The 144179-nt window shown below is 42.4% G+C and overlaps 1 protein-coding gene and 1 pseudogene across 1 annotated transcript; one reads left to right on the forward strand and one right to left on the reverse strand.

The window, feature by feature from the left end:
* Positions 1-20207: 20207 nt before the first annotated feature.
* On the reverse strand, positions 20208-73855 carry LOC126457408 (uncharacterized). The gene is made up of 3 exons (XM_050093677.1): positions 73766-73855; positions 63494-64361; positions 20208-21927 (listed from the first exon to the last, which is right to left on the reverse strand). The coding sequence occupies exons 2-3, from the start codon at positions 64340-64342 to the stop codon at positions 21532-21534; spliced, it is 1245 nt and encodes a 414-aa protein (XP_049949634.1). The 5' UTR covers positions 64343-64361; positions 73766-73855; the 3' UTR covers positions 20208-21531.
* LOC126458735 (5S ribosomal RNA) lies at positions 22860-22977 on the forward strand (annotated as a pseudogene).
* Positions 73856-144179: the final 70324 nt, after the last annotated feature.

Below are 144179 nucleotides of genomic sequence, written 5' to 3' on the forward strand. Positions count from 1 at the left end.
TGGACGATAAATAGTTTAGACAAGAAGAGAATAGAAGCTTTCGAAATCTGGTGCTACAGAAGAATGCTGAAGATTAGATGGGTAGATCACATAACTAATGAGGAGGTATTGAATAGGATTGGGGAGAAGAGGAGTTTGTGGCACAATTGACTAGAAGAAGGGATCGGTTGACAGGACATGTTCTTGACAGGACATGTTCTGATGCATCAATTTAGTATTGGAGGGCAGCGTGGAGGGTAAAAATCGTAGAGGGAGACCAAGAGATGAATACACTAAGCAGATTCAGAAGGATGTAGGCTGCAATAGGTACTGGGAGATGAAGAAGCTTGCACAAGATAGAGTAGCATGGAGAGCTGCATCAAACCAGTCTCTGGACTGAAGACCAGAACGACAACAACATCTCATCAGGATAGACCAAAGACAGCATTTGTCATTTGTGGGCTATATAAGTTTCTAAGACAGCCTTTTAGTTTAAGAAATGCACCTGCTATTTTTCAAATGTTTACAGATTTACTATTGCATCGATTGAAAGCCACTATATGCTTAAAAATGGCTCTGAGCACTATGGGACTTAACATCTGAGGTCATCAGTCCCCTAGAATTTAGAACTACTTAAACCTAACTAACCTAAATTCATCACACACATCCATGCTTGAGGCAGGATTCGAACCTGCGACCACAGCGGTCGCGTGGCTCCCGACTGTAGCGCCTAGAACCGTTCGGCCACACCGGCCGGCACTATATGCTTATTATATCTTCAAGATATCATTGTCTTTTCAAGCATAATCAAGGAGCATGCAGAAGTTAAGGACTGTTAGATCTACACGGTGATAACTTATGTTTAAAACTGGAGAAACAATCTTTTGTGAGGTCTCAGGTTACAGTACCTCAGATATATTAGAAGGGCTGAGGATGTTAATCTGGGTCCAGCTCCCACTGAGGCAGATGGTAATTTTCCTATACGAAAGATGCAAGAGAACTACAGTCATAACTGAGTGTTCATAATTATTACTGCATATTCATGCGAGGTAATTCCCCTATCACAAAACATTGACTACTGTTCAATAGGATCACTGAATGTGACGTGACGATGAAACAATTTAGACTTTGAACAAAATCTCTCATACACATTTATATCGACTTTGAAAAGCAATTCAGTATGTCATGGCATGCTAGAGATTGTGCCATAGGCCGTGTTTTAAGTCTGGAGCGAGATGTTATTGAGTAACCACTTCGTCACGCATCCTGTCTGCTTAACAAAGAAGAAACTAATTACAGTGTAACTAAAAAAAATTGTTGGCTGTGGCATTCAGTGACTTTAACTACTACCTTTATGGTAGATGTTTCGCAGTAGTCACAGATCATGCCGCTTTATTGTGGCTTTTAAATTTAAAATACTCGACTCGCTGACTGATACAAAGCGCCTTAAAGCTTAATGAGTATGGTTATGAGGTCCATTACAAATCTGACAAGTCACACCGAGATGGTGAAATACGGGAACAAGATGAAGACCGTCAACAGCTCGCTTCACTACGGAAATTGGTGTCTGAAGAGGTGTTTTGTATCACGAAACTGCCTGAGCAAATCGATTAGTAATGTTAAAGGCAATTCAGCACCATATTATGACACAATGTCACAAAAGCATTCTAGCTTGTCCTAATGGGCAGCAGGCAACCAATACTCCAGTAATAATGAGACAGTGGTGTAGGGATCGACAACATGACATTGAAGATTACGTTTGTGGTTATATTTCTCGTGTATAACGAGCAAAACAGACTAAGTCCTGAAGTCCACAGCAAACATTATGTCTCTCAGATCCTTTGAAATAATTGTTGGGCATCACACGATCGTTTGTGTTAATGCAGCTGCATTACAAATGTCTTCAGTAGTTTTAAACGTTTTTTAACTGCTGCACTTAAAAATGGACGACAACAACTTTCCATTCCAAGGCGAATGTAAAAGTTGAGTGCGTGCATAAAACCATAACTAAGATGCCTCTATGTTATTTCAATAAAACTCACTACGACTGGGTTCAGAACTTGTTGCATCAGCCTATGGTAGCAGAACTAATGATCCGACTATGCAGTCACTATATGAGGTCTTGTGCGGATAAACTGTGGTAGATAAGGCGACTGGAGACCGCATATAGAACGGGGGGGGGGGGGGGGGGATGCGACCAGTTCTTGAGTACCGATCGAGTGTTTCGGATCCGTACCAGGTCGGATTGAAGGAAGATATCGAAGCAATTGAGAGGTGAGCTGCTACATTTGTTACCGGTAGGTTCGAATAACACGTAAGTGTTGTGGAGATGCCTTGGGAACTCAAATGCGAATCCCTGGAGGGAAGGCGACGTTCTTTTCGAGAAACAATACTGAGAAAATTTAGAGAACCGGCACTTGAAATTGAGTGACAAACGATTCTACTGCTGCCAACATACATTGCGCGTAAGGTCCACGAAGGTAAGATACGAGAATTTAGGGCTCATACTGAGGCATACAGACAGTCTTTAATTTTTTTTAAATGAACGCACCACCATTTGACTCAATCACTTGAAAATGGCATAAAAGGCCGAAACCTGGGTCGTAATTAAATAAACAACAATACGGACAAATGGCGGTGTGATATATAAAAGCCAGCCGTTGTGGCCGAGCAGTTCTAGGCGCTTTAGTCTGGAACCGCGCGACAGCTACGGTCGCAGGTTCGAATCCTGACTCGGGCATGGATGGGTGTGATGTCCTTAGGTTAGTTAGGTTTTAGTAGTTCTAAGTTCTAGGGGCCTGATGATCTCAGATGTTAAGCCCCATAGTGGTCAGAGCCATTTGAACGATTCGATATATAAAAAAAATTATTGTATTACTGTTGCTCAACAACATCAAAAACTATAGACAGTCGTTTTTCCCTCGCTTTATTTACAAGTGCAACAGGAAATGAAGTGACTAGTAGTGGTACAAAATCAAATGTGTGAGAAATCTTATGGGACTTAACAGCTAAGGTCATCAGTCCCTAAGCTTGCACACTACTTAACCTAAATTATCCTAAGGACAAACACACACACACCCGTGCTCGAGGGAGGACTCGAATCTTCGCCGGGATCAGCCGCACAGTCCATGACTGCAGCGTCTTAGACCGCTCGGCGTAGTGGTTCAGGGTAGGCGTCGCTGCACACCGTACGGTGGCTTGCGGAGTATCTATATAGCTGTAGGTGTAGAAAAGATGAGCTCCAATGTCGAAATTGAAGAGTTTTCAGCGGTTACTGATTCAAGCGATGTTTTGAAAAGAGTGGAGTAGACTAATTCTAGGCCAACTGCCAGGTGGATAAATAGGGGTAATAAAGTTGCAGTCTTGCCACCCTATCGACATCGGGTCTGAGTCTTATTGAGAAATCAGTCAATCAGAGATGGATAAACTGTGATATTCCCCAATCCTGTGAGGACCCACGCCATATTTTATAGTTTAGATTACATATGGAAGCTAAATTTCAATTAGCAGACAGCGTAGTGTCATACAACTCGATAGGCTAACGCCATATTGCAGTCATTTGACACTGTCACCAGTTGTAATTTCTATTGATTTTCCATGAGCCAGTCTAGTACCTCAAAGGGAATTAAAGGGAGTAAAAAGCTTACACTCCCAGCGTCCCATTGATAATCGTTGCGTTCTAAACCCGTGTTTGAATTACGATCAGGAGATTGAGTCCCGTTCCTTACAAAGGGCGTTTTGCTGACTTAAGATGTTTTAAATCGCAGATACACTGCTTTCTTTATACCTGCCTTGAATGCATGCAGTTTTATTGTGCTCACTGAGCAGCCTGTCATACATCAAAAAGTTTCTTGCAGTCACTAACCACCCTGGTAGTAGAACACTAATAATACATGACGCTGCACACGGGTCATAACATACGTTATGCAAGGCCACACAAATACGGCCATCGGCAGCTACCACATGTTGGAATTCAATAACGATAAAAACCGCACTGCGGTTTGTCTGCGACTCCACAGAGCTGCACGGATAAAAATTAAAAGTACTTTCCAACATTCATGAGTTCAGCTGCTGTCATTTGCTGTCATGCTCTTTTATCGGTGCATCTGACGACTTCCTACGACACATCATAATCTATAAGTTGTGGAGCAGCAACCACAGAAAGTTCAAGCAGATATAGCATTCCTTCAGTTTCTTTTTCGTGGCATGGTCAACCCTATCTACCGCCATCTTTCTTATCTTCTCATGACCACTACAATTTGATAGACTACGAGTCTTTTCATCCCTGCAGCAAGTCCGTAACTGCTGAAGAGCAGTATATTCAGTGCGTTTGGTTCCCACTGTTACTAAGATGGAGAGATACACCACTGTTCATTCCAACGATCTTGAGTTTTTTGCAGTTAGCAGTTAGCAGTTAGCAGTTACCCTAATCTTACACCACTGATACAGTCCTAGTCCTGTCTTCTTCTGCCTCAAGACTGGATCTACACTACTGGCCATTAAAATTGCTACACCAGGAAGATGACGTGCCACAGACGCGAAATTTAACCGACAGGAATAAGATGCTGTGATATGCAAATGATTAGCTTTTCAGAGCATTCACACAAGGTTGGCGCCGGTGGCGACACCTTCAACGTGCTGACATGAGAAAAGTTTCCAACCGACTTCTCAAACACGAACAGGAGTTCACAGGCGTTGCCTAGTGAAACATTGTTGTGATGCCTCCTGTAAGGAGGGGAAATTCGTACCATTATGTTTCCGACTTTGATAAAGGTCGGATTGTAGCCTATCGCGACTGCGGTTTATCGTATCGCTACATTGCTGCTCCCGTTGGTCGAGATCCAATGACTGTTAGCAGAATATGGACTCGGTGGGTTCAGGAGGGTAATACGGAACGCCGTGTTGGATCCCAACGGCCTCGTATCACTAGCAGTCGAAATGACAGGCATCTTATCCGCATGGCTGTAACAGATCGTGCAGCCACGTCTCGATCCCTGAGTCAACAGATGGGGACGTTTGCAAGACAACAACCATCTCCACGAACAGTTCGACGACGTTTGCAGCAGCATGGACTATCAGCTCGGAGACCATGGCTGCGGTTACCCTTGATGCTGCATCACAGACAGGAGTGCCTGCGATGGTGTACTCAAGGACGAACCTGGGTGCACGAATGACAAAACGTCATTTTTTCGGATGAATCCAGGTTCTGTTTAAAGCATCATGATGGTCGCATCCGTGTTTGGCGACATCGCGGTGAACGCACACTGGAAGCGTGTATTCGTCATCGCCATACTGGCGTATCACCCGGCGTGATGGTATGGGGTGCCATTGGTTACTCGTCCCGGTCACCTCTCGTTCGCATTGACGGCACTTTGAACAGTGGACGTTACATTTCAGATGTGTTACGACCCGTGGCTGTACCCTTCATTCGATCCCTGCGAAACCGTACATTTCAGCAAGATAACGCACGACCGCATGTTACAGGTCCTGTATAGGCCTTTCTGGATACAGAAAATGTTCGACTGCTGCCCTGGTCAGCACATTCTCCAGATCTCTCACCAATTGAAAATGTCTGGTCAATGGTGGCCGAGCAACCTGCTCGTCACAATACGCCAGTCACTACTCTTGATGAACTGTGGTATCGTGTTGAAGCTACATGGGCAGCTGTACCTGTACACGCCATCCAAGCTCTGTTTGACTCAATGCCAGAGGTGGATGTTCTGGGTATTGATTTCTCAGGATCTATGCACCCAAACTGCGTGAAAATGTAATCACATGTCAGTTCTAGAATAATATATTTGTCCAATGAATACCCGTTTATCATCTGCAATTTTAGTGGCCAGTGGTGCATAACCTTAGCCATCATTCCATATTGCAGTATTATGGCTCCCTTCATTCTGATATCACACAGTTTTAGTTTCAGCAGCTTTGTTGCCAGTAGAGGCCTCCTCGTTCTCATCCAACACATGACTGTGGAGGTCAGTACACAAATCATTCTACTGCAACTTTGCGCAACCACGTCCCCTGTAAAAAATATCTGTTCTCTGTAGATTCCTCACTTGTGTCCTAAGTGGAGCATGGGATCGAAAAACAAAAATGCAACGTTTTTGCTTTCAGAAAAACTGCTGCAAGATGAACACGTAGTCACACCCTGTTAAAACCTTGCTTAAAACAGCACTATCGCCAGTGTACCCTTTTAATCCTATATTATAAAACTCTACTTAGTCACACCACTAGTTCTGTTCCTCTTAGAGCGGTACTCATCAAACATTCTTGGTCATGGGCCAATATTGTCTTCGTGTGGTGGCACTTCGGGCCGCATATGTACCGATCTTATCGTTAAAACCTAAATAAATTGGAACGTTACCAGCGGCCGAAGACTTCTGGCATAAGAATTCACCCTCATTCTGCCAACGATCTTGTCAAAGAGGGTAGAGGAGCAGACAGAGGTTGAGGGCATTCTCTTGTCCTTCGAGGGCGGAACTGCCACTAAAGGCGGAAGAATCAGCATGATGATGCAGAAGGCAATGGAAACCACTACATTAAAGACATATAGCGTGTATTCACAAGATACATCGCCTGTAACTGAAAAAGTGTCATGAAGTGTTCATTCGCAAGAGATTCCGTAGTAGTTCCCCATTCGGATCTACAGGAGGGTGGAGGTGATCACGAGAAATAGATTGATTAACTGACGAAAAAATAGCATTCTACGAGTCGGGGCGTGGAATTTCAGAAGTTTGAAAGTGGTAGGAAAGCTAGAAAATCTGAAAAGGGAAATGCAATGTCTCAATCTAGTTATAATGGGAGTCAGTGAAGTGATACGGAAAGAAGACGAGCATTTCTGGCCATCACCGGAAAACGGTATTATGGAAGTAGGATTCGTTATGAATAGGAAGGTAGGACAGAAAGTGAGTTAATGTGAACAGTTCAGTGATAGGGTGGTTCTCATCAGAATCCACAGCAAACCATATCGACAACAATAGTTCAAGTATACATTTGGACGTCGCAAACTCAAAATGGAGAGATAGAGGAAGTATATGGGTACTGAATGCGTAAAGGAATATGAAAATCTAATAGTCATGGAGGAATGGAATGTAGTTGTAGGGGAAGGAGTACCAGAAAGGGTTACAGGTTGGTGTTAGACATGACATGGAGGAAAGACTAAGTGAGTTCTGCAATAAATATTCGTTAGTGATAGCTAATACTCTGTTCAAGAAACACAAGAGGAGGGGATATACTTGGTAAAGGCTGGGAGTCAGGGGAAGACTTCAGGTAGATTACATCGTGGCCAGGCAGGGATCTCGAAATTAGATGCTGGACTGTAATGCATACCAGGATGCAGATAAATACTCAGGTCACAATTTAGTAATTATGAAGAGTAAGCTGAAGTTTAAGAGACTAGTCAGGAAGAATCAATAGGCAAAGAAGTGGGATACGGCAGTACTAAGGAATGGAGAGATACGTTTGAAGTTCTCTAACGCTATTGATACGGCGATAAGGAATAGCTCAGTAGCCATTCCAGTTGAAGAGGAATGGACATCTCTAAAAAGGGCAAGCACGGAAGTTGGAAAGAAAAACCTAGGCACAAAGAAATTAACTGCAAAGAAACCATTGGAACAGAAGAAATATTTCAGGTAATCGATGAAAGAAGGAAGTACAAAGGATTTCAGGAACACAGAAACACAAGTCACTTAGGAATGAAATAAATAGGAAGCACAGGGAAGCTAAGGTGAAATGGCTGCATGAAAAATGTGAAGGAATAGAAGAACTTACTCAGCATGTATAAAAGTTACTACAACATTCGGTGACATTAAAAGCAAGAGTGGAAACATTGAGAGTGTAATGAGTATTCCACTGTTAAACGCAGAGGATAGAGCGCATAGTTGGAAAGAGTACACCGAAGGCCTCTACGAGGGGGTAAACATATCTGTTGTGACTGAAGAAGAAACATTATTCGATAGGGATGAGATAGGGAATCCGATAATAGAAACAGAATTTAAAAGAGCATTGGAAGACTAAAATTCTAAAGTCATTGGGAGAAATGGCAACAAAACGACTATTCATGTTGGTGTAGAAACTGTGAGTCTGGCGATATACTAGTCGAATTTCGGTAAAACATCATCCACACAATTCCGACGACTGTAAGAGCCGACAAGTGGGAGCATTATCGCATCTTAACAGCTCATGCATCCAAGCTGCTGACAGGAATAATATACAGAAAAATAGAAAACAAAATTGAGGATAAATTAGATGGCGATCAGTTTGGCTTTAGGAAAGGCAAATGTATCAGAGAGGCAGTTCTGAGGTTGCGATTGATAATGAAAGCAAGCCTGAAGAAAAAATAAGACACATTCACAGGATTTGTCGACCTGGAAAAAGCGTTCGACAATGTAAAATGGTGTAGAATGTTCGAAATTCTGAGAAAAATAGGGGTAAGCTGTAGGGAGAGACGGGTAATATACAATATGTACAACAGCCAAGAGGGAATAATAAGAGTGGACGACCAAGAACAAAGTGCTCGGATTAAAAAGGATGTAACACAGGGGTGTAGTCTTTCACTCCTATTGTTCAGTATGTACATAGAAGAAGCAATTATTGAAATAAAAAAAGGTTCAGGAGCGGAATTAAAATTCAAGGTAAAAGGATGTCAGTGATACGATTTGCTGATGACATTACTTTCCTGAGAGAAAGTAAAAAAGTATTACATGATTAAGTGAAGAAGAATTACATGATCTGCTGAATGGAATAACAATCTAATGAGTACAGAATACGGACTGAGAGTAAATCGAAGAAAGGGGAAAGAAATGAGAAGTAGCAGAATTGAGGACAGCGAGAAACTTAACATCAGGATTGATGGTCGCGAATTAGGCGAAGTTAAGTAATGCTGCTACCTAGGCAGCACAATAACTAATAACGGACGGAGAAAGGAGACTAGCACTGGTAAATAGGGCATTCCTGGCCAACAGAAGTCTATCAGTATCGAACATAGACCTCAATTTGAGGAAGAAGTTTCTAAGAATGTACGTTTGGAACACAGCATTCTAAGGTAGTGAAACATGAGCAGCGAGAAAACCGAACAAGAAGAGGATCGAAGCAATTGAGATGGTGCTACCGATGAATGTTGAAAACTACGTGGACTGATAAGGTAAGGAATGAGGAGGTTCCGTGCAGAATCGGAGAGAAAAAGACGGTGTGGCAAACTCTGTGGAGAAGAAGAGACAGAATGGTAGGACATCTGTTAAGACACCAAGTAATAACTTCTATAGTACAAGAGGATTTTGTAGAGGGTAAAAACCGTAGAGGAAAGCAGAGATTGTAATACATCCAGCAAATAATTGAGAACGTAGATGGCAAGTGACACAGCGAGTTGAAGAGCTTGATACAGGAGAGAAATTGGTGGTGGTGGCGGGGGCGGGGGGGGGGGGGGGGGGAGTGCACACCAAATCAGTCAGATAAGTAATGAGACGGAAAAAAGAAAAGAAAGGAAAAAAGCCTCCAGTAGACTTGCTATAGTAACGATTGGCCGCCGGCCCCCATGTACACATAATCAAAAGTCGGTAAGATGTGGAACATTTCGTGTAGACTCTCCTGTGTTTCAGGTTGCTACCAGCCTCAGCGGCCCCAAAGTTGTATCACTGTTACATCGACCTGAAAGTTAATGCACTGTAACTGCCGGACGAAGTGTTGTTGTGTGGCTGGTCTGAGCGGACGATTAATTTTACTTACATTTATTATGTGATATGAGAGACGATCACAAATGATTACTAAATGTTTCGAAAGTCATTTCTCCTCTACACACTGTGTCGTGTAACAACATCCTTAATTTGATTTCACATTGCTTACTACATATACTTACAGCATTTGAAGATGATCTTCCTTGTAATGTGCATTCATTAATACGTCGAAATTGCTGGTAAACTTCTGCGTTATTTGATACTGAAACAGCTGAGAAAAACTGAACGTATTCAGTTTTCTCTTTACTTATTCTGGTCATTTCTAAACTGACACACAATATTTTAGCGCAACGCAATATGACTTTTAATAATCCCCACAAAAGAATAGCCCTGACTGACAATAACCTACCCTCCATGAATCACTTACCTCACCAAAATCTTCTTTACTCGAACTACTGGAATACAGCGAGTGCCAATACTGCCAGCTAAATAAAAGATTCTAACTACTGAAGGCACTAACTACTGATAGGCGTATAGTCAGCAAATGAAAGATTTTGATAGAGAACAAACGATGTATTTACCTTTTTCTGACGGACACACGTCCAGATCGTCCGCTCATATTAACATCTCAAAACTCTAGCATCTCTCTCCCCATATCTACCAGTGCTGGCGGCTCACCTCCAATTGCCCAACGCTACGCGCTGTTCAAGTCAACTGCCCAACAGTACACTAACGAATAATCCAACAAAGAGTCCAACCACAGCAATTTTAATACAGAGCGTAGCGTGGCGTCACCAACATAAGAACCTAAAGAGCCTACTTACAACGTGCTACTACCGTGTCAAAATTTACGCTTAGCAGCTCATCGGTACGAGTACCATTCACCCATCAGTTGTCAGTACTGGAAGACAATCAATGAACCACTCTTCCTCTTACATTCTCTTATAACCTCCTCCTTCCTAATCGGCCTACTGGATTGCGATATAGCTGACTATGATCGCATATACCTAAATGAAACTTCGGAGTGAGTAAGGCTATCGTTACCGAAGGAAAATAACACCGGTTAGTCGGAGGAAAGTGTACAACACACCCTTCTTAAGGAAGAATCTATTCTAAACTTAAGCTAAATACTGATGGTAATTTTGAAGTGGGTGGAATATAGCGCAATCGCTCACGAACCACATGGGGAGGAATAGGGTATCACGTAATATTTAATACAAAAAATACTGGTAATACAAAGAAAATACTGATTAGCTAAAAAATGGGGTAATTAAACGGTCGCTAGCCCACTAGGGCAATGAATCTCCAGAACCTTAAGAAAGCTAATGGCAAAGAAATTTAAGCAAATAATCACTGGTGTGGCAAGAGAAGGTTGTCACGCTTTTCCACAACACAAGACTTCACGAGAAAATAAATGAATCAGAAATCATTGGATTTGCAGTTACTTACTCTGAAATACTAAATTTTGAAAGTAAAATTAAATGGAGTTACTGGTTAAATAAATGTAACCAAAGGTTTGTTATGTAAAAAAATTACTTCCAGTAATCTAAGTGTAACGTAATCAAAAATTTAGAAAAAAGCAAGCAGTTTACTTTTGATTATTGAAAGAATGAATTAAAGATACTTTAAGCTAATGAGCAACTGATTTTACTTTTAATATAACAACAATGAGATACATACCAAGCCAGCAGAAGTCACTCGCTAATTAAATATAGAATAAATGAAATGTGCAAATGGTTCAAATGGCTCTGAGCACTATGGGACTTAACATCTGAGGTCATCAGTCCCCTAGACGTAGATCTACTTAAACCTAACTAACCTAAGGACATCACACACATCCATGCCCTGTGCAGGATTCGAACCTGCGACCGTAGCAGCAGCGCGGTCCCGGACTGAAGCGCCTAGAACCGCTCGGTTACAATGACGACTCAGGTGCCTTACTAGTTTTAACTATTGCAGGTTATTACTCAAGTCAGTCGTACTTTGTGAAAGAAATATCTCTGGGTAATGCCTATGTAAGTTAATAGTTTTTCACTTAACAGCGTTACGATGTTTTAGCTGTGCGGCCCCAGTCGTCTCCAGAGCCAGGGATAATTACGGGACAGGCAATAGTTAGAACTGCAGCTTCCTCCGCCTGTCCACTCCTTCCGTGTTCTCAATACACGCGGGTTGACGAATTAGGTACTCCTACACTGGTGCGTTCATAGCTGCTCACCGCGTCTTCATGAGCGTCCAACAAACACTTCCGCACTCTTTCATGACTCAAGCTACTCTGCCTCCTCTCTGCTCGCATCGCGACAGAGACTCTCCATACGCCAAGATAAACAACGGCACAGCTACTGATATTTCTTTGTTGCTATCGATACATTTAAATAAAGTTCTCTTGGCTATTACCCAGCAATTTACAATATTTTCATTATTTTTTCAATCATTCATACACAGTCAGAAATAAATACACTATTACATTCATTACATACTAAATATAGTTTCTGTAATAAAGCTTACAGATTCAGAATCAGAAGTACAGAACAAGTTATCAACAGATATTAAACGGCGAAAAATTTTGAATGGTTCAGTAGGTATTTTTATCTGCATTTTCGGTATTCCGCTCTTCCCAGCAGTGGCCACACGACTTATCCCGCTGCCCCTCACTAAGTGGCCAAATTTACTTCGCTCACGGCCGAATTCAAAAAATGGTTCAAATGGCTCTGAGCACTATGGGACTCAACTGCTGAGGTCATTAGTCCCCTAGAACTTAGAACTAGTTAAACCTAACTAACCTAAGGACATCACAAACATCCATGCCCGAGGCAGGATTCGAACCTGCGACCGTAGCGGTCTTGCGGTTCCAGACTGCAGCGCCTTTAACCGCACCACCAACGTCAACTGAACTGAAACACCTCCTAAAACATTTCTGTCTCTGTAAGTATTTTGTGTGTAATTACAGTTCTTATAAAGCTATTATCGTTAGCTGACTTTTTTGACTTGGTTGTTAGTTGCAAGATACATATTATTATAAAATACGGCTCGTAAGGGAAACTCTCCAACGCATTCCCCTGAGATTTTGTGGTAAGATGGCCCAGTGGATAGCGTATCAAAAACTGAATACAGATCAAGTATGAAAACAAGAAGAAGGTGTAATGAACTGTGAAAAAAGAAGCAAAACATAAACAGTGAAATGTCCAGGCTCTAGATGTGCAAGATCGAGCAAATTGCAAGAGCTACTGCGCCGTGGTTGTGTGGTCACGGTGTTGGACTTCAAAGCGAGAGGTGCCTATTTAAACCACCCTCTTTTTTCACAAAATTATAGACTGTCCGTCCGGTGATTGACGTGTCTGTTCAATGTATTCGAACTGGTGTCAGTATCGTGGTGTAACGTCCATTTGCAACAGTGAGGTGTAAGGAAGGGACCTACAGACGTTCGTATCTCCTATTTGTACTATACAAGTACTACATGTTATGACTCTCGCGTCCCGTTTTGGAAGTTTTGTCTGTTGCATTCCTTTGTTGCGACATAGTTCACACCCGTTTACTTGTTATTTTCATTTCTGTGAGACATCTACGCAGCATCTCACCTGCTCTCACTATTTATGAAGTTCACTTGTGACAGTAATATATTCTTACTACATGACCATATTCTATAACCAGTGTACAGTATGAAAACTGCCGAGGCTACAGAAGAAGAACAAACAGGTCAAATGACTGGACGGAAAATTCATAATTTTGTGAAAAAGAAATGTGGCACAAGGGAGTTTCTGAACACGGATCTTCCGCTTTGCCGTCCAACACCGCGACCACACAGCCACTACACAATTCGCTCGATGTTGCACATCTTGAACTTGGACGATCCACCGTTTCTGTTTTGCTACTTTCTCCACAGTTCAGTACACCTTCTTCCTGTTTTCATTCTTGACCGGCGTCCAGCTTTTGCCCGGCTATCCACTGGGCCATCTTATCACAAAAATTGAGGTGGGTGCAATGGGGAATTTCCCTTGTCAGATTTGCTGGCCAAATGAATACATGAGGTAGGCTGTATGCGGCCCGCGGGCTGCAGTTGACGATCGCTGCCTCTAAATCTTTTAACATTCCTGTCTCACCTGTCCAGCTTCAACGCCCACTGACGTCATGACCCGAGAGATGACCGTTACGTTATTTTCAGATTGTGTTATGGTAAGAAATTTCGTGCCATACGTGTACTGTTCGTCTTTGGTATTACGTTTTCCCCGTTGATGATACATTCTTCAGAGAAAGTGACAGTCTTCTTGGATATAGACCAGTTCTTTGTGGAATACGCTTATTGATTACTGTGTTGCCCAGGTGCAGAGTTTGTCAAATGCACTAAAGAGCCAAGTAAACTGGTACACCTGCCAAATATCGTGTAGGGCAACTGGGAGCATGCAGAAGTGCCGCAGCACTATGTGGAATGGACTCCACTAATGTCTGAAGTAATGCTGAAGGGAACTGACACCACGAATCCTGCAGGTCTGTCCATAAATCCGTAAGAGTACGAGGCGGTGGAGATCTCTTCACAACATCACGTTGCAAGGCATCCCAGATATGCTCGGTAATGTTCATGTCTGGGGAGTTTGGTGACCAGCAAAAGTGTTTAAACTCAGAAGATTATTCCCGAAGCCACTCTGCAGCAGTATGGGGTGTCGCATTGCCCTGCTGGAATTTCCCTAGTCCTTCGGAAAGCACAGTGGACATGAATCGATGCAGGTGACCAGACAGGATGCTTACTTGCCTGTCATCTGTCAGAGTCGTATCTAGACGTACTAGGAGACCCATATCACTCCAACTGCACACGCCCCACACCATAGCAGAACCTCCACCAAATTGAACTGTCCCCTGCTGACATACAGGGTCCATGGATTCATGAGGTTGACTCCGAAAGCCTATATCGACGATGAGTCGTTGACTGGTTCGCACGCTAACACTTGTTGATGGCCCAGCATTAAAATCTGCAGCAATTTGCGGAAGAGTTCAACTTCTGTCACGTTGAACGATTCTCTTATTCGTCGTTGGTCCCGTTCTTTAAGGATCTTTTTCCTGCCTCAGCGATGCCGGAGATTTGATGTTTTACCGGATTCATAATATTCAAGGTACACTCGTGAACTAGTCGTACGGGAAAATCCCCACTTCATCGCTACTTCTGAAATGCTGTGTCCCATCGCTCGTGCGCCGACTATAACACCACGTTTAAACTCACTTAAATCTCGAAAACTTGCCATTGTAGCAGCAGTAACTGATCTAACAACTGTGCCAGTCACTTGTTGTCTTATATAGGACTTGTCGACCGCAGCGACGTATTCTGCCTGTTTAGATATCTCTGTTTTTGAATATGCATGCCTATACCAGTTTCTTTGGCACTTCTGTGTATTATGTGGTGTACGTTAGTGACTTACCATGAATAGAGTTTGCCTGAATCTTGAGCCTGCAACCTTAAACTTTGTCCTTAGCCTGTAGGACAATATCAGGTACCCCAAATACGTATCTAATTTTATATTTCCCAATGTTTATGTTTCATATTGTGTTTACCACTTACTGAATTGTAAGAGGAGCGTCCCTCTCTACGGATTGAAGAATGTATGTTGCCAGTATATCATAGCAAGAACATAATTGCATGGCTGTTAATGATCAAATTTTAATCTGCATGTAAATCGTAACTGCTCTCACAATTATAACGCATGAGCAATGTATTTATTACAAATGAAAATTCATGCCAGATGATGTGATATTTTCATGGAATGATTTCTTTCTAGCTTGATGGTTCCTATTACACAGATAAGCCAAAAAAATATGACCACCGTCCAACCGTTCACCGGAAGTTGGATGCCGCCTGATGGCATTTCGGCAAGTGACGCAGTAACGAAAGTATGTAAGCGGTTCATACACGGCAAGCGAAGATTTGGGCTGCAAATTGGGAAATCCATTGAGATAAGCGACTTCGACAAAGGGCAGATCATTGTTACGCACAACCTGTGAACGGGTATCTCGAAAACGGTGAAGCTGGTCGAATGTTCACGAGCTGTCTGGTGACTGCTGGTGCCACGCTCTGAATCACATAGGTGCACCATGACCTCACTCAAACTGATAGTTCTTATCTCTAAACTGTCCCTTGTCCAGTATTTGCAAGACTGCAGGACTCAGTTCCCCACAGTTCTGCACGTCCTGCTGCTGTCAGCTTGAGGGAAAAGTCGCGAATCTGGGACAGGATGGCAGGGCATCTGTGAAGACATCAGGGAAGCGTCCTGGGACCTCTGCTGTTCCTGATCTATATAAATGACCTGGGTGACAATCTGAGCAGTTCTCTTAGGTTGTTCGCAGATGATGCTGTAATTTACCGTCTAGTAAGGTCATCCGAAGACCAGTATCAGTTGCAAAGCGATTTAGAAAAGATTGCTGTATGGTGTGCCAGGTGGCAGTTGACGCTAAATAACGAAAAGTGTGATGTGATCCACATGAGTTTCAAAAGAAATCCGTTGGAATTCGATTACTCCATAAATAGTATAATTCTCAAGGCTCTTAATTCAACTAAGTACCTGGTTGTAAAAATTACGAACAATTTCTGTTGGAAAGACCACATAGATAATATTGTGGGGAAGGCGAGCCAAAGGTTGCGTTTCATTGGCAGGACACTTAGAAGATGCAACAAGTCCACTAAAGAGACAGCTTACACTACACTCGTTCGTCTGTTAGAATATTGCTGCGCGCTGTGGGATCCTTACCAGGTGGGATTGACGGAGGACATCGAAAGGGTGCAAAACAGGGCAGCTCGTTTTGTATTATCACGTAATAGGGAGAGAGTGTGGCAGATATGATACGCGAGTTGGGATGGAAGTCATTAAAGCAAAGACGTTTTTCGTCGCGGCGAGATCTTTTTACGAAATTTCAGTCACCAACTTTCTCTTCCGAATGCGAAAATATTTTGTTGAGCCCAACCTACATAGGTAGGAATGATCATCAAAATAAAATAAGAGAAACCAGAGCTCGAACAGAAAGGTTTAGGTGTTCGCTTTTCCCGTGCGCTGTTCGGGATTGGAATGGTAGAGAGATAGTATGATTGTGGTTCGATTAACCCTCTGCCAAGCACTTAAATGTGAATTGCAGAGTAATCATGTAGAATAGCTTGCATGGTACTAGAGAGAACTATAGAAGGTAAAAACTGTACAGGAAGGTAGTGATTGGGATACATCCAGCAAATAATTGAGGACGCAGGTCGCAAGTGCTTCTCTGAGCTGAAAAGATGGACACGTGGCGGGCAGCATCAAACCAGTCAGAACACCGACAACTCAAAAAGAAAAGAGAAATAATTCAACAGCCTCTCTTTACAGCATCCATGTTCCATGTAAGTTAGAGACACTCCTATTTAATTAACTGAATTCACTGAGCTATCCATTGTGCGACACCTATAGTTAAATCCATGTGATACTATGAGGAGCGATCTATTTATCGGTAACATCACTCGATACAGATTACTCTGACACCCGCAGGCGTATGTCGATCGCTCAACCGTGACATCACACAGTAGATTACCTCATTGCTGTAGTTACAGACATCGCCAAAAGGGAATGGAACAAGGTCTGGGGTACTGAACGTCTGCACAACAGCATCCGGTACCAAAAAATCCATCCGCATTTGCCGAAGGCCCAAAGTTAGTGAAAAATTAGCTCTGAAATGCACCTCAGCTGGCACAGAAAACGAGAGAAGCTCTATAGACTCCGCCTTGTAGCGTCGGGCAGTGGGCCAGATACCTGAAAACATGGCCAAAATTTCAAAATCTGCTCAAATATGACCCAAATGGATATAATGGTGTTTCTCAATTGAAAAAACCCATATGGTGGATCCAATATGACGAAAAAACTCTAGAAAAATGAATGAAGTAGACAAAAAGTGTTTTTGGCCGTGATTTATAATATTGATTGTAAACTTTATTATAAAAATGCCTCTATTACTACCTTTATTATTAAAAATATAAACAAACATTGAAAGTTTTCGGTTTTCGACAGAGCTTCGCAGTCATCATGGCATCTTACGCTTTAAAATTTTTAAAATATTGGCCATCAGTGTTTGTAAGTCGCTTCACACTCCATATGCACTTTTCGTTACATTCCTACTGCTACCGCTATTATTACCAAGCCGATGTGTAGTGATCTTCATGGCAATGGGAAGTACATAAGCAATGTGAAGCGACTTGCAACACTGTTGGACAATACGATTAAAAGCTTTAAAGCATAAGATCCGATTATGGTTGTCGAAACCTGCCATCCATTAAGATGATTTTTTTAGTGAACTTGGCTTATGAAGGTTTCTTCTGTTATAATACACTGCATATCGCCCTCAGACTGACAACGTCACGAATATTTAAAATTTTATAAATCTTCTTAATCTTCTGCGTCTTGTTCCTTTCTGTTCTTCATTTTCATTTTCTTCTTCATCTTCTTCCTTACTGACTCTCGTAATCCTCTGTAGCAGGTACCGAGGGGGCAACAGCTTGCGACAGGACTTCCGAGAAAATCTTAGGCAATATTGTTTTTTAATTTGTTTGTTGATTCCTGTGCATATTCCGACAGCTGACCAAATGACAAAATTGGAGTAAATGTATTTTTTATTTTATAATAGCTTATTAACAGTGTTATAGGCATAACAATTGTATGAATATGTGTACATAAGTTTTTAATTCGCATTTTTGTAGAATTTTTAATTTTTATTTTCTAAGTGTAAAGAATGATATTTTGTAACTGTGGCATAAGAAACGGCACAAAGTCAGAGTTGCGGTTATCAGCTGAATTTTAAGGCTGTTTCGTGAACATACTAGAGCGTATATAAGGATGAAATGAAATAGAAAACGGAATGTCGCGGAATCTAAAACGCATCTCTTTCTTTTTGCTTGCGTTTCACAATTTCTTTGCTTGCATTCCGGTAAGAAGTTAATTAACAAAATAAATTTTTAATTAACAGTTAAATAATAAATTCTCGAATAGTCTGAATTCAAAAAAATACAGTCTGATTTTTCTGAGTAAAAAAATTTCATCCGAACGGCGCAGTTCTTTTCCAGTAAGGCCAGTTCGGCGCGTGACTCTAGCCAACGTATTAAAGGGAGATTCTTAACTCCAAACTCGTTTTTTTTCGATTTCTGGCTACGTTTCCAGGGTTCTGACCCACTGTGCAACACCATATTGCAAATGGAGAGTGATCCAAGATATCGTTCACATCTGTTTTGACTGCCCTCAATATAGAAGAGATCAGACTGACAGATTGTGGAGCTGGGCCGCTAAAATGAAGCACTTCCTTCTTATGTGTTACTCCTCTTGCTTACAAAGAATATATATACAGAATGTATTATAATTAATGGCGTAAACGCATACAGATGAAAGTACACGATACTAGAAGCAAAAAGTCTCAGTAAACGTAGGGTCGAAAATGCATACCTTAAGAGCTACGAGCAATTTTTCATCTTCGATACTGTGAAGAAAATCTCTTCTACTGCAAGCACTTTGCTTTCCACAGTTTGGGAAGTAGAAGTATGGACCAAAACAAGAAAAAAATATCCAGTAAACATTTGCTCTAAAATGCATACCTTAAAAGTTATGAGCAGTTGTTCATTAGAAGAGTTGTGTTTCCAAGTAGCTCTTAGATCTTAAGGTATGCATTTTAGAGCACATGTTTACTGAAAAATTTTTTTCTTGTTTTGGTCCATATTACCATTTTCCAAAATATGGAAAGCAAAGAGTTTTCAGTAGAAGAGATTTGCTTCATAGTATCGGTGGTCAGAAAATATGTGAAATGCTTGTAGGGATGTTACAGGGCAGGTTGTGCTGAGACATAAATGTTAAGAAAGAAATTCGATACGTTGCGCCGTTTCCGAGTTATTTAGCATTGAAGTTAGCCAATCAGATCGTCGCGCGCGTAAATTCAAGTTCCAGCTAACGAGACAAAGCACTCGTTGGGCAACACCGCCCCTGGCAGGCCGCTTGAATGTGAGAGCGCGACGCCCCGATTGGCTAACTTCAATGCTAAATCACTCGGAAACGGAGCAACGTATCGAATCTCTTTCTTAACATTTATGTCTCAGTATAATCTGCCCTGTAAGACCCCTACAAGCATTTCACACATTTTCTGACCACCCCCTATATATATATATATATATATATATATATATATATATATATATATATATATATATATATATGTGTGTGTGTGTGTGTGTGGTGTGTGTGTGTGTGTGTGTGTGTGTGTACTCGTGAGAGAGAGCCTGTGTACAGAGGTGTTTATTTCGATCTGACTGTTAACCTAAGAGAGCCCTGTCCAACGGACAGCCTGGCTGTCAGATTAAATGCTGAAGGACTTCTTCACTTTCTGGCACTTTCAATGCCGCTTTAAGCAACGCTTGTATCTGAAACAGATGCTGTTCTTCTGTAAGTAATTCCAATATGATGTGCAGTGGATGGGAAAAAGTCACAAGTTGTGATAAAATAAAAAGGGGATAGAATCCAATGCTATTGCTTGTCTCAGGTTCATTTTATTCAATAAAATTTCTCACTGGAGCAATAATATAGTGAAATCGAAGACTTTATTTATCAGTATTTTCTCCGTAATTTTCACAACATCCAAAGCGTGACAGTAACACGTCACAGAACACTATGTAACGTACATCTGTACCGTCGACACCATTTATCATTCTAGCCCATTGGTTTCAAGCCTGGGAGTAATTACCCCTTGAGGGATAAACTGAAATTTTCTGAGGGGTAAAAACTAAACAATTCGATTCTGTTTCAGGCACGAAACTAAATAATTTTCCAAATATCATTACCATTAATCACACTTTTGTAAGACTCTAATGTTCATTACGTAAGTTATAAATAACTAGTAACATTAATGCGGTGTATGTTACAGGTTCCTCACATAGTCGACCCACTATTGACATATGTTGTGCTTTGATCCGTACATCGTTGATGATAAAATTGAGACATATACTTAACAAATGCTAAATATCTCAAGAAAATGTCTTTTTCAAGTTGTAGATTAAATATCCAAAAAAAATGTATTTTCCAAGTTGTAGATAATAACTGCAGTAGTACAGAAATTGCTCCCTTAATCGCTTCGTGACAGATAAATTAATTAATTGACAGCACGACACAGCAGTGACTACATAATCGCTACTATAGTGCTGTACACGGTGGTATTATTATTAAACTGGTCAGACACAAAGCATTAACAGTCTGAAGTCGTCCGATTTCCGCCATTTCAAAAGTAAGAAATGCAGCAGTAAGGTGATCTACAAACAGTAAGTATAGTGCACTCGCCTGAACCTGTTTGATTTTAAATGAGACTGCAGTGTGTAGGCCAAGCAAGTGCCACAAAGGAAAGGGGTAACGCAGAGGAAGTACGTTTTGTAATAAGTGTCCACCACTGTGGATAGTTAGCTTTCCTATCTGAGAAGGAATTATTCGTAGTACTTGCGATGCACCACGAATTCCTTCGTGACTCCTTCTAATGCACACACACACACTCCCCCCTCTCCCCCCCTCTCTCCCTCTCTCTCTCTCTCTCTCTCTCTCTCTCTCTCTCTCTCTCTCACACACACACACACACACACACACACACACACAGAGTAAATATCATTCACCTTTCATCATTTTAAAAATAAGTGTTCCAAGAAAAGTCTTTCATTCCACAGTTTAGTTAGGTGCTAAAGTTGGTGATAATGTGGGGGAGTGGGGTGCAACAGAGAGCAGGGACGGGAGGGGGGGGGTGCAGGGGGGGTTCCACATAACGTCTGATTGCACTCAGGTGTAATAGTCTAAGAAAGGTTGGAACCACTTTTCTAGTCAATATAGGATCTTTCATCACCAGACCACTCTGCTATCACCTTAACTCATAGAAGACCCTTTCTGTCAAATACTGGTGCAAGGTATTTCAAACACGAAACATAGTGGGGATTTCTGAAAACATCTTCCATGAGAGACGCCGAACCGTCGGCGATTTGGAAAAACTTCCCCCACTCGGAAGTGTGGCTGTGCGAGGTAAGCGACATGAGGCTCAGTGCGCTGTAGTAGACGCCACAGGCGCCGCCCGCCTGCACGTCATCGACGAGTGCCTGCAGGGGGTAGCTGTCCGCCTCGGCAGCCATGTCCAGCTGACGCAGAAGCGCCACCAGCGTGCCGTGGTAGTCGGCCAGCAGCGTGTCCAGGTGGTCGCGGTGCACCTCCACGCTGGCATTCCTGTACAGGAAGTGCAGCAGGTCCGCTGCCTCACTGTGCACCTTGCTACCCTGAGACAGCAGAACAGTAACTTTGTAACATCTTTACTGGATAGCTCTGAGGTGGTACAGATTGACAGCAACACCATCTGGCTAGAAACTTTAAGAACCTAGAAGGAATGATTCAGTGTTTACAATATCAAATTAAATGAGGAAAAAGAGACACTACATTGGTTTCGGTCAAGATATATGCATATTGATTCGGTTAGGCTCAGAGAAGACCGATGAATCTTCACTGAGGTAAGTATGATCACAGCTATTGTAACCAACTCTATATTTCCTGCATGTTGCCACTACTTTGGTAATGCTGTGCTAGCTTGTCACTAACAAGTTCTATTGGGAAAAGTTCAGAAGTTGGTCGAAGGCAGGAGTGGGCTGATGTACACTGAGATCACGATTCCCAAATGAAAAAGTTAAAAGCCTTTATATATCTACAAATTTCACTTCCTAAATTTCACAGTTCCAGGTAACAAAGTAGCATGAAAACTAAAGAGTCTCAAAAATGACCAGGAATTCTAAAGCTTAAAAGCTAAGTTTTGAGCAAAATGTTTTTCAGAAGCTTGTGAGGGGGTCTGCCTGCCTGGATGGGCTTGCGTCCTGATATCTTAACATTTCAGCCAAGCAGATGTGCACATGCAAATTCAAATGGTTCAAATGGCTCTGAGCACTATGGGACTTCTGAGGTTATCAGTCCCCTAGAACTTAGAACTACTTAAACCTACCTAACCTAAGGACATCACACACATCCATGACCAAGGCAGGATTCGAACCTTCTACCGTAGCGGTCGCGTGGTTCCAGACTGTAGCGCCTAGAACCGCACGGCCAACCTGGTCGGCTGTGCACATGCACAGACTGGCTGTACATACTACCAACAACAAATCTAACACAGTTCCTGAATACACAGGAACAATCATCAAATCACAAGAAGCTGACTAAGGGAAGGGGCAACGGCCTTGCCGCAGAGGATACACCAGTTCCCGTTAGATCACCGAAGTTAAGCGCTGTCGGGCGTGGCCGGCACTTGGATGGGTGACCATCCGGGCTGCCATGTGCTGTTCCCATTTTTTGGGGTGCACTCAGCTTCGTGATGCCAATTGAGGAGCTACTCGACGGAATAGTAGCGGTTCCGGTCACAGAAAACCATCCTAACGACTGGGAGAGCGGTGTGCTCACCACACGCCCCTCCTATCCGCATCATCAGCTGACGATGACCCGGCGGTGGGATGGTCCCGATGGGCCTCTTGTGGCCTGAACACGGAGTGCTGACTAAGGGAAGACAGGAAGCAAAACAGAAAAAAATGACTGGCTTTCACAACGTAGGTGAAACCGACAAACAGCACTACTCTTACTTACAAGCTTACGTACACATAGAATGCAGTCTTGTTACTATAATTATGATGCTTAGTGGAATACTTATTAAGATGATGATGATGTTGAAATTAGTGCACACATGGACTTTCTATTATGCTAATTATGATGTCAAACTTGCGAGACTTTGTTGTATTACACAGTAGTTCTTAATTGTATGATACATGAACTCAAATATTTGCACATACACTGAGGACCAACTGAGGACCACCTGATTAGTAGCTTGTTTGACTGTCTTTGGAACGAAATAAATCACTGACTCTGCGTGTCAGGGATCCTACAGTTTGTTGGTGGGTTTGTGAAGGTATATAACATTAAATGTCTGTGCGCAGGTCATGTAATGGCACCCAATAGAGACCCCAAATGGGTTCCGTAGGATTCACATCAGGCGATTTTGGTCGCCGTGATATCAAAGTCAGTTCACTACAATGCTCTTCAAAACACTGTAGCACGTTCTGGCTCTGAGACATGGACAGTTATACCGCCGAAAGGTGACATCAAGCATGAAAAGATGCAGGTGGTTCGCAGCTGTCAGCGTGTCTTCGATTACTACTATAGCGCAGGAAAATGTCTACCACAGCATAATACTGATTTCGCCAGCCTGCGTCCGTAACACGCTACACGTTTCGAGTCGCCGTTCATCTCGGTGACGATGTATGTCAGGACGATCATAGACTTTTTTTCTCTTTTTTTTAAGTCATCAGTCTAACAGTCTTCTCATTGGTTTAATGCGGACCGACACGAATTCCTCTCCGGTACCAAACTGTTCATTTCAGAATACTACTTGCAGCCTACGTCCTCAATTATTTGCTGGGTTTATTCCAATCTCTGACTTCCTCTCCAAGTTTTACCCTCTACCGCTCCATCTAGTACCATGGAAGTTATTCCCTGCTGTCTTAACAGATGTGCTATCATCCTGTCTCTTCTCCTTGTCAGTGTTTTCCACATATTCCTTTCCTCTCCGATTCTGCGCAGCACCTCGTCATTCTTCACCTTATCAGTCCACCTAATTTTTAACATTTGTCTATAGCATCACAGCACAAATGCTCCAATTCTCTTCTATTCCGGTTTCCCAACATCCCATGTTTCACTACCATACAATCGGTGCTCCAAACGTACATTCTTAGAAATTTCTTCTTCAAATGAAGGCCTGTGTTTCATACTAGTAAACTTCTCTTTGCCAGGAACGCCCTTTTTGCCAGTGCGTTTGATGTCCTCCTTGCCCTGACCGTCATTGGTTATGTACTGGTTGTTTTGCTGCCTAGGTAGCAAAATTCCTTAACCTATCTACTTCGTGACCATCAATCCTGATGTTTAAGTTTATCGCTGCTCCATTTTGCTACTTCTCAATACTTTCGTCTTTCTTCGATTTACTCTCAATCCGTATTCTGTACTCATCACACTGTTCATTCCATTCAGCACCTCATGGAATTCTTCACTTTCACTCAGGACAGCAATGTCATCAGCGAATCGTATCATTGATATTCTTTCACCTTGAACTGTAATCCACTCCTAAACCGTTGTTTTATTTCCATTATTGATTCTTCGATATACAGATTGAACCGTAGGGGACAAAGACTACATCATTTTTAATCCGAGCGCTTCGTTCTTGGTTGTCCACTTTTACTATGTCCTCTTGGCTCTTGTACATATTGTACATTACTCGTCTCAACCCTATAGCTTACGCCTACTTTTCTCAAAATTTCGAACATCTTGCACCATTTTATATTGTCGAACGATTATTCCAGGCTGAAAAATCCTATAAACGTTTCTTGATTTTTCTTTATCTTGTTTCCATTATCAACAGCAACGTCAGAATTACCTCTCTCGTGCCTTTATGTTACCTAAAGCCAAACTGATCGTCATCTAACTTATCCTCAGTTTTCTTTTCCTTTCTTCTGTCTGTTTTTATCGTCAGCAACTTGGATCTATGAGCTGATAAGCTGACTGTGCGATAATTCTTCCTCTTGGCAGGTCTTGCAGTCTTCGGAATTGTGTGGATGATATATTCCCGAAGGTCACATGGTATGTCACCAGACTCATACTTTATACACACCAACTTGAATAGTCGTTTTGCTGCCACTTCCTCAAATGATTTTAGAAATTCTGATGGAATGTTATCTACCCTTCTGCGTTATTTCATCCTAAGCCCTCCAAAGCTCTCTTAAATTTCGATTCCAATACTGGATTCCCACTCTCTTCTAAATCAACTCCTGTTTGTTCTTCAATCACATGAGACAAATCTTTCCCCTCATAGAGATTTCAGTGTACTCTTTCCACTATCCTTTATCTCCTCTGCACTTAACAGAGGAATGACCACTGCACTCTTAACGTAACTGCCCTTGTTTTAAAGTTCATCGGAGGTTGTTTTGACTTTCCTATATGCTGAATCAGGCCTAGCGACAATCATTTCTTTTTCGATTTCTTCACATTTTTATTGCAACCATTTCGTCTTTGCTTCCATGCACTTTCTATTTATTTCATTCCCCTGCAACTTGTATTTCTGTTCTCTTGAATTTCGCCGCGAGCGGTACCCGTGCGGTCTAGGGCGCCTCGCCGCGGTTCGCGCGGCTTCCCCCATTGGAGGTTCGAGTCCTCCCTCGGGCATGTGTGTGTGTGTGTGTGTGTGTGTGTGTGTGTGTGCCGTCCTAAGCGTTAGCTTAAGTTAGATTAAGTAGTGTGTAAGGGAACTTAACATCAATTTCAAAAAAAAAAATTCTTGAATTTCCCTCAACATTTTTGCATTTTCTTATTTCGTCGATCAACTGAAGTATTTGTTCTATTATTCACAGTTTCTTTGCAGTTGCCTACTTTTTACCTATATTTTTCTATCCACTCTCTGTGATTGCCCTTTTTAGAGAAGTCCATTCCATTTCAACTCTATTGCCTCCTGAGCTACTCCTTACTGCTGTATCTATATCCTTAGAGAACTTCAAGCGTATCTTGTCATTCCTTTGTACTTCTGTATCCCACTTCTTTGCGTACTCATTCTTCCTGACTAATCTCTTAAACTTCAACCTACTCTTCATTACTACTAAATTATGATCTGAGTCTATATCTGCTCCTGGGTACATCTTACAATCCAATATTTGATTTCAAAATCTTTGTCTGAGCATGACGCAATCTAACTGAAATCTTCCTGTACCTCCCGGCCTGTTCTTAGTATACCTCCTCCTCCTCTTGTGATCTTGAACAGAGTATCCGCTATTACTAGATGAAATTTATTAGATAACTCAATTAGTCTTTCTCCTCTCTTATTCCCTGTCCCAAGCCCACCTTCTCCTGTAACCTTTTCTTCTACACCTTCCTCTACAATTGCTTTCCAGCCCCTCATAATTGTTAGATTCTCATCTCCCTTTACATACTGTATTACCATTTTAATATCTTCATATACTTTCTCTATCTCTTCATCGTCAGCTTGCGACGTCGGAATTTATACCTGAACTATCGTTGTCTGTATTGGTTTGCTGTCGATTCTGACAAGAACAAGCCTATCACTGAACTGTACACAGTAACACACTCTCTGCCATACCTTCATTTTCATAACGAATCCTTCTCCCGTTATACTCATCTCACCAGAAATCCCTGTCTTCCTTCCATTTCACTTCACTGACCCATACTATATCTAAATTGAGCCTCTGCATTTCCCTTTTCAGATATTCCAGCTTCCCTACCACGTTCAGGCTTCCGACATTCCACGTCACGACGCGCAGAAAGTTACACTCCTGGAAATGGAAAAAGGAACACATTGACACCGGTGTGTCAGACCCACCATACTTGCTCCGGACACTGCGAGAGGGCTGTACAAGCAATGATCACACGCACGGCACAGCGGACACACCAGGAACCGCGGTGTTGGCCGTCGAATGGCGCTAGCTGCGCAGCATTTGTGCACCGCCGCCGTCAGTGTCAGCCAGTTTGCCGTGGCATACGGAGCTCCATCGCAGTCTTTAACACTGGTAGCATGCCGCGACAGCGTGGACGTGAACCGTATGTGCAGTTGACGGACTTTGAGCGAGGGCGTATAGTGGGCATGCGGGAGGCCGGGTGGACGTACCGCCGAATTGCTCAACACGTGGGGCGTGAGGTCTCCACAGTACATCGATGTTGCCGCCAGTGGTCGGCGGAAGGTGCACGTGCCCGTCGACCTGTGACCGGACCGCAGCGACGCACGGATGCACGCCAAGACCGTAGGATCCTACGCAGTGCCGTAGGAGACTGCACCGCCACTTCCCAGCAAATTAGGGACACTGTTGCTCCTGGGGTATCGGCGAGGACCATTCGCGACCGTCTCCATGGAGCTGGGCTACGGTCCCGCGCACCGTTAGGCCGTCTTCCGCTCACGCCCCAACATCGTGCAGCCCGCCTCCAGTGGTGTCGCGACAGGCGTGAATGGAGGGACGAATGGAGACGTGTCGTCTTCAGCGATGAGAGTCGCTTCTGCCTTGGTGCCAATGATGGTCGTATGCGTGTTTGGCGCCGTGCAGGTGAGCGCCACAATCAGGACTGCATACGACCGAGGCACACAGGGCCAACACCCGGCATCATGGTGTGGGGAGCGATCTCCTACACTGGCCGTACACCACTGGTGATCGTCGAGGGGACACTGAATAGTGCACGGTACATCCAAACCGTCATCGAACCCATCGTTCTACCATTCCTAGACCGGCAAGGGAACTTGCTGTTCCAACAGGACAATGCACGTCCGCATGTATCCCGTGCCACCCAACGTGCTCTAGAAGGTGTAAGTCAATTACCCTGGCCAGCAAGATCTCCGGATCTGTCCCCCATTGAGCATGTTTGGGACTGGATGAAGCGTCGTCTCACGCGGTCTGCACGTCCAGCACGAACGCTGGTCCAACTGAGGCGCCAGGTGGAAATGGCATGGCAAGCCGTTCCACAGGACTACATCCAGCATCTCTACGATCGTCTCTCCATGGGAGAATAGCAGCCTGCATTCCTGCGAAAGGTGGATATACACTGTACTAGTGCCGACATTGTGCATGCTCTGTTGCCTGTGTCTATGTGCCTGTGGTTCTGTCAGTGTGATCATGTGATGTATCTGACCCCAGGAATGTGTCAATAAAATTTCCCCTTCCTGGGACAATGAATTCACGGTGTTCTTATTTCAATTTCCAGGAGTGTATCTTTTCGTTGGTTGTTCAATCATTTTCTCATTGTCACCTCCCCTTTGGCAGTCCCCTCCCAAAGATCCGAATGGGGGACTGTTCAGGAATCTTTTGTCAATTACAGACAACATGTCCTGTGGATCCACTTTATGTGTATTTAATGCACTGCTTTCCATTGCATTATACAGTCTCATGGTGTTAATCATTGCTGATTCTTCCGCCTTTAGAGGCAGTTTCCCTTCTTAGGCAAGAAGTCTTGAGCCGCCGGCCGCGGTGGTCCAGCGGTTCTAGGCGCTCAGTCCGGAACCGCGCGACTGCTACGGTCGCAGGTTCGAATCCTGCCTCGGGCATGGATGTGTGTGATGTCCTTAGGTTAGTTAGCTTTAAGTAGTTTTAAGTTCTAGGGGACTGATGACCACAGATGTTAAGTCCCATAGTGCTCAGAGCAATTTGAACCATTTTTTTAGTCTTCAGCCGCCAATGCTGATTATTAACCAATACTCAAGCGGCGCCGATTTTCGATCACGGGATCGAGAATGCTTTGATTACTAGTCAAAGACGCTACCCCCTCTTTTTATTTAAGGACCTGAGAGAAGTGTCGTCTTCTGAGGCCAGCCTCAATGTCCCCTTTCCGCCCTCCCAGGTCCAAGGAAGGAACTTTATTAAATCAAATTCAGAAGCTTCCCAAACGTCTTCGCATAATGAATGTAAGGAGGACTCCCTCTAAACCGTTCTCTCTGAGGATCAATCGTGTGCTGTGAATTATGGTTCAAATGGCTCTGAGCACTATGGGACTTAACTGCTGTGGTCATCAGTCCCCTAGAACTTAGAACAACTTAAACCTAACTAACCTAAGGACATCACACACATCCATGCCCGAGGCAGGATTCGAACCTGCGACCGTAGCGGTCGCGCGGTTCCAGACTGTAGCGCCTAGAACCGCTCGGCCACTAAGACCGGCGCTGTGAATTATTTTCAAGTGTGCTTTCTAGTACTCGGAACGCCACAATGGCCAGGGGGATTCCTTGAATAATGCGCCTAAATAATTCGATAGTCGTGTGCGGTACAATGCATGGCGTCGTTGTCAGATGGACCCACAAGTCGAGAGTATTTTCGGGCGCTGCTTGCAACATGTATCATTCTGGAAGTGGAAAAGTAAACGGTATTTGGATCTGGATGTAAGAGTTCGTCCGGCGTGATAGACTTTGCTGTCGTCGCAACAGGAGCGCCAGCATACGTTGTACAAGATCCCAGCATCTGCCTGTCGCAGCACATGTCAGGCGGTGCGCGTCCGAATCGACGACTGCACAATGTGGACACAAAGGGTCGTCAGTGAGATGGATGAAATGGAGGCGTTGGCATGTGGCTAATTTGCGGTTCACCACCACGTACCATAAGGAACGAGCGTACGTGGGCAGGTATGGGGCGTGGACGGCTCGCCACACCCTGGTCCAGCGATGGTTGGCTGTTGTTGTTCGACGTTGTTACAGAGTTGCCGTGCCTGATAAATGCGGTAGTAATCTCTTGTGCTCGGTGCCCTCGTCCCCGGTAGATCCTCGGTCATGTTGCTCAGTTCGATCAGGAAATTGCGGATGTGGGCAAGAGACGGAGTTATGCGGCCCAAGGCGACCGGTGGACGAAGATCTCGCGGTGCGATGATCTGTAGCAGCATACCTGTCAAGGTGTTGTTGGCCGCAGTCCATGCGAGCCGCATGCCCCGTAGGTACAATGCCTACCCGCGCTTGTGGGCGTGAGTCAACCCCAGGCCCCCTGCCAGTGGAGGCCTCGTCAAAGCAGTGTAGCGAACTTTGAATATATGATCTGTACTCACAAATTGTCCGTACCCCACCTCGAAACTGTGGGCCATGGTGACTGTTAGCAGAAGAATGTGCGCAAAATAATTAATTTTGGACGCTAGGTAAGTGTTGACGTAACGGGTTGGGGGAATCATATCCATATTGTGGAATCTGCTATCACAGAGCAGCACCCGTGTCCTTTTTAGTAGCCGGTGATATGTGGCTGTCGCAGTTAGGCGAACTGTACTGGAGAACTCCACCCCCAATGCGTTCAGTGACGGAACCTTTTGGAAGGGGATCGCTGTCGCGTGTAGAAGGCCTCTTCCGACATCCCTGTATGCCGTCTTGCGCATCTTGACGACGCTGCCAGATACTGCGCCATAGCGGCACAACCACTGAAGCGTGGCTTGAATTTCGTCTCCCGACCACACCAAGAGCATCACGTCGTCTGCGACGCATCACGTCAGAAGGTCACGTCTCGAATGCAGAGGCCTTCTAGTCGTTAGCGAAGGCCGTGCAGTGCAGGTTCGAGGGCCACCGCGAATAAGACTCCTGGTAAAGGACATCCCTGTCGTACTGACCGCCCAAGAGTGATGTGTTCTGTCTGGTGGCCGTTGATCATAATCTCGGAGCGCGACCCATGGATTAAGCGTAAGATCCCCTTGCAGAGGCCTGTGAGAGGCCCATGTGTTCGAGCATGGCACGAAGGAAACTGTGGTCGATACGATCAAAGGCGTGATCAAAATCGACGTCGACAAGAGCGCCTCGAAGGCGGCAGGCCGCTGCCAGCGCCGTGAATTTACGGTAGGCGCCAAGTGTCCTGTGGATGTTGTTGTCACCGCCCAAACATGTCTGGTCACGATGGAGGATACGGGCGAAAAGTTTACAATTAGCGTTCAGGAACTGGAATTATGATGCCTTCGAGGAAAACTGTGGGGACGGTAAAATCGTCGTAGATAAGGTATTGAAACATCTGAATCCACAGAGCGCCCATCAGGTGATAGAAGGAGCAGTAGATTCAAAATGGCTCTGAGCACTATGGGACTTAACATCTATGGTCATCAGTCCCCTAGAACTTAGAACTACTTAAACCTAACGACAGCACACAACACCCAGCCATCACGAGGCAGAGAAAATCCCTGACCCCGCCGGGAATCGAACCCGGGAACCCGGGCGTGGGAAGTGAGAACGCTACCGCGGAGCAGTAGAATTCGTTTGGTAAGCCGTCTGGGCCCGGTGACTTGTTCAGGACGCCGCGTGCCAAGGCCGTTGTTAAGTGTTCAGCAGTTATGGAAACCAGCAGGCCGTCGTCCTGAGCCACTTCTCTGGGGTCAGTCAGACCGCACAGGACGTCTTCGTACTCGCGAAGTCTGTGGGTCCTCGGCGTAAAACGCCCTTAAATCTGGACGAATACCGCAGCGATGGCACACTGTGAATCGATGTGTCCGCCATCTACTACCTCTACTGATGTTATAAGGTGGCGCTTGCGGTGGCGTCTCTCTCTGATAATGTGATATGCGGATGCCATTTCAGTGGGGATGGTATCCTGCACCTTTGCCCAGAATCAGGCTCTGTCAAGCTTTTCCGTGGTGAGTCGGATTAAGCGAGCTTGGCGACGATTAACCGCTGTCTGTAGTTCACGTGATGGGGTCTGGGTCATGAGTTCCCTCAGCCCAGTGTAATAAAATTTCCACGTCGCCCGACGCCACCACGCTCTGTCACGGCCATATCCCATGAGTGTCCGTCAGAGGGCCGACTTTGCGAGGTCGTGCCACCAATGTAAGGTGGAAAGATGTGCATGCAAACTCCGGAGGCACCGGTGCCACACAGCAGCGGTCTCACGCCGACATGCATCCACATACTGGTAGGAAACGTTCAGCGTCCATGGACCACGTCTGCGATATGTGAGCTGTCGGGGGAGTGTGATAGAGCAGATGTATGCCAAATGGTCGGTGAAGGCTGTCGGACACAGCTCCGCGTCCCTTGCCGCGGTGCAGAGTCCTCGTGAGACGTGTATCCAGTCGAGGTGGCTGGCAGAGTGGTCGGTGAAATATGTATAGCCATGGCGGTCCCCGTGAAGGAGACGCCACGTGTCGTGTAGCGTCAGATGTCGAACGAGAGCCCATAGTGCCGGGCATGTAGAGTAGTCCAGTGTTTGGTCTGCTGTATCCAAGATGCTATTAAAATCGCCGTCTATAATGTAGGGTTCCGTATTTCCATTCAGCAGTGGAGCAGTTTCGTCAGAATAAAAGGTGACCGTTTCTCTGCGACGAGATGACCCAGAGGGCGCGTAAACATTGACAACGTGGACTGCTCCCACCGTGACGGCAATACCTCGGGCAGATGGCAGGTTTTGTGGCGGCGTTCGTAGCGACAAACAATTCGCTGTAGAAACGGCTTACGAAATCACCGCCACACTTTTAATAGCAGGCCGACCGGTCCGCTGGAACAGTGAACAGAAAGATGAAAACCCAAACACTCTGATTAAATAAAGTCGGTACTTATCTTTATTAACGAAGATACAGTAACACAGTAGTGAACTCCGTGTCTACAGAAATCTGTCTAGTTCGAGTCGGAGCGGCTAGGTCAGCGTCGGCTGACGACAAACAACAACTCTGCTGCGATGAACACACAACTGACTAACAAGTACACAATTCGGTGGCGAGTATACAACTGAGCGGCGAATACAGAACTGTCCTAGCGCTCGCGACTCCAGCGCTTAAGAAACCAGAAGCCAGCGGTGGTGCGCGCAGACTTGCGGCGATTTGCTGTCTCGCTGGCGCTGCTTATGCGGACGGCGTCCGGACTTTGATGCTGCCAACCTTTTGGCAGCGGGCTCGGGTGGCATTACTGGCTAGGATATAACAGCAGGTACCTAATTTTCGATGCCTCGATGCCGTCGCGTAATAGGATGGCGGTTCGGCCGGCACCGTCGCTTGATGGGACGCTGTAGGCTGTGTATCCATAAATGTTCAATTGCAGCTCTGGACGGACTTCTTGAAGGAGTGTGATATCGAGGTCCGCCGCCCAGAGCATATCATGGAACATGAACGTTTTGATGCCAGAGCGTCTGCTGTTAAGGTTGACTGTGCCCACACGGTAGGACATGTAAATCCGGAGTGAGTAGACGCAAATGACGGCCTCTCGGTGACAGTGGGGCCGCTTGGCTACCTTTCCTCTGCGGCAGGTAACTTTAACGCGGCCCTTCTGCGGGTGTTAGGCTCTCCCCATATGGGGCGCCGGTCCCGTGTGACAAAGGAGTGTCAAGGGTGACTTGTGCGTCTTCTGCCTCCATATCAGCAGCCCAGTCACCGAGCGGGGATGGGGTCGGTGGTGGCGCATTGTCATGGGCGTTGTGCTCTATCACCTGGTCTATGTCCTGAGGAGCTTCAGTCGTGGAACGTCTGGGCTGGGTGAGGCCACCATCCCGTCCGCGGTGTTGGATGCCTGCCATGGCGCGGTGCTGATCGAGTCTGTTGGTAATGACGCGTCAGAGGCGGCGTCGGCAGCATGCTCCCTGTCTCCGTTCTATTGGTCGTCAACCGCCGAGAGTTTCTTATGACGCTTCGGCGACCATTGTTTCCGCGTCCGTGAGTCCGCTCCCGTCGAAGGACTTGGATCAGTACCTTCGTCCATGCGGCCGGCTTCCGGTACCAACGCCTCTGGTACGACGATGGTGGTGGCCGGCATCTGAGCTTGCAGGCGCATTGGACTGCAGCATTGGACTGTGCACACCGGCCGCACCGCTTCCACGTACGTAAGCGGTAATGTGGTTGTCACAGCTGTCTGTACTGGTTCCGCACGTGCCACCTGGACAAGGCGGCGCTGGAGGCAGTTGGATCGGACGTGACCGTCCTGTCCGCAGCCGGCACACGTCTGCGGTTGTCCGTCATAATAATGATGGCTCCGATGAACATGCACGACGGCACGTGTTTGCGGAGTTCGATACGTACCTGTCGGACGCCATTGAGCATGCGATAGGTTTCAAAGTTGTAGCTTAGGACCATTACATATGGCCGCAACGCGTCAGTAACGAACACTGCCGGGACTTCGAATGGCAGTTAGAATATCCGCACCGTGCACAGATACACACCGGCGTTGTCCACGGTTACCGTGATTACGTTACCGTCAGAGTGGCGAAAGCGGTATCCGTTGGTGGAACGTCGGACTAGGTTGTCACATACCTCTTCGTTCTTCATCTTGAGATAGACTATACTGGAAGTGATAGACAGATATATGCCTATCAGCTCATGGGGATCGGCATGCATTTCATAAGCCTTTCGACCCGCGTAGGAATCGTTGAACGTGAGTTTCACCGTCGCCATATCTAGTGAGAGCTCTAAAACACAACAGCGAACGCAGTACCTAGCACAGCGAGTAAACAAACACGCGCCTGCGTCTGAGCCGTGTCACGGGTAAATGCCGACTGTTGTCCGGTGGATCCACTTTGTGTGCATTTAATGCAGTGGTTTCATTTGCCTTCTACAGCCTCATGGTGTTTATTGCTGAAACTTCCGCATTTAGAGGCAGTTTCTCAACCCAAGGACAAGAGAGTTCACTTAATATCTGTTCGCTCCTCCGCCCTTCTTTGGCAAGGCCGTTGCCAGAATGAGGGTGACTTCTTACGCCGGAAGTCAACGGCCTCTAATGCTGATTATTAATCAAAATTCAAGTGGTGTTTGTGTTTCGAACCCGGAGCGAGAATGCTTTGATTTCTAGTCAAAGACGCTACCCCTAGACCGCGGGTGCAGGTCGCCAGGGACGTAGTGTAGCAAATATGTGATGAGTTCGAAGAGCCGGCACGTTTTGATTGATCGACAGTCTAGTCAAAATGGTTCAAATGGCTCTGAGCACTATGGGACTTAACTTCTGAGGTCATCAGTCCCCTAGAACTTAGAACTACATAAACCTAAATATCGTTAAGGACATCACACACATCTATGCCCAAGGCAGGATTCGAACCTGCAACCGTAGCAGCAGGCAGTTCCGGACTGGAGCGCATAGAACCGCTCGGCCACAACGTCCGGCCATTATCCATACGTAACATTATGTGCCCCTTAGCATACCATTACTTTCAGAAAACCTCGTTTCGATATCTGGAACTGTTCACGTAGTAAAAGGTGTGCTACGACTTAAGCGACTCAGTCTGTGTACTGTAAACAGCCAATGTCATCTCACACTTCCATGGGGCACCCCTGAAATTGCCTTTACATATGTTGATTTTATTTCATTAAGAGCGACGAGTTGTGTTCTCTCTTCAAGGAAGTCTCGAATCCTGCTGCAAGTCTGGTCCAGTACTCGGCAAGCTGGGAATATTTTCACTTAACTCAGTGTATGGTGGTGTCAAATGTCTACCTGAAGTCTAGAAACACTGCAGCAACCTAAGTGCTGATGTCTACAGCACTATGAATCTAATGGAGTTACAGAGTGAGCTGAGTTTCACAAGTTCGCTGTTTGATTTTTTGAAGATTTTTGATTGAAAACGTCACAATATGCGAGCATAGAACATGTTGCATAATTCTACAAACAGATTGATGTCATCGACTGAGACCTATAATTATGTGCAGCTGTCCTACAATCCTCCTTAAAAATGCTTCAAGTGGTGTATGTATTTTCGACAGCATAATTTCAACCCAAATACCAGCTCTTACAAAAGAGCATTGATGGTGTGACACAATGAAAGCAGCCATGTCCCATCTCCTGGCAGAGTAAAGTCTAATACTTTGTTTGTATTTAATGATGTTGCTGTAGGAAACCAAGATTAAATACAAAAATATTTCCGCTTTGGTCGTTACAAGGTAGTAGATGTCTTTCATTTGAGCCAAACATACAGTAAAATTCCAAAATGGTTAGTGATAAAACACATATTATTCTCATCTTCAAGATAATACAAATTAAAAAGAAATTTATCAAGTGCACATAAATGTGAATGACATTCAAGGAACCTGTGATTATATGCGTAGTTTGTTAGAATCGCACACAATGCAGATGAAATCTCCAGGAGTTTCTTTTTAAAAGATAATGTACCAATATGCAATTCTAGCAGTATATTGCGTACTATGGACAAGTACAGTCACATGGTGTGTTCTCACAAAACAATCTAGAGAGCCTTGAGAGCTGAATTATTTATATACTTCTAGACCAAACAGCTATTCAATGTGCTTATTCTCATATAAAATATGAAATGAATCTATGGGACACTAGAACAATTTAATACATTAACGGATCAGGTGATGGGCCTTGAAACTAAACTTGCATGTGAAGATAATAATAGATGGTAATTACACTGTTATTGATTACACTAATTTGTATAATATCATACATTCATTCTGAGGGTATGATAAATGGGCCAAACACGTGTCTATGTTGCAAAAACTGAAACAATCAACGAAAATGCTACAGCAGAAACGTCGAGAAAATAAATGAAAATCTTAAAAGCTGTACTACAAAAATTGAAATTACTAGAAACGTTAATACAATTTCTAAGAGGACTGAGCAGGATATTAACACACATTATGAGGAGACTGAGCAGCAATTAAATGTAGAATTCGAGAGCATGTGGAGGAGAATCAATACGCTGGCGGCAGTAGGTATGACAATACTCCATTCTGGAGATGTCCACGAAAGTATCAAGGACATAAATGCCTCAGAAGAAAACTTTCATAAAAATATTATGGATATAAATGGATGTCAAGAAAGCGTAACAGAGGTATGGAGAAGAAAGCACCAGCAAAATTATCAGGGATATAAATGCTTGTAAAGAAATAATCGACGAAGGTATTTATGATATAAAAGCTCGAGAAGAAAGAAGTGGCAATGTATCAGGGATGATAATGCACGAGTGGAAAACCATGTCAGAGCCATTTTGAAGTTATTCAGTAGTTTAAGAGTAAATGTTGATGAAACTGACAAAAATCTCCCAAACAACAAATCAGAGTATGTAAGTTGTACACTAACTCGAAGTTTGTTTAGTACACAACAGCACGTCGATGCAACGTAAATTCATTTAGGCATGTAAGGCCACTCAGGTTAACTTATGGTCGCTGAGAGCTGGGTAGTTGGAAATAGAGGTTTAAGGCTGTTACTGAATTCCTAAAACGACTCTCGCACACCTCTGTAAGACGTATCAAGGCACAGAAGAAGGTGAAGGGTATACCGTTATTCATTTCGTTACCCGTCATGAAGTTATCAAGGAATATGAAACATAAGGAGTCAGCAGGAAACACCCTTTAAGTTTAAAGAAATGTGCTTCCACAACCGCAGCAAAGTATCACATGAAAATAATGTTCCGAGCGCGTTCCCGAGTCCAATTTAGCAGTGCCAGCTGCCGTTGGCACGGCAGTTGTGCGAAAAATCGCGCCAAGCATTTGATTTGTTGCTGCGCCAGAGATGCTACATCTTGAGATCTCACCAGCACGTGTCCACCCACGTGACATGCTACTACACGTCTGGTACGGTTTTACGCCCTTACACACGATTCCTTATCCTCACCATCCCTCTTCTCTGCACCTTCCACTATATACGGTAAGTCTAAGCAAGATGACCGTCAATCAAGGGATGACCAGGAACAGCATCCGCAAATCAGCCCTCTGAGAGGCGAAGCACCCCCTCCCTTCCCCATGGGCACACAAGCAATCGACGCCCCATATCATCCCCCAAAGTCCCCAAGCTGCAAGTCACAACACATTCAGCCACTCAGAAGATCAGAGGGCAACAACCACTTCCACCACCAACATTCCCCCTCTGGCAGCAGCACCATAGGTGGCCCACCTCGCTGAAATGATAGAAGCTATGATGAGGCAGTCTCTCTGAATAAAATTTCTGTAAATTGCAGCTCATAACGGCTGCAGCGCAGGTGGTCCCCACGGCCAGCACAAAAGCTTTCAACATTCAAAATAGCCTTTAGATAGCATGGCCTAAAGATACGCATATTAAATGCATGCCTAACCAGGTGAAAGAATTCCGACAGTGTTTACTGGAAGAAGACATGGACATCTGCCTCCTTACAGTGTCACATCTGAAACAAGGCCTCCATGATGGGGAGTCAAATTATGCATGCTGCATAATAGACTGACCCACAGCTGGGTGCAGAATGGTAGTATATTTTAGGAGGTCACTGCGCCATCATCCCCGTCCCCTGACGAACCTGACGGCGCTGGAAGCCAACACAAATACAGCATATCTACCAAACCCTTGAAGGGGAAACCTGAAGCGACCAGACTTCGAGTCCCTGCTGTCCCTTCAAGGTAGGTATTCATGGGAGGGAACTTGAATGCGAAAACCGTAACCGGGACTCCAGCTTGATCAATATCAGTGAGAGATGGCTGCTACAAGACACCAAAAACTATCATGCCACAATCATCAGCCCACACATTCTACCAGGCCAGAGCCCAGCAGAGGTGCTCAGCACCACGCTGAAACACTGATTAAAGGATTATCATTTATCATCACTGTGGGCATGAGTTTGGGCTTGCCATCAAACAACTTCCCTGTGGTATTCAACCGAGACGTATACATGGTAGCACCGCACGCACCACTGCTGGTCTGGCCCTGAACGCTATAAGACATCATTGTCAGAGGTCATCGGCAAGCTAGGTGCCAAAGCAAATGCACTTGCAGTTGTGTTTGCAGGTAATTTTCCTTCTGTTGATGGGACACGTGACCCAGAACACACAGAACTGGTCGCTGAATGTCTGCACCAGTTCATGCAAGACCAAGAGGGAGGCGATGAAATTGAGCTTTTATCAATATAAATATTGTTGCTGCAGCTCAGAATTCTATTTGCCAAGAAAGCAAGTAGAGTAGACATGCTGACAAACGAGACACTGAAGCAAATGACACAGGCCACAGCTGCAGTACTGCCAAAAGCATTCAGTGGCATCCTGAGGACAGGCAGCTACCCCAAGACGTGGATATAAGTCTAGAAAGGATCACTGCCTGCCTCGCAGCTGACAGACCCATAATCCTCCTGCCAGCAGTGTTGAAACTCTTCAAGCATCTGTTCCCGAGCTGGTTTCTCCAACGTATCGAAGCAAGCCAGATGCTACTTGCTAGTTCAGAAGATGCCATGCCACAACCCCCCAGCTGCTGCATCTCGTCATGTAGGCAATGCAGTCTACTGAGAGGTGGGAATACTTCAGAGCAATATTCCCAAATGTCTCTCATACCTCCGATAGCATGTGACACCATGACCCCCTGTATAAAATATATGTACAGGAAGCGACAGTGCCACACGTTCAACTGCTGAAGTCCTACCTCACTGACCACACATACCATGAATGAGCACAAGAAGGGGAGTCAAGCAAGAGAGACACCCTAGCCACAATACAACCAGGGAGCATGTTGGAACCCTTGCAGTAGTACACAACGGCACTATCCACAGACGACATGATGCTTTACCTGTGGTTCAGGAGCACCAGGTTCCTGTAACACTGCCTACAAAGGGCAACAGATGCGCTCACTGACTGGGGAAAGAAGTGGTCTTGTCTTCAACGATGCAAAAACGCACGTGCTCAGCATAGGCAGACGACCATTCACAGCTGCCATGCCCCCCTTACTTGTGCCAGTACTCCCATCCTACGGAGAAGCACCACGTATCACTTGGGCATCACTATGAACAGATGCCTCATCCAGGAGCAGAATTCAATAAGCTAGACCAGAAAGCAATATGTAGACTGAGGACCCTACACTTGTAGCTCAACATAGAGTCATCACTAGAAGAAGGCATCACACTATACTTCACACTGATGCACCCAGCGTTAGAGCATGTTGCAGCAGTGTGGGGGAACTCCACCCTGAAGAACACGCTGCATTCCCATGGGATTTTCCCACCATGGAGCTCCAGGAACTCACTGTAGTCCCATTACTGCAAGATACGTACTGTCAACTGACCAAACACTGTACAGGAAGAGTGTGAAATCCAGCAACAGACTAATATATGTACTAGGTAACCGAGTGGACACCCAGTGGCTACATATGCTGAACATGTAGCAATAACACCAGAACTGAAAAAACTTTCAAAGTCGCCAAACACCAAGCAGTGCTCTCGTAAGTAGGCTGTTTAGGTTTTTATGTTGGTAACGCCACATAGCGCTCTGTATGAAAATCATTGACTGTGCTGTGTGCAGCCTGTGGCTGGTTTGCATTGATGGAATATTTGCTATTGTAATGGTGGGCCGTTGGATGTGAACAGCATGTAGCGTTGCGCAGTTGGAGGTGAGCTGCCAGCAGTGGTGGATGTGGGGAGAGAGATGGCAGAATTTTGAGAGCGGCCGATCTGGATGTGTGTCCATCAGAAAGAGTAAATTTGTAATATGGGATATCATGAAATGATATATATATATATATATATATATATATATATATATATATATGATGACTTTTGAACATTAAGGCTAGGCGCTCAGTCCGGAACCGCGCAACTGCTACGGTCGCAGGTTCGAATCCTACCTCGGGCATGGATGTGTGTCAGGTCCTTAGGTTAGTTATGTTTAACTAGTTCTAAGTTCTAGGGGACTAATGACCTCAGAAGTTGAGTCCCATAGTGCTCAGAGCCATTTGAACCATTTTTTGAACATTAAGGTAAATACATTGTTTGTTCTCTCTCAAAATCTTTCATTTGCTAACTATACCTATCGGTAATTAGAATCTTTTATTTAGCTGGCGATTCGTGAAAGGTATAGGTTATTGTTAGTCAGGGCCTTTCTTTTGTAGGGTTTATTGAAAGTCAGATTGCGTTGCGATAAAAAAAATATTGTGTCTCAGTTTAGTGTTCATCTGAATAAGTAAAGAGAGAAATGTCTGAGTACGTTCAGTTTTGCTCAGCTGTTTGAAAATCAAATAACGTAGAGGTTTATCAGCACTGTCATTTATAAAGTTTTTTCTAAGGGGACGTTGCATATTCATTTCATTAGGCATTTAAGTAACTATCAAAAAGTACAAGCTCCAAAGTGTAATCATATGTCTTCAAGTATGAGCGTGTCGTATTTACGATGCTTTCTACAAAGAAATGTCAATAGTGAGGTTAATGGCGTCTCCTTATTTTTATTGTGCCTCTGAAAGGCACGGCCTTTTTTGTCCAGGTGACTGTCGTGTAGCAGGGTGCCCACAGTGGATTATGTCAGGGTCGCTTACTTTCATTACCAACATATTTACAACAGCAGTTTCCACTACAGTTACAGTTTGATACAAATAAAATTTCACAGGTCTAGAAATTACAGTAGAAATGTGTAGAAACGAAATCTCATGAATAGCAGTGTTGTGATACAATCATGCATGTCTTAAAGAAGTACAACTCTTGGTTTTCAACATCCTTTCACAAATCAGAGTTCCTAACCACTATTCATTATTCATATACATATAAACATCTAATCACATTCCTCATATAGCATCATCTTATTGACCATAAACATATCTCAACAGCGTAATACACGTCGTTGTCATAATAACATCATCAGAACAGATCAATCACACCTCAAAATCGTCGCAGCTTCTTCCAACAATCTCAAAACCTTAAAAAAATTCTCTGCTCATTTCAATAGTGTCATCTACCTCAAACATACTTCAAAAATCATGATCCCATACCAAATACCTCATTCAAAGCACTCATGGTATCACAATGGTTCCAAAACAATATCAACACTTTACAGAGTACAGACAAAATATAATTTCGTAACTGTGAATTCACTGACATAGTAAAAAAATGTTTTGTCTCTCTTAAATGATCAGATAGCTGTGTAATTCTGTGTTAGAGAAATATGGTGCCAATGTGTAAAGTTGTATAAGCAAATACCACATTAGCTAGGGCTCCTAGCTCTTACCACACGCTTAGTACACAAAATATGAAACATCCCCTTAGAAAAATTTATAAATGACTGTGCTGGAAAACCTCTTACTCTATTTGATTTTCAAATAGCTGAGCAAAACTGAATGTACTCTTACATTTCTCTCTTTACTGACTCTGATCAACACTAAACTGACACACAATATTTTTTTTTAGCGCAGTGCAGTCTGAGTTTCAATAATCCCTACAAAAGAATGGCCCTGACTGACAATAACCTATACCTTTCATGAATCTCTTACCTCACAAAATATTCGTTACTCGAACTACTGCAATACAGCGAGCGCCAATACTGCCAGCTAAATAAAAGATTCTAACTACTGAAGGCACTAACTACTGATAGGCATAGTTAGCAAATGAAAGATTTTGGCAGAGAACAAACAATGTATTTACCTTAATAATGTTCAAAACTCATATATATATATATATATATATATATATATATATATATATATATATATAAAGTTCATGACATCCAGTCTTACAAAATTCCTTTTTCTGATGGACACAATTCCAGATCGTCTGCTCTCAAAATTCTGTCATCTCTCTCCCCACATCCACCACTGCTGGTGGCTCACCTCCAACTGCACAACGCTACAAATCAAACCTGGTTTTATTTCATTGTACTCACCACATTGTAACCCGTCTGTATGGATTATGAAAGAAATCAATAAGCTTTGCAGACTTCATTGCCACAGAAAGCATCAGTACTGGGACAGATATTTACACATATTTCAAAATGTGCTGAATGAAATGCCATATGGCTAGTGAATGACATTTCATGCCTTGTTTTATGTATACATTTGCCTATTTTGTTTAATAAGTAGTTTCTAGTTGCACTGCAGCATTGATTAATAAAATGTAATAGATGTACTAATAGAAAAGTTTTCTGTCTACAGACCCAAAAAAATGGCTCTGAGCACTATGGGACTTAACTTCTGAGGTCATCAGTCCCCTAGAACTTACAACTACATAAACCTAACTAACCTAAGGACATCATACACATCCATGCCTGAGGCACGATTCGAACCTGCCTCCGTAGTCTACAGACCCAGTAAAGAATAATTTTATGATCTACTTTCTTAAAAAAAGGGAGCACAAATAGACATTTCCCTTCACAGGAATTGCACACATAATTTTTTCAATGATTTGGTAACTTTTTGTAGAGTAAGTTTTGTGATGCATCACTCTAGTATTAAGATCTGGCATAGGTATTAGACATTTCCTATCTGTACTGTAATATTCTTTCTGCTTGAGCTTTACCATGTTTAGGTATAAGTTATTGCATTTGCTGCTGCTGTTTGCCAGGCATAGTTCTACTGAATTTTCCTACTGATTTATTTTTCTTGTTGCTGCACATTGGCTCATATTAGCAGTGATGTTGCATTTGCTTTGTTAATTTAGATATACTGCTGCTTGCTTTGCCAATTTGTATTTTTTGTCATTGCTGTTTGTGTTAATTGTTTTGTGCTGCTGCATTGTCTTGTCCCTCAGTTTATGTATCTGAGCTCAGTAGATTTAAGTTAGCTTAAGAGGGTAGGATACTATGTAAGAAACTATCTATGGAGAATAGTGAAAGAATGGATTGAAAAATTAAATGAAAAAGATTTGGGCCAAAATAAGTAGTGTACAATGAAGAATAATTATTTTGAAAGAGGATATGAACAAAACAGTAGGGTTTAGGGACAACAGGTACAGATAGGACTTTTTGGGAATAATGATGAACTAAGGGAGATCTCCAAGAAGTAAAGAAAGTTTTGTTTGCAAATCAAATACTATTAATACTGGAGTAAAACAGACCCTGTCCTTTCCTTTTGTGTTATCTCATTATGTGTTTCTGTACCCTAGTGTATTTGTGTTCTTCCTGTCTTTATGTGGCTATCTGATAAGAGTTATGTTGTAGAATTTTTCTAATAATATGTTATTTTCTTTATAAAGATGTTTAGACATTATTTATTCTGTTTTAATGTTCATGTGTGAAATTAATGTTTCGTAAACTATTCTCATTTTTTTATTTATTTACTTATGTCATAGTTCCTGTAACACTGGTGTATATGTTTATTTCTATTCTTTTGTAAAGCCTGTTTTACTACAAATGCAAATGTTATATGTATTATTATGTTCTTTAATGATGTTTTCTGTATCTTTGTAATTGTATTCTTATGTTATAAAATTGTAATTGACACCAGTACATCAAATTAAGTAACTTGTAAGCATTCATTTCAGTGTACACATTTCTGTTTGTCATAGTACATGCACAATATGTGAGAAGTTAAAAAAAAGGGACTGTTAGTGTTTGCATGTGTGTTGATAATTCAGCAAGGGACTGGTCAACAGCATTGCTAGTTCTAAGGACAATTCCAAAACGTTTGTCAGTGCACAAGTGGTGGTTTATGGACTTGCTATATTGTTCGCAAGACTCTTCGATGGTGATTGTGCACCTGCACAGTCGCAACAGATGGCAGCTGGCCATCTCTACAAGGACTACAGTGGGTCTGCAACTTTGATGGCCCACCAATACCATTATCTCTACAAGGACTACAGTGGGTCTGCACCTCTGGTGGCTCACCAATACCACAATCTCTACCAGGACTATAGTGGGTCTGCTCCATGATGACCTACCTACCAATATTCTTCAAAACTTCGACTGACTCTGCTGTGGGTTTGCTCTGTTGTGGCCCATTACCTATCTGCATGTCAAGAATCAGCATTGTCTTTCCGTTGGAAGGACAACACTACTTGTTCAAGACTGCATGGAAATCCACTACTTCCGTGTGCATTTTCTTTTACTGATCAGACTTTGTGCAATGTAATTAATACTGTGACGAATGATCAGGACTATCTTTATGGACAGTGGATAATTTTTGCTTTTGACCAACAGTGTATCAATAATTGTGTGCATTTGATATATTTATTAGCGTTAATATAAAAAATTTTTTAACAAATATGTAGTGGCCATTGCCCAAAACAATTTGTAAAATTTTTTGTGGGGAGCATGGGGGCTATGTAAGTAGGCTGTTTAGGTTTTTATGTTAGTAACGCCACATAGCGCTCTGTATGAAAATCACTGACAGTGCTGTGTGCAGTCTGTGGCTGGTTTGCGTTGTTGGAATATTTGCTATTGTTGTGGTGGATAGTTGGATGTGAACAGCGTGTAGCGTTGCGCAGTTGGAGGTGAGCCGCCAGCAGTGGTGGATGTGGGGAGAGAGATGGCAGAATTTTGAGAGTGGACGATCTGGACATGTGTCCATCAGAAAGAGTAAATTTGTAGTACTGGATATCATGAACTGATATATGATTACTTTTTAACATTATTAAGGTAAATACATTGTTTGTTCTCTATCAAAATCTTTCATTTGCTAACTATGCCTATCAGTAGTTAGTGCCTTCAGTAGTTAGAATCTTTCATTTAGCTGGCAGTATTGGCGTTCGCTGTATTGCAGTAATTCGAGTAACAAAGATTTTTGTGAGGTAAGTGATTCATGAGAGCTATAGGTTAGTGTTAGTCAGGGCCATTCTTTTGTAGGGATTATTGAAAGTCAGATCGCGTTGCGCTAAAAATATTCTGTGTCAGTGTAGTGTTGATCAGAATAAGTAAAGAGAGAAATGTCTGAGTACGTTCAGTTTTGCTCAGCTGTTTGAAAATTAAATAACGTAGAGGTTTTCCAGCACTGTCATTTATAAAGTTTTTTCTAAGGGGACGTTACACTCTTTCTCGAGGGAGAAAGGAACTCCACATTCGTAAAGCACTAAGTGGTGATGTCTGTGGGGAGAAAAAAATCTTTGCGAAACTTCATTGTACAACTGACCATCAGTTGTTTATTTTTATGCTCAATGCTACCGGTTTGGAATAATACATCACTATCAAGCTCAAGCCCAATGGACAGACAAAACATTTAAAGTACACAGGTTATAGTACGCTGACAAAATAAAAAATTGCGCTAAATAACGTACAACTTTCTTATACAGCGTAACCAGCTTGCCACTAAAGCATTTGAAGCGAACAACTTCGATGTAGGTAGAAAAACATGCGCCTCTATTTTGCTTCATTTTGAGCTACATAGATACAATGGCTGACTACACTCAAAATGAAATCTTAGACATGATTAATATGTTAAGAGGGCCCAGGGTATTTATGTGTACGAGGCCGCATTTTATGCTAGACGTTTTCCTAACAGACGACACTCAAGTATCGTCACCAATCGAGATCTCTGTGACTGAGCTCGGAATGGACGGTTACGTCTTGTACGTCCTCGTCATGAACATGGGGGAAATGAGAAAGGCGTCATAGTCGTTCTTGCAATGGTCCAGCTAAATCATCATAATAGTTCACAGCAAATTCAAACGGAACTGTGATTATCGAAGTCGACGAATCTCAGAATCCTAAATACGCGGATATTTCATGCTTGCAGTATCACACTGACCCACGAACTAACACTTCGGAAGTTCGAAGAACGCCTGGCATTTCATCTCTGACCTTACATCATCAAGAGGTGAAGCTACATTTACAAATACTGGTGAATTAAACTGTCATTATTTCTCGGATATCCATCCTCACTGGTGTAGAACAGTTAACGGTCAACATCGTTGTAGCCTTAACGTATGGTGCAGAACTGTCAGTGGCTATCTGATTGGTCCCAACTTTCTAACGTTAATTTTTTAGAAATATTGAGAAACCATTTACCTGGGTTACCTGAAGATGTTGACTCAGAGACCAGACAAGGAATGCCGATGCAATTGGATGGTGTACTGCCACATTACTCATGTATCATAAGGACACTTTTAAATGAATAATATCCACACTAACGGCTTGGACGTGGTGGTCCCATTCCGTGGCCCGCTTGTTCATCCTATCTGACTTTCGCTGATTTTTACCTCTGGGGATATTGAAAAATATTTGTTAACAGCAGCAGCCAACGACAAGAGAAAACATAATGGAACGTATCCGGAGAGCTAGTGCAACCTTTCCACAAGGTGTCCTGCTTTCCAATGTCAGACATTCTTAAGGAGGATTAATTTGTGCACTGTAGCAAATGGTGATTACTTTGAGCACATCCTCAGTAGTTAATTTCCAGGTACAAAGTGTAAGACAAGGGAACTTTTTTAATTAATCACTCTAAGGATGAGTGGTGAGGGGAGTCACTCAACTACTTGTAAATAAATTATCTACTTTTTGCTTATGTTTGGTCTCTCTTTCAAACGTCAAAAGAACATTTCTACGTAGTGAAGTATTTGTTTGTGCCAATAAACACATTGATTAAAACTTTAAAGTTCAAACCTCTCTTCGCTCTTTCCAAATCCAATGTCACAAATAGAAGCTTCCATTAAACAAAACTCAACCTTCGAATAACCTTCGATGATTACCTTTAAGATCAAAATTATGAGTAGTGATCTCTTACGATCCTTCGAAATTGTATTCCGCTACATCGCTCCTCTATTTTGAGTTAATGCTTGTTAGAACTAAAAACATGTTTGCTTTTTGAACTTCATTGAACATTAGCAAGACCGTTCAGGACTCTCGGATGTGGTAACCACGACAGTTTAGAGTAAAAAATGAGGCCGAGAAACCTCACTGAGTCTTTAAAATGTACAATGGAATCCCTTATACACAAGTCAGGTAAATTAAAAATACGACAAGAAAGATTAAAATGAACATACACACATTCATCTGTAGAAAACTGAAAACCCGTTTTTGCAACCCACTCAGTAAGTTGCAACTGACTGACGGGTCGCTATTACGACAATGGAGAAGAAACAGAAAACAGGAAAATCGTCCCAGGAGTAGTGTACAGGACTCCTTACCGTAGCTGTACTACTGTTTATGGCTATGGCAAAGAGGGCAACACGTAAAACGCTCCACTAAGGACACCATTCTCTTGTTTAAAACGATCTAACAACGAGTCACCAACTCAGGTCTTAAAAAACTGCTGAGACAGGAAAAGTCATATGAAGATGGGGGATGACCACAAAAGCCCCTCGAAGCAGTTCCACAAGTAAACCATGTTTCCACGTGGTGTCACACGCCTTTCTGATGTCGAAGAATGTGCCAGTGCAGTGCTGTTTATGTAGCAAAGATTGCTGAATAGCAGCCACTAGTAGGGTCAGGTTGTCGACTGTAGACCGAAATCTCCGAAATCCACCCTAAGAGGGTGTAAGAAAAAGCCTCGTCTCTAACAACAGGGCCAGATGACGGTTAACCATTGGTCAAGGGTCTTTCCTACACAGCTCGTTAAGGTGATATTCCGATAACACGACATGTGGAGTCCTATGCTGGTTGTACCGAAATTCCCTCTTTCCACGAGCTGGGGAAATGTCCTATCTGCCACATGAAGTTAAAATATGCGAGGAGGATTTCCTTTGACATTGCTGGCAAATGTCGGAGCGTGCAGTACAGGATCAGGTCGCGACCGGGTACAGTATCACGAGTCTCATACAGCGTCAATTTCAGCTCCCACGTGAAGAAAGGGCAGTTATAAGACAGAATTGTTGGATCTGAAGTCCAGCTTACCTCTCTATACATTCGCACGGTAGCGACGAAACGCTGGATCCTGACTTGATTTGGCTGTAGCTTTCACAAAATGAGCAGCCAGCATCTGAGCGATGCGTCTGGGGGTTGTTTCAGCACTGCAGCTATTGTGTTTACCAGAAATCCTCTGGATGGCTTCCTACACTTTTATAGGATAAGTGTGGAATGATTGAGGCAATTTATGAACGCTTGCCGTGACCTTTTCTTGTACGCCTTAATTGAGTATGGAGCTTTGGCTCCCGAGGCCCGAAAAGAGTTTGCCTGCTGTTGGGTGCATTTAAACTGTCAATGAGCCTCCTTTGCCGGATTGCTGAACGGCACTCATCTGTCCACCAAGGTACAGGTCACCTCCTAAGATGACCTTAAGACTTTAGACTCGATAAGTCAGCGGTATGATGGATCACATGCGTGATATAGTCCACCCATTCCTGCACACTGTCATGATGTTCAAATACAGTCAACTGGCTGAACAGCACACAGTTAGCCCTGCTGATCATCTATCTCGAAGGCTTCTGTTCAAGCAATTCCCCATCCAGCAGGTGAATCCACAGTGGGGAGTGGTCACTGGAATGAAGGTCAACAGTTGCTTCACACTGTGATGAGTCTGCAAGGGCTGGAGAACCGAAAGAGAGGTCGGTGGCTGAGGATGACCCAGTAGCACCCAAGTGGGACTGCCCCTGTTAAGGATGCACAGCTCCTGACACGTCATAAGTTTCTCCAGCACTAGACCCCTGGAGCAAGTATAGTTTGAACCCCATATTACATTATGGGCATTGAAATCACCCAGTGGGAGAAACGGGTAAGGGAGTTCTTCAATAAGGAATGTGAGAGCCTCGGAGTCTACTGCATCTTAAGGAGGTAAGTACAGGGAGCAGACAGTGGCCTGACTCCCATGAACTGTAATGGTTACTGCTTGTAGGTCAATAATCAAGGCAAGAGCAGAGGAGTGATGTGTGTCATTGACAAACACAGCAACATCTCCCTTGGCTCTTTCCCCAATCATTATGGTGGAGGATTACATTGTTAGCATAGGGGCAACAGTGGCTTTTAAATGTCTTTTCTGTAAACAGAAGCACTGGGGTTGTGCATGGGCCACGTATTTCAGTTCCTCCACAAAATTCCTGGATCCATTCATGATTCACTATAGTATGGAAGCCATTTATTACAGGGATTGCACCTGCACCACGTCTTTCCCACAAGGGAAGGGAGCCCACAGAAGATGGAGGGTCAACCTTGGGGCAAGATGGCTGCCCTGGGCTCTGAAGCAGAAGCAGCAGAACTGTCACGTCAAATGACTTCTACCGCCTGTTTTGTCTGTGATGAAAGCTTCCCATTTGCTTTATTGGCTTGCGAGGGCTTTGTGGGGACTACCACAGCAGTTTTGGATTTTTTTAAAGGCTCTGCCTTGGAGCTCCACAATGGTGGTGACAGTGGCTTTCTCTGATATTCTATGGGCTCCAAAGCAACAGCAACTTCACAAGTACACTGACAAACATAGGTACTAGTGCTGACATTGGCAACCTCCATTGGCATACAAGGATGGCCGTCGAAACAGGCTTCTAAGGGCTGAAGTAAAAGACGTTGTGAATGTGAGAGGCTTCATGGCCTTGCAGATCTTCTTGGCCACATCATATGGGATGCATTTTGATGTTTTAATTTCCTGTACTTTCCTATCTTCAAAGAAGATGCTGCAGTCCCTACTCCACGCAGGATGACCACAGCACAGCTTACACTCTTCGGAAGTGAGGAGTAATGAACACCATCATGGGTGACCTTGCCACATTTGCCAGAAGTGACTGCACTCTTACATCCTAAGGTAGTGTGCCCAAAGCGCTGGCATGTAAAACAGCGCATTAGGTTGGGGAAAAGGGCTGTACACTTAGGTGCACGAAAGCTGCCTTGATATTGTCTGGGAGTTTTGTGCTATTTAAGGTGAGGATGAAGATTTTATCAGATCCACATCCACCCTTTTCAATATATTCCGCACATCAACGATCCCTTCCTGAGCCCACTCATCTTTGAATTTCTCCTTGGGAATGTCAACCAGATCTTTTCTTGACACGACACATTTGCTGTAGTTCAAGGTGTTGTGGAACTTCTTTTCAGTGACATATTCTCCGAGACATTTAGCTTTCCAGAGGTTTGTCGCTTGTTGGGAACTAGTAGCTTCAACCAACATCATGCCATTATACAATCGCTCGACGGATTTCGGTGTACCTGTGATGGCCTCCCAACTTTTTTGAGTATAGAAAGGAGAGACCTTTTCAAAACTACCTTCTTCCTGTTTCATAATCAAAAACACATTCTGACCATCAGCAAGCGTTCTGTTAGTATTCATGGAAAATTCTATGTAACTCCTGAGTTGGAGGACTGACTACTTGAGCCCTCTTATTTTATTGGGAGCCAGTACCTGCCAGCTGGAAGGAGAAGGACAATACTTCGAGGGTCACACAAGTAGCCAGAGAAATACGAGTCCACACAGAAAAAGCCCCATGTGCCTGAGTAAACCTCTACAGCTGAGATGCAGCAGGTTCCCAGAGGTTGCCCACTAGCGACTATTGTACCTCAACAGCCATGTATCTCATCAGCGTGCAGCACCCCTTAAGATTGAAGGTTTTTGTAGAGGTTTTTCTTTTCGATCTGGGCAGGCAAGCCAAGAAGCCGTTTTTCCCTGTGACACACAACGTTCAACAGCTGCTCCATACAGTGGTCCCTGAAGCATGCCCAGAGGGACATGGGACTGACGATGCTTTCCATTCCCTAGCTCAGGAACCCTGGGGTCGCCAAGCCTGTTCTCAGCAAACAATTGCTGAGGCCCTGAGGGCGCCAATGCTTTGTCAGATAGGGTCTCTCAGATGTTGGGAGGCAGACCTGGCATATCCTAAGAGGTTTCACAATGTGCACAGTGATCTGCAGTATGCCCACAGAAGAAAGTTTTATGAAACAGTTCCCCATTCAAGCTGATGAGCATGCTGAGGGGAAAAAAACCTCTACAGTGCCTCAATTTGGGAACGGAATTGATTAGAGTCAATCACATTTTTAAAATTGATCAGTCGAACTGGCTTAAGGAGCGCATTGACATAATACAGAGCAACGATCGTCCATGATATGTGGTTCTGAGAAAGACTTCTATAAAAATTATGAGTAATTAGATTTTCGAAAAAACCTCAGGAGACGGTATGAAGCTAGTAAACAGTGTTACTGGCTTAATGAAGGGGCCTGACTCGCCAAGATGGTTAGTGAGTTGTTTGTTCAAATGGTTCAAATGGCTCTGAGCACTATGGGACTCAACTGCTGTGGTCATAAGTCCGCTAGAACTTAGAACCACTTAAACCTAACTAACCTAAGGACATCACACACATCCATGCCCGAGGCAGGATTCGAACCTGCGACCGTAGCAGTCGCACGGTTCCAGACTGCGCGCCTAGAACCGCGAGACCGAGTTGTTTGTGAGGTTGGGATTAAGTCTCTGTCATTTTCACACTATCCACTTGGATAATGATAGAAGTGGTTGCAGGTGTTGTAAAACGTGTATTGTGTGTGTGTGTGTGTGGGTGGGTGTGGGTGTGTGTGTACTTTACATGTTGTACACAGTTCTACAATACCTTTAGTTTTAATGTTTTCCTGCTGCCAGACATCAAACACACATCATTTACATAATGTTGTATATATTTTTTCCGAAGTCTCACAGCAGAACTGTATATAAATATCATGTGAAACAGTTCGACAACTGGAGTGTGAAAAATGTGAAATGACAACTGCAGAAGAAGCGCAACAAAAAAAGTAAAAATATTGCAACAATATGTAATAGGAGTTGCAAGGGAAATAATGAAACCTGTATCAAATGAAAAATGTATGAAGTTCGAGACAGGTGGTGAGGTAAGGGAAAATGAACAAGATGAAATATTCAAACTGATCAGTAAAGAAGGGGCACCGATGGAATATGACTGCTGCGTTAGGGAACAGTAAAGGCCGAAAACAAGAGTCATTGTTTAAATAAACACAACACACAATAAAATACAGTTGTTTAAAACATGCTACTAATCGTAGGCCACTTCTGTAACAGCTGTCCTGCCGTTATGACTTTGTACAATTTCACCACCTCGGATTATGTCGTCATAGTAGTTGGGGAAATCCTCTCTGTTTACTTAAAATATCAAGGGCAAGTCGACAAATTGCGCTATAGTTGTTCCGCCATCTTGGATTGGGAGGACAATTGTTTCATGACATCATAAGCATGCAGATAATCCTTTACATGTGCCAAGAGCCATCAAGGCCCAGTTAGTTAGTTTTGCCGTCTTGGAATACCTGGTAACCCTTTGACCTTATGGGCAAGTGGGATAGGTCTGCCATCTTGCTTGGCCAGGTCCGCCACTTATATTTTATTCTTAGGCCAATTAAGCTACGCCCGCCACCTGGGATCCAGCATATTCCATTGCCTGCAACGTTGAATCCGCTATCTTGGATTGGGGTAATCTTAGGGAAGTGGAAGGACAAGAAGGCAGGAAATAAATCATTCTTTTATTTCAGAAGCCAGGGGGTATATATCATGTCATATTCTGTTGCCTGTGCCACGATGTCCTTTTCGCCACTGCTGTAATTATCATAATATTTAATCTTGTAATACAGTTTATTATTATTATCATTACAACTAGATACATTTTTTTGTGTGTCATCAGTCTTCTGACTGGTTTGATGTTGCCTGCTTCAGACTCCTCTACTGTGCCAACCTCTTTATCCCAGAGTAGCACTTGCAACTTACTGCCTCAAATATTTGCTGGATGTATTTCAATCGCGGCCTTCCTCTACAGTTTTTACCCTCTACAGCTCTCTCTAGTACCGTGGAAGTTATTCCCAATGTCTTAACAGATGTCCAGTCATCCTGTCCGTTCTGCTTGTCAGTTCAAAAAGAATTTTCGGACGAACAAATCATTGACTTTATGAATTTAATTGTAGTCGTAGTCAAATACATCTATTTTGAATTTAATGAACAATTGTATCAGCAACCCTACAGTCACGCTATGGGAAATACGTTAGCTGGTATCATTGCTAACATCTTAATTAATTCTACAGAAGGAAAGTTCTTCAACTGTTTCTCAGCTATAGCGCTAGACCTTCTCTCCTATTTCAGATATGTCGATGATACTCTACACATCTTCAAAGGATCTGTTGATGGCATAGACCGTATTTTCAATCTCTTCAATGAACTTCACGAGAATATATCCTTCGCCAACGAACTCAAAAACGAGGCCCGTTAATTGAATTTTCTTGTTTTGACGCTTACAGTAGAAGAAAATAAAATCTCATTTAATGTTTTTCGTAAAGAAACATATACCGATCAGATCGTAGCTGCAACTTCTATGCCCCACAATCTCATAAGAACGCTTTCTTGCGCTATGTTATTCACAGAGCTACTTCTATTCCATTCTCGAAAGAAAAATTCGAGGAAGAAATTAATATAATCAAAACGATAACAGTTAATAACAAATACGGACCTGCCATAGAGTATAACATCCTTAAAAAGGAAACTGTAAAAACAGTTACTACACTCGGCACCTCTATCATTGAGTCCAGCCTAAAGAAGAAGTTTCTTCTATTCCTTTCTTGGGTCCCATCTCCTATCAGCTCCAACGCCTTCTTCGTAATAACTGCAACAGTAATTCGCCTTTTCAACCAATAACAACTCGAAAAAAAATTTTATTCATAAATTAAAATCGACCCATTCCCCTTTGAAAAACTCTGGTGTCTATAAGATTCTTTGCGACACCTGCTCTTCTTACTACATAGGACAAACAGGACGTGCATTTACAGTCAGATATAAAGAACATCTTTTATGACAAAATTTCACTAATGAAACGTCCCCTTAGAAAAATTATACATGACTGTGTTTAAACTGACACACAATATTTTTAGCGCAACGCAATCTGGCTTTCAAAAATCCCTACAAAAGAATGGCCCTGACTAACATTAACCTATACCTTTCACAAATCACTTACCTTACAAAAATCTTCGTTACTCGAACTACTGCAATACAGCGACCGCCACTACTGCCAGCTAAATAAAAGATTCAAACTACTGAAGGCACTAACTACTGATAGGCATAGTTATCAAATGAAAGATTTTGATAGAGAACAAACAATGTATTTACCTTACTAGTGTTCAAAAGTCATTATATATATATAGCAATTCATGACATCCATTCTTACAAATGTACTGTTTCTGATGGACACACGTCCAGATCATCCGCTCTCAAAAATCAGCCATCTCACTTCCCCACATCCACCACTGCTGGCGGCTCACCTCCAACTGCGCAACCCTATGCGCTGTTAACATCCAGCTGCCCAACACTACAATGGCAGACAACAATGCAAACTAGCCACAGACTGGACACAGCACAGCCAGTGATTTTCATACAGAGCGCTGCGTGGCGTTACCAATAAGAAAACCTAAACAGCCTACTTACACTAACACCCAAAGTTCGTCTTTTGGTGACCACCTCCTAATTACAGGTCATGCGCCTAAAACCGTGCACGATATCAACATTTTGCACACTGAGAAGAAGGACTTAGATTAGATATTCTCGAAGAATTAGAAATTTTTAAACATCTTTCTCGAAATGATGGCCTCATTCTTAATGAGCAGCTACAATTACGTAATAAAAGCTTCTTTAGCGGTGTAAGGCCGTTACTTGATGTTTTATTTCGTGTTCCCTCGTACAGTTACCGAAGTATTTTTTCTATCTAAGTCGATACGTAACTATTTCTTCACTAAATGGTTTATGTTTATTACATTTCATGTTATACCGTTTTTCTATTCGCTGAGTTATTCAGCTCCTTTTGTAATTCTGTAATGGCGTTTTTCACCCTTTAAACTGTACTTCTAAGCTTTTATGTAGACAAATTGTTACCATGTCTGCTGCTGACAGGTAAAATATTGCCTCTTACTTCATGTATTACACATTTCACCTGTCTATATTCGTAATGTTAAATAGCCGGTTTGTATTTGCGGCTGCTAGATGGCACTTTTGGTATAATGTTCAGCAATTACTCGCGCGGGCGCCTCAGTCGGATGCTACCGCAGCTCGACGTGTGGAGCAGCCCTTAGTGGCCTGCTTCTAAATGTCCTGTTTTAATATTTTGTGACTATATTGTTATCGCTTCATAGTTATTTTATATGTGACCTGCCAGTTTTAAATGTTTCATTTCTGATGAAGGCACTCTTAGAAGTGGCCGAGACCTAGGTCAAAAAGACTTAATTTTCGCGACCGAGGACTGCAATTGTTTTAATTTTGATCTAATTTATTAGACACAGTTCCTGTGTTTTCGTAAGGGTCTACAGTATAGATGCGCAGCACGTTCTGATAGTCCGTTAATCTGCATAGTTTAGTTTTCCACGGTCTGTAGTATGGACAGGGACTGCGATTGTTGTGTACGGATGCGAGCCGAGTTGGCGACACGTCGCTCTAAGCTTCAGAATAGGGTTACACAGCTTGAGGCTGCAGTGGATGGGCACCACTGTTGTGGGCCGGCCGTGGGGATACAACGGACGTCCAGCACGTCCGAGTCCTCCTATCGATCCTCACCCGTGGTCAGCCCAGTTACTGCTCGCACTGTGGTTGAGGGGGAAGTCGCCCCGGGGCGTAGCAGGCGGCGAAAGACTTCCCAGGCGGCCGCACGTAAGGCTTCCCCGGTTTGTGTGACAAACAGGTTCCAGGTGCTGTCTGTGGCTCATACTGTCGCTGAGCCAGATGCTGTCACATGTCCTGTTTCAGAGGAAACCTCTCAGCCTGCAAGATCTGGGCAATCGCAGAGGGTGGGACTATTGGTAGTTGGAAGCTCCTACGTTAGGTGACTTATGGGGCCCCTTATGGACTTGGCTGACAAGAAGGGTAAGAAAACGGGTGTGCACTCCGTGTGTATACCGGGTGGAGTCAGTCCAGATGTGGAAAGGGTCCTCCCGGATGCCATGAGTAGCACAGGGTGCAGCCAACTGCAGGTGGTTGGTCACGTCGGTACCAATGATGTGTGTCGCTTTGGATCAGAAGAGATTCTCTCTGGTTTCAAGCGGCTAACAGAAGTGGTAAAGGCTGCCAGTCTTGCTTGCAAGATGAAAGCAGTGCTGACCATTTGCAGCGTAGTCGACAGGACCGATTGAGGACCTCTGGTACAGAGCCGAGTGGAGGGTCTGAAACAGAGGCTCAGACGGTTCTTCGACCGTGTAGGCTGCAGATTTCTCGACTTGCGCCAAAGGGTGGTTGGGTTTCTGGTTCCATTGAATAGGTCAGGTGTCCACTACACGCAGGAGGCGGCTACACGGGTAGCAGGAGCTGTGTGGAGTGGACTGATCGGTTTTTTTAGGTTAGAGGGTCGCGGAAAAACACAAGAAGGTCTTCAGTCAAAAAGGGTGCAGGCTGAACACAGGAAGAACGTAGATACAGGAACCATTGGTATAATAGTTGTAAATTGTCGTAGCTGTGCCGGCCGAAGTGGCCGTGCGGTTAAAGGCGCTGCAGTCCGGAACCGCAAGACCGCTACGGTCGCAGGTTCGAATCCTGCCTCGGGCATGGATATTTGTGATGTCCTTAGGTTAGTTAGGTTTAACTAGTTCTAAGTTCTAGGGGACTAATGACCTCAGCAGTTGAGTCCCATAGTGCTCAGAGCCATTTCGTAGCTGTGTTGGAGAAGTACCAGAGCTCCAAGCGCTAATAGAAAGCACTGATGCTCAAGTCGTTATAGGTACTGAAAGCTGGCTAAATCTGGAGATAAGCTGAGCCGAAATTTTTGCGAAGAACCTTACGGTGTTCCGAAAGGATAGCCTAACCACGGTTGGCGGTGGCGTGCTTGATGCCATTAGTAGTTTATCTTGTCGCGAAATTGAAGTAGTTAGTATTGGCAGAGGTCATTGTTGGAAACAGGTACAAAATAATAATTGGATCATTTTACCGACCTCCCAATTCAAATGAAGCAGTTGCTGAAAGGTTTGAACCTTGAGTTTGATTTCAAACATGTACCCAACTCATACGATTAAAGTTGGTGGTGGCTTTAATTTACCCTCGATATGTTGGCGAAAATACATGTTTAATTCCGGAGGCATGCACAAAATATCATCCGAAATTGTACTAAACGCATTCTCTGAATGTTATTTCGAGCAGTTAGTTCATGAGCCCACGCGAATCATAAACGTTTGTGAAAACACACTAGACCTTTTACCAACAAATAATCCTAAGTAAATAACGAGCATCAAAACGGATATAGGATTAGTTAACACAGGGTTGTCGTAGCGAGACAATATTGTAATCCCCAAATCCTCCAAATACAAACGAAAAATATACCTATTCAAAAAAGCAGATAAAATTTCACTTGTCGCCTTTCTGAGAGACAGTCTCCACTCCATCCAAATTAATAATATAACTGTAGACCAAATATGGCTTGAATTCAAAAAAATAGTATTGGCAGCAATTTAGAGATTTCTACCAAATAAACTAACAAACGACGGAGCTGATCCTCATTGGTACACAAATCGAGTCAGAACACTGTTGCAGAAACAACGAAACAAACATACCAAATTTAAAGAGACGCAAAATGCCCAAGATTGGCAGTCTCTTACAGAAACTGGAATCTTAGCGCGGACTTCAATGTGAGATGCTTATAACAGTTTCCACAACGAAACTTTGTCTCGAAACCTGGCAGAAAATCCAAAGAGACTCTGGTCGTATGTGAAGTATGTTAGGGGCAAGAAACAATCAATGCCTTCTCTGCGAGATAGCAATGGAGATACCATCGAAGACAGTGCTGCCAAAGCAGAACTACAAAACAAAGCCTTCCGAAATGCCTTCACAAAAGAAGACGAAGTAAATATTCCAGAATTCGAATCGAGAACAGCTGCCAACATGAGTAACGTAAAAGTAAATATCCTCGGAGTAGTGAAGCAACTCAAATCACTTAATAAAAGCAAGTCTTCTGGTTCAGATGGTATACCAATTAGGCTCCTTTCGGAGTATGCTGATGCATTAGCTCCATACTTAACAATCATATACAACCGTTCGCTCGACGAAAGATCCGTACCCAAAGACTGGAAAGTTGCCCAGGTCACACCAATATTCAAGAAAGGTACTAGGAGTAATCTACTTCATTACAGGCCCATATTGTTAACGTCGATATGCAGCAAGCTTTTGAACATATATTGTGTTCTAACATTGTGAATTACCTTTAAGAAAACGGTCTATTGACACACAGTCAACATGGGTTTAGAAAAAATCGTTCTTGTGAAACACAACTATCTCTTTATTCGCATGAAATGTTGAATGCTATTGACAAGGGATTTCAAATCGATTTCGTATTTCTGGATTTCCGGAAGGCTTTTGACACTGTACCACACAAGCGGCTTGAAGTGAAATTGAGTGCTTATGGAATATCGTCTCAGTTATGTGACTGGATTTGTGATTTGCTGTCAGAGAGGTCTCAGTTCGTAGTAATTGACGGAAAGTCATCGAGTAAAACAGAAGTGATTTCTGGAGTTCCCCAAGGTAGTGTTATAGTTTCTTTGCTATTCCTTATCTATATAAACAGTTTGGGAGACAATCTGAGCAGCCCTCTTAGGTTGTTTGCAGATGACGCTGTCCTTTATCGACTAATAAAGTCATTAGAAGATCAAAAGAAATTGCAAAATGATTTAGAAAAGATATCTGAATGTTGCGAAAATTGGCAGTTGACCCTAAATAACGAAAAGTGTGAGGTCATCCACATTAGTGCTAAAATAAATCCGTTAAACTTCGGTTACACGATAAATCAGCCATATCTAAAGGCCGTAAATTCAACTAAATACCTAGGAATTACAATTACGAACAACACATAGAAAATGTTGTGGGGAAGCGTAACCAAAGACGACGTTTTATTGGCAGGACACTTAGAAAATGTCACAGATCTACTAAGGAGGCTGCCTACACTACGCTTGACCGTCCTATTTTAGAAAACTGTTGCGCGGTGTGGGATCCTTACCAGATAGGACTGACGGAGTACATCGAAAAAGTTCGAAGAAAGGCAGCATGTTTTGTATTATCGCGAAATATGGGAGAGAGTCACTGAAATGATAGAGGGTTTGGGGTGGACATCCTTAAAAGAAAGGCGTTTTTCGTTGCGACGGAATCTTCTCACAAAATTCCAGTCATCAACTTTCTCCTCCGAATGAAAATATTTTGTTGACGCCGACCTGCATAGGGAGAAACGATTACCACGATAAAATAATGGGAATCAGAACTCGTACGGAAATGTATTGGTGTCCGTTCTTTCCGCACGCTATACGAGATTGGAATAATAGAGAATTGTGAAGGTGGTTCGATGAGCCCTCTGCCAGGCACTTAAATGTGATTTGCAGAGTATCTATATAGATGCATTTAAGCGAACCAAATGTCCGCTACGTCTCATAGCATTTTCATGCAAATTGCAATAAAGGTCAGTTTGGAAGCATCTGTGTGCTCTTTACACTTCACTGGAAATGATCCTTTCTGTTCTGTATACCTCGTGTTACAAGATGCACACCATATTTCATTTTCTCCCACTTGTTCTAATTTACTTTTGTCTGTAGCGACCTCATGCATTAAACTTTATCTGACTGGATTTTTCGCTTCGAATGTTCATGGTTGAATATATTCCTCAGTTTTTCTGAGATTTCTCCAAAATATGGAACAATAACGATCTTTTTCTCGTTCACTAGTTGCTTTTTCTGTTTTCTGTTTCCCTGTGGTCGTTCACCATACTTAAATCGTATCCACTGTTTTCTGCTATCTGTTTATGATGTTTCTCTCATTCGGTCTATCCGCTATACCCACTGGTACACTAAATGGTCTATGTACTAAACTTCTAAATGCAGAATTTTTATTCATTCGCATGTGACATGATTAATTAGGAATCACATCTGCTGCTGCTACTCGCTTTCTGAATATCTTAAAGGCACGTCGTTTATTTTGCCTCATTATCTCTAGGTCCAAAAACTGAATATGATTATTACTTTCGAGCTCCACAGTAAAGATGATTTTCTCATGGCACCCAGTGAATTTATTACTTTATCGATGTCCTCCTCAGGTCCTCCTACAAGAAATAACGTGTCGTCTACAGAACATTTAAAATATGCTAACGTTTGCATCAAAGAATTTTCAGATTTAAAAACGTTCTCTTCTAAATTGCTAATAAATATATCCAACTAAAATTCTGGATCCCATAGCCATTCCACTTTTTGGGGTGTTAAGCAGGAAATAGTTGAAATCAGTGACAAGCCCAGCAGCTCTAAAAACTCTGTCGTTTCCAATATGGATCATTTTATGCTTGAGTAAATTATTTTTAATACTGTAATTTTGACATCTACTGGAATTTTAGAATACCGGTTTTTAATATGATGGGAGGCTATTTGGGAGGAATCAATGATCGGCTTATCTTTAATTTCGTTAACGAAGACGATATTGTTACACACTGGGTAGTTGTTGCTGAACACTTTATTGCCTCTAAAAAAACTATTTAGTAACCTTGTTAACTTGTAACGATTGGTCTGATAGGCTGATTTACAAACTCATCAATGAGTTAACTCTTTAGATATTTCAGTAATGGCGTCGTTATCAAAACAATCTAATGTTTCCCTGATGTACTCAACTTCCTTAACAACCACTATAGTGTTCCCTCCATCTGCCTTAGTAACAATCGTTTTACTACCATCCCTTCATTCCTGATTAACGGATTTTATTGTATTCTTTCTTTATTACTTTTCTGATATTTCCTGCCATTCTCCCATTTACTTAATTAAATTTCCAAGGCCTTGCACAACTTGTGCCGTACAAGCCCTACTTTGTTACGATTAAGTTTCACTAAGTCACCCGCCAGTTTAGCAACAATGATTGTCACCCTTCCATTCTCTTGCCAAACTATCAAACAGCGGCTCAGTTTTTTTTGTTTCAGGCCTTGATTCAGCCTTCCAGTTGGCACGTCTGTGTATAAAGTGCGCCAACCACAAGTGAGGTTGTCTTGCGCCGATCAGTTGTTTTACAATTGTGAGCCCGTACCTGTTCCTTCATTATTGCTTCAACTAACACAGTTATGTATGTATGACCAAGTGAGCGGCAGTAATATAAAATAAACAGCGAGTTAGGTGAAAAAACTTGAAAAAAATTTACGTGCAAGGAAAACGCCCCACATTTCGAGCTATCAGCAGAATCCCACAATGAGGCAGTTGTCTATCAGATGATTAGTAATCGAAAAAGGGTCTGGCTGGGATCTGATGCGTACGCCGAGCATCTGCTCGTGCTACGAAGATCGAGGTTTGAAAGTATATTTTCTTCTTCTTTAAACACAGTGTCCTTCTGATTTGCGTCTCTTGAATAGAAGTTTGTGGTTTGTGGTTTATTTTACCCTCCCTGCTTTACCTTCGATTTTACCGAATTTTAGTAACATCTTATTCCCTCAGTTTCTTTTTAATGAACCCTTTCTACAATACATTATCAACCTAACTTTTCGCTTTCTCTTAAATGCGCTCGTGCAGCTTATGTCAAGTTTTAACTAGCGACACATCTAATTATTTTTTTATCTTATCTCTCCTCTCACAAAGGCAATTAATTTCAGTGTGTTCACACAGTATCTTGGCTTTAAAATTGCTACTTTTCCTGTTCTAGATTGCTGATCACCTGTTTCCATCTTTGCATAATTTGTGATAAGACCGTTCTTAACATATTCTTTCTTGAACATAATACTTCTGACTTTTTTAAGCAATCTGGATTTAAGATTCTTATATTTACATAAACACCTCACAGTCTTCACTGGAACAGACATTCTAATGTTATCTGTCCTAAGGACTGGTGGTAACAGCTGCGAAGATAACCGTTTTCGTTATGTAGCATGTAAATTCATATGTGAGAAATGTAAACCGCAGCTACATGTGTAGCGAGTCAAGTTCCCATCATCTTGACACAATAGCACTTAAAGCACATAGAAGTCATGAAATAAAATAAAATGAGGACACTGGAACATAAAGCCTTAGTAACAAAACCAGCAACATCTGAGACTCTGGTTTACTTCTTCATACGACCACTTGTTCACCAAAGTGTTCCCTTTTCTATAAATGTGACACAGACCGCATCTGCTTGTCACAACAGACACCGTCCTGGACACTGACTTGTTCTGTAAACAGAAACATGGCGCCAGCTGACTGCACTGAGTCACCAACCACTCTACAGCATTCCAGAGATGTCAAACCACTGCCTTGTTCCCAGCTCACGTGGAGACTGACTGAAAGGAACCTGACTCTACAATGAGATTCATTTCTAAAAGCCTGCCATGACCACTTCTTTAAGGAAAGAAGTAGAAAACAGAAAACATGTACAAACAAAGATTGCACCGAATCACTACACTATAATGATAAGGCCACAATGTTTATAGACAGGTGAATTCTTGACTATGAACTATATGCTGGACAGAACAGAGACTTTTGAAAGACGACGATATGAAAAATAGTGTGTGCAATACAAATTATAGATGGTTGGAAGGCGAGAAGTATTTAGAGCGACCGAAATATACAGAAGATACCAGAACTTAAGTCTAAGCGAAGGTTAACTTTCTTTGAACACCTCGTCCAAATGAATGAGAATGGGCAAACAAAATAAATATTTCTTGATTTCTGAACAAAAACGATAACAGTAGCCTACGCTGCAGGAATACGAAAATGACTACCAAGGAAAAAGTATCAAGGAATCCAAAATAATAGAAATAAATTTTTAAGCAGAGAATAATAACTCTACAACGCTTCCAAGGCAGAAGAAAATAAGAAATAAGTAAAACTTGGATAGAAGAAAGGAAAAGAAGACATGGGGAGAAGATGAAGTATTGGAAGAATAGAAAGAAAACGAACTCAAACTGTAACACGGAAAGGAAATGCACTTACCTGAAAATCTATGAGCCTAACATCTATATTATTTCCACCCACATTTGCAAACATGTAGTTGTACTTCCAACAGTCGCCGTGCAGAATAACTGGCAGCCTTACTTCCGTTGACCTCCAGTAGTTGAAGAAGTCGTTTGTGAATTTTTCTGCAAGCCGTTCATACTTTTGAGCGTAGCTTTCGAACCCACTGTGAGCTCTAAGCTGCCGGGCCGCGGCTTTGAAGAGATGGTCAGAGAACTGCTTGTAGTACTCCTGCAGACCTTCATTCATGGTATCCTTTGGGTCAAAGACCGTTTTGTAGTGTGGCCGGTCCTTGAGGACCCTCGCCGATGCGGCGTGCAGGCGGGCGTAGGCGCGCACCACTGCTGCACACTGCTCGTAGTCCAGAGGGAGGGCAGCATCCGCCGTCGTGAAGCCGGCTGGCGAGAGGTCCTCTATGGCGAGGAACGGGAAGGGCGTGCTGCCTGCCACATGGCAGAGCGGCGCCACAGGCTGGAACGCCTCGCCCTCCACACTCCTCAGCAGTTTATGTACCTCTGGGATCACTTCATCCAGCGCCATTGTCTCCGTCTGGAAGTCCTTTGGGACATCTTCCCTTTCCCAGTCTATCTCCATGTACTTCAGTACGAAGCTCCTCTTTTCATAGGCGTCGGATTCTCCAGGTCTGACAGCCGCGACAATTCTGATCACGTCGCTTGAGAAGCTCATGCCCCGCTTGGAGGCAGAGTCAGATTCGAATATTTTCACCGTCAGCGCAGTCCCCTCATTTCCATTATTCAGCACAGACTCTATGAACTGCTTGTTGACCCAATAAGGAAAGGGCGGACTTTCAGGTTCAGCACAACTCATGATTGGTCCAGAATGAAGACTGCAAACAAACAAGAATACCAAAATAAATCTCTTGTCGTTAACCAAAGACATATTTCAGTAACAGTATGCAACAATGGACCTTTAAGCGAGAAATCAGCGTTCTGTAGGCATTTCTCTCTTAAGCGGAGCTACATAGATTGATTCACAGGTTCCAGAAATATCACCCTCTCACAAATCCAGTCGTCAAGGTATGACATGTAACTAGTTGGGAGATTTGTTCCAGATGATTTGGCTCTTCCGAGTTGGAGGCTAGAAATCTTGTTGGGTTCTAAAGGGAGCTGTTATTCGCTTGGGGAATGAGGAGAGGTACTGACAGACCGAAGACTTGTGTGAATCCGTATCCAGTCCTCAAACCCACTAGCCAACAGCTAGTTTTCAGCAGACTGATATACAGGGTGGTCCATTGATAGTGGCCGGGCCAAATATGTCACGAAATAAGCATCAAACGAAAAAGCTACAAAGGACGAAACTTGTCTAGCTTGAAGGGGGAAACCAGATAGCGCTATGATTGGCTCGCTAGATGGCGCTGCCATAGGTCAAACGGATATCAACTGCGATTTTTTAAGTATTAACCCCATTTTTATTACATATTCGTGTAGTACGTACAGAAATATGAGTGTTTTAGTTGGACCACTTTTTTCGCAACACGATATCGACCTTTTCCGCAACTGGTAAACGGTACGTTTTAACACGGGTAATGTATCACGGAGCAAATACCATCCGCACTGGCGGAATGTTACTTGATACCACGAACTTATACGTTTGTGACTATTACAGCGCCATCTATCAAAAAGTGCAAAAAGTGGTCCAAATAAAACATTCATATTTCTTTACCTACTACACGAATATGTAATAAAAAATGTGGGTCCCTATTTAAAAAAACGCAGTTGATATCCGTTTGACATATGGCAGCGCCATCTAGCGGGCCAACCATAGCGCCATCTGGTTTCCCCCTTCAAGCTGAACAAGTTTCGTTCTTTGTAGTTTTTTCGTTTGACGCTTATTTCGTGACATATTTGGCCCAGTCACGATCAATGGACCACCCTGTACAGGGTGCAATAAAATTGTTCGGCCAAACATCCAGTAGACATTCCTCAAGCATGGACGGTCAAATTATATTGTGTGGTCAGATTTATGGATTCTTCCGTCAATTCTTGGTAGAGAAATTCTATATTTAACGTTGAAAAACGATCAAACTCTTTTTGAATATCTACTATTTGTTTATTTCCAACCTTTTTTTTGCGTTACTAGACCATTGTCTGCAAACAAGTACCTAGCGTCCACGAGTGACACACTTTCTTTCTTTTTTTCCTGAGTGATCAGCCTTCTAACAGGTTTTATACGGCCTGCCACGAATTCGTGTCCTGTCCTAACATCTTCATCTCAGAGTAGTATTTGCAACCTACTTCCTCTACAGTTTTTGCCCTCTAAGCGCACTCTAGGACCGTGGAAGGTATTTGTTTATGACGTAACCGATGTCCTACCGTCCCGTTCCTTCTTCCTGACAGTTTATCCATATATTCCTTTCCCCGCCGATTCTGTGGAGAACCTCCTTTTTCCTTACCTTATCAGCCCATCTAATTTCCAACATTTTTCTCTAGCACCGCATCCCAGATCCTAGGATTCTCTTCTACTCCGGTTTTCCCACAGTCCATGTGTAACTACCATAAAATGCTGTGCTCCAAACGTACATTGTCAGAATTTTTTTCCTCAAACTATTGCCTGTGTTTGATACAAGTAGACTTCTCTCGGCCAGTAGTGCCTTTTTTTTCAGTACTAGTCTGCTTTTGATGTCCTCCTTGCTCCGTCCATCCTGGGTTAGTTTGCTGTCTAAGTAGCAGAATGCGTTAACTTCATCTACTTCATGATCGCCAATCCTGTTGTTAAGTTTCTCGCTGTTCTCATTTCTTCTATTTCTCATTAATTTCGCCTTTCTTCATTTACTCTCAGTCCATATTCTGTGCTCAATAAACTGTTCATTCCATTCAGCAGAACTTGAAATTCTTCTTCACTTTCATTGAGGATAGCAATGTCATCAGTGAATCTTCTCATTTACATCATTTCACCTTAAATTGTAATCCCACCTTTCTTTTACTTTCGTCATTGCTTCTTCGATGTTTGGACTGAACTGTTTTACAACATTAATAATCCCCTCAATTCGTCCTTTGTCTTCCACTCTTCTTGTTCCCTACTTGGCTCTTGCACATATTGCATATTACCCCTCTTTCCCTATATCTTATCCCCATTTTTCTCAGGATTTTGAACATCTTACACTATTTTACATTGTCGAACGCAACATCAGTACTGTCTCTCTGGTATCTTTATCTTCCCTAAGTGATCGTCATCTAAAAGGTCCTCAATTTTCTTTTCCGTTCTTCTGTATATTATTCTTGTCAGCAACTTGGATACATGAGCTATCAAGCTGATTGTGCGATAATTCTCCACTTGTCGGCCCTTGCTATCTTCGGAATTGTGTTGATGGTGTTTTCCCGAAAGTCTGATGGTACATAGACAGACTTACAAATTCTACACACCAACGTAAATTAGTCGTTTTGTTGCCACTTCTCCAAGCCATTTAAGAAATTCTGATGAAAGGTTATCTATCCCTTCTGCCGTATTCGATCTTAAGTCTTGCAAAGCTCTTTCAAATTCTGATTCTAATAGTGGATCCTCTTTTCTTCCCTATTGACTCCTGTTTCTTCTTCTGTCACAACATCAGACAAGTCTTCCTCCTCATAGAGGCCTTCAGTGTGTTCTTTCCATCCATCCGCTCTCTCATCTGCATTTTACAGGGACACTAGTGCATTAAAAATCAAACATTAGAAACAAAGGTGTTATCAACACCTACAGAATTTTAGTCGTCACATTAGGTAAGAAACGTCGAGTGCTTATCACTCAAGTTGTACAAAAAACATTGAAAATTATAGTGTTAAATTACAGTTTACAACACAGATACTATCGAACACAATTCATGACGAATACACACAATTTTAAAATACAAAATGTCTCTGAGTATAATACTGAAGTCTGTGAGTAACAACAAAGTAATATATATGACTCTTCTAGACGAAATTTAAATCCACCTTTGGAACTATAATTTAGTGGACCTTGAGAAAATTAAAGGTCTCACTATCCTACACAGTAAAAAAGTGGATGTATTTATGCTAGAAATTTATTTTCAAACACGAGTTCTGACAGAACTAGTATACAAAGTTGGTGTCAATGAAGATATAAGGATGGCTGCCCATACATGCTGACAACTACATTATTTTCGATTTCTAGGATCTCTGTACAGACAGTTACATGGCTTGGCAATGTGGTCTCCCTTCAGCCCTCTTTTAGCATAAGTCTTTATAGACCATTGATAAAAGCTGTTTCTAGATGAAGAAGCTCTCAGTGTAACATTAACTAGTGGATTAGACATGTAAACGGTGTACTGTATCTGTGTACAGTCACAGCCAGATAACTCAGCGCATTCCTAGAACCCTAGAACATCTAGGCTCACAACAGTGAACATACAGTTCACCATGGAGCTTGGTGAAAAACCCATCAGCTTCTTACATTACTACAAATACACATAGTTTCAAAATTAACAAAAAATCTTCAACAACAGACACTGTAACACTTTTTTGTTGGTATGGGTATCCAGTAACCCACAAATATGCTGTCTTCTATCCCATTGTGCATCGTTCATATACACACCAATGTCAAGGGAGAGTTTCCAAAGAAAATTAGGCACAAATAAATTTACTGCATCTAGTAACAGCCCTGACAAAATTCTATAAAAGAAATAAAGATGAAAAATCTTTCCCTACCTTTATGTTTTTATGCAGTAAGAGTTGTAACTAAAATAAGTTGTTTACTAGCACATATTAAGAAGTTCATCCAACAATTTTGCCAAATTTCTCAGATCTGGCAACAATAAAACTTTATTTTACATATTATTCAACAGCGAGGTTAAAACGTATTTATTAAATAATAGTAGAGTTTATAAAACCAATTGCACTGTCCATAAAAAACTGCATATTGGTCAATCAGGCGGGGCTATAAGACATAAACTGATGGAACATGAACAAGCTGGAGATTACATAATTTCAGACACCACATTTACTGACACATGCTGGCCGCCGATCACACACACAAAGCCAACAAAAGGGAATGCTTAATCTATCAGAAGCACTTTAAGTAAATTCGCAGTTATTTCAAAACCCCCACCTAGTACTGAATAATTTATTACAGCTGAGCACATTCCCACTCTTAAGCACCAGTCACTTACTCTCAAACTGAATGGTCTCATTCGTTTCCACAAACTTTAATCACAATAGAATTGTCACATGCCTTACTTCGTTTCTCATTACATCCTTTTTATATTCATACTATACTTTAATACTGCGCGGTTTCGTTATGTACTGTTTTTGATATCATCTACCGTATAAACTGTTATTCATCACTGTAATTTAAAATGTGTGGCGCATGATGTGAGTGATGAGCACTCGAGTTGAAAGTCCTCAGCTAATGGAATAACTAAAGATACTATTTTTGTTGATAGTACCCTTGTTGCTTACGTTTGGTTTCCTACTGACTAGTGTCTCTTTTGGGTGCTAGTCATATGTTTGCTGATGATGGTGTAATAAGCTGAAAACCGATTCGAAATAAAGAAATATCAGTAGAACAAAAACACAGTTTCTTTGTTTTTCAACTTTAAACATGTTGTCTAGAAAGGTGTCTAGGAAGGCTTTATTTCCATGCTACAACTCTTTTTCTATAAAATCCTCACTGTATTTAATCAACGAAAACACAGGAAACTCTAAAGGTGCCCCCCTTTAGCACTGATACATGTATCAACATTGATGTACACTGATGTACCCCTGGAGTAAAACATATGGGTTAGCAGCCTTCCACAGTGTAGGCGTACAGACTTTCTGCTTGTTGTATCGAGATTCTATACATAATAACTTTAAATGAGCCCTACAAATAAACATCCAATGGGTTTATGACCCGAGAACACAGATGCAAAAGAATTGGTCCACCCCTTTGTGTCCACCAGTCGTGCATTCTGTTATTTATAAGCCAACGGATATTAACACTGAAATGAGAAGGATTCCATCGTCCATGAAGTACATGTTTCGCCACATTCTTAAAGTCACATTTCACAGTAGGTAAGCAGCTTGTTCTCTGAAAAAGCATTGCAAGTTTGCGTGTTGAGACTAAATGGAATAACATGATACCCTAACTAAAAGTCACCAAAAATGCCGGTTTAAACACTGACGCAAAATATTTGTGAATAATGTCCATCAACAGTTATTTGAGGATTCATGTCCACACCCACAGGCTAACTATGAAATTTCTCTTGTGTTTTTATTCCGGCCATTGACAGAAGTACTGGTACTGAGGAGAGCTGAATTTGCTTGCTTGCTTGCCAGGGAGATTATATGGAGACACACCCTAGTCAGAAATGGGTAAAAACCCATCATGGGGAATTTTGACGCTTAAGAGGACAGACAATGCTCCAAGAAATGTCGATTGTCAGACAAGCTGAAATATGATTCTTACAGCCTTTCAAGTATCTATAGTAATTCACAAACAAGTATTAAAGAAAATCTGAATACATCTGCGAGCTCATAAAAATGAGACACGTACAATGAAACAATAATGTTTCAAAACCTTTAAAACCAAAGAAGTTATTATTTCACAAAGAATGAACATTTTCACAATGAACCTCTGAATTAACAACTTTGAAACGCTTCATGCTGTTTCAGCATACGATGTCTTGGATAGTAGAATTGCACTGTAACTATCATCTCTGCAATCTATGTATCTGTATGTATTTTATTTCTTGATTCTTTGTGGTTTTTATATCTTTTCACAGTGCATATATTTGTTAGAACCTCATATTCTCAACAATTATACACCAATACCTCATATTTTGTCATACTTCTGCATTTATTAAATTAACAGTTTACTATTTTCCATTAACTTTATTCAAATATTACTTAAACTGATTATACAAAATCGTGAGAATTTAATAAGTACTCAATCACATGTGTTAGCTGACACCACTATTGTGAAAGAGTGCCAGATGACACTTCTGACAAGCCTAAATGGTTACGTTTGGCTGCTTGGAGACCATGTGAAGCTACTCATGGACTTCAAGTCCCCAAACAACTATGAAATTTTTATGGACGACAATATATTGTGTCACTTGGTTTGAAGAACATTCTGTGCAATTCGAGCGACTGATTTGGCCACCCACCGCACATTTATGGGACATAATCTAAAGGCCAGTTCGTCCACAAAATCCTACACAGGCAACAATTTCGCTATTATGGACGGCTAGAGAGGCAGCATGGGACTTCCAAGAACTAGTTAAGTTCACACGACGTCAAGTTGCTGCTCTATGCCAGGTAAAAGGTGCAGCACGATATCAGGGGGTATCCCACGACATTTGTCACGTCAGTGTAGGAATAACCTCGATGCTACCGGAAACCTTAATGTTTAAGAACATGGGTTGACATGTTCGACTTTATATAATATTTTTGAGTTAGCTCTGACGATGTCTCATGATTCTTAGCGAACTTGGTACCAACGTGCCCTCTGTTGTCTGAGTGATCAGAGCGGTCTGTACTAGCGGCCGCAGGACTTCCAGGAAGCGGGCTGGACTAGCAGAAAGCGGCGCTACGTGCAATCCCGATCGCTAGGTCCCATAGTCAGTCGACTGCGGTCACTGGTGTGAGACTACAAGGATTAAAAGTAATACTCTCTTCTTAGTACTATGGGAAACGTGTTTGTGTACATAGTTTTACATTACCTCAGTGCTATATAAACTGCTTTAATACTTAGTTATGAATATCGCATTGGTATACTCCAGTTGGCGAGAAGATAAGCAAGTGAACTAGTGGCGTATCGTAGTGCGAAGCAGAGAAGGCACGGAAACCCAAGCAGGAGAGCGTCCGTATGAATGTGCAATCTGTGAGGTTCTGCTTCACAACTTTGCCATGCGTAGTTTCCAAGAGAAGATGAACACGAGACAAAATAGTAGACCTGCACTTGAATTAATCACCACAACTAAGGTGAAATCTTGCATATGGTGTTTGGAATAGCGTTGACTACTGCGACGTGGCTAACGTTCACGAAAACTATTAAGAACAACAACCAGTTTGAGAACCATTTGCACTCCTCTCTGAAAAAATGGTTCAAATAGCTCTCACCACTATGGGACTTAGCAATTGAGGTCATCAGTCCCCTAGAACTTAGAACTACTTACACCTAACTAACCTAAGGACATCACATACATCCATGCCCGAGGCAGGATTCGAACCTGCAACAGTAGCGGTCGCGCGGTTCCAGACTGTAGCGCCTAGAACCGCTGGGCCACTCCGGCCGGCTCCACTATGAATGAAAAAAACATACGGGAAGACGAGAATTGGTCGAATGTTGGATGAGCACAAGGCAGTTCATAATTTACAACATTAACAATCCAGTACGAAAGAAAAGAGACCTAACGATGCGCTTAATGTACTTAGTACGGTTCTTGTCAAGGCAAGATATGACGTTCTGAGGCCTGGGTCTCTGAATAAAGGCAATTGCCTTGAAATCATTCAGCTACTCACTGAGTTTCACGAAAAACTGAAACATAATTTAGAAAATTCTTCCGTGCTTACAAGTGTGTCAAATCTAATACAAAATGACTCAATTGCCTGTGTTTGAAACACGCCCATGAATAAAATAAGAAATAAGAGAAACAAATTTTGTCTCAGTTAGTCTACATGGCGTAACGGTTGTAACTCCTCAGAGGCTCAGTCTTTCATTAAGTCATAGCTGATGGTGAGCGTCATGAAAGATGCTTAGAATTCATAAACATCTCTGAAGACAGAACAGCCATGGAACTATATTGTATTCTGGTACAACTGATTCACGACTAAGAGTTATGATGGAGCTGGAGTCATGGCTGGTCATTTGATTGGACTGCAATCTACGGCAGAATCACGTTTCCTATTGCAACGTTCGTTCACTGTTCCGCTCACCCACTGAATTTAGTGCTATCACTAGCTGGACCAAACATCAAAGTATGCGGATTTTTTCTTTCACTCTAGTCTCCCTGCCTTCGAAGTTAAACCAAAGGAACCAGAGCTCTAGATGAGGAAGTAAAGAAGTGTCTGCCACTTGATGGTATCTTGCGTCTCGTTCTGTAAAAAACTTATGCGACTATCGGAGTGAACCGGTTTCACTTGTCAGGAAGACAATAGCTCCACGTGAGATGTGGGACGAAGATGCCTTTACTGCTGCCCGTGGACTGGTAATCATGAAGTAATGATTCAGTTTCAACTTCCTTTTTCGTAATTATGCTCCTATTTTCCGTCTCACTGATGCATTATTCGATGTCTTTTCCAGCCAAAGCACACGATATCAGTTACAAAAAAATTAATGAATTCAAAGAAATGTTGAATACCAAATTTGAAGGATTTGAAAGAATATGGTGAAGAGTAATTAAAGGCCAACGGACGGATTAACAAGTAATTAGATGTGCTAGCCATAATGCTAAAGTCAGATTGGAAACAAACTTTAGAGGAATCTATTGCAAAATGTTTGACACTACTCGGGCAGTTACAAGATGATTAAGTAACGTGGAATACTTTTCATTTTTGGAAGTTTTAAACGTGCATAATTTTGATCAATATAAAACAGTTTTCCCTGAATTTGCGTTTCAATCACTATAGGACTGTTACGGATCAGTTTTAATTTTTCCTGCTTCAGGGCACAAGTAGTGGTTATGTATAGTCAAGACGAAATGCACCATAAAATTGCTGGAGATTTATTGAGGTTTATTAAGTTAAAAGGACTCCGAACAGCACAGTACGACATCTTTAAATGCTGTGAACTTATTTTGGCTATTCCTGAATCCAGTATGTCAGGTGGGAGAAGTTTTTCAACCCTAAAAAGGATAAAGAACTATGTACATAGATCAGAAATTCTAGAAAGGCTTTCAAACTTAGCTCTGTTGTCAACTGAAAAGTATCTCCTGCAGCAGCTCGTGTCTTAAATTGAAATTTAGCCAGCTGATGTCTTAACCTGAAATTTACCACCTGGTGATCAACGAATTTGCCAAAATGGAGAGGATGATTCAGATTCATTACATTTAAGATTACTCAAAATTTAAAAATGACATTTTATTCTTTTATAACAAATTATCTTAACGAAAAGTTCAGTACACATGCTGTAAGTAAACTATTTAATACATCAGTTCACCAGTGTTAAGATCTCCTATATCATAAGAGGAACGTTGTATTAGCATTGCTAATTTATTGGAGCTATTTAATTGCTGCACATCATATATATGTTACACTAACTCTCACCCACTCATTCGTATGAAAATCAACATTAACTGAAGTCCGCTCTACTCACCGCGAAAGTAGTCAAGATGATCTTACGACGCTGCAGTACACAGCCAACAGCGACAAGCTATCGCCGATAGCGTGGTGCTTCCGCACCACTGCACGGAATACAAAAGTGCACATGATCTCGCATCGCGCTTTTGTCAAATGACATCGGCTGTGTTCGACTAGCTTCGGCGATGCTCGGCCGTGGCTTCTGCGAACTCGCAGCCTTGCTCTCGCGTAGCCGACGACCTTCGGTGATGGTCGGTCATGGCTTCTGCGAAACCGCGCCGTTGCTGCGATTTCCGCTCTCTTGTGAAATCAGGGAAGTGGCTCACTGAACAACGTTATTTTATTGTGTGCAAACAGTAAGGGTCTTCTTCTGCGTGTTGATTTGCTGTTTTAACTACTGGTTTTGTCTTGTGCGGTAGATCCTAGACTTCTCACCTTCTATGAAGCGCTGTCTTTTCTGCAATCGGCGTACTTGAGCAATCAATTATCTATGATCCTTCTGTCTTCAGTGACATCTTCCCAGCCCTACGGACAGAATGACCATTGTTGGCATAAGCGTACTATGGTCAAGGCATATTACTTTGCAGGCGAAAGTACCTGTATGGGGTCTTCTGTATTCTTTGTTATGTGATAACATACACAAAATGTTTACAGCATCTCCTATACGTTTCCGATTATATGGATACAAACATAGCACAAACTGTGACGTCTCGGTCCATTACTACATAAGCCAGATGGAACTTTCAAATTTTCATGTACCTTACAGCTTACCTGTAAGAAATTTTATGCACAATATGTACTAAACAACTAAGGCGTCCTAAACGCCTCACACGAATTAAATTTAAACGTAGAAGACTGACGCTTATGGACTAGAGTCGTGACATTAAAAAGCGTAAATATCCCTCAACAGTCACAGATGCTGTCACAGCCATTCTTTCAAATAAAGAAGAACACTGGATACGTACCCCTTCACCAGTCAAATATTTACTGTTATTCTGGAGGTTTATGTAGTCCAGAGAGATCATTAACCTTTTACATTTAATACGTACTTATTTGTCATCGCTGTTGCACGTCTACCATCAGCTGACTGGTTGCGATCTATACAACCATCCTTAGATCTGCGGTCACCACAAAAGAATCATTTACAAGTGAAACCAGTTCATTTACAATCGATGCACAAACATGACGTAAAACAAACTGCCATAAACAGCGATTAATTTTCTTGTTCGTATTTTGCTTGTCTCAACTGAGTATTACCTATAAGGAAACAATATTTTATTTTGAAAATAAAATCACCAAGTGATGAAAGAGAAGCTATCAGAAAACCTCATTCTCACTAACTGGGAAATTACCCCAGACGGAAATGCGAAACGGAATAAAAATGATTGAAATACAGCTGAATGGAACAACATCAGGCAAAGGTCTGGAGCATGTGACTACTGTGTCATTTGCTATTGGACTGCTGTAGTGTGGGCACGCTTTGAAAGTGGACTGTGTATTGTTTGTTTCTGCCGTATATTAGTCACTTCCTCGGAGCACCACATTCGAACTTCGATGACAAATAAGGGAAGACTGTGAAAACGCAGCAACTTCTATTTTGGGAAATATCACTCTGTTTATGTACTTCGTGTATTAACATATCACACATCAAAAAAAGTTTTGCATCACCCCGGTTCCTAGAACTCCTGAAGATAGACGTTGACTGTGAATATTCTATCACAGACACAGTCCCTTTGACTATTCAGAGATGTCACTAAACCCGCCCAAAGATGTAAACAACCACGCACGAGCAGCGCCTATTAGACGGAGGGCGTCCGACATATGATCAGTTCCAGCCATTCCACCAGGAAGGAGGTACATGGCTCGTGTTGTCTGTAGGTCAACCATGCCTAGACGGTCTACACCGCGGTTCGATGGCGTCCGCATTGTTACTTTGTGCCAGGAATGTCTCTCAACAAGGAAAGTGTCTATGCAATTCGGAATGAACAAAAGCGATGTTGCTCGGGCATAGAGGAGATACAGAGAGACAGGAACGGTCGATGACATGCCTCGTTCAGGCCACCCAAGGGCTATTAATGCAGTGGATGACCGCTACCTACGGATTATGGCTCGGAGGACCCCTGACAGCAACGCCACAATGTTGAATAATGCTTTTCGTGCACCCACAGGACGTCGTGTTACGACTCAATCTGTGTGCAATAGGCTGCATAATGCGCAACTTCACTCCCGACGTTCATTGGGAGTTCCATCTTTGCAACCATGACACCGTGCAGCACGCTACAGGTGGGCCCAACAACCGCTGAGGATTGGCATCACGTTCTCTTCACCAATGTGTCGCATATGCCTTCAACCAGACAATCATCGGAGACGTGTTTGGAGGCAAGCCGGTCAGGCTGAACGCCTTAGACACACTGTCCAGCGAGTGCAGCAAGGTGGAGGTTCCCTGCTGTTTTGGGGTGGCATTATGTGGGGCCGACGTACGCCGCTCGTGGTCATGGAAGGCGCCGTAACGGCTGCACGATACGTGAATGCCATCCTCCGACCGATAGTGCAACCATATCGGCAGATTATTGGCGAGGCATTCGTCCTCATGGACGACAATTCGCGCCCCCATCGTGCACATCTTGTGAATGACTTCCTTCAGGATAAAGGCATTGCTCGACTAGAGTGACCAGTATGTTCTCCAGAGATGAACCCTACCGAACATGCCTGAGATAGATTGAACAGGGCTGTTTATGGACGATCTGGCCCACCAACCACTCTGAGGGCTGTACGCCGAATCGCCGAATATGGGCCAACAGTGCCTTGATCAACTTGTGGATAGTATGCCACGACCAAGTTTCCTTCCATTTGTATTACTTGTTTTAGAACTTTGTGCATGTACAAATTAGTGACAATTTGAGACTATGCTCTCTAAGCGTGCTATATGAATTCTTGAGTGACATCGCAGGAATTACGTCAGTTTCTTTGGTTTTACACTATTGCTTGGTTTGCAATGTATTCAATTGCAGACGCAGTAATGAGTAATTAGTGCCTCGGAAGTTAGATTTCGTAGCAGCAGATGACAGTTTGTGGTTTCTTAGACCTGTTGTCGGCGGCTACATTAATTTAAACTGTGACAGTGCGATAGCGTGAGCAGTCCACTGGCTAACGTTACGGGAATGTTGAGTTGTTCTTCATACTGGTCTGATGGGTATCTATGAAGCACTGGTGAGTAGCAAACTTTACTCAGAGGGTAACACTGTTTTCCCCACTAACTTCAGATGCGCAGTCTATAACCCCTTTTTTGGACGTTTCAGTGTACGAAAGACCGCTCATCTGTCTTCATGCGGATCCGTGTGTGCGCGCCCCTAAGCCTGGACCGTTGCAAGATTTGTAATGGGGGATTTGGGATGTCGGGCCGTTAATTCTTTAACCGTGGTTTCCGCTCTTCTAATTGGGGACCCTTAATCTTTTATGTAGGTCCGTCTCTACAAGAGGCTTCCTGACAAACCGAGAATTCAAGAGGACATTGTATTCCATTTCATGTGCCATGGGTGCACTATTTTAACATATTTTAACCTACGTTAATTTCAGCTATGCTTCCTTTGTGGACTCACATTTTAATTTAAGTATAGGGCATTTATTCTAAGAAGTTCTGTTGGTTCTGTTTAGCTTAGATTGTCTTAACCATGTGGACAGGTATTATGAAACTTTACAAAATTTTGCAGATCCTCCTGAACATAGGGCATAAGTCCTGAAACCGGGTTGTGCTTTCCTTTTTGAAATAAATAATTTTTACGATTGTAGCGGATCTTATCATTAACACTCAGCAGAGGTTTCAGTTAAAAGAACATAGCTTAAATGGCTCCACCGCTAAACAAGCAGCAGCTAGAACATAAGCAATAAGGAAGGCTACGAATTACCAAGTCCGCCTTTTTTTCAGCGAAAACAACTAGCACTAGTATTCAATCGACAACGTTAACCAAGATCAGTCAATATTTAATAGAAAACATGTATATATGTTGAGAAAAACACAATCAATTACACTTAACCCAGTCAGTAGCATCCGTGCGGGCATATTTCTTTGTCCAGATGACGATACAACCCATTTCAACCATCTTCTAAATCAGTTTACAGAATGTCCGTAATCGAAATTCACTGTCACACAACAGGTTAGGTTTCTAGGGACCAGGAATAGGTTCGTACGTTCTGTATAGTGAAATTCTCCTTCACACAAACCAAACTGACTCGATGCCAGCCCAAGGTAATGTGAGGCGCCGAATCCCGTGAAGGATTCCAATTTCTCGCCGGGTCGAGGCTCGTGGCACAGTAATTGCGTAACCATGAGTCTTTTAACAAGGGTTACATAAATCATGTAAATTAAAAAATGCAACCGTTTTAGGTCTTTCACCTTATTTTATTTATGTGGATAGTATGTGGATAACATACAATAAAAAAGGTATTTTAGATTTTAGCATTGAGTCCCTGTGTGAAAGATAGTAATTCTTGGTACTGTATCCTGCAATGTAAATACAGTGTTGTACGCAGGAGGGATCGGTATGTCGTCATCTCCAGACTTTGTTTGTTCCATTTGGATGCTAAGTTATTTTGTAAAACATGCCATTTCCTGTAATGTAAAATTGATATTTTTATACTTTTTTAAAAAAATATTAATAAGTGACAATGGATGCGACAGCACCAGAGAAAACTATTAGTCACTATAATTGTATCATTCATATGCAACAGTATACCCATAGGCTATTATCAACAAGGGTACTTGTTGCCCATAGTTTGACTTCCTGTACAGAAGTTGTCGTGCCTTTTGGCACCATCTTGTATTAATAGTTACGGTTAATAACAAGGCATGTCTACAGGGTGTTACCGTAAGAGAGTGCAAAAATTTAAGGGGACATAGAGGATGCTTCACTGAACAGTTCTAGGCGCTACAGTCTGGAACTGCGCGACCGCTACGGTCGCAGGTTCGAACCCTGCCTCGGACATGGATGTGTGTGATGTCCTTAGGTTAGTTGGGTTTAAGTAGTTCTAAGTTCTAGGGGACTGATGACAGTAAAGTCCCATAGTGCTCAGAGTCATTTGAACCATTTGAATCTTCGCAGGCCATGGAGTTGGACCTCCCCTTCCATTCAGCGACTAGGAAATACAGCACTTAGATGGTTGCGGACATCCACACTGAAGTGAAGCGGTGCACCGTCATGTTGCATCCAAATCCTCTCACGAACAGCGAAACGTACGTTCTCCAACGACTCAGGTAGAACTCTTTGCACGAACCTCAAATACAGGTGTCCATTCAGAGGCCCAGGTGGAAGATATGGCCCAGTGAGGTTGTCATCTACAGTGCCGGTCCAGATATTCACTTGATGGTGTGACTCTGCTACAGTATAGGGGTTGTCCTCATCCCACACATGACTATGCCTGCTCTTCGAAATATGATCACAATCAAATGAGGCCTCCTCAGTAAACAGCACGATTTGGAGGAAATCTGGTTCGATCAATCCACTGCTGGAGCAACCACTGACACAATGCGACCCTTGGTGCACAGTCAGTCACAAGTATTGCATGGACTCGATTTGGATGATATGGGTGTAATTGTTGTTCGTGGAGTACTCGCCAAACGCTAGTACGTGCATTGCCCATTTCACGCACAATACGACGAGTACTTGTAGTGGGACTCGCTGCAATACTTTGCAGCATCTCCTCTTCAAAATCAGGTGTGGGAGTGGTCCTCATGTTGCCAGATCCCTTGTTTCTTCTTTCCAACGAACCAGTCTCCCGTATTCGTCGATCGAGAGAAATAAACACTCGTCGTGACGGATGATGCTTGTTAGTAAATCGTTCGCTGCACACCTTTCAGCAGCGAGAGCATTACAACGTACTGCTCCTTACACAAGGTGCATGTCAGTGAGTTCTACGAAACTGTTCCCTTGCTACTCCATCGTATTGTACTGTACGTCTCTGAACAGCACTGAGTAATGACTGGGTCTTGTGAGTTAACGAGCATTTCGCTCTCATTTAAGTATATGGCTGAAAGAGTCAGCCATCAGGAATTGTGCAACGAACCCTGTCGTTCAGGACCGGATGCCAAAAAGGGAACAGATTCGCCACAAGATGGGGAAACTCACAGGCAATAGATTGAGGCCTATGCGCTGTAGTGTGCGAATGAGAAAGACGAGAACCTACGTCACAGGGAAACCCAATAGAAGGCTTTTGTGACCAAGGAGACATACCCGTGTTAATTGTGGTGGACCTAAGATCTGCCATAAGGGGAAACATTTATGAAAACTATTTAATTCTATAGTAGTGCAGTGAATGAAGCCACAGTAATTTTAATCTGCCATCCTTCATAAATTTTCATGGTGATCCCTATAAAACTTGAATGTTGATCATACTATAATAGTTAAGGATTTACTGTTTAAGTGAAATTAACAAGTATTGTAACAAAGACCTGAAATCTAAAATCTGAATGCTTTGGTCGATCTTAACAATCGACGTTTCATATAGAAGCGCATCATTAAAATGACATACGTTGCACATATAAACACAGTAATTTTAGTTGTTTAAAAGATACAGTGGATTTCAATTATCAGTATTTTCAATGAAGCATCAAATCATCATTTCCTCCACACGAAACACAATGAACGATGACAGCATGACACCTTATTGAATCATTACGTAATAGAATATTTGTTGTAAGGTTTAGTACATAACACTTACTTTTGTTCTGTATTTATTTATCAGAAACCACACTGGTGCAAGGCTACTGGCCGTGACATTCAAAGTTAAGAAGGTGATTGTATTGGTTTTACGTAAAAGAATTTAACGTTTATTATGTAATGGATATTATTGTCACTTTATTTAGAACGTGAAAGTGGTCAAGCTTTGATTACATAAATATGTTAAAATTTTAAATAATGTAGAATAAGCTGTAGCCAAATGAACGGCTTCAGAAGATAGAACTGCACTAGTCAGTTGAGCGACGATGCTCGGCACGCCGGAAACGCGGACGGGGCACAGGGCAGTGTTGGTCGAGACGCGAAAGCGGACAGTTCTAGTCGAGACACCAAAGGGGAAAGTTCGTATGGACACGCGAAAACGGACAGTTCGGCGGGAGACACCAAAGGGTACAGTCGGTCTGTAGGCAGCTAGGAAGTGAAACAGAAAACTTCGCGTTGTGTGGTATCGCGGGACTTAGAGTGGTGAACAGCCGCGCACCTGGTGAAAATCTTAACTTTTCGTGAAGGTAACTAGGTGGAATTAATACAATTACACTTTCATCCCGCGATGAGGTTGTGAATGATCTAACTGTGTCAAATGGATATGCGCTCGAGTGTAACAGTAACTTTAAATACGACCACTTCGCTATTAGTTTGCTTTCTGAATAAATATTATTCTAACAAAATTGCAACTGTGTGGCCTACATCATTTATGTGTCGTTAATTTAGTTCCCGATATTATAATTACTGTTATTATATGTTATGTTAACTTTATATTTCGCAAACTTGCTATCAGAAAGACAATTTAACCAAAGGGTCACAAGTGTCTAATTTAGGGCGTGTAATTCGACACGTGCGGTTCAACCCCTAGACGAGTTTGAGCCAAGACATTTCGACGAAGAGGAACCGCATGTGAGCCCGAACATCTTTGGGGTGTTAGCTCGCAGTCTGTTGTTGACTTGATTCTTAGCACGTTCTGTCATGGGACAATGTAAACGCGATACAACAGAGCTACCTTATGGGCAAGTAAAGTAAACAAAAGCTGCATCATGACTTGCTAGAAATGAGGATCGTCCTTCTTGTTTCCTTTTAGGAAATGAAGAATGTACTGGTAAACAGACAGCAATTACGTCTCAAGTTATACGCATGTTAGTTGTAAATAAGCTGGAAAACAGTAACGCTAGACAAGGCGGTAGACAAGTTTACTTCCATATCTTCTTAAGCTGGCTTTTCTGACGCCAGGTTCCCTACCTCAAATTGTTCAGTCCTGTTACCTTTTTGCACCCCCTTACGGAAACACACTGTATAAGCATGTAACTGCCTATAACATGGACATGCGTATTGTATGTAAGCATTACTGTACGACATGAACTTTGTAATTTTTAGGTGGGTAGTTTGTGAATGGGCGTGTCAGCTCGAAAGAGGTAATCACTGCAGCGAAAATTCATTCGACTGAGGAGGGCCAAATAAAGAAATTATTAAACTTCCTCAGTACTGAACAGTTTAAGACCGAACGCCCAATGGCAGCATGCCCCAAATCAGCGAAAATGATGTAAGGAATGCCCCACTGGCGGTAGTACACTACAGACAAGCCAAACGCGGCCACACTACCAGTTCGAAATGCTGCCTCGCATGCGACATGCAACAAGCAAGAACAGCGTTCTGTCATATGTTTTCCGAGCAGCGAAGGTACGAAACCTATTGAAACCCATCGGCGAATGAAGGTCCAGTATGGTAATGCACGTCCATTACGGCAAGAAGTTATGAGTGGAGTAGAAAGTTCGGTAATGACCTGACTGTGACACACGCTCAGCGCCCGGTTCAGGTACACCACGTAGTAACACCAGAGTCTGCTACAGCGGTTGAAGCCATTGTGATGGAAAATCGCCGTGTGACGGAGGATTGAAATAGCCGCGGATCTGAACATTAATCATGACTTGGAACATCGCGTCATCAACAAACTGTCTGAATTTCGTCAAGTGCCTGCAAGATGGGTGAAAGAGCGGAATTGTTGACTCATGTGAAGAACTTATACGGCGTTTTGAAGCAGTATGTGGTGTCTTCTTCATGAGAAACGTTACAGGATACGAAATCTGGATACACCACCACATTTTTCATCACCAAAACCCAAGAAGTTCCGGACGCATCCATCAACAGAGAAGGTTTTCCTGACCCTCTTCTGGGATGAACACTGCGTTGTCTTGGAATACTACACGAGTAGAGGAAACAGTATGACCAGTGTGTCATATTCCAACATGGTAAAAATGAGATTTTTGCCTGCAATAAGATCAAAGCGACGTGGACTCCTGACTGAAGATGTCATTTTGCAACATGGCAATGCTCGGCCTCATACTGCCTGTGTAACACTTGCAACCATCAATGACCTGCACTTTTCTTTTCAGAGGAATTCGCGTTCTTCCTACGCGCTGAAGGAAGTGTGTTGAACGACAGGGACTCCACGCCAAAAAGTAATATGCCTGTGTTCCACTTTTGTACAATAAAAAAGATTTTAAAAATATTTAATATTTTCATTTGACTTCCCTCTTCTCTACAAGTAAGCAGAACGAGTCATGGAGCAGGGCTCTTCTCTTGGCTAGGAACAAATACTGTTAAAGTTTTCGGAACATTTTTCCGTAATGCAACTGTCTCGTGAAGGAGTTAGGCCAGCGAGCGGTAAGAATGAGTCTCTGAAAGACAACTCTACCCAGTGAGATATATACGTGAAAAAAAATGATGAACGCTTAAAACGATACCTGTGTGAAAGCCAGAATATGTCCTAGTACGATAACAGTCCTCTTCGTTCCACTCACTTGTTCTAAGTAACTCAAGAACTGGAGTGCCAGTTTATTGTTTGCACAGACTGAGCCACTTCTCCATATTACTGGAAACTTCATTATCTTAATTTTCAGTAAGTGAAGACATGTATGACATGTGATGTGATTACATTCTTTCGTAAGTATTTGAAACTGGTTGTTCAGTTTTATAGGACCTTGTATTGTATTTTGATGGTACATTAAGTTTTCTTCTGTTTTGCCGTTGTGCAGTTGCTTGGAATATTACCATTTACAGAAAGTGTGAACTTTTCAACTCGTATTAACCTCGGAACTCGTGAAGTGTAAAGCCAATGGATGAAGCGACGCTGTGTGGTTGATTGTGACTACCTTGCGTGTGTATTTTTCTCGGCTAAAGCCAGTTACACTAGAGACGGACCCACTAATCGATATAGCCTTGGTTCAAAATGGTTCAAACGGCTCTGAGCACTGTGGGACTTAACATCTGTGGTCATAAGTCCCCTAGAACTTAGAACTACTTAAACCTAACTAACCTAAGGACATCACACACATCCATGCCCGAGGCAGGATTCGAACCTGCGACTGTAGCAGTCGCGCGGTTCCGGACTGAGCGCCTTGAATCGCTAGACGACAAAGTCTTGTATTGGAGAGAATCCACATACTACGGTTGTGAAGATACACCAAACACGACGAATGTGTGGAAGGGCTTAGCCAAGGACTGAATAATATGCCCATATCACCTTCTTCCCCCACTTAACTCCATCTGTGTGCACAGTCTTCCAAGGAGACGTACTATTTGCATCGTTGGAAGGTTTTTCCTCGTGCACTTACTTGGTTCCAACAGGATGGAGCCCAATCTCGCTTTGAACACATGCGTCAGACGTTACCTTGAAGGAAGCAGCAAGAGGAAGTCGTGTTCCATGGCCTGCTCGTTATCTTTTCTGACCTCACTTGAGTTTCTCTTGAGAGTTGACGTACGGGTTACCTGAGGAGGACTCTCTGGCAGGAATTCTGTCAACTGGTGAAAGTTGACAAACGACATTGACGTTGTTCGTACGAGTGCCACAGACATTCGCAGGCGGATGTCGTGCCTTCATTGGAGGCACTGCGTAAAAATTGTACAGGTGAATAACAGAAACGCGAGATATGTTATGCTAGTTTCCGTAAATCATGGACAAATCGCAGAAATGATGATAATTCAAAAGTTCTATCTACATGTATATTTACATCTATACTCTGCAAAGCATGTGAAGTGCACAGCATAGGGTATGTTCTATTGTACCAGGTATTAGGATTTCTTCCCGTTCCATTCACGAATGGAGCTCGGGAAGAATGATTGTTTGAATGCCTCTGTGCGTGCAGTAATTATTCTGATCTCATCTTCACGAGTCCTATGTGAGTGATACGTAGGGGTTTGTAATATATTCCTAGAGTCATCACTTAAACCCGCTTAATGAAACTTTGTTAACAGACTTTCTCCTGATAGTTTACACCTGTCTCCAAGAGTCTTCCAGTTCAGTTCCTTCAGTATCTCTGTGACACTCTCCCACGGATCAAACAAAACTGTGACCATTCGTGCTGCCCTTCTCTGTATACATTCAATATCCCTATTTGGTACGGGTCTCACACACTCGAGCAATATTGTAGAACCGATCGCACGAGTAATTTGTAATCCCCTTTGGAGACTGATTGCACTTCCCAGGTATTCTACCAATAAACCGAAGTCTACCACCTGCATTCAACCCACGACTGAACCTATATCATTCAATTTCATATCCCTAAAAAAGTATATTACACGCAGGTATTTGTATGAGATGGTCGACTCTAACAGTGACTCATTGATGTTATAGTCATAACATACTACGTTTCTCGTTTTGTGAAGTTCTTACAGTTTTTTGAGCTTGTATCTGTTCTTGGGCGCCATGACCGACCTCATTTGAACTCTTCTGTCAGTTAATTTGGAGCTGGAACGACTGCTTATGTCGGGTGCAGGGTCACACATTGGTGTGGTTCTTGTTGATTCTCTCAGTAGGTGGGATTATACCAGGCATGGCCTTCACCTCAACAGGAAGGGAAAGGGTAAACTGGCTGGAGAAATAGCAGGAAAGTTAAAGGGGGAGTCACTGTCATGAGTGGTAAAATACCAGTGGTTATAGGGTTCAGAAATGACCCTTTTTTAGGGTAGGGAGGACAGAAAGAAAGCAAATTTTAAGAGAGGTTAAAACAGAGGCAAACCTTCAGTTTGAGAAAGAAATCAAAAAACACAATTCCAGCTTATTACATCAGCATAAACAGCTATTGGTTAAGAATTTTCAAGTCAGCAGATATTTTAACTCTACCCAATTTTAACTCAGTCAATGTGAAATGTCAGCTATCTTTATTGCAACAAAATTTTCGAGGACTGAGAAATAAAATTAATGAATTAACTATCTGCATAGATGAATTAGAGTCTTCAAACCCAGCTGACATAATCTGCCTCTCTGAACATTATGTGACCACTGGTGTAGAAGTTTTAAGTGTTACATGGTTTAGGTTAGCATCTCACTTCTGTAGATCAGAGATGGAGAAAGGAGGAGTTGCCACATTCATCAGGTACTGTCATAAATTTAAGAACATAGACATTCATAAATTTTGCCTAGAAAAGCATATGGAAGCATGTGCAACAGAAGTAGTGTTTCACAAAAAATCCTTCATAATATTAAGTGTATATCGAGCTCCTGCAGGTAACTTTAATTTATTTGTAACCCACCTTGAAGCTGTACTGGCGCATTTAACAACCAAAAACAAAGAAATAGTGGTTGCTGGTGATTTCAATGAAGATTTCCTTCAAGACTCTTCCAGTAAGAACTTATTTGAGTTAGTAACATTATCATTCAACTTAATTCCCACTGTAAAGTTCCCCACTAGAGTAGCCAATTGCTCACAAACAGCCATTGATAATATCTTTATAGAAAAGTCCAATGAACAAAATTATATTACAAAACCAATAGTCAATGGCCTCTCAGACCATGAAATGCAGTGCCTTATGTTAAATGTTAATACTGAAAAGGATATAAAATCTGTTAAATCTGAGCTCAAGAGGGTAATAAATAAGCCAAAAATTGATTATTTTAGGACACTCCTCAGAGACATTCACTGGACTGATGTTTACAGTGCTCATAGCATGAATGAAAAATATAACACTTTTGCTAATAAAGTGCTTACCTTATTCGAACACTGTTTTCCCCCAAAACTTACCAAGGTTAGAGCAAAGTCTACAAAGAAGCCATGGATTACTCAAGGAATAGGGGTATCTTGTAAAACAAAAAGAAAACTGTATCTGTCAATCCGAAACTGTTCCGATGTTGATGCTATAGCACATTACAAGAAATACTGCAAAATATTAAAGACTGTAATATGGACGTCAAAGCAAATATATTACAAAGAAAAGATAGTCATATCAGATAACAAAATAAAGACAATATCTGATATAGTGAAGGAGTAGACCGATAGAACCAGATATGAAGAGGAACAAATAGCATTAAGAGTAAATGATACGTTGGTGACAGATGTGTATAGTGTTGCAGAACTTGTTAACAAACATTTTATAACTCTTACTGACAAGATGGGGTTGTCAGGTTTGGGAGATGCTGCTATGGAATACTTCAGATCAGACATTTCAAGTAACTTCCATAATATGAATTTGACCCTCACTACCCCAACAGAAATAATGTCCATCATAAAATCTTTAAAATCGAAAACATCTAGTGGGTATGATGAAATATCAACAAAGTTAATTAAAGAATGTGATTCTGAGCTAAGTAACCTATTAAGCTATCTGTGTAACCAGTCGTTTATCAGTGTAATATTTCCTGAATGGTTGAAATATGCTGAAGTTAAGCCTCTGTTTAAGAAGGAAGATAAAGAAATAGCATCAAATTTCCATCCAATTTCACTGTTGCCAGCATTCCCAAAAATTTTATAAAAAGGAATGTAGAGTCCGCTTTATAACCATCTTATCTCAAATAACATACTGTCAAAGTCACAGTTTGGATTTCTAAAAGGTTCTGATATTGAGAAGGCTATCTACACTTACAGTGAAAAATGTGCTTAATTCATTAGACAAAAATTGTAGGCAACTGGTATATTTTGTGATCGGTCAAAGGCATTTGACTGTGTAAATCACAATATCCTTCTAAGTAAATTAGAATATTATAGTGTAACAGGAAATGCTGGTTAATGGTTCAAATCTTGTATCTCTGGCAGGAGACAAAGGGTGTTATTAGGAAAGAGACATGTATCAAGCTATCAGGCAACTGGGAACTAACTACATGTGGGGCCCCACAAGGTTCCATTTTGGGGTCCTTCCTTTGTATATCAATGACCTTCCATCAGTAACATTACCAGATGCCAAGTTCGTTTTGTTTGCCGATGATACAAACATTGCAATAAATAGCAAATCAAGTGTAGTCTTAGAAAGATCAGCTAATAAAATATTTGTGGATATTAATCACTGGTTCCTAGCCAATTCTTTGTCACTAAACTTGGAAAAAATACACTACAGGCATTTCAGAACTTGCAAGGGGTGTCCCACGAGTATATGTCTAACATAAGATGACAAGAAGATAGAAGAAGTGGACAATGTTAAATTCTTGGTATTACAGCTTGATAATAAATTCAACTGGGAGGAGCACACCACAGAACTGCTGAAGCGTCTTAACAAATCTCTGTTTGCAATGCGAATTTTGTCAGACATAGGGGATATAAAAATGAAAAAGCTGGCGTATTATGCTTACTTTCATTCCATAATGTCATATGGGATTGTTTTTGGGGTAATTCATCAAGCCAAGCTAAAGTTTTCCATGCACAAAAACGTGCAGTAAGAGTTATATGTGGTGTGAACTCAAGAACATCATGCAGAAGCCTGTTTAGGGTACTAGGCATACTAACTACTGCTTCCCAATATGTTTATAGTTTAATGAAATTTCTCATTAAAAATATATCACTTTTTCAAACCCACAGCTCAATTCATGGAATCAATACTAGTAATAAGAATAATCTTCACAAGGATTTAAAGTCACTTAGTCTTGTACAAAACGGTGTGCATTATTCAGGAACACACATTTTCAATAACTTGCCAGCAGCCATAAAAAGCTTAACAACCAATGAAATTCACTTTCAAAGAAGCCTAAAGGATTTATTGGTGGCCAACTCCTTCTACTCCATTGATGAATTTCTCAGAAAAAGCAACTGATATATATATAATGTGTTCATTATAAATAAGTATTATAGTAGTTGTATTACATGTTTATTACCTTATAAATAAATAAATAAACTTTTTATTTTAAATTCAGTGCATCAGTATTTGTAAAATGACACTTTCATTGTTCATTAAAAAATGACGATCATTCCACTTGGAACCTGTGGAATGGTACATTAGCTTACCTGTTTTGGTTGTAAATATTTGTTATGTATTGTTGTTTTTCTGACATGTTCCACATCCTGGAGGACCTCCTCACTACAGATCACTTGGAATGAAAGTAAATCTAATGTAATCTTTACTGTTCTCAAAATTTAAAGCAAGTTGCCAATGTTTGCACCAATTTGAAACCTTATCAAGATCTGACCGAATATTTGTGCAGATTCTTTCAGACAGTATTACTTTGTAGATAACTGCATCATCTGCAAAAAAAGGTATGAGATTATTTTTAATATGGTCTGCAATGTCATTAATATACAATATGAAGAGCAAGGGTCTCTGTGACACACTTGAAGTTACTTCTACATCTAATGATAACTCTCTCTCCAAGATAACATGCTGCATTTTCCCTATCAGAAAGTCCTCAATCCAGTCAAAAATTGCACTTTATACCCAACATGATCGTACTTTTTACAATAACCGTAGGTGTGGTACTCAATCAAATGCTTTTCAGAAATCAAGAAATACTGCATCTACCTGACTGCCTTGATCCTAAGCTTTCAGTATGTCATGTGAGAAAAGTGCAAGTTCAGTTTCACATGGCCGATGTTTCCGGAATCAGTGCTGGCTGGCACTGACGAAGACATTTGTTTCAGATACCTCATTATGTTTGAGCTCAGATTATGTTCTAAGATTCTACAACAAATCGTGAATCGGTGTCAAGGATGTTGGACGTTAGTTTTGTGAATCACTTCTACTACATTTCTTGTAGACTGATGAGACCTTTGCATTTTTCCGAGAACTGGTCACAGTTTTTGTTTGAGGAATCTAGGCTAGATATAGTTGGAAGAGGGGCTAACGCAACCGAAAATTGAGTATAGGATCTGTATAGTGAAGAGACGTTTTACTTTCTGTGCTATCTTAAGTCAAAAGAGAAACCTTTACATTGCATTGCTTCCATTGGATATCCGGATATTCACGAATAACCGTGAGTCAAGGTAAAATCATAAAAATAGAGATTACTCATAGTCCTATGTACTCTGATAAGATGGGAATAGGTTTTCTTGTCGTAGTATAGGACCAATCATAGTAAAACATTGCGGTGTTCAAAACAGGCATCTGATTGATAACTATACTTAGGCGTTTTGTTGCTAAAGGAAATTCTTCCAACGACAGTGATGTTTTAGTCTGCTGCTTCATTTCCAGTATTTAAGAAATGCGTGCAGTAGTATTCAGACATGGTCGTCTTTCTCTTGAACAGTTTTCGAATAATTCCGTGTAATTTGCTTAAGGATTTTTGAATCATCATTAGCATTAATACATGCAAATTTAGAACTTCAGAAATTAAGTTTAAAGTCCACATACAACAACCCGAAAGCTGAAGCAAGGCTTCCTGAAAATGATTCATATGAACGATATGCAAAGACTTCAACCACAACTGGAAAGACTGTGGTCAAAGCCGTATTGAATGATAGAGAATTAGATGAGTATGAAACACCTGACGCCGCGGGAACGTCATTAGAAAATTCACACTGCATGTTATCTGAAGAATTTACGAAGACTGACTCGAAATAAAACTCAAGACAGTACGTAAATCCGGTGAACTATAAAAAACAAAGTTTATTTTTCTGGTGTGCAAGAGGAATCTTTTTTAAAATATTCTTGCAAAGGAGAAAAGAAAGGGAATACTGCGCTGTTTTCTGAACGAAATGGATGAAAAATATATGGAGGCGTAGATTATGAAAACAGAATGCAGAATGTTCCTTTAGCGGGGTAATTAAGAAGTTAAGAATCTTTGAGAGAAGAAAGCACAGAAAAGTTTTATCATATCTTGGTGATAAAGCCTGCGACTGACATCGAGAGGTAAAGATATTTAATACAGGTAGGTTGTTGATTGTAAATACGTAAGATCCAGCAAGTACATATCGTGATCGTATGCCATATTAGAAAGGTAAAATGAGGCAATTTTATACTTCAGCTACGTTGTTTTCACATCTGAAAAGATGGATCAGAATTTTATGAGGAGAAAGTACTGAACAAACTTGATGAAGGGAAAAACTTCATATCAGGACTCACTTCATTGCAAACGATTTCGGTATTCATTTCGTAAAAATTCTCTTAGAACTTTTGTTTGAGGACTTCATGCAATGGATAATAAAGGAATTTCAATCCGGGTAGTTATTATTCGACAGTTTTGGAACTCAGTAAATAAGTAATGAGTCTTACACATCTCTGGCACTTGTTTCATTCCCTTTACATTTTTACGTGGCAGCATCTATGTGTTATTTTCCTTTTCAAATTTCTTAATTGATACATCTAAGATATCTACAAATATTAAATGTTTGTTTAAGATTATACAAACATGATCCATGCGTCCGTGTAAGAGGTATTGTAATTTTTTAATACAAATTCGCAAAAGCTCAGTATATATTAAATGTAAACAAATTCCAGAAAGAAAAATTGTACAAATTAGCATCAAAGTCATAGAACATAGTCGTTGTACATATCTCCGCTTCAATTTCCCTCGGAAAGTATAATGCTTGAGTATTTAAGCCTTCTTTGTTCAACAGTGCAGACAGCACAGCCACTGATGACTAGCTTGTCTGACGAGTAATATTGTGTGCATTGCATTACTGTTCCACAGTGTCAGTTCTTCCTTTTGTCGTATTGTAATCTGTTACTGTTTGATGCTTTTAGTTTTCTTGTCCAAAGTTAGGTGTCATACATTGCAAATAAGAGTATTACTGATTTCTTTTATTTTTGATCGTAATACGTTACCATGATGTGTTGCTGGAACCTTAATACCGAGGAGTACACTGATTTATTTTTCACTGGGACGTAAGACGTGCGATGATGTCTTCTTTCAATATGAAAACTGAGGAGTCCCCTTGCTGATTTCTGTTAGCCTGAAATTTATGTATTCCTCTTTGTCTCCTTTCAGAGTACCTATGCAAGTAAGATTTTTATCGAGGAGATCTACTGCAAGAGGATAACTGGTGTTTCTATTTGAATCTGCAATATCAAAATTCAGAAGGTTTACATTGTCGGCTGGTGTGTTAGATACTAGGTAAGGTATATCCTACTGCTTTACAAATAAATTTTAATATTGCTTTTGTACTAGGTCTTGGCATCACACATTCAAAAACGTTTTGCCCCATACTCTATCAGCTTCTTTGGTATATACTACATGAAGCTGCGTCTTTCTCACAAACGCTTTAATATTTAAACACCTGTCCATAAAACGTAAATCATACGTATGCTTGCAACTGGTTATAAATTCATTTACAATGAACATGTAGCAGCTAATTCTGCAGTTCTCTTCATTCCCATGTCGATTCTTCTTGGTCAAAGGGCAGAGCTCGATATAAAAATAGAAAACGCTTGTAAATCCTTCCTGCTCTCAAAATTTCTGTACCCGCCCCATCTGAATGTCGGAATTTCAAATACATTTCCATGGCCACTTTTCTTCGAATTAACCACGTTAGAATTTTCGATATTTCTCTATCTGCCGGCCAGAGTGGCCGAGCGGTTAAAGGCGCTACAGTCTGGAACCGCACGACCGCTACGCTCGCAGGTTCGAATCCTGCCTCGGGCATGGATGTGTGTGCTGTCCTTAGGTTAGTTAGGTTTAAGTAGTCCTAAGTTCTAGGGGACTTATGACCACAGCAGTTGAGTCCCATAGTGCTCAGAGCCATTTGAACCATTTTTTTCTCTATCTACGCTATCATGGAAATATTATAAATCGTCGCAAAATTTTAGAGTGTAGCTGTGATTCACCTCGATCTTTATTTTTATACTTTATTTTGATCGATAACACATTACCATATTGTCGTACTGATTTTCCTCTACTATTTCTTTCTCTCAATCAGCCTGCCGTTTTCTATAGTTTCTCCTTCATTCGATAATTCATCCAGTATTTTCAGTATTCTGTCAGCAGTCATCGCCCTAAACAAGTAAAACACACCACTGGTCTCTCTGAGATTGTATTATGGAATAAGTGCATCGAATAATACTCGTCGTAGCCCTCTAATTGTGTAATGTTAAACAACTTGCATCACCAGGCGCCGGATGTGTGATATGCACCAGTACCGACCACTACACAATAGCAGTGCATAAGAGGTGATAATATTTTCAAGGCCACCGACGATCACGTCCAATATCGAAAGACAGGTCGTCAATGAAGTACAACACTTAGCACTGAAAGAAATAGAAACATCGAATACTCCAGATTATGCAAATACACTGAAGAGTCAAAGAAACTAGTACACTTGCCTAATATCGTGTAGGGTCCTCGCGAGCACGCAGAAGTGCCACAACACGACGTGTCACGGACTCGACTAATGTCTGAAGTAGTGCTAGAGGGCGTTGACACCATGAATCCTGCAGTGCTGTCCATAAATCCGTAAGAGTACGAGAGAAGGGACATCTCTTCTGACCAGCACGTTGCAAGGCATCCCAACAATGTTCATGTGTGGGGTGTTTGGTGGGCACCGGAGGTGTTTAAACTCAGAATAGTGTACCTGGAGCCACTCTGTAGCAATTCTGTACGTGTTGGGTGTCGCATTGTCCTGCAGGAATTGCCCAAGTCTATCGGAATGCACAATGGAGAAGAATGGATGCAGATGATACGACAGGATGCTTACGCACTTGTCACCTGTCAGAGTCATATTTAGACGTATCAAGGGTCTCGTATCACTCCAACTGCACACGCCGTACACCATTACAGAACCTCCACCAACTTGAACAGTCCCCTACTGACATGTAGAGCGGATGGATTCATTAGGTTGTCTCCATACCCGTACACGTCCATCCACTCGATACAATTTGAAACGAGACTTGTCCGATCAGGCAGCATGTTTCCAGTCATCAGAAGTCGGTGTTGACGGGCGCAGGTGAAGCGTAAAGCTTTATGTCATGCAATCATCAAGGGTATACGAGAGGGTCTTCGGCTTCGAAAGCCCATATGAATGATGTGTCGTTGAATGGTTCGCACGCTCACACTTGTTGATGCCCCAGCATTGAAATCGACAGAAATTTGCGGAAGGGCTGCTCTTCTGTCACGTTGAACGATTTTCTTCAGTGGTCGTTGGTCCCGTTCTTGCAGGATCTTTTTGCGGCCGCAGCGGTGTGGGAGGTTTCCTGGATTCCTGATAGTCACGGTACACTCGTGAAATGCTGGTAAGGGAAAATCCCAATTTCATCGCTACCTCGGAGATGCTGTGTTCCATTGCTCGTGCACCAACTATAACACCACGTTCAGATTCACTTAAATCTTGGATACGCTGCCATTGCAGCAGCAGTAACCGATCTAACAACTCCGCCAGACACTTGTTGTGTTATATAGGCGTTGTCGACCGCAGCGCCATCTTCTGCCTATTTACGTATTTGATTACGCACGTCTATATCAGTTACTTTGTGCGCTTTTGTGTATGAAAAACATAAATTTCGATTACCTTCTATAAATGAAAATTTTGTATAACAGATATTTGCTGGTCATTGGATTTGAACTGGGGACCCGTGTTATGCTAAGCAGGGACGTTAAGCGCTACTCTACATTGCGTGTAACATAGCTCGCAGCAGCATGCGCGGAGCAGAGCGGTACTTGCTTTGCTCACCATTTAGGACGAAAATTGGATAACATCTTGCGTGAAAAATGCGTGCCATATCGGATAAAGCTACCACTGTTGAATATAAAATCTGGGGTAATTGTACTCGATCGCACCGGCTCAAGGATTAAATCTTGCGCAACAGTGCTTCTTTTGAAAGTATTCTCTGCTGTATCCAGGAGAGAAAGTTGTTGAGGAATATATCGCAAGCAGACTTGACCACTTCCAGGGACCCATTTGGTGCGACAAAGAAATCACTTGAGTCTACGTCTGAGTTGTAAGGTGGATATATGTAGTTTCCGAAGTCCTCACGAGATACCTAAAATTGGGACCTCTGTGTATAGATGTGACTTTTTTTATCACAACAACGTTCCGTGGAACCCTAACTGCCACAGTAACTCTTATATTCTTCAAAAAAATTTGGGAAGACACATTTCAGAGCCTCGATTTCTATAGTAACTCTCTTAACTTCAATTGTGGTTGTAGCCTCGGTTATGGATTATTTATTGATAGAGCTCCAGATACTGTATTCTCATGTGTCGACTATGAATCTTCGTGACATGGAAACTCTTACGTAACACCTTGTAACGATGACCAACTCAATCGCTAGACAGCACTGAATGCCGCAGTCTGTGTAGTCGTTCTCCGATTATGAAATTGGTGTTACTGAAGCCCTTCATTTTACTAAGAAAGTTTTTTTCTCTCTTATTCATAAAGCAAAGAAATCTGTGCCCTCATAGAAGAATAATTCCGAAATGTCTTATGTAGTTCCCCATAGCAATAATTCGCAATGAGCCCACGTTACAACTGTAAGAAAAGGAATGCATAGAAATGCTCCTAACGGATGATTTTGATTGAAAATCATACCATGCAAGGCAAAAAGGCTTCTTTTGCCTTTAGTACTTACACATTATTACGACTTTCTAAACGTAGACTGCCTACATTTCTGTATAAAGCACATGCAACAACAGATCAGACCGTAGTCATTTCCAAAACTTTCAAACTGATCATGTTGCAAAGTTGACATAAATGGATCGAACATGCAAATATTCCAGAAGGTATCCGTTAGATAATGTTACTGGAGGGCCAATACCGACTGTGTCAAGACAATCGAGAAAAAGGGATTTCAAACTCTAATTAGAAGCCGCTAGAACAGAGCAGACAACGTTATACCATGCAGAACTAGAACGCAGGTGCGACCATACGAACAGGGATAAGCGCCGATCGTGCATCGTAAAATATTTATGCGTATTGTAAAGTTACGTGTATGATCGAAAATTATGCGTCCACCTAGTACTGGTATTGAGGAGAGCTGAGTTTGCTTTCTGGGAAGGGTGCGAGTCGGCAGGACGAGGACGTCTCGCAGTCGCGCCGGGCGTGTCCAGCTGCAGAGACGAGCAGCGTCACCGGAAACGAGTAAATCCCAATGCTGGTAATTTGGACGCCTGTAGCTCGGATTGCCTTCGTGCAGGAGACAATGCTCCAGGTGTCTGACTGTCTTAAAGGCGGCAATGTTACAGCTCTCTGAACTTGGACAATAGGTCACATTTCCATATACTAAAGCACCAAAGAAACTGGTATAGAGATGTGTATTCAAATACAGAAATATGTAAACAGGCAGAATACGGCGCTGCGGTCGGCAACGTCTATATAAGACGACAAGCGTCTGCCGTAGTTGTTAGATCAGTTACTGCTGCTACAATGGCAGGTTATCAAGATTTAAGGGAGTTTGAACTTGGTGTTATAGACGGCGTACGAGCGATGGGACACAGCATCTCCGAGGTAGCGATGAAGTGGGGATTTTCCCGTACGACCATTTCACGAGAGTAGTGTGAATATCAGGAATCCGGTAAAACATCAAATCACCGACATCGCTGCGGCGGGAAAAAAATCCTGCAAGAACGGTACTAACGACGACTGAAGAGAATCGTTCAACATGACAGAAGTTCAGCCCTTCCACAAATTGCTGCAGACTTCAATGGTGGGCCATCAACAAGTGTCAGCGTGCGAACCATTCAACGAAACGTCATCGATGTGGGCTTTCGGAGCCGAAGACCCACTCGTGTATTCTTGATGAGTGCACGACACAAAGCTTTACGCCTCGCCTGGGCCTGTCAACACCGACATACGACTGTTGATGACTGGAAACATGTCTGTTCGGACGAGTCTCGTTTGAAATTGTATCGAGCGGATGGACGTGTACAGGTAAGGAGACAACCTCATCAATCCATGGACCCTGCATGTCAGTCGGGGACTGTTCAAGCTCGTGGAGGCTCTGTAATGGTGTGGAGCGAGTGCAGTTGGAGTGACGTGGGACCGCTGATATGTCTAGATAAGACTCTGACAGTTGACACTTAAACATCCTGTCTGACCACCTGCATCCACTCATGTCCAATGTACATTTCGACGGATTAGTGTAATTCCAGCAGGACAATGCGACACCCCACAGGCCCAGAATTGCTCCAGAGTGGCTCGAGGAACATTATTCTGAGTTCAAGCAATTCCGCTGGTCACCAGATTCCCCAGATATGAACATTATTCAGCATATCTGGGGTACCTTGCAACGTGCTGTTCAAAACAGATCTCTACTCCCTTGTACTCTTACGGATTTATGGACAGCCCTGAAGGATTCATGGTGTCACTTGCCTCCAGCACTACTTCAGACATTAGTTGAGTCCATACCACGTCGTGTTGCGGCACTTCTGCGTGCTCACGGGGGCCCTACAAGATATTAGACAGGTGTACCAGTTTCTTTAGCTCTTCACTGTATAAAATCAAATCTGAATATATTTTCAATCTCATAAAAATCAGGAGCATCCAATTTCACATCAATATTTCAATATCGTTAACACCGCAAAAGTTAATATTTCACAGCGAATAAACATTTACACATTGAACTTTAAAACGCTTCATGCGATGTCAGCATACGATATCTCAGATAATACTCTTGCACTATAGATATTATCGCGGAGAGCTAAGCATCCGTATCTGTTTTATTAATTGATTTACGAAATCTTTTACAACTGTTTCAATAGAATATCGCATCCGCCACAATTACACTGTGAACGAACACAACATTAATACCCAATATTTTGTCATACATGTGTTTTTGTTTAATAAACTGTTTACAATTTTGCCTGTAACTTTATTCACATGCTGATTGCGATTGCTGTTAGGAAAGGTGTGCTAATTTAAAACTGGTCAGTTGCATATGTTTGCGGACATGACAATTGAAAAGGGAACCAAAAGACGTTTCTATAAAGAAAGGATAAATAATTGTGTAAATAATATTTAGCTATAATCTATATTCGTTTAACTTAAGCGCACTTGCGCAAGAATATTGGTTTATTTATTTATGAACTAAATTTTACTTATATTTACTGTTAATGACCTGAATGTAACCGGATGTTTATAACATTCATTTTTTTTAAATATTGTTATAATGTATTAGTTTAGTGCCGGAAACTGGTCAAGATGGGTCAAATCATGCCTGTAGAGCTTGTGAACGATGCATTTTTGGTGGGGATGATCTTCAGCCAATGAGAGTTGAACAGTGGCGGGACAATACTGGAGTGAAGTGGAGACTGGGACTTTTCGAGTGATGAGCTCAAGAGAGCGATGCTGGGCACTTTATGTCGAATGTGGAAAGGGGCCAGAAAAAAATGTTCAAATGTGTGTGAAATCTTATGGGACTCAACTGCTAAGGTCATCAGTCCCTAAGCTTACACACTACTTAACCTAAATTATCCTAAGGACAAACACACACTCCCATGCCCGAGGGAGGACTCGAACCTCCGCTGGGACCAGCAGGACTGTCCATGACTGCAGCGCCTTAGAACGCTCGGCTAATCCCGCGCGGCAAAAGGAGGTAGAGTTGCCGGTAGAAACAAGGGATATTCAACTGCAGAGGTGTGTGATTCTGGGCGGTGAATGGCTCTACCATGCTTTAGCTTCTGTAGGAAATTTATATTTCGAGAGGTCGAATGTGCTCCAGAGTAGTACTCTAATTCTTTCCGCTTGTAGTACGGAACTGAGATCAGACATAGCGGAGTTACTATTCTTTGCATCGCTTGAGTTAATTTATGGATCATCATGTTCTACTCTGAACTGTTTTAAGCTGGTGAAAATTTCGTGTACTGTAACCACGAAATGGTATTAGTTTTCGCGTATCTTTGATAACTATGTAGTTTGGAGATTTTGCTGCCTTTATCGTAAAACTCCCAACGTAACTTTACTGCATTTGATAACGGCATTTTTGTCTGTATTTTAACCGAGATCGTAGGACCACCTCCTGTTAATTTGTGATCTCTTTTCTTGAATATACGAGGGTCACTCCAAAAGAAATGCACACTATTTTTGTAAAAATTCAGTTTTAATTCTGCATGTGTGAAAGTTTTACAGTGTGTAGCTACATCCTTCCCGCTTATTTTCAAACTTAGTTCAACCTGTTCCCGTGAGTGGCGCCGTCACAGCATGTCTTCAAGATGGCTGCTACACTTGACGTTCGTCAAAAGCAACGTGCTGTCATAGAATTCCTGCTGTGCTGTGAAAACGAGGCAGTGGCAAACATCCACAAGAGGTTGAAAAAGGTGTATGGAGTTCTTGCTGTCGATCGCAGTACAGTTAGTCGGTGGGCAAGCAGATAACGTGATGAAAGCGGGCATGGCAATATTGAGGATTGTCCTCGCAGCGGCAGGCCTCGTACTGCACACACTCCAGACAATGTGAGGAGAGTTAAGGAACTGGTGACTACTGACAGACGCATCACAGTGAACGAATTGTCACGCTACGTTGGGATAGGGGAAGGAAGTGTTTGCAGAATACTGAAAGTGTGGCGTTAAAAAAGGTTTGTGCCAGGTGTGTTCCCAGGATGTTGACAGTGGCTCACAAAGAAACAAAAAAAAAAAAACGGTATGCAGCGAACTTTTAGAACAGAATGTGAATTGTGGAGATGAATTTCTTGGAAGAATTGTGACAGGTGATGAAACATGGCTCCATCATTTTTCACCAGAGACGAAGAGGCAATCAATTGAGTGGCATCAAGCAAATTTACCCAAGAAAAAAAAAATTCAAAACCACACATTCTGCTGGAAAAATTATGGCTAGGGTGTTTTTCGATTGTGAAGGACTCTTGCTTGTGGACATCATGCCAAGTGGAACCACCATAAATTCTGATGCATATGTGACGACACTGAAGAAACGTCAAGCTCGACTGAGTCGTGTTCGACCACATCGGCAAAAGTACGATGTTTTGCTGTTGCACGACAATGCACGACCACATGTCAGTCAAAAAACCATGGTAGCGATCACAAAACTCGGATGGACAACACTGAAACTCCCACCTTACAGTCCTGACCTGGATCCATGTGACGATCATCTCTTTGGGAAACTGAAAGACTCTCTTCGTGGAACGAGGTTTAAAGATGATGACTCCCTTTGTGCATGGTGTCAAACAATGGCTCCAACAGGCTGGTCGAGAACTTTACTGTGCGGGTATACAGGCGCTGGTTGCAAGATGGCGTAAGGCAGTTGAGAGGGATGGAAATTACGTGGAGAAATGAATATATTGTTCCTAAAGGATGTATCTACATACTGTAAAACATTCAAACATGTAGAATAAAAGATGGATTTAAAAAAAAATAGTGTGCATTTCTTTTGGAGTGACCCTCGTACATTACAGTTCCCTGTCGTCTATTAACTACAGACGTTAGAACCCATGTTATTGAAGTACCCACTAAACTTTCATTTTCTATTTCTGTCAGTTTATTATTATTTGCAGATAATTCGCTGCTGGGCATGAACGCAGACGTACACGGGTCGATGCTATGACTGCATCGAATTATTGTTTTTAAACAGAGCCGTGCATAGCCCAAGTACCTAAAGTAACCATACGAAGACCAACTACACAAACAGTAACCCTTAGGTACAGTCGCAGTATGAAACACAGTTCGTTAAACTTGATAAGAAGATTGAGTTGTTCCTCAGTGTGACTGTCTGCCAGTATACGCAACAAGTCTTTCGGATCTGCCGCACTGAACATCTTTTCGATTACGCGAAGTTGCATTCACCAGTGGCGGTAACGCAGCTTTCACAACGTTCAAATGTTTACCAAAGCAACAGCGTAAGAAGATGGCAGATACAGTACGCAATATATTAAACGGTCACTTTTTCGAAACCCCATAATAGCCTTCCGTTGCGGCGCATGAGTTTGAAATTTCGCTCAAGGGTACCTAAAACCGTGCTCTGTAATTGCACAAGGCAATTCTGCAAACAGCAAGGTGTCGAAATGTGCGAAGCAAAGGACACAGTTCGGAATTTCATGTGAGGTGTAAGATCGGTTAGTGATGTCACATTGGCACCGAAATACACCACAGTTCTGCTCAGCACTACCGTGGACATGACACACTATGAGGAGGCCGCCAGCCCCTCTTCTGAAGTCTCTGCGATGGAGGTAATAACGGCGATACCCAGCTTTGCAATCGTGCAGTTTTAACATGGGTGGCCGAGGAAAACATTTCAGACACACTGCCTCTCAGAATCGACACGTGAAGGCCTCCGGGATTGTTATAAAGTGCGTCAATAAAATCACCCCTTTTCTTGTGGAACTGATTGCCCACACTTCTCGATTGAAAACGACAGTTCGCTGTGCGATGAGCAATAGGAAGATGTTCTTGACAACCTTTGACACTGCTGACTCCTTCCAACGTTTCAGCCCTTATCTAAGGTCATTGTGAATTCTCATTAAATGTGATGGAACCTCTTTGGAGTGCAGCACGACTGCAGTGTTTGCTCTCTTGTGCAGGTTGGATCCCCTAGAGACCTTGTGCCGGCCGAAGTGGCCGAGCGGTTGTAGGCGCTTCAGTCTGGAACCGCACGACCGCTACAGTCTCCGGTTCGAATCCTGCCTCGGGCATGGATGTGTGTGATGTCCTTAGGTTAGGTTTAAGTAGTTCGAAATTCTAGGGGATTGATGAAAAAATTGTTCAAATGGCTCTGAGCACTATGGGACTTAACTGCTGAGGTCATCAGTCCCATAGAACTTAGAACTACTTAAACCTAACTAACCTAAGGACAGCACACACATCCATGACCGAGGCAGGATTTGAACCTGCGACCGTAGCGGTCTCGCGGTTCCAGACTGTAGCGCCTAGAACCGCACGGCCACTTTGGCCAGTGGGGACTGATGACCTCAGATGTTAAGTCCCATAGTGCCCAGAGCCATTTGAACCTAGAGATCGTCCAAAATCATTCGACGAAATCTGAACATGATCAGAAGCAGCAAAGGGTACTTACACTTTTTCAGCCCTCCTGTTTTTCGCCCTCCCGTGGCGTGATGATGCGGCAGTGCAACCTTAATATGTGCGTGAATGAAGCGGCAAAGGGTAACTCTAAATCCCCCCAGTGCAGCAACACCTTTGGTGCCATACAAGCAACTTTGTTTAGTACGTTACAAATGTACCTGTCAGAAACATCGATACCAATTCAGCCTAGAGGCTGTTCTAGCGCCTAAGGGTCAGTTTGCCTACCTCTCCAATCGAAAGAAATCACCCGTTATCATCGTCCTAAAATACTGTAACCAAGTGTATGTACCAATAGTTCCTTAAGACCACAAAACAGCCGTAATTTCAATATGTTAACTGTATCACATTTATATTGTAACAAATAAGCCCTCGGTCACAAATATTAAGTCAAAATTGACCTGGTTTCGACGCTACTATGAGCGTCGTCTTCAGAATTAGACTAACTGTACTAAAACATTAGGTATATAGTACATTAATAAAATTAAAGTTTGTACTGACTCGAAAAGATGCAGTACTTGACTTGTAAGTACTGCATCTTTTCGAGTCAGTACAAACTTTAATTTTATTAATGTACTATATACCTAATGTTTTAGTACAGTTAGTCTAATTCTGAAGACGACGCTCATAGTAGCGTCGAAACCAGGTCAATTTTGACTTAATATTTGTGACCGAGGGCTTATTTGTTACAATATAATTCTGACACGGTCACTGAACCTTAGCAGTTATGTTCAAAGTTTTATGTATCACATTTTGTTGTGAACAAGCTACTTTTAAAGCCGTGCCTGGACTTAACATGTAATATTACTCTAAGATTTCCCCAGACAGCACCTCTGAAATGTACTTTTAGTTCAAGTAGTGTGGAAATGTATTACAAACGAATTTGCACACTTTTCCAAACAGAAGACAAGAGTAGACAAAACTAAGGAAAATATCTTAATGTGAGCATTTTTTGTTAAGGTTATTAACTGGAGACCAGAAGAAGAGAAGTGACGTTGCTGACAAAAAAAATTGATGGAGCTAGTTTTGAAAAAGAATGCTCAATGATTGAAAATGTGCAGAAGCTTTTAAGGTATCTGTTACTCGGGTATTGTGAACTACGAGTACAGCCTGGTACATGGAATTTGTCACAACTGTTGGTTCCTGTGTCCATCATCGTCTCCACTAATCATTCCCAGGCATGTCATTGTGTCGTTATGCTGTTAGACGGAACATCTTTTCGACCACTTGCAACAATTGTTGGATTTTGGAAATGTGAGGCTAAACGAAATTGCTAAGTCCGTAATTCCTAATAAGTTTGATTCCAGGGGAGTGATTGTGCACCACGATCGTGATGTAATCCAGGACAGAAAGAGTGTCAGCGGCGGTTGTAATACCACCTGTATTTTATTGCAGCTCTATATCTCAACTCGTAGCGCTACTGTCTTCAGTACACACAGGCATCAGACATTCAAAAAGCACACTAACCAAGAGCCATATCACTACTGTACATAATGGCAATTGCAAAATTACATACAATTACAGGTAGTCATGTAGACTCAGCATAGTTATAACAACACATATTAAAATACAGTTTTAGTATGCACAACCACCGGGCAGACTGAGGCTACTGCTTACACACTCTTACGGCCAACCTCACTTTACGCCAGGGTAGACGCTCAACGCCCTCTATTTCCATTACTCATATATTTGTAAAAGTAGATTCAGACGAAATTTATACATACAAATAAAACGAATTCATATAAAAATTAACATAAAATACAATTTTGTCAGGAAGCATATGAATTAAAATGAGCACTGTGACAAATGTTGCACTATATTGAGCCGGTCACCGTGAGTTACATTAAAATTCATAAAAGAACTTCATTCCATAAAATACTGCAACATGTGTAACAAACTGTCGTAAAAATTATAATTGTTCACTCTGTATTTTTATTTTATAATTAAAAAAGAAATATAATCACGATTACTAATATATGTAGACACTACGTGATGAAATTTTGGATATTAGCTCATGGCTGCCAAACGAAAATGGAATGCAGTAACAATGTTTGTAATATGCCTGCTAGTAGATTTCAAAACACGTAAGTGGCATATATTGGTGTTAAAAACTGCCCTGCAAAGTGTGCAATCTGTAAGTGCTGGAATGACAACTCAAATTTTTGATTATATAATTTCTACTCGTATGGTACACTGTCAAAATGTTAATGTGTAAGGATGGGTCCGCTAGGTAGATTGCTTTTACCACGCCTTCCAGATCCTTGAACACTCTGCCTAGCCTTTCGGTACACTTACCCTGCACCACCTGAATCTGCTACCAACTTATAAAATTCGCTGACCTACTCTTCAATCATGTACAGGTCTTAGTATCCCATGTCATTGTGAACTTCACACTACCCACTCTCTAGTTTCCCCCCTACTCATTATCTGGTACTCTGCCGGGCCTCTACCTCCACGTTACCCAAACTACCAACCACACACTCCACGTCCTCTCCCAACGAAACTCTCATCACCTTCTCTTGCCCGACAATGAATCCGCCCTTATTTACCCGTCCTACCAGATATAAAAGAACCTATCCTTCCACGCCTAGTCAAGAGTTCCCTTACTCTCCACTCCTTTCCATCCACATCCTAGACTTGATCCGGAACAGCACCTCTCTTGACTCTCCCAAATCCTTCCTCCAAACATCTGCCCACACAAATACCTTCTTATGCACTACTCCGCTATGTTTGCATGATACCTCTATCACTATGTTCGCAAGATACCCCTTTCCCTGACAGTCTACATCCTGTCATCACTTTAGTCATCTATGTATTTATCTTAATCAGTCAACACATCAGTTCTTTACGTTTTAACATATGCAACTATCGATCTGTCTTTTATTTTCTGTGAAAATACTTATCTGGCATTTATCTGTGTCAATATTCTAAATAATCAACACAGAAGCCTTTATACTTTAATTTATACAACTGACGATCTGTCTTTTTATTGTGTCAGATATTCATTTTTGTCAACCCCATGTGTTAAAACTTTTACTGTCATATGACTGAAGTGCAGCGACTTGTATCCGCTGACAGCCAATCCCCTGCCCATATGGAGCGAAGGGAAATGAAGTAACAATAAAGGTAGAAAAAGACAGAATTCATCTCTTTTGTGTTGTCACCATGCCTTCTATGAAGAAGACTGCTTTCAAAAAGTTATCAAAGATTGACAATGACTCATTCAGGAAGATAATTCGAGGAGATTTCTGATGAAAAAACTCTATTTCCTCAAGTAAATCTAACAATCTGTCCTTCTGACATCGATGAAGCAATTTCAGTTGCGAGGTCAGATCTGGAACAATGTATCCTCTGCCAGCTGGGCCAGTGGCATAATTGGATATCTCAGACTAGTTCCTTCTTTCCAGTGCCATAGTGCCATATGTTAGCGAAATCTGGCCTTGCGCTGTGTCCCAGTTTGGCCCACATAAACGGTGTTACCATCTGAACATCTGCATCTGTACGCACACGATTCATGGTGTTAGTTTATTATTTATTATGGAATAGTAACCATTCTAGATTATTCACAGTCGAAATAAATAAATAAATAATTTTGGTTCAAATGGTTCAAATGTCTCTGAGCACTGTGGGACTTAACTTCTGAGGTCATCAGCCCCCTAGAACTTAGAACTTCTTAAACCTAACTAACCTAAGGATATCACACACATCCATGCCCGGGGCAGGATTCGAACCTGCGACCGTAGCGGTCTCGCGGTTCCAGACTGTAGCGCCTAGAACCGCTCGGCCACTCCGGCCGGCAAATAATCTTGGTTTATCAGTATTACGTAATATATAAGAAACTAACAGTTTTCACCCATCAGCTTAAAAAACAGGTGAAAACTGGGAAACGGCCCGAGGCGAGATTCTGGTTTTGTGGTGCTGGAAAGAAGGAATTTGGCTGAGAAATTTGATATTGCCACTCACCTGGATGACAGTGGACACAGTGCTCCGGACCTGAGCTCGCAACTGAATTGCTTCATTGAGGTCAGAAGAGCAGATTTTAAGATGGAGGTGTTATGCCATCAAAGATCTCGCACTATCTTGCTCAATGAGCAAGTGGTAATGAGAAGCACCCATTTTTGGTAGCTTTTTAAACACCGCTTTCTTGATAAATGGCTTGCCGGCCGGTGTGGCCGTGCGGTTCTAGGCGCTACAGTCTGGAACCGCGGGACCGCTACGGACGCAGGTTCGAATCCTGCGTCGGGCATGGATGTATGTGATGTTCTTAGGTTAGTTAGGTTTAAGTAGTTCTAAGTTCTAGGGGACTGATGACCTAAGCAGTTAAGTCCCATAGTGCTCAGAGCCATTTGATAAACGGCATGGTGGCGACCCAGGAAGGGCACACTCAACTTTTTGGTCCTTTCTTGTTATTTTTTCTCACTTTCCCCTATCGTCGGGTGGAGGGAGGGGGAGGGTTGAGTGTCGGTGATACAGTCAATCCTCTCTTCAGCAAATTGGCAAGAAAATTAAATGAAAAACACTAAACAGAAAGCTGAGATATTTAGAATGAATTAAACTTTTTGTAAATGGACGTTTTTATTTAGATAAGAGACTCAACATCCTTTGCTGTTTTTGCTGTTAATTAAAACAGTAGTGACAAAATACAAAAACAAGCACAATGAGAGGACACTGAAAATCATTAAAACTCGTTGCAGAAGACTGATGTTAAAAAGAAGCACTTCGTGGCGTTAAAGCTGTAAGGATCTGCTCTGAGATAGGTATTCGGTTGTTGAAGGGGAAAAGATTGGCCTTTGAGGTGGGGAGGAGGGTGATGCTATGTGTATGGACGACTGGTGTGTGGTATCGATGGATTAGGAGTGGCTGTTGGGATGCAAGATGGGTTGGAGTAGAGGGGGGTATCAATTAAGCTAAAATTTGATGGGAAAAAGGGGATATGGAAAGAATGGCAGAAGTGGAAAACAGTGAATAGAGAAATACGACGTAGAGAGGGACAGGGAACCCTGACGAGGTGATGGGGGGGGGGGGGGGGGGGGGGGTTGGTTTTAAAGTTGGTCAGATGGGTAAATATAAGCATGGAGTAGATGATTTGGGAGGGGGAGTTGCTTGAAATTTCTCTGGGAGTGCATGGAGGGTGTGTACGTGTAAAGTTTGTGGGATGTGTTGGTAGAGGCTTGGCAGCATGCTAGAGTTGGAGAAAAGAGGGAAAACTGTAGGATTAATGGAGTCTGCAGGTAGTGTAGGTTGTTTGTAAGTGTTCAACGTGAGGGAAGAGAAGTAGGAATTTGATGAGTTGGTAAAGGATTCTCTTGGGGAAGGTAATCAGATGTGGAAGGCGCAGCAGGGTGCATGGCGTTCAAGGATCTGGAGGGACTTACAGAACTTTGTGGGAGGGACGCAATCAATCAATTTTTTTTCTTTATTGTTATTTCATCTTCTTCACCCCATATGGGACAGGGGTGGGATGTTAGCAGTAAAATATTGCCCTCTTCAGCCACGAGAATTTCTAAAAATATAACAAAGCTTATAAAAAGAATACGAGAACTGATTTCCTTTTTTAAATTAAGAAATCCGAGATGGACATCTAAATGACAGTATGAGTAGATACACTTTCAAAAAACATCGCAGAATAGTGCATTTCTTCTATTTGTGGAGACGAAGGTAGGTGTTGGACGGGTAGAAGGAAGACGGTGGAAAAGATACAAGATGAGGAGTTTGGTGTATGGGTAGGTTAGTGGTTACAATACGGAAGGGATGGGGATGGATGGAGAGCTGTAGGGAGAAAGCAGCCCTGATCTGGAGTGTGATAGATGGGGAAGAGTTGAAGTTGGTAGGAGAGATAAATATTGGAATAGATCAATTGTGTGCGAGAGGAAGTTGGTTGAAGCTGCAATGGTATTTATTATGTAGTGTTTGTAGGTGTAAGGACAGTGAAACATATTTGTAAAGCTGCAGCAGAATGTCGGTGTTGGTGATCCATGGGGAGACAATAGGGAATAGGATTACTGAAAAGCTTGCACACAGATGCAGAAGTGTTCACTGTAGGTGTAGAGGGGTGGGAATTTGATGAGATGGCAGAGGAGCCATCTGGTGTAAGGTAAACAGATACTGAAAGTATGACAAAGTACACAGTGTTTGAGGAATTATATGGAATTTAATAACTTTGATGGGTCGGAAATCCATGCAACACAGCATAGCAGAGTTTGGGTCAGATCAGGGTTTCATGGGTGTGGAGAATAGTGGCGTGTGTAATCGCCAAGTTCGGCTTCTTAGTAGTTATAGTATTTTTGGTCTATTGTGGAGTTTCTGTTGGGTGGTTAGTAGGTGAATGAGCGACTTTAGTTGCCAGTTGAGATAGAGCATAATTTAATTAACTGGATAGGAATGTCGTAAATGGTAAAGTAGATGTCATGGAGACAGAATATGTTGGTGGTCTGTCCCATAATTATTGCCTGAGTTTTGGAGGGGTAGATCTTGAGTAGCCATCTGTTACGCCAGGAGGTAAGCTGATAGAATTGGATTTGGAGGGATTGTTGGGATTTCCGAAATGTCAGGTAGAGGTTGAGGAAAATGGTATCATCATACTAAAGGAGGTGGCTGTTCAGGTTTATCAGCAGTGTAAAGGAGATAAAGGAGAGGAGATAGGTTGGAGCCTTGGGGCACTCCTGCAGTGGAGGGGAAGGTATGGGAACTGGTACTGCTAACAGTGATAAAGGATGGGCGATTACATAGCAATGATGCAACAAGGAGGACATAGTTAATTGGAAATGTGTATGTCTGGAGTTTGAAAAGGAGACTGTAATGCCATACATGACTGTAGGCTTCCTCTATGTGGTATGAGAGAAAAATAGCTGATTTACGGAAGTTGAGCTTGTGGAATAGGAGATGGGTGAGATGAAGGAGCTCAGAGGAGAAACTGCGACAGAAGCCACACGGGTTAATATAAGGAAATGGTGTCGAGAGAGGATGGATTTAAAGATCTTGGTAAACACTGAGGTCATGAAAATGGGGTGGCAGGCAGAGGTATCAGTAGGAGGCATGTGAGGTTTAAGCAAAAATAGTATTTTGTAGATTTTCCATAGTTGAGGATAGTAACCTGAGGAGAGGATAGCGGCTTAAAGGTTTGTAAGGTAACTAGAAAGGAGGCATTTGTTGAGGTGTTAATAGTTAATGAAGTCACTGTGTAATTGTTTCATATTAAATGCTGTGATATGAGTGTTTAATTCTGTTTGTGGTATGTTATCCAAGTAATGGAAGCTGGAAGCCAGGGACAGTAGGTTTTGTGCATTCATGGATGGAAGGAAACAGGGAGTAATCAAAATGGGGCCATCAGAAATGGAGAAGGCGTCAGAGAGATAAGATGCAAAGTGCTCAGTTCTTCTCAGGTTGTCAAGTAAGGGATGGTTGTTGCGGGCGAGTGGGGAATGGGGTTATTACCAGTGAATCAACGGAATGCTTTCCAACACTTGCCAGAGTTAACGGGGAGTGTAGCACTGAATCTGGTGCACATATGGCGCCAGCCACGAAGTTTTCTTGCATTCAATAATTTCTGGTGTGTCTCTATATTTATCAGTTGTGTGTAGGTGTATCCCCGCCACTAATAAACATGAGGAATGGTGCAAGTGATGGGATACCTGGGGAAAGAGTAGGGCTTGCGGAGGAGGTTGTGGTGATGATGATATATAGCCTTGATAGGAATATGAGTGTATATAGCACCTGATAAGGTCTGTAGCAAGAATGACGTAGCATGAGTGATATTAGCAGGTTGCTGGGATGTCAGGTGATGACTTTGAATCTGAGTTTCTATGGATTTCCAGTATGCATTCTTCTTGGTGTAGGATTAGTCTTTGAGAACTCTTGCATAGAGATTGGGATGGGGAGTATGGGGATGAGGTACTGTGTAGGTGGGTGGTCATTTCCAGTTGGACTGAGGACTTCCGCAGTGATGTGTCCAAAGAGATAGGTAGATGCTAGGATGATACCTGGAAAGGTGTTGCTTTCAGGATGGGTGTGGTCTGGGATGGGACCATATCTTTTTGCAGGCAGTCTGTTAAGTTCTACCACAGATGTAGTTCATCAGTGGATCTATTACAAATATTGTTCAGTGGCAATAACGTAGATAGAAAAGGTAGTCAGTGTGGGTGAGGAAGTCAGAGTGGATGGAGTGATTCTGTCAAATACAGATATAAAGGCATGGGTAATGGTTAGGGTGTTGAAGAGTGTGGTAGAGATAAGGTGGTCAATACGGATATTGTATAAGGGTTGTGGCCAAGCAGCAACTGCAACTCTGCCTCTGGCCATGGGGAGGGGATTTTCTGTTGTGACTTGGCAAGACAGCCAAGTCACAATGAGAGGAAGCTGAAAGGCACGCGTTAAGCTCACGCAGATTGGCGTGAGGTCTGGAACAGTTAAAGGAATTAATAGTAGCAAATAAAGTACGTAGTTGATGTAATACTTAACTTTAATCAACAATTGTAGAACATCTCTCGTTACTGTACAAGCTTCACAATATTAATTACCAAATGCTATGGCGCCTTGCTAGGTCGTAGAATATGACGTAGCTGAAGGCTATGCTAACTATCGTCTCGGCAAATGAGAGCGTAGTTGTCAGTGATCCGTCTCTGGCAAAGTCGGCTGTACAACTGGGGCGAGTGCCAGTAAGTCTCTCTAGACCTGCCGTGTGGTGGCGCTCGGTCTGCTATCACTGACAGTGGCGACACGCGGGTCCGACGTATACTAATGGACCGCGGCCGATTTAAAGGCTACCACCTAGCAAGTGTGGTGTCTGGCGGTGACACCACATTTTCAGTATGTTCGAGGATATAGGAATAGGTTTGGATGATGCGATATGATTGGAGGAAAACGTTTCATTAACGATGAAGGCATGGAAATTGTGACAGGATAGTATATGCATTAAAAGATGCTTTGGTGGATAGGGAGCAGATGTTGTTGTAGAGGATATTGTAGGGCTATCATACCATTATAAGGGACAAGCATGGTGTGTGGGTGTGTGTGTGTGTGTGTGTGTGTGGATGACGATGGGATTGTGTTTAGGGTATCGAAGTGAGAAAGAAGTGGACCTGGTTCTGAGAGTAGGTGGTTTGACTCGTGAAATGAAGATGAAGTGTAAAGTGAGCGGGATTTGTTGGAGGGTGTGTGGACATGGGAATGGATAAATTAGAGCAATTGTCAGGAATTTAATGTCTTCAGCAATGGGGGTAGGGTGGACAGAATTCTTGAGATGAATGAGGGCATCACTGGGATGGGTTTGGACAGAGAGTTCATGTTTGGATGGTTGAGGCTTAGCTTTGCATTTTATGGAATAGGTGTGGTGGGAATAGTCACAGGTGTTGCAAGTAGAAGGTGAATCAAGATCAGGGAACAGTTGAAGAAAATGGGAGTTTTTGCAGTGTGGACAATTGGGTGGGTTTTTACAATATACAGGCAGGTGATCATTATAGTGCAGACGCTTTTGACAGTGTCAGGACTGAGGATGGAATTTGGAAGCTTCAACCTTGTGGCACTGGTGGTATATCACAGATCCCTCTTTAAAAAGATCGTCTATGGTGCAGGCAAATTCACTAAAAGCATGGACAGGGTTAGTCAGACAATGATCTTCGTTGATCCAAAGGGATTTTCGAATTTGTAAGTTGTTCAGTCGGATTCTACTTCCTCACCTGTGATCTCAAGGTCAGCTTCGTGGATGACTATGGTGAGGGTTGGAGGGTGACAGGGAGGTTGAAATTGTTCGACATGGGGCATTGTGGGCATTTGGGTCCAAAGTTAATTGGGGAATTCTGGAGACGAGTTCAGTATGGAATTTACGATTTACGGATTTTAGAAATATAGAGTCTTTTCTTTGGATGATTTATTGAATTTGTAGGCTTGGTAGGTATTTTTTGTTTTCGAGGGTGAGGGACTTGGGTTTGAGGAATTTTGAGTCTTAGTTGGAGAGGATGAAGGTGTGGGTGGTAAGGAAAGATGTTAGAGGGGGAGAAGTTTCGTCCTTACACTGAGTGCCATTGGATTCAGTTTGCGATTTTTTTGGTGTGGGTGTGGAACAGATGTCAGTGTTTTGATGTTTTTTTTTTGGTGTTTTAAAAACTGTTGGAGGGGAGGATGGTTTTGGAATGGGGAGGAGAATGGCAGGATATAACATTGTTGAGGATTACTCAGAGTTGTACAGGATCTCCAGCATGGCAAGTATTGGTTGGTGCAGTGAAGCTTGAGGAACTGATGCTTGTGATGTGATCTGTGGCAACTGTTGCTTAGTGAGCTGTTGGGCGTGCAGCAGTAGTGGATGTGATGGCTAGTGAGTTGGAGCTGAAAGAGAAAAAGTAGGGGGAGCTGGATATGTAGAGAAATTAATGCAATACTGTAGGTAAGGAAGGATAGATCTACGGAGGTTTTTAGAGGAGATGCTCATATGGTGACAATTGGACCAGAAGAAGCAGAGGTACAGGGGACGATGAACCATGATGGAGGACAGTGATGAGTGGGGTTGGTTGGGTTAAGTGGCAGCCGAAGTGGCGCTGGCACGACGGTGACGAGCTGTGGTAAAGTTGTGGATGAAGAGAATGTCTCCGATGTGACAGTGACAGAAGCAGCTACGTCAGAGGAGATGAAGTGGCGATGACAAACAGAAGGAGATGGAGGAGACAGAGGCGGCGACATGGACATGGCGGCAGTGACAATGATCCACAAAACAGTGTGACGACGAACGCACACATACAAACACAGAAGAAGCCTCAATGACGCATATAGAACTAGGAAGAAAGTCTCTATGATGCAAATACTACACATAGGGAAGTCTGCAGGACGCAAATAACACACAGAAGGAAGTCTCGACGAACACACAGTACAGTTGTTGCATCGCGACATGCAGAAGCGGCGGCGCCGATGGGACGGCGGCTAAGGCCGAATGTACACGGTAGCCGCAGAGCAGCGGCGTGGGCGGCGGGGCGGCTGGCTGCACGGCGTTGGAAGTACGCGCCCCGGCGTTGAGGCCAGGACTCAAACGCAGATGGCAGTGGGAAGCTGAGCGGCGGCCAACGTGGGGCAGCAGGTGGGCGGCGGCAGCGGCGGGGAAGCCGCGCCGACCGTGAACAGCGCGCCCGTGCGCTTAGCAAGCCACGGCACCGGCGAGGACGCATCGCGCGTTTTCCTTTCGTGCTTCCGAGCCCCAGCTCAGAGTTAGCTGGCAGTGATCGAGAAGCTGGGCCGGTTAGAGCATCAACTGAGGCTGGAGCGCACAAACTGAACACGTGGGCTGCGAGGCGCAGCGCGCTGTACTCAGCGCGCACTTGTCTGTGCAGCGCACTTCCAGAGGCAGGCAGTAGACTGCCCTGGGCGCTGGTATGTGCGGACGCAGCATTCGGAGCGGCACCGTAGCCGATGCGCTGCAGCATCCATGCTCAGCTCGCACCGGAAAACCGGTGGTGAATACTGACCGACCACACAATGTCAAAAACGAACCAAAAGCAAACGACTACCCTACAGACCGGTGGGAACGAATCGCGATTCTGACACCAATGTACTGTATATGGTCAAGAAAGGGGGGAGAAGGTTGCACTTATACCTCGTGATGATAGTGTGCAGGAGGTCGAGCAGTCAGGACTTGAGAGTGGGCATCTGGAGCTGCCGTTAAATGACAGAACAGTAAATTAGGTACAATAAAGGTAATATATTTCAGTGTGTGGCATACAAGGGGATCGTCTAGGGTCGGAAGTTACAAGGTTTGGGCCAGTCGAGGAGGTCGAACAATTAACTGAAATGGGCAACGGAAGGAGAAGCGGTTCATGTTAATTTATGTTGGTGGCCAGTCGTGAAAAGCAGAGCCAGAGGCTCTGCCTTCCGAGAAGACGTCTGTTCTGCTCGTGGTCTGGATTACAAGGTAACTGTGTTCGACACCGCAGAACACTACAGCGTCCACACACACGTGACCTGTATCCCACGCAGGCTATTGGCTAAAACCAATGGCATGAACTCTCCAGCAGCTTCAGCAGAGGGTTCAAGGCATCTCTTGTCAGCGGCTTTAACTGGACAGAACTGCCTCGGTTTTGAAAGACAGACAACTTGTGTCTTGTAGCCACAGCGTATGTTGCTCTAGGAGTAAACTTGTAAAGATTTGACTGGGCCTTTGAAATAGATTTTTTAAGCCAATTCCATAAAATATTCCATGACTGACTGCCACCATGTACACTTGACAGCAAAAAAAGTGGACACTACCGAATACAACCAACATAACGTAACTGTGTTGCAGGTCCTCTAAACACGAAAACCCCGTGAGGTACAGTCGTTTGACTACACGCAATGGGTACCGCAAGAGACTACTAAGAGACCAAAGGTCTTTATGGCAGTCTAAGTGTCAACTAATATCGTCATTCAAAACATATTAGAAAACACTTTCTTAGAGATGAGACACCCCATAACACTCATAAACTAACCTTAACTACAACAAGTGACATTCCAAAAGTTCTGAGAAAACGGATTATTTTACATACATCCTACAGTAATCCTTAGTCAAAATTAAATACTTGAGACAATATATGGAGTTACAAAGCTCTACGGCAATTGGAAAAAAGTTTTTCGCTCTCTAAAAGGTTTTCCATCCACGTGCTGAAGGTCGCTCAACGGCGAGTGGCTCTGGAAACTGGATATTGGACGAACCAGTAGAAAAACGCGATTAATGGCAACAAGCACTCTAAGGAAATTTCAACATTAACAGCGAATCACCAGTAATATCATTGGTCTCGTAACCCATCACCAGCTACGTCTACACGAATTTGAACTTTAAATGACATGACCAACGTCGTCTTTCTGGAAATGGATTCAAACCCAGCACCTATAGCCATTGCTAACTAAGCTAAGCTTTGTTTGTGCCTTATTGAGACCCGATCACTAGGCATAAAGAGACGTGAAATATAGACGTTTGCACCAGTATCAGTTATCAATTCAGATACTGTAAATAAATGACGAAAATGTTTGCACCGAACTGGGAATCCTGTCATAACAGTTACCGTCCTGGGAACTACCCCCAACGACGTTTAATATGGTGTGATTCACAAGGAACAAGGAATGCTCATGTTTAGAATTGAAATGCCATCATATAAAGCTTGTGACAGGGATGCGAACCCAGCACCTAATCGGATTGTTAACGAAGTACAGTTATGCTCAAAAGTATCCGAACGACCTGGATTGCATTTCGCCTGATTTCCATGAAACCCACATAACGCCGCTGTCTAGCAGGTCCTCTAACCGCTCCTTGATACAGTCGTTTGACAATGGAAAACGGTTCCAACAAGTCACCACTAGAAAACACTGCTCTGTATCGCAATAACTCAAGATGTAAAGTAATACCACGATACTAAATATATCAGGGAACACCTCATCACAGATAAGACTGTCCTTAAGGCTTGTGAGCTTGCATTTATTGCAATAACTGAGATACATGAAATGTTAGCACTCTCATTATTACGTAAGATAGGTAATGCACGTTGTAAGTTGGTCGTATTCATGATTTCCTCTTCAAAGTAACATACCATACTTGTAATTTAACACAAAATGTCATTAAACATTTACGTTATTCACGAGCAGCTAGTTGAGAATATGTATCAACTTCAAATGACACGACGAACCGCCTTGTTCTGCATATGGATTCAAACCCAGGTCATGCAAACTAAGATTTCGAGACTGACGGAAATTAACAGTCATTCCTGACTAGGTATAAAGAGCGTGATATACCTCGATTTTAGACAGTATCAGTTAACAAATATCAGCTTTAAATTACATAACGTAAACATTTTTAACGGTCGCGAATTCCTACACGGCATCTGTTGTCCCTCTTAACGAACTACGAGAGATATTAAATCTGCTTCTTCACAAGTAACTTACTTGAAATGCAGTGAGGTAAAGCTTTGTGTTGGACAGGGATTCGAACCCAGAACCTGTTATCGAAGCACAATCAACTTTGACATATTGGATTTTCTCGGCAGTAGCTAGATGTATTAACTGAAATGACGAGACGAAACATTAATTTTTTCCTTCCCAGGACTCCAACCCGGCAAGTATCGCTGTTATATTCTAGAGAAAAGGAACGTTAAGTATGGGTCTGTTACACCAGCAGCGACATGTGAGCATGTTTGAACTAGACAAAGAGATCAGTGCTGACTACGAATCGAACCCCACACATATCGTTGTTGACTACACACAAAGAGAGGTCAGCTACCGAATTTTTCTCCACCAGCAGCTCGGAATAACATCGTTGAACTTACAGTGATCTCGCAAATAGTTCTGTGTCTCACTGGCAGTCAAAAACGTCAGATATCGTTAGTGTTGACAACGAATGAAAATGCATTAAAAAAAATAGTATTATTCACCAGCAGATAGGTGTTCTCATGCTAGAGCTTGATAATACATAGTGAAAAATTTACTGCTGGGCCAGGATTCCAACCCATTCATGCGCAATATGTGGAGATGTTGAGGAACATGCAGTTTTAAGAAACAACAAGTTGTAGTCGAGCTGTATTGTCACGAAGGGATCAAATTCCGCGTTAAGGGCGGTCTGAGTTGCATTCGCAGTTCAGAACCAATTTTATCGACATACAGAAGCTCAAATAAAACACAGAATAAGTGTCCTGTGACCATACACAGGATTTGTTTCGTCACTAGAAATAAATAACTAATATAAGAAAGCTTACTGATGATAGAGTTTCTACATGTCGCGACCCCTTACTTTATTGTGGTTCCACCTAATGTCTACTTTGTAGAGAAGGAATATCATGTTTAATGTGATTTTCAGACCACAATGCCATTATACCTTCTTCACTTGGCATAGCCAGAAGAGAATAGAATCTGCCTCCCCCTATCAAAAAAGCATCGGCAGAAGTTGGAATCGAACCGAGACCATCATCATATGAAACTACCATCAGTCCAACAGACCACCAAACCCCCTTCTCTACGACTCATCTCTCTATCATAACACCGTTGCGGCACACAAGATGAGAATTCTGACACACAGGCTCCCTGTAGTGGCTCGCAGGATGTTCAGTACATTCATTTACTTGGTTGACTGAATCGCCATGAACCAGCTGCCTTGGCTACCCAGTGCAAACATTCGACTCTATTTTGTAATCACCGAAATAAAATAACGTAATTGCCACCTACACAGAACTGCCAACAGTGTAGGATGCAGAAATTTAAATAGGAAGTGTTCCTTTCCATTTGAGCTACTCTATTGCGTTATCTGTTTGCTTGAACCATCGTGCAGTGCAAAAGAAATGCTGTAACTGTCTGTCTCTCAGAAGTCTAGATCCGGCCGTATGCATTATCTCACAGCACTATGGAATGCCGAAGTTGTGGAGGACCTATCATTTACTTCCAGGGCTGCTGTAGCTATGTTTCGGCTAGTAGCGTAACGGTAAGCGTCGCGCACTGTTGATAAGACGCCGCGTGTTCTATTACATTCGCTACTGAATTTTTTTTTAAAACGCAATTCTGCTGTCTGCTGAAGTTATCAATTTAATGGAACTTTGAACATAATTCTCTTCACTTCTCAACCCAAAATAGTCGCATGTGGAAAAAAGGCTAACTTCTGCGTCATTTTGTTCTTTTCGGGTTTAATAGACGGCCAGGCAGCAGATGCGTCTCGAAGCTTTTGTATTACGTATGGGGAGAGCGCATCGCGCCAGAATAGTCAGAAAAGTATTTTCTACATTAGCTGTCGTCTCGTATTGGCATTTTATTCTTCTTCAAATCTTGTTTGACAGCTTTAACTCAGAACAAATTTTCTACATGCATGTAATCAATAACCTGCATGTGCATTGACAGACTGTTATAGATAACATCAGAGAATTCGCATATATCGTTGATGATTAATTTCTCTCTCATATTAAGTATTGTTTTAACAACATTAAAAGAAACCTTACGAAAATTGTGCACTGTATTGTAAGAAATGAAATAAAACTAACCACGATAACCTTACGACGAAATTCTGTTTTAACAAAACTGAGTATCTGTACACAAGCGTGCCTCTATCTGCACGAATTAGTAAAATACTACTCACTTAGATTTCGATTGGTTTTTTTTAAAATGGTATGCTGTGTCATACTCAACAGGTATGCAAATGTGGCACTTCATAAATAAAGTTACGTATTCCTAGAAACCCAAAATTTGCTTGTCAGCAGCGGAAAGAGGAATTACCTGTTGTGCAGCATTGTAAGTTTTTCTCCATTGCACTTTGAGCGGAAAGCATTTTCTTGCGATTTGCTTATCTATGTTTGATCTGACTGATTGCAGCTCTTACACAGAAGGGATAAAAACGTTACTTTCAGCGAGGCTGGAACCGCGAACGATAACAGTCGCGTTTCTACAGGTCAGCACGTCAACAGAGAGCTAGCGGATAGATATGGTTCGCGCCTTCTTCTTACGAAGGCAATACTGCCTAGAACTCGTAAACCGCTATTTACAGGACGAGGTTAGTTGCGATTGCCACGTTCAATGACTTTGATGGGCTGAAAACCGTAAATTTACAATCTTCTGTTACACCTCAAGCGATAACAACGCAGGTTATTCAATGGAAATGACACGAGAAATCAAGTCAACTTTGAAGCTTAATTCCGTGCACACCAGGAAGTAACTCGTTGATCACAGAGTTGCCAATCATACCTTGCGTTGTTGCCAAATCTCAGTTACATTACCAGTAGGAAGAAGACGAACCGATGTGATCCTACGGCGAGCTGGGAAGTTACCATAGCTGGCGCCTCAAAGACGCGGCTGCTACGGCCTGGAATACGTAATGCGTCTGATTCGCATTTCTGTAACTAGGTTTAGGGACTGGAGCTTAGTTACTAATAATACTCAGAACTGACTGTTACTAAGCATCATAAATCAGTAACTCTCATAGTTTTTTTTACATTTCTTTCGTAACTGTACTCATAACTAAGAAACTCATTCACGGACGTTTTCGTGCCTCGCCGATAGTCGAGCACAACAAACAAATAAAAATAAAAGGAGAATGTGGGTGTGTGTGTTTTGTGTGTGTGTGAGAGAGAGAGAGGGAGAGAGAGGGGGGGGGGAACTTGTTGTAAAGAAATTGAATAGTGGTATGTAAAGAAATTTTTCATTAAAATGACTCGTTCCACATCATTACGAAATGTCGTATTCATGATCTATGGAACAAGTATTAATCTAATCTAAACTAATCATATCATATTGCTGACTATCCATGAAGAGTCATGAAGTACCGAAATTTTCGTCTATATCAGTAACCAAATCTAAACTTGAAAATAAAAGACGACAGTTTTTGTAATAAACCGGGACTCCTATCAAGACCCTTTCATCCCTGTTAACTAACCATGAAAGATGTCTGATATACCTCAATTCAGAAGTAACGAAGTGTGTAGGCATTTAAAGACGAAACCCATGACGTGAAGTTCTGCGACGGAGATACGAACCCAAGACGTAATCGGATTGTTAACTAAGTAAAATCAAATGTTACGTATCGGTCTTTCTTGCCATCTGCTAGGTGTTTGAATCTAAAATAAGGACACAAATTTTTTTGCCTGAGCGACAATCGAACCGCACTCCTATCGTTCTTCTTTATTGTCCACGAATATTGCTTAAGTATCAATTGCTTACTCACCAACAGTAAGATGTGTGCATGTTTGTCCAGAAATTGTTGGCAACATGAACAGACATTAAAAATGCACGTTAATTTTCACTAGCAGGCCGGTGTGCACGTGATAGGGCTTGAAATGAAATTATGAATATTTTTGTACTGGATCAGGATTCGGACCCACATATTTACCTTTGGAGAAGACCTAGAGAGGTCTGCGGTTTTGGGAAAAGGAATGAAATGATTGAACTATACTGTTCCGAGAGATTCAGATTCTCGAAAGAGGAGATACGAATTCGAATCACAGTTCACCACCAAATTTTTCAACGTCTCTAGTTCAATCAAGTACAAGTAAAATAAGAGCCCTGTTCCTTTAGACGGCTATCAGTTCATCAAATAAAATAAAATTTTCTAATGTAAGTAAGTTTACTGGTGACAGTATTTCTGTTTACCCTGACCTCCACCTATGTCATTTTCCAACGTAAACCGGCTCTGCCCAGTTTGGAATTAAGGAACGTGATGTTTAATGCGGATTCTGGACTACAACAGCTTTCTCTTGAGGTTACCAGAGGTAAAGTAAACCTGTTTGTGCCTTTTAAAAGTAAATGCCTGAACCCACGCATTCCACTTGTGATAGTTCGTTCCACCAGACCATTGTGGCCACATTTCCCAGCCCCAGGAGTGTGCTGTAATGGATGATGTACTTAGCTTACTAAACTAGTCACGGTGGGAAAAAACGCGAGTCTATTAAATGGTTAAGTATAAGCAAGCTTCTGACGTGGAGATTATGCTATTCTCATGTCAGCAGGATGTAAAGACTCTTCTAAGCGTCATAGCCTCGATTTGAAGCCATTTTGAAATTTTCACTAATTCAGGAAATTTCTTAGTTCGAGAAAATCCACTGTGAAGTGTGAAGTTACCGGATAACTCGATTATCACCGTCATTATTACTATCATTTTCTTCATACCGCTGCTGGAACACATGTGCTTGAAGATCATTTAAGTCCTTTTGGTCATTATAGAAGTAGTTGCCCAAGAACAAGTTCTTTCCCTGTCTACGGAATCCTTTTCAAGTTAATATCAGACATCAGAAATTACTCGTAGATCACATTAAAACTAAAGTAATTGATGAAGACGTTACTTGATAACGAAAACGCGCTGCCTTTCTTCATTTACTTGAGCCTAGAAATGGCTGTCGAATACTGCCGAACCAAAAGCTAAAGTAATTGATGAAGACGTTACTTGATAACGAAAACGCGCTGCCTTTCTTCATTTACTTGCGCCTAGAAATGGCTGTCGAATACTGCCGAACCAAAAGCCAAGGGATCTTACTGCCTTCCAACTTACGTCGCTGTCGGTTCTTCCATATGATTTGGTCGACGTGACCTGTTTCAAGTTGTGTATGACATAGAATGTTTTAGAAAATCAATTGTTTTCCTTTGCAATAAACAGAAAGATTTTCATTCTAAGCTATCCAAGTCCAAAATTTTCGCAATATTAGTTCAAATTTAATATACGCTTCCATAATGTAAGGAAAGTATTTCACAGTTGCAAAACCCGCATCCGACTCACTATCCTTACACGCAGTCGCTGGCCATAAATTCTAGATCAAAGTGACGCCAGTTTAAGTAACCTAATGTAGCGAAGACTGTTTGCCAGTGCTCTTTCTCACCGGAAAATGTGCAATTCACTCATTGGGCTCCATAAGTACACTATAACAGTAATTTCTGTGTGTATGCGATGCATACGGATTGTAGAATTCAGTGGTGTTCTCTCTTCCACTTCTGTGTACAATACGCCTGACCTAAACGGGCCCTTTATCATTAAGGCCTGGGCGGTGCAAAGTCATAGTGACAACAGTAATGTGCTTATACTGACAACCTCATTGTTCGTTTTACCCGATTTTGTAATCATTTAAGTAAAACAACATGACCTTCGAGTGGGAGACATTTCGTCCCCCTTTTCCTTCTTTGAAATTTGTCAGTAAGCTTTTTGCCTTCGAACCAGCGAAATGCGGCAGAGTACGGCTGGTAAACGATTTACAAACCACGATTTAGTGCCGTTGACACGATTTCTTTAAACATTGGCGTATCTGAAGGAATTTAGTTTCTTCTTAAATCATCTTATGCAGCAACGTTCACAGATGTCTCAAATAGGAAAAGCTCTTTATCCAGGTACGAAGGTTGTAAAACTAACTTCCCACAGTTTGTGTTAGGTTGATCTTTTCGTCTGATAGCACTGCGTAAGTATTTTGTGTAAAAGGTATTAAAATAGTGTTCCTGTAGCTGTGGGAATCATTGGTAGAAAACGAGTTTCACACCAATGAGTACAGTACTGATAAATATTCAAAATGATTATCAACCTAAGTCTGCGTGCATCCACAAACTGAGGCGTATTTGTAATATTGAAGCTAGACTAGGTATCCTTGTCTTCCTTGAGTGGGCATTGGAAGGCGTTTACACACACGTATACGAGGGTAATCCCAAAGGTAAGGTCTCCTAAGGGACACGCAAGTGCCAACGCAGGCACAAACGAGAGATCCTTAATTTTAATGGCAACCATAAACCACAGTGTTGGCAGCATGGTGGCAAGGAGATAAAGAGCAAGCCTACGGATACGATGGTCTCAGGTTCCATTCCTCACCAGTCCCACGATTTTTATGTGCTGTTTTACACATATTTCCCCTGGGGTAGTGTTTGTTGATGTGAAAAATGCCGAGTTGCACTGTGGTCCGAAAGCCACGTAAAACTGTAGGTTCCCCTATTAATTGGCTAGGTAAGTCAACTCAAAGGTCGGATGAAAGCAACAGCAAATCACCTCGACCGAGACCGTGCCTATTAAATCACTGTGGTGTTCAAACCACTCTTGCGACTGATGACTGCTTTACTTTCAGTGAGTTCCAAAACTAATGATCTTCGGGTTATTAACATTTTTGTGTTTTCATGCTGTAGCTTTGATACCAGTAAACGTAAGTAACCGCCGAGCACTGTCACCGTTCGAGTTGTCAAGGTGGTAGACGACGATGCTGTCGACCCCAGTTACAATTTTGGTCATGGCTACGTTTCAGTCGAATACCTCTATGGGCTTTTCTGCGTATTTCAAGATATACTTTTATACACTTGGGACGCTTCCAAATTGATATCTGATAGAGCGGTATTTAGTAACATGAATCAGATATGTTTTCCGTGCAATATATGGGACAACACGTCAGTGCAGCGAGATTTCGTTTATGTGTTGCGCATGGTGCAAGAAATATTTGTGTTTTGCTTGCTTCTGTGATAGGTTTCACCCCACTGAATGCGAGCAAGCTCACGAATAGACTGTCAATAACTGTAATTACGCAATAACACACTTAAAAGTTGTATTTTTGCATTATGTATCCCGATTAAAATAATTGTAAACAGGTTATATGCCTACTTGCTTATTATCGCGCTCCTCGATGCTTTCCTCAAAAAATTAAAATTAAAATAAAAAGAGAGAGACAGAGACAGAGAGAGAAAACAGAAATGTATTTCAAATATCAGCTCAGTGACGCCATGTTCCTCTCGTGATGTAAAGCAAGGATACTTGATAGGTAATATCTCGTTGTACTAGCGATATGTATGGCTACGGGTTTCTTTGCTTTCTCTCTGCAAACAACTAGAACAGAATTCAGTAACAAAGTGGTAAGAACACCTACTCAGTGCGCCAGTTAAACACTCAGCCATTCTTGGTTATTTTGTTAATCGTCTGTAATGCAGTAAACATCCTTGATCATTGATTTGTAATTACTACCATTGTTATTGTTATTCGTCACCCCAAAACAGCTTTCCTATCACTCATTGCCGCCGATGCACGTAACGAATGGATCAGGATGAATGGAATGTGGGATGTTTCGTCACGGAGAATATACGCATTTATCTCGGCGTCTTGTGTCAGGGTAATATGAAAATCTCAATAAGAAAAGACGACAATAACACCCAACTATTTCAGTCCACTTAACACCATGACGACAGACAAATTGGCGTCTCACTGTATTTTGATTATAATTCATTAGCCTTTTTGCGACCTCATTTTAATACCTCGTGGGAGCAAGCATAATATTTTGCTTTTTGAACACCGAACAATAACGCACAAAGATAGTAGATGGAAGGATACAAAGAAAAAATCAGACTCATGGGTGTGAATCCAGTTCATCATGAGAAGACTAAACAAGAGGGAAACATTACGAAAGCAATGAATACGCTGGTTAGTATACATTATTTGTATAGATCTAAAGATGAAAAAGCTCAGATCTGCACAGTGCCTGCACCTGCACTTTAGTTTCTGTCTTAATGGGCATAATTTTTAGTTTCTTCTCTTCTGAATTATCAAATGAATTGATTATTACGTGGTACAGAATAATTAGTTAACTGTGTTTCTTACAGCTTCCATTCGCACCAACATTTTTCTACATTCTCGTGCAATTCATGAAATTCTACTTGTATGATCACAAGACTGCTCATAGATGCAATCGATTTCGAGATGCAAAAAGTGTTTGTTGTCTTACTTTTCGTGACAGGTTGGCAAAGTTGATTTCTAAAGACTTTTTATTGTACTGAAATAATGTTTGTAACAGAGTAACAAGGTAAGTGTTTTATTCGTATAGATTTTGTGGGAAACTGTAATTGTGATGGAAGATTACACACCTGAATGTTTGACACACCTGGTAGGAGAAAACACTGCATATCAACCAAACCCCACGCCTCCTCTCCGTGTCCTCCTATGACACGAGCACAGGATTCTCCTCATAAAACTCTACAGAGCTGTTCCTAGCACAGCTGAGAATTGGCAACATCGTCACAAACATTTGGCAACACTGTGACAGTGCAATCACTTCCGCGTATGGTACTGAACTGACTCGTTAAATTCACTTGATATTCCCTTTCCATTTGAATGACTCGTGGTATATAATCCTCACGTAAATTCAATTTTTTGGCTAAAGAAATGCTATTCTTCACATAAGTGACAACTTTTAATATCTTTCACGATGCGTTATGAGGCTGAGCAACCAATACCATGACGAGAGTGACGTACTAGCAGCAGTGTGTCCGTAGCCCCGTGGTACCGCCCCTGTCTAGTATTCCAACGCTCAAGAGAATCGTCAGTTCTAACCGTGGTGCGCGAGCTTTTTTTGTGTATTATTTCATGGAGCTACGAATTCCCAGAAAAAAATCTGTAACAAAATCAGAAGAAAACTTTTACACATCAAATCCTTTTGGCAGCTCGACTCAGTAAGTTGTGTTAATGGTCGTAGATCTCGGCATTCTGACTGCCAAGCTGCTATACAATACAAGCGTCTCTGAAGAAATTCGAATCGACCGTCTACGACACGAAATTCAATAATGTTCTTCACTTCAGACTCCCATGCCAGGGTGATAAGTATGAAGGAAATAAATTGATTAGCAAATATTCACTTCAGACTCCCATGCCAGGGTGATAAGTATGAAGGAAATAAATTGATTAGCAAATCGCAAGAAAATACTTTCAGCTCAAAGTGCAATGGTGAAAAACTTACAGTGCTGCACAACAGGTAATTCCTCTTTCCGCTGCTGACAAGAAAATTTTGGGTTTCCAGGAATACGTAACTTTATTTATGAAATGCCACATTTGCATACCTGTTGAGTATGACACAGCACACCATTTAAAAAAAACCAATCGAAATCTAAGTCAGTAGTATTTTACTAATTCGTGCAGATAGAGGCACGCTTGAGTGCAGATACTCAGTTTTGTTAAAACAGACTTTCGTCGTAAGGTTATCGTGGTTAGTTTTATTTCATTTCTTACAATACAGTGCACAATTTTCGTAAGGTTTCTTTTAATGTTGTTAAAACAATACTAAACATGAGAGAGAAATTAATCATCAACGATATATGCGAATTCTCTGATGTTATCTATAACAGTCTGACAATGCACATGTAGGTTATTGATTACATGCATGTAGAAAATTTGTTCTGAGTTAAAGCTGTCAAACAAGGTTTCAAGAAGAATAAAATGCCACTTCGAGATGACAGCTAATGTAGAAAATACTTTTCTGACTGTTTTGGCACGATGCGCTTTCCCCATACATAATACAAAAGCTTCGACACGCCTGAAAAGAACAAAATGACACAGAAGTTAGCCTTTTTTCCACATGCGACTATTTTGGGTTAAGAAGTGAAGAGAATTATGTTCAAAGTTCCATTAAATTGATAACTTCAGCAGACAGCAAAATTGCGTTTAAAAAAAATTGTAGTAGCGAATGTAATAGAACACGCGACGCTTACCGTTACGCCCCTAGTTGTGACGTAGCTACAGCACCTCTGGAAGTGAACAACAGTTCCTCCAGAACTTCGGCATTCCACAGTGCTGTGAGATAATGCATATGGCCGGATCTATACTTCTAAGAGACAGACAGTTGCAGCATTTCTTTTGCACCGCACGATGGTTTCGACAAACAGATAGCGCAATAGAGTAGCTCAAATGGAAAGGAACACTTCCTATTTAAATTTCTGCATCCTACACTGTTGGCAGTCCTGTGTAGGTGGCTGTTACGTTATTTTATTTCGGTGATTACAAAATAGAGTCGAATGTATGCACTGGGTAGCCAAGGCAGCTAATTCATGGCGATTCGGTCAACCAAGTAAATGAATGTACTGAACATTCTGCAACCACTACAGGGAGCCTGTGTGTCAGAATTCTCATCTTGTGTGCCGCAACGGTGTTATGGTAGAGAAATGAGTCGTAGAGAAGGGGTTTTGGTGGTCTGTTGGACTGATGGTAGTTTCATATGATGATGGTCTCGGTTCGATTCCAACTTCTGCCGATGCTTTTTTGATAAGGGGAGGCAGATTCTATTCTCTTCTGGCTATGCCAAGTGAAGAAGGTATAATGGCATTGTGGTCTGAAAATCACATTAAACATGATATTCCTTCTCTACCAAGTAGACATTATGTGGAACCACAATAGAGTAAGGGATCGCGACATGTAGGAACTCTATCACCAGTAACCTTTCTTATACTAGTTATTTATTTCTAGTGACGAAACGAACCCTGTGTATGGTCACATGACGCTTATTCCGTCTTTTATTTGAACTCCTGTATGTCGATAAAATTGGTTCTGAACTGCGAATGCAACTCAGACCGTCCTTAAGGCGGAATTTGATCCCTTCGTGACAATACAGCTCGACTACAACCTGTTGTTTATTCAAAACTGGAGATTCCTCAACATCTCCACATATTGCGCATGAATGGGTTGGAACCCCGGCCCAGCACTACACTTTTCACTACATATTATCAAGCTCTAGCATGAGAATACCTATCTGCTGGTGAATAATAATTTTTATTTTTAATGCACTTTCATTAGTTGTCAACACCAACGACATCTGACGTTTTTGACTCCCAGTGAGACACAGAACTATTTGCGAGATCACTGTAAGTTCAAGGATGTTATTCCGAGCTGCTGGTGGAGAAAAATTCGGTAAGTGTCGTCTCTTTGTGTGTAGTAACAACAATATGTTTGGGGTTCGATTCTCAGTCAGCACTGAACACTTCGTCATATTATTTCCAGTTCAGACATGGTTACATGTCGCTACCGGTGTAACAAACCCATACTTAACGTTCCTTTTCTCTAGAATATAACAGCGATAATTGCCGGGTTGGAGTCCTGGGAAGGAAAAATCAATGTTTCGTCTCGTCATTTCATTTAATACATCTAGCTACTGCCGAGAAAATCCGATATGTCAAAGTTGATTGTGCTTCGATAACAGGTTCCGGGTTCGAATCCCTGTCCAACACAAAGCTTTACCTCACTGCATTTCAAGTAAGTTACTTGTGAAGAAGCAGTATTTAACATCTCTCGTAGTTCGTTAAGAGGGACAATAGATGCTGCGTAGGAATTCGCGTCCGTTAAAAATGTTACGTTATGTAATTTAAAGTTGATATTTGGTAACTGATACTATCCAAAAATAAGGTATATTACTCTCTTTATGCTTAGTCAAGAATGACTGTTAATTTCCGTCAGTCACGAAATCTTAGTTTGCATGACCTGGGTTTGAATCCATATGCAGAACAAGGCGGTTCTTCGTGTCATTTGAAGTTCATACATATTCTCAACTAGCTGCTCGTGAATAACGTTAATTTTTAATGACATTTTGTGTTAAATTACAAGTATGGTATGTTACTCTCAAGAGGAAATCATGAATACGACGAACTTACTACGTGCGTTACCTATCTGACGTAATAATGAGAGTGCTAACATTTCAGGTATGTCATTTATTGCAATAAATGTGAGCTCACAAGCCTTAAGGACAGTCTTATCTGTGATGAGGTGTTCCCTGATATTTGTAGTATCGTGGTATTACTTTACATCTTGAGTTATTGCGATACAGAGCAGTGTTTTGTAGTGGTGATTTGTTGGAACCATTTTCAACTGTCAAACGACTGTACCAAGGAGCGATTAGAGGACCTGCTACACACCTGCGTTATGTAGGTCGCATGGGAATCAGGTGAAATGCAATTCAGGTCTTTCGGATACTTTTGAGCACGACTGTACATAAAATCGGAAGTTAAATATGAAATGTTTTCACCAATAGCGTAATGCTGGAACCTTAATTGACCATAGAATTGTTTTTACCTGACTGGGATTCGAACCCAGCATCTAGCACCGTGGTTTTCTAGCCAGGAACAGACGATAAATAGCTATTGATGATTCACCAGTAGCGACATGGGCGCATGTTTAGCTAGACATCAGGCGACGAAAAGTTCTGTGCTGAATGGAATTCAAACCCCGCACACGTGGTCATGAAGAAACTGTAACTATCAGATTCTTTTCCAATAATAGCTAGGAATGGTATGTTTTTACTTTCAATGATGTGATGGAAAATACTCTGCTGGCTAGAAGTTGAATCCGCAACATGTCGTCGTTGGTGATCACAACGTCAAACCCAAATCCGTTTTAACCAGTAGGATGGAGAGGAATGTTTGAACTTGAAAATATGTAAGGAAACGTTTGATCTTGTAATGTGGTGATAAAAAGTTCATCATGTGGCTGTGAGTTGAAACGAACACGTTACAGCTGACAACGCACGAAGAGACGTTGAAAATGCAACTATTCTTCACCAGTAGTTCGGAGTGCACATGCTAGGGCTTGAAATGAAATAATGAATATTTTGTGCTGATCAGGATTCGAAACCAGATAGGTGCCTTTCGAGGATGCCTAGAAGATTTTGCAGTCTTCGGGAACACAGTGAAATCGAATTCTGATCGCAGTCCAGCAACACAATTTTCAACGTCTCAGTTTCAAATAAAGTAAGAGCCTTGTGAACTTACATGGTCATTGGTTCATTAAATGAAATACGTTTTCTAGTTTACGACGGCTTGCTGGTGACAGAGTCTCTGCCTTACGGGGTTTCTCCATCTGTCTCAGCTCAAACGAATGCCACTCTGCCCCAGTCGGCAGCGAAGGGATGTTATCTTTACTGCGTATATTGAACTACGGAGCTTACTGGCGTTCTGCACTTGGCGTTACTAGGGGTGAAGGAGAGCTACTTGTGTGTGTTAAAAATCTACGCCTGACGTGAGATGTGAAACTACACGTTTTACACATCAATACAAGATTAATCCACTAGACCGCAGAACCCCCTGCCAGTCACATAATTATGAATTGTAGAGTATTCATTTAGAAGTATATGCAGATGTCAAGGGACGCGTAACAGGAAGGAGGGCGGGATCTGGGAATGGATAGAAGTGCAGAAGTGCGAAATATAAGCGTGAAATGCTTGCAAAGTATTGCTTACTTCGATGTGTGCCGCAGTTCGTTTTGTCTTAGGACCGAGAGATAAGGAAGGACTGTTCTCAGAACGAAGAATGGGTTATAGAGAAGGGAAGATCAAAGAATCCGGTTCCATACGTGGTGAGAGGAATGATGGAGAGTAAAGACAGCATCAATTAAAAGAGAAAATGTAGCGTCATTGGAAACCGCTAGATTTGTTTACAAAGTTTTGGGGAAGTGTAATAGAAGGGCACTTGCAGCGATAGTGTCAGAGAGAGAGTGTGTGAGAGAGAATAGAAGAAACATTAACAACGATTAAATATAAATGTTCAAATGTGTGTGAAATCTTATGGGACTTAATTGCTAAGATCATTAGTCCCTAATCTTACACACTACTTAACCTAAATTATCCTAAGGACAAACATACACACCCATGCCCGAGGGAGGTCTCAAACCTCCGCCGGGACCAGCCTCACAGTCCATGACTGCAGCGCCTAAGACCGCTCGGCCAATCCCGCGCGGCGAGTAAACATAATATGAAATCGTTGGCGTATTGTGTGGAGGACGGAGGGTGTATTCATGGATGGAGGGGAAGAGAGAGACGTATTTGAAACAACAAAAACTACTCTGACAGAGTCCATCTACGCCGATTAGTTTGTAAGTATGTAGACAGGGTATAAATGAAATCAAAATAGAATACTTAACAAACTGTATATTCAAAATAAACCGACTTGAATTAAAAGGGCAACTCAAAGGAAAGCTAACCCATATTGTATCTTTTCTGTTGCCACGCGATCTTCCACTAGCTCCCAATGAGGAAAAATGACGAAAAAGAAGACATAACAAAACATTTTAAGGACTCTAATATATTATCCACAATCCTTCATTATTTTGTACTTCTATCACGCGTCTTGGCATAGAATGTATAAGACGTCGGACGTAACAGCCTGAAGAAGCAACTTCCTCCCAGGCTTCCAGGACGCAGTCCCAAAGAGTGTACGCAGTAGTTGGTTGGTTTCGTGGCCAGTTCTCTGTTAATGTTCTGGCGACCTCAGCCCACATGTTTTCCTTGGAGTTCATATCAGCCGCCCGTGGCGGCCAGTCCATGACGTTGACGCCAATAGTGGAGAGCCGCTGCTGAACAAATGCAGACTTGTGAATGGGAGAATGGTCCGCTTGCGACGTCCCCTTCTGCGTACAGCATTCGCACTGACGGAAGCATCTCATTTTCCAGTATGTGGGCATACTGCGCGCTGTCCAGAGTTCCTTCTATCCTGTGAAGAATTCCCGCCCCTCTCGCAGAATTCCAACCCCAGCAGGTAACAGACAGCCGGCCACTTCTTCTCGTCGTGGTTACATATTAGCGTCGATGGCGAGTCCCTTGCGGCCTGTAAACGATTCGTGGACCGTCGTTATTGGTGGAAAACACCTTCTCATCAGTGAAAATGACGTTGTCCCACGACGCCCTCAGATGGAGCTCTGCAAATGCTAGCCGGTATAAAACGTTGTCTTCGCTGAGCTCTTGTTTCACGGCGGATCGTCGTGCATGCAGTCCAGCGTCCCTCAGCTTTCGGCGAATCGTGTCACTGGAGCCGGGGAAGTTGGTCTCCCGCCGCAACTGCTTCGCGTTCAGAAAGGGATTTTCTCTGCTCCTAGACACTAGGTCCCTGTCTTCCTGCTGTGAGATCACTCTTTTCCTGCCTGAGCCAGGAGCCCTGTTGGTGGTGTCTCTTTCAAGGCAGATCCTCCACCATCTCGTTGCAGTGGTATGTGGTACGCCATACCGTCTACCAGCTTCTCTGATGGAACATCTTCCTTCCTCAATGAGAGCCGGAGTGGCCGAGCGGTTCTAGGCGCTTCAGTCTGGAACCGCGCGTCCGCTACAGTCGCAGGTTCGAATCCTGCCTCGGGCATGGATGTGTGTGATGTCCTTAGGTTAGTTAGGTTTAAGTAGTTCTAAGTTCTAGGGGACTGATGACCTCAGATGTTAAGTCCCATAGTGCTCAGAGCCATTTGAACCATTTTTTGACTCTACCTCGAATAGACCCAGTGAGCCATTACGGCAGACAGCCTGATGTGTATTTCTGCTTGCCGCTCTTATTCTGATTCCAGGAGAGGAGGTAAACATATTTACGTCAAACGGAGCGGCAGAGGCAGAGGCATGCGGCGCAGCCGTGCTGGCTCGACCCGGGCTGTTGGCCCACCAACGCCACCGCCAGCTCGCTCACCTGCGTCTCGCCTCGGCCAGCCTGGCTGGCCCGTAGCTCGCGAGCCGCGGCTAGTACAGACCCGGGCCGCATGGCCACGACACTCCTTGAAGGATCAAAAGTTACACCTAACCTACCCAAGTCTGTAGTACAAGCTAACGCAGCTACAGCTATTATGCTATAACATGTGCAGGCACATCTACAGTTGACGATTTATTCTAATATTTGACGAACAATACTTTCAAAAATACATTCGTTTTAAACATAGCTACCACAAAATATTTCACCTAGCTAGCAATAGCATGACGCTGGAAACTATTCTTTCTTGTAAGCACTGTGCATTAGATGTAGCCTTAAGAAAACCTGTATTCAACCACGACAACTAAGCGGAATGTAAAAGTAAACAGGTTTGGCGGCAGCTTCTCCAAATAATAGTATATACTTAGTATATAACACACGTTTTTTGCACTTATAACATGTACTCAGTGTCTCTGAAACAATATGTGCTGCACGACGGAATTACTTTCTGCTGAGGTACTTCATTAACATCTCAATGATACACGACTACTAGAGGACATTGCTCTTTACGGCAGTCAATCCACTTGTAATTTAACATCATGATATCGCAGATATTAGGCAACCCGTTACTAGGGATGAGTAAGGCCTTAAGGGTTTGCAACTAAACATGCTATTCCTAGCTACTACTGAATATGAAGTTGATTATTAACGTGTCTTCATAACCATGTGTGCGGCGTTCGACTCTCAGTCAGCATAGACGTTTTCGTCACCTTATTACTAGTTAAACGTGTGCACATCTCGCTGATGGTGGACCAACATTGGACATTTCTCGTCTGTTTCTGGTTAGACAACGGTGGCGGTAGGCGCCGAGTTCGAATCCCGGTCAGGCAATAAAACTTCAGTCGTCATTTAAGGTTCCAACCCCACTACTGGTGACAAACTGTGATATCTACATTCTGATTTTACATACTTATTCAACAATCCGATTAGATGCTAGGTTCGCATCCTTGTCCCCAGCATTACATGATGGCATTTCAATTTTAAACATGTGCATCCATATTCCTTGACAATGCAACACTACACAACGTCTTTCGAGGTTAATTACCAAGAAGGTAATTGTCATGTTAGGGTTCCTGCTCTCGTACAAACATTATCGTCATTTACGTTCAAGTTGAGAACTGATAACTGATACTGATGCAAACGTCAATATTTGACGTCTCTTTCTGCCTAGTGATCGAGTCTCGATAAGGCACAAAGCAATGTTTGGTTAACAATGGCTTTACGTTCTGGGTTTGCATCCGGATCCACAACAAAGACGTTGGTCATGTCATTTAAAGTACAACTTCGTGTACAAGTAGCTGTTGATGAGTAATGTGAACAATGATATTACTCGTGATTCGCTCTTAATGTTGGGATTTCCGTAGAGTGCTTGCCGCCGTTAATCACGTTTTCTTTTAACTGCTTAGTGTTACATAAAGTTGGTGCGAAACCACTCCCCATTGAACGTTGAACGACGTTCAGCATGTGTTGGGTAAACCTTTTAGACAGCAAAGAACTTGTTTCCAATTGCCATACAACTTTATAAATCCATATACTGTCTCAAATATTTAATTGTGCCTAAGGATTATTGAACGATTTATGTGACAAAACTAGTTTTCCCATAACATTTGAAATTTCACATATTGTAATTAAGTTTAGTTTACAAACGTTAAGGATTGCCTGATCTCTTCTGTACTATCGTGGTGTTACTTTACATCTGGACGGACTGTCATAAAGACTGGTGTTGTCTAGTAGTCTCTAGCGGTACCCATTGTGTATCTTACAATGACTGTACTGTGGAGAACTGCAACGATGTGCAACACAGATATGCGATGTTGGTTGCATACATTCAGGTGCAGCCTACACATTGGAATTCAGGGGTGACCCACTTTTTTTGCTGTCGAGTGTACATCAGAATCGCACGGACTCATATCAAGCGAACACCGTCGATGATCCAGTATCTCCCACCCTCACGTATGCAGGAGCTCCTGTGGGGGTTTCTCCATGTGGCATCATGCATTGCAACAAAGGATGATGAAATGCATTGCCAGAAGGAAACACGTGCCACTTCAAATGGTTCAAATTGCTCTGAGCACTATGGGACTTAACAGCTGTGGTCATCAGTCCCCTAGAACTTAAAACTACTTAAACCTAACTAACCTAAGGACATCACACACATCCATGCCCGAGGCAGGATTCGAACCTGCGACCGTAGCAGTCGCGCGGTTCCGGACTGCGCGCCTAGAACCACGAGGCCACCGCGGCCGGCGTGCCACTTCAACCTTGATCCACGCACGTTGTTTGTGTTTCCTTAACATACTGTCAGTGCACTCGAACAGGTATTCTGCACTTTCAGCCATTATACACAACAAATGACTCAAACACAACTGTCGCCACTCACTGCACTACTTCAACTGAGCTTCTCCTATAAGACAGACAGCAAGAATACCATGTGACACACATCCTTCATGTTATGGCGCTGTTGCCACTACTTTTTATCCAGCACGTGTATACGACTTACTACTGTTCAGTATGCTGTTCCATTGAATTGTAATTTAGTTTCCACTGTGTGACTGCTGAAGATGACAAATACTTTGAACTGCGAGATGAACTTAGTTCCCTAGTGTGATGTCAGTATAATGTTTGGTTGACTTTGATACCGGTTTTCGAGACGGGTTTTTGACAAAGTTCGGTACAGGAGTAATATTGTCTGCCTTGAAATTCTCAACTTTAAGCTGCAAGTGAGCAGTATTGCCCACGTGCTTTTTGTAATGAGGCCTGTGTGTCATAGTAGGCCGAACTGTGAGTCAAAAACATTGACTTTCAGCATGAGAAGTCTTGTCAGAACTAGCAAAATGCTCATCCTGTCAGCCTGGCTGAGCCCCTGTCTGCCTATCTTGTGACACTTGACAGTCATCAAAGAACTATTAAGATGTGGAAAATATTAATTTGAGCCTCCAATGCGTCTTGGACCATCTATGGTGCAGAAATAGAACTTTTCACGCAAACAAATGCTGCTTTTCATATTTTTTTATATAAATAACTTTGAATATGGTGCAAAAAGTTCAAACCTTTGATTACTTTTTCTCGTGACGAAGATGACTGCATAGTGATTGGCTGTTCCATTTTAATTACCTGTAAAGTACAATTAGATATGGAAATACAGCACTTCACCTTATACATACAGTTGTGGAAGAATGCTTAGTAGAAAAAAAATCTGAGTGTTCAGCTACCTCTCAGCACAGTTGAGATGGTTAAATTGTGGTAGGCTGTTTCATTTTAATGCCCAATTGAGCACTTTCAGGTGTGGAAATACTTCAAGTTGTGTCTTACATAATTATCGGATAAATAATTTCCAACATAATGCAAAAAGAATAAGTTCAGGGCACTTGGACAGTTTTGAACACAACCAAAATGTTTACTCTGAGGCTATGTTGTGACTGACAGTTTCAGTTCAATGATATGCAAAGTATTGTCCTATGAAGGAGGGGGAGGGGAGGGGGGGGAGGTACACTAAATGATCAAAAGTATCCGGAAACCCCCCAAAACATACGTTTTCCATATTAGGTGCTTTGTGCTGCCACTTATTGCCAGGTACAGCACAAAAGCGTACAGGCTGACCTCGTCTGTTAACTGCCAGAGACCATCGACATTTGAAGAGAGTCGTAATGTGAAATAGGCAGACACATCTATTCAGATCATCCCAAGAGGGATTCCAGCTGCATCAGGATCCACTGCAAGTACTACGACAGTTAGGTGGGAGGTGAGAAAACTTGGATTTCATGGTCGAGCGGCTGCTCACTCCAGTAAATGCCAAACTACGTCTCGCTTAGTGTAAGGAGCGTAAACATTGGACGATTTAACAGTGGAAAAACGTTGTGTGGAGTGACTAACCACGGTACAGAATGTGGCGATCCGATGGCAGGGTGTGCCTATGGCGAATGCACGGTAAACGTCATCTGTCAGAGTGTGTATTGCCAACAGTAAAATTCGGCGGCGGTGGTGTTATGGTGTGGTCGTATATTTCATGGAGGGGCTTGCACCCCTTGTTGTTTTGCATGACACTATCACAGCACAGGTCTTCACTGATGTTTTAAGCACCTTCTTGCTTCCCATTGTTGAAGAGCAATTGGAGGATGGCGACTGCATCTTTCAATACGATCGAGCACCTGTTCCTAATGCACGGGCTGTGGCGGACTGGTTACACAACAATAACATCCCTGTTATGGACTGGCCTGCACAGAGTCCTGACCTGACTCCTATAGAACACCTTTGGAATGTTTTGGAACGGTGACTTCGTGCCAGGCCTCACGACTGACATCAATACCTCTCCTACATCGATACAACTCCTCAGTGCACCACACCGTGAAGAATGGGCTGCCATTTCCCAAGAAACCTTCCAGCATCCGATTGAACGTATGCCTGCGATAGTGGAAGCTGTCATCAATGATAAGGGTAAGCCAACACCATATTGAGTTCTAGCATTACCGATGGAGGGCGCCAGGAACTTGTAAGACATTGTCAGACAGGCGTCCGGATATTTTTGATCACATAGTGTATTTCAAAGAACTACTATGCTAGTTCCGTCTCACGAATTTTCTTTTGAACTTTTTTAGTTTCCCGTCCTCTTCCAGTTTTAAATTTCCTACCAATTCCATCATTGATTTTTAAATTTTCCGCGATCCACCATCTTGATGTTACACATTCAAGGTCCTTCACGGCGTCATCATCCCTGGTACGCAGGCAACCTGCGTCAACTTTTGCAGTTTTCAAGGTAATTTAAGTGCAAAGCAGTCAGGAGTATCCACAGATATGCTACTGTTTCTTGTGGAAGACACTTGGATAGACACATTGCTCGATAAATGGGGGACAGAAATCTACGGCTTGTGGTACTGTCGCCAAACAAAAGTGATAATGTTTCGATAGTGTGCCTTCATGTTATTTCACTCCATTATTCCAGCTAATGCGTATCGTAATTCTGTTCATTTCATGTAGGGGATGAGCGGGAAGTTTTGGGCTGTGAGGAGCCCAACCGCTCACAGTAGCATGAGGTGGGGTACATCCAGTCACTAGGAATTGCGGACAGATTCTCGACTCCTGGCTGGCGACTTTCTCTTTTGATGTCGGGTATCAGGAGCCTCCAGAACAATGGGCGTTTGCTATTTTTAAAATGACTGGAACAGTTTTCTTAAGGAATCCTCATGTTTGGGAAGAAAGGCGCCAGCTCGACACTAGGACTGTTGATATCACTATTGGTTCTCGATATATCGAAGGAGAGTTGCTCTACATCACTATATCGATGGAAAAATATCGACATATCTGCTCATAAAAATATCGGCTGCAGATTGTAATTATACTGCCGCTTTTAGAGATGTGTATTTAAGTACTGATTTATTATTAGACATTCTGTACATCAACAAACCAGCAGCTTGCCTGTCCCCCTTAGAGCAAGAATTTGAAAGGAAAACGAAGCACGTTCACGCTTGGCGATGACCACTTTGCTAACAACGGTAACTGCAGATCAGTCCACAATAAAAGGTATCCAATGGGTTCGTCGTTCAGTTTTTTCACGTATCGGCTTTTCCCGAAACACTTATGGTCGACTTTCCTGTTTTCTCATTTCTGCCAACGCCAGCGACCAATCAGTTGTAGTGTCAAAACTGCGTAGTGAAGCTAAACGTTGCTGTTTCTGTTGGTACCGCCGAGCGCCGATTACGTCAGCATTTCCCCGTACACGTCTCAGACCACCGTAACGACCAGTCTTGTCATTTAGATTTTTGTTCATCATTTTCAGCGACTGTTTTTGAAGAATGTCGATGTGAAGAAATAACGCACCAATTGTGTTAAAAATGGTTTTTTTAACGTAACTGGTGTGCTGTTTCTTCACAACGGAAATTTTGTTATTCTATTCACACCGCCACCTCCCAGGGCAATCGGACTACTTGCCGCATATACTTGCTTCACACAGTCAAAAAGAAAGATTGGCCGAGATGAAAGTTCGAAAAGTAGGAAGACTAACTCACACAGTGAAAGTAAAATTATGTTCTGCTACAATTTCAAAAGGATAACTTCAAATTTTTACCGAAAATTGCGAAAAGAATAATATGCAAAATAAAAATATCGGCACTCGATATTGTAACCGATATACCGATATATCGCTGGAAGACATGTCGTCGATGTATGCCTACGAGGGTAATCCCAAAAGTAAGGTCTCCTTTTTTTAAGTACAGAACTCTGTGTGGCAGAGTGCTTCACGCACTGTGTGTAGACATGCGCACGCCGCGCTGAGGCGCTCAGTCTTGGCTTGGCAGCCTTTGAGAATAAAGCTCCCGTTGGATGTTACCGCCAAAAGCGAATTGCGCGCAATTATTCCGTTTTTGAACGAAAGGACACTGCGCCGATTGAAATCCATGGCCAACTGACGGAAGTGTATGGTGAGTCGTGCATGGATGTCAAAAATGTTCGTAAGTGGTGTAGAGAGTTTGCAGCTACTTGGACCGAAATTCACGACGAGACCGTCAATTTCTGAGGAGACAGTGTTGAAGATAGAGCAAAGCCTGCGTGAAGATCGGCGGATCACCCTGGATAATCTCTGCACGTTGGTTCTTGAGGTTTCCCGAAGCACCACGCACAGAATTTTAACGGAAACATTGAAGTACCGGAAGGTGTGCGCAAGATGGGTGCCACGCATGCTGACTGAAGACCACATACGGCAACGAGTTACTTCCCGCGCATTTCTTCACCGCCTTGCAGCCGAACAGGACAAAATTCTGGACTCAATTGTCACGGGTGTCGAAACCTGGGCCTACCACTTTACACCTGAGACCAAGCAACAATCACGCCAGTGGCGGCATCCTTCTTCGCCAAAACCGCGGAAATTCAAACAAACACAGTCTGCCGGTAAAGTCATGACAACCGTTTTTTGGGATCGGAAAGGAGTATTGTTGGTCGACTTTATCCCCACTCTGATAAAACTCAAACGGGTAATTCAGAACCGGAGAAGAGGAATGTCGAGCAAGGGCGTACACATTCGCCATGACAACTATCGCCCACACATCGCTCGGCAAACCGTTGCTCTCCTGCAACAGTTTCAGTGGAACATAATCACCCATTCACCCTATAGTCCTGACTTGGTGCCCAGTGACTATCACCTGTTCCCTAGGTTAAAAGAACATTTTGCCGGAAAGCGACTCAGCGCCTACGACGAGGTGAAAGAAGAGGTTCATAAGTTTCTGAACAGCATGGCGGCGAGCTCGTATGACATGGGCATACAAAAACTGCCACAGCGTCTACAAAATGCATCGACAGAAATGGTGATTATGTCGAAAAATAGCTAAATGTTCAAGCTGTAAACTGATGTAAACCATTGTAGAAATATACAGATCAATGTACTTATAAAAAATAGGAGACCTTACTTTTGGGATTACCTTCGTATATCTTTTGGAAGAAGTGTCGATGTACCGATACATTGACGCCTTATCAACAGCCATACTCGGCAGCACCATGGCTGTGCTGTTGTTTGGGACGTTTTGGAGGAGCTGTCGTTGAGCTTCACGGGGTAGTAGACAGAACGGCACCAGTCGCACCCCATTTATCACATCCCGATGGCTCCTGCTGCGAGAATGCTTCCAGCGCAAAGTCCTGGTGAGGCCATGCAGGCTGCTCGACTGTTACGTTAGGACATGTTTTCAGTCATTGTCACTAATTGTCGGGAAGGAACGGTACTGGCGTCTGGGTTAACGGAGTACAGTAGTAGCCCGAGTTCTTTCTTATACAAGCAAGCGCTTACTCTCTGGGCGCGGGGTGGAAGAGATTTGACGGAACTGGCCGCTGCAGGAGTAGGTCGTGTGCTTTGCCGCCTTTGTTGCAGACTAACTTCATTCACAGTTTCACTTGTCCAGCCACCCTGGAAAACAATTTCTTTTTTTTCCTTTTTTTTCGCTCTGGGGCATACATCGGTCTATAAGGCGGAGCCTGTCTCCATGCAGCAGAGCCCTGCATAGAAGCCGCCATCAGCACACCGTCTTGCGCCGTGCTGTCGGTAGTATACGCAGGTCTGCCCTGTAGGGTTTCAGTTGATTTTTCAGCAGCGCAGAATTCGAATTGATTTTTCTCAGTGGTTGCATCCATAGAAACAATTTGCCTCCATAGGTGACATCGCGGTAGTGCATCCGTTTATCCACTTGTTTATCGATGTTATACACTTCACCTGTTCTCTTTGCTCCCTCTTCTCGTCGCAAGGAAGCTCACTACATTTCATCCTTCCCCCCCCCCCCCCCCCCAATCGTATTGAAGGAGAACTTTGGTCAATTAATTTAATGAATAAACTATATGAGATGCTAGCCACCCCACGTTGTGCTGTTGAAAGCTAACCCTGTGGGGACTACATAAAATGATTGAGAACGTATGCAAAATTTAGTTCACAAACAACATTTATTTTCACAAAACAAAGACATACATAAATTATGCTAAACATGCTATTGATTACATACTGTAAACAACTAACACTTGGTTTAAGAGTACAATGGACAAGGATCCTGAGTGGCAGAAGTGAGTCAAGTACTCTGGCCCTAAAAATGTGGATAATGCAATCTGAATTGATCTGACACTGAGCAGACTCTAACTGATTAAATCTACTATGGTTTCACTACATAGGTGCAGCTGAGAGCAAGTGGTAATTTAGATCTGTACGCCCTGACAATGCTGGGGCAGCAGTACATTACCCTGTTTACTTCGTGCAGCCACGTAACTTGCAGTTGGCGAGATGGGTGCAGCAGAGGTGAGACGTCAGGTTGCACCTGTGAATCGATTGCGGCCACGAAAGAAATGCAAAAATTTCACGGTCTAGCGATCAGGCAGACGGATCGCAATTTACTCTCTACCAGAGCCTTGAAATCACGCTACATTTCAGTGTGTGATGCACCTGTTCACTGGTCGTTCCAAGGACTAACTTGGCTCACTTACACAACAGAGCGCACAAGCATACCAAACGTCAAGATTGGTAAACCAAAATCAATAAGTATGCCCTCGGCAAACAAGCAACTGAGACGTTTGAAGTCATACTGTTGGTAAAGTAAGGTGCTCCCCCGTCTAAACTACTCACAAGTAAAGTCAGCCTCAGGACAGGTCCCAAGCACCAGCCACACAAACCAGAGCATCGACCAGAAGTCTAGTTCCAGACCAAAGCCCAGCACCTAAGTGCTTCGCACCCCTCCAGAAAAAAAAATCCGTTTTCCCACAAAATACACGAACGACACTGACTTCATGCCATCTTGCGCCAATAATAGGTCTCGAGACGCACAAACTCCTGTCAAACCAGGGCAAGAGCTAAGAAACCTACATCTCTTAAAAAAGAAGAAACCGCCAATTACTGGCTGTTTTAAGTTTTCGCAAAGGGGAAGATGATTTTCTCTGAAGGCGTGTCACATCCTATGGCAACAAACGAACAGATACAATCATAAAGATCTTTATCTACATCGCATGTGCCTTGGAGCTTGTTAGTCCTAGCTATGAGGTGTAATAAAGATTCTACCTCTAAACGTTTCTCAGACGCCGGAGTTTCTTATACAACTGAAGCAGCTGATGGAAGTGGGTCACAGGCCTATTTGCACAAAAACTTCAGACTGCAAACAATGCCCGGTTTATGACTCCACTATGTAGATGTGTTCCTTCAGTCCATCACCCCCAGCCCAGGCTTTGGCTGGCGCCATTGCAGATATCACGGCATTGTTCTGCTGGAGACCTGTCTCAACGAGGGGCTGCTCTGTCTGCCCTGTATGGCTGCGGACCTGTCTGTCAAGATTTACTGAGGGATGGGTTCGCCACCAATTGCTTCCAAGAAACTCCACCAATTGTTTCCAACTCCCAACATGCCGTTTCTATGAGCTAAGAATCATAAAAATACCTCATGCTTTTAGCACTCTGCCAAGCTCCCTAACATCTGCTCTTTCTAGAGTCTCACTCAAGGAGCGTCTGGTTATAATAAAATCTTTAAAAATTTTCCGTATATGGAAAACAGTTGAGAGAGTAAATTGCCCCCTCTCACCATTATAAAACTGAGTTATACATCTCGTGCGGATTCAATATAAGCCCACTTGTGTGTGATTTACATAACATCGTGATTTCGCCTCCTAACTTGCACATCATTTTAGGGTCCCCCGATGGTAAACACGCTCCTACTTTTCATATTTGCGAACTTTTAATGTATACAATTAGTGTTTAACTTTATAGCTGCCCAGCACAAACATTGATTTTGGTGCTGTGTGTCTTTTCCTGCGGCATTGGAAAGAGGCTTTTGAGATGACTTAAAAGGCTTGACGTCGTATATGGTACTCAGTTACATAGTAATAAGATAACAGCATCAGAAAGCACTGTCCCAAAATCACAAGAAGAGATCCCATACAAGTATGTCGTACTGTACCAGTTGCTTATACATGCTATACAGCAATTCCGGACAGATATTACTGCGCATTGTTAGACGGCATTTTGTTTCTTCTGTAGTCACAAGTGTTTTCTTGTAGAAACATTAATTTTCTCCACAGGCAAAAGTCAAGAAGCTTTCTGATTAGAGTGTAGGTCTGTATTCATTTTCCGAAAGATGGATCGCCTGATGTCCAGATGTTCTGTTAAGGCCATCTTGAATCATCTGTGGCCGGCCGAAGTGGCCGCGCGGTTCTGGCGCTGCAGTCTGGAACCGCGAGACCGCTACGGTCGCAGGTTCGAATCCTGCCTCGGGCATGGATGTGTGTGATTTCCTTAGGTTAGCTAGGTTTAACTAGTTCTAAGTTCTAGGGGACTAATGACCTCAGCAGTTGAGTCCCATAGTGCTCAGAGCCATTTGAATCATCTGTGTGGAATGGGTGGGAAATCCGTCACATTGGTACTGCGTGAACTGCTTTACGTCCACTAGGATGCCTTCCAATATCTGCAGCAGTTTTCTGTTAGGAACTGTAGATAACTGTGGGTATCTAGAGCCCCATCCATAGAACAGAGACCAGTGATACGGTTCTTGAAACTCCCATACCACACGTTGACAGATGAAAGCTGTTCTGCATACACTCCTCTCTGCCACAGTGGATTTTCAGCCGGTCAGTAGTGAACACTGCGAAGGTTAACTTACCTATGGTTTGTAACGGCTGTTTCATCTGTATACGAAATCATGTATAGAAATGCTGCATAGTTTTTAAGCTTCATTAGGCACCGTTTCAGATGCTGTAATTGATTTTGAAAATTATTACTTTGAAGGTGTCGAGGGGAAATGTGTAAAGGTTAAAATACACTTAAATGTATTATTTGTAAGACACTGCTTTGGGCGATCTCACTCGCACAATTCATCCGTGTCTTAAGGACGTGTGGATTGGCGATTACTCATGCGAAAATGTTTCTTGCATTTCTCTCACCAATTGCTGTTCTTCTTCGTTCTTCGTTGCGGTATTCTATTCTTCACACTTCGTTACATCGATTTTTTTTTATAATTTTTGAAAGAGAGATCGCGAGGTCGTGACGCCACCACACCTTTTACCATACAATAGCATTTCTGCTCTAACAGTTGGGTAACATTTGTCATAAACGAAAATCATAGTCACATTTTCGACTGCCGTCTAAACTGTGCAAGCCTGAATGGCTTCACGAGCCACTACTGTAGCAGAGGGAGACTGTGAGACTTCAAGCGCACACGTAAACACATAAACCGTTTTTTTTTTTATGTGGCCCGCCACGAATTCCTCTCCTGTGCCAACCTCTTCATCTCAGAGTAGCACTTGCAACCTACTTGTCTGTGTTTTCCACATACACCTTTCCTCTCTCATTCTGCACAATACCTCCTCATTCCTTTCCTTATCAGTCCGCTTAATTTTCAACATTCGTCTGTAGCACCACATCTCAAATGCTTCTATTCTTTTCTCTTCCAGTTTTCCCACAGTCCATGTTTCACTACTGTACACTGCTGTCCTGCAAATGTACTTTCTCAGAAATGTCTTCCTCAAATTAACGCTTATGTTTGATATTATTAGAATTTTCCTGGCCAGGAATGCTCTTTGTGTCAATGTTATTCTATTATGTTCTCCTTGCTCCGTCTGTCATGGGTTATTTTGCTGCGTAGGTATTAGAATTCCTTAAATTCGTCTACTTTGTGACCATCAATTCTGATGTTAAGTTTCTCACTGTTCTCATTTCTGCTATTTCTCATTATTTTCGTCTTCCTTCGACCTACTCTAAATCCATATTCTGCACTCATGAGACTGTTCGTTCCACCCAGCAGATCACGTAATTTTTTTTCACTTCCGCTCAGGATAGCTATGTCATCAGCGAATCTTATCATTGATATCCTTTCACCTTGAATTTTAATTCCACTCCTGAATCTTTCTTTTATTTCCATCATTGCTTCTTCAATGTACAGATCGAACGTTAGGGATTAAAGACCACATCCTTGTCTTACACCCTTTTTCATCCGAGCACTTCATTCTTGGTCGTCCACTCCTATTATTCCCTCTTGGCGCTTGTACATATTGTAAATTACCCGTCTCTCCCTACAGCTTACCCCTATTTTTCTCAGAATGTCGAACATCTTGCACCATTTTACATTGTCGAATGCTTTTTCCAGGTCGTCAAATCCTATGTAAGTGTCTTGATTTTTCTTTAGCCTTGCTTCCATTATCAGCCGCAGTGTCAGAATTGCCTCTCTGGTGACTTTATCTTTACCAAAGCCAAACTGATCGTCATCTAACAGATCGTTAATTTTCTTTTCCACTCTTCTGTGTATTATTCTTGTCAGTGACTTGGATGCATGAGCTGTTAAGCTAATTGTGCGATAATTATCGCACTTGGCAGCTCTCGTAGTCTTCAGAATTGTGTGGAGTACTTTTTTCAGGAAGTCAGATGGTATGTCGCAAGACTCGTACATTCTACACACCAACCTGAACAGTCGTTTTGTTGCCACTTCCTCCAAGGGTGTTAGAAATTCTGGTGGAATTAAGTCTATC

Source organism: Schistocerca serialis, chromosome 2 (assembly GCF_023864345.2).
Source record: "Schistocerca serialis cubense isolate TAMUIC-IGC-003099 chromosome 2, iqSchSeri2.2, whole genome shotgun sequence".
NCBI classification, from domain to species: Eukaryota; Metazoa; Arthropoda; class Insecta; order Orthoptera; family Acrididae; genus Schistocerca; species Schistocerca serialis.

Excerpts from the sequence above, each read along its gene's own strand:
- LOC126457408 (XM_050093677.1), bottom strand. The coding sequence starts at position 64,342 with ATGAGTTGTGCTGAACCTGAAAGTCCGCCCTTTCCTTATTGGGTCAAC. Across the intron at positions 21,928-63,493 it reads TTAGGCTCATAGATTTTCAG|GGTAGCAAGGTGCACAGTGA; the intron begins GTAAGTGCATTT and ends CTGCTGTCTCAG.